This window comes from Plectropomus leopardus, chromosome 4, assembly GCF_008729295.1.
Source record: "Plectropomus leopardus isolate mb chromosome 4, YSFRI_Pleo_2.0, whole genome shotgun sequence".
Classification (NCBI taxonomy): Eukaryota; Metazoa; Chordata; class Actinopteri; order Perciformes; family Serranidae; genus Plectropomus; species Plectropomus leopardus.
Window position 1 is genome coordinate 16,648,437 of NC_056466.1, and position 133,999 is coordinate 16,782,435.

General features: G+C 39.1%; 1 protein-coding gene across 1 annotated transcript; it reads right to left on the reverse strand.

The window, feature by feature from the left end:
• Positions 1-15,752: 15,752 nt before the first annotated feature.
• fbxw7 (F-box and WD repeat domain containing 7) lies at positions 15,753-121,314 on the reverse strand. Its single transcript, XM_042484994.1, has 13 exons — positions 121,165-121,314; positions 111,195-111,443; positions 110,379-110,921; positions 39,157-39,239; positions 37,049-37,190; positions 32,972-33,106; positions 30,646-30,769; positions 30,337-30,473; positions 29,581-29,694; positions 23,308-23,489; positions 20,799-21,024; positions 19,790-20,000; positions 15,753-16,493 (listed from the first exon to the last, which is right to left on the reverse strand). The coding sequence occupies exons 1-13, from the start codon at positions 121,312-121,314 to the stop codon at positions 16,225-16,227; spliced, it is 2,565 nt and encodes an 854-aa protein (XP_042340928.1). The 3' UTR covers positions 15,753-16,224.
• Positions 121,315-133,999: the final 12,685 nt, after the last annotated feature.

Below are 133,999 nucleotides of genomic sequence, written 5' to 3' on the forward strand. Positions count from 1 at the left end.
CATTTTTTTTCGACATGCCATTTTACGCTGTTTTTTTTTGCCTATTTTTGCAATATTTTATACCATGGCGTTATTCAGCATGCTATTTTATGCAGTTTCCAGCTGTTTTGAGGTGTTTTTGGACATGTCATTTTTTGAACTTTTTCCATACTATAGCCTTGGTCTTTGGGTCATTTTTTCGACATGCCATTTTACGCTGTTTTTTTTGCCCTTTTTTGCAATATTTTATACCATGGCGTTATTCAGCATGCTATTTTATGCAGTTTCCAGCTGTTTTGAGGTGTTTTTGGGAGATGTCATTTTTTGAACTTTTTCCATACTATAGCCTTGGTCTTTGGGTCATTTTTTCGACATGCCATTTTACGCTGTTTTTTGCCTTTTTTGCAATATTTTATACCATGGCGTTATTCAGCATGCTATTTTATGCAGTTTCCAGCTGTTTTGAGGTGTTTTTGGGAGATGTCATTTTTTGAACTTTTTTCCATACTATAGCCTTGGTCTTTGGGTCATTTTTTCGACATGCCATTTTACGCTGTTTTTTTGGTCTGTTTTGCAAAATTCTATGCCATGGCGTGTATTCAGCACACTATTTTATGCAGTTTTCAACTGTTTTCATGTGTTTTTTTGGGAGATGTCATTTTTTGAACTTTTTCCATACTATAGCCTTGGTCTTTGGGTCATTTTTTCGACATGCCATTTTACGCTGTTTTTTGCCTGTTTTTGCAAAATTTTTATGCCATGGCGTGTCTTGGCACATTTTATGCAGTTTCCAGCTGTTTTCAGTGTTTTTTGGAGATGTCATTTTTTGAACTTTTTCCATACTATAGCCTTGGTCTTTGGGTCATTTTTTCGACATGCCATTTTACGCTGTTTTTTTGCCCTTTTTTGCAATATTTTATACCATGGCGTTATTCAGCATGCTATTTTATGCAGTTTCCAGCTGTTTTGAGGTGTTTTTGGAACATGTCATTTTTTGAACTTTTTCCATACTATAGCCTTGGTCTTTGGGTCATTTTTTCGACATGCCATTTTACGCTGTTTTTTTGCCCTTTTTTTGCAATATTTTATACCATGGCGTTATTCAGCATGCTATTTTATGCAGTTTCCAGCTGTTTTGAGGTGTTTTTGGGAGATGTCATTTTTTGACTTTTTTCCATACTATAGCCTTCTTTGGGTCATTTTTTCGACATGCCATTTTACGCTGTTTTTGGTCTTTTTTTGCAATATTTTATGCCATGGCGTGTATTCAGCATGCACTATTTTTATGCAGTTTTTCCAGCTGTTTTCAGTGTTTTTGGGAGATGTCATTTTTTGAACTTTTTCCATACTATAGCCTTGGTCTTTGGGTCATTTTTTCGACATGCCATTTTACGCTGTTTTTTTTGCCTTTTTTGCAATATTTTATACCATGGCGTTATTCAGCATGCTATTTTATGCAGTTTCCAGCTGTTTTGAGGTGTTTTTGGGAGATGTCATTTTTTGAACTTTTTTCATACTATAGCCTTGGTCTTTGGGTCATTTTTTCGACATGCCATTTTACGCTGTTTTTTTGCCCTCTGTTTGGCAAAATTCTATGCCATGGCGTGTCTTGGCACACTATTTTATGCGGTTTTCAACTGTTTTTTCATGTGTTTTTGGGAGATGTCATTTTTTGAACTTTTTCCATACTATAGCCTTGGTCTTTTGGTCATCATTTTTTCGACATGCCATTTTACGCTGTTTTTTGCCTTTTTTGCAATATTTTATACCATGGCGTTATTCAGCATGCTATTTTTTGCATGCAGTTTCCAGCTGTTTTGAGGTGTTTTTGGGAATGTCATTTTTTGAACTTTTTCCATACTATAGCCTTGGTCTTTGGGTCATTTTTTCGACATGCCATTTTACGCTGTTTTTTGCCCTTTTTTTGCAATATTTTATACCATGGCGTTATTCAGCATGCTATTTTATGCAGTTTCCAGCTGTTTTGAGGTGTTTTTGGAACATGTCATTTTTTGAACTTTTTTCCATACTATAGCCTTGGTCTTTGGGTCATTTTTTCGACATGCCATTTTACGCTGTTTTTTGCCTTTTTTGCAATATTTTATACCATGGCGTTATTCAGCATGCTATTTTATGCAGTTTTCAGCTGTTTTGAGGTGTTTTTGGAACATGTCATTTTTTGAACTTTTTTCCATACTATAGCCTTGGTCTTTGGGTCATTTTTTCGACATGCCATTTTACGCTGTTTTTTGCCCTTTTTTTTTTGCAATATTTTATACCATGGCGTTATTCAGCATGCTATTTTATGCAGTTTCCAGCTGTTTTGAGGTGTTTTTGGAACATGTCATTTTTTGAACTTTTTCCATACTATAGCCTTGGTCTTTGGGTCATTTTTTCGACATGCCATTTTACGCTGTTTTTTTTGCCTTTTTTTGCAATATTTTATACCATGGCGTTATTCAGCATGCTATTTTATGCAGTTTTCCAGCTGTTTTGAGTGTTTTTTGGAATGTCATTTTTTGAACTTTTTTCATACTATAGCCTTGGTCTTTGGGTCATTTTTTCGACATGCCATTTTACGCTGTTTTTTGCCCTTTTTTGCAATATTTTATACCATGGCGTTATTCAGCATGCTATTTTATGCAGTTTCCAGCTGTTTTGAGGTGTTTTTGGGAGATGTCATTTTTTGAACTTTTTTCCATACTATAGCCTTGGTCTTTGGGTCATTTTACATGCCATTTTACGCTGTTTTTTGCCCTTTTTTGCAATATTTTATACCATGGCGTTATTCAGCATGCTATTTTATGCAGTTTCCAGCTGTTTTGAGGTGTTTTTGGAACATGTCATTTTTTGAACTTTTTCCATACTATAGCCTTGGTCTTTGGGTCATTTTTTTCGACATGCCATTTTACGCTGTTTTTTTTTGCCCTTTTTTGCAATATTTTATACCATGGCGTTATTCAGCATGCTATTTTATGCAGTTTTTCCAGCTGTTTTGAGGTGTTTTTGGGACATGTCATTTTTTGAACTTTTTTCCATACTATAGCCTTGGTCTTTGGGTCATTTTTTCGACATGCCATTTTACGCTGTTTTTTTGCCCTTTTTTTGCAATATTTTATACCATGGCGTTATTCAGCATGCTATTTTATGCAGTTTCCAGCTGTTTTGAGGTGTTTTTGGAACATGTCATTTTTTGAACTTTTTCCATACTATAGCCTTGGTCTTTGGGTCATTTTTTCGACATGCCATTTTACGCTGTTTTTTTTGCCCTTTTTTGCAATATTTTATACCATGGCGTTATTCAGCATGCTATTTTATGCAGTTTCCAGCTGTTTTCAGGTTTTTTGGGAACATGTCATTTTTTTTGAACTTTTTCCATACTATAGCCTTGGTCTTTGGGTCATTTTTTCGACATGCCATTTTATGGTGTTTTTGCCCTTTTTGCAATATTTTATGCCATGGCGTTATTCAGCATGCTATTTTATGCAGTTTTCAGCTGTTTTTTGATGTGTTTTTGGGAACATGTCATTTTTTGAACTTTTTCCATACTATAGCCTTGGTCTTTGGGTCATTTTTTCGACATGCCATTTTACGCTGTTTTTTGCCTTTTTTGCAATATTTTATACCATGGCGTTTTCAGCATGCTATTTTTTTGCAGTTTTCAGCTGTTTTGAGGTGTTTTTTTGGGGAGATGTCATTTTTTTGAACTTTTTCCATACTATAGCCTTGGTCTTTGGGTCATTTTTTCGACATGCCATTTTACGCTGTTTTTTGGCCTTTTTTGCAATATTTTATGCCATGGCGTTATTCAGCACGCTATTTTATGCAGTTTTCCAGCTGTTTTCAGGTGTTTTTGGGAACATGTCATTTTTTGAACTTTTTCCATACTATAGCCTTGGTCTTTGGGTCATTTTTTCGACATGCCATTTTACGCTGTTTTTTGCCCTTTTTTGCAATATTTTATACCATGGCGTTATTCAGCATGCTATTTTATGCAGTTTTTCCAGCTGTTTTGAGGTGTTTTTGGAACATGTCATTTTTTGAACTTTTTCCATACTATAGCCTTGGTCTTTGGGTCATTTTTTCGACATGCCATTTTACGCTGTTTTTTGCCCTTTTTTGCAATATTTTATACCATGGCGTTATTCAGCATGCTATTTTATGCAGTTTTCCAGCTGTTTTGAGGTGTTTTTGGGAGATGTCATTTTTTTTTGAACTTTTTTCCATACTATAGCCTTGGTCTTTGGGTCATTTTTTCGACATGCCATTTTACGCTGTTTTTTGCCTATTTTTTGCAATATTTTATACCATGGCGTTATTCAGCATGCTATTTTATGCAGTTTCCAGCTGTTTTGAGGTGTTTTTGGAACATGTCATTTTTTGAACTTTTTTCCATACTATAGCCTTGGTCTTTGGGTCATTTTTTCGACATGCCATTTTACGCTGTTTTTTGGTCTTTTTTGCAAATTTTATGCCATGGCGTGTATTCAGCATGCTATTTTATGCAGTTTTCAACTGTTTTTTTTGTTTTTTTTGGAGATGTCATTTTTTGAACTTTTTCCATACTATAGCCTTGGTCTTTGGGTCATTTTTTTTCGACATGCCATATTTTATGGTGTTTTTGGTCTGTTTGCAAAATTCTATGCCATGGCGTTTTGGCACACTATTTTATGCAGTTTTCAACTGTTTTCATGTGTTTTTGGAGATGTCATTTTTTGAACTTTTTCCATACTATAGCCTTGGTCTTTGGGTCATTTTTTCGACATGCCATTTTACGCTGTTTTTTGCCCTTTTTTGCAATATTTTATACCATGGCGTTATTCAGCATGCTATTTTTATATGCAGTTTCCAGCTGTTTTGAGGTGTTTTTTTGGAACATGTCATTTTTTGAACTTTTTCCATACTATAGCCTTGGTCTTTGGGTCATTTTTTCGACATGCCATTTTACGCTGTTTTTTGCCTATTTTTTGCAATATTTTATACCATGGCGTTATTCAGCATGCTATTTTATGCAGTTTCCAGCTGTTTTGAGGTGTTTTTTTTGAACATGTCATTTTTTGAACTTTTTTCCATACTATAGCCTTGGTCTTTGGGTCATTTTTTCGACATGCCATTTATACGCTGTTTTTTGGTCTGTTTTGCAATAATTTATGCCATGGCGTGTCTTGCATGCTATTTTATGCAGTTTTCAGCTGTTTTCATGTGTTTTTGGGAGATGTCATTTTTTGAACTTTTTTTCCATATACTATAGCCTTGGTCTTTGGGTCATTTTTTTCGACATGCCATGCCATTTTACGCTGTTTTGTTTTTTTTTTCGCCTTTTTTTTTTTGCAATATTTTATACCATGGCGTTATTCAGCATGCTATTTTATGCAGTTTCCAGCTGTTTTGAGGTGTTTTTGGGAACATGTCATTTTTTGAACTTTTTTCCATACTATAGCCTTGGTCTTTGGGTCATTTTTTTCGACATGCCATTTTATGCTGTTTTTTGGTCTGTTTTGGCAAAATTCTATGCCATGGCGTGTCTTGGCACACTATTTTATGCGTTTTCAACTGTTTTCATGTGTTTTTGGGGAGATGTCATTTTTTGAACTTTTTCCATACTATAGCCTTGGTCTTTGGGTCATTTTTTCGACATGCCATTTTACGCTGTTTTTTTGCCCTTTTTTGCAATATTTTATACCATGGCGTTATTCAGCATGCTATTTTATGCAGTTTCCAGCTGTTTTGAGGTGTTTTTGGAGATGTCATTTTTTGAACTTTTTCCATACTATAGCCTTGGTCTTTGGGTCATTTTTTCGACTGCCATTTTACGCTGTTTTTTGCCCTTTTTTGCAATATTTTATACCATGGCGTTATTCAGCATGCTATTTTATGCAGTTTCCAGCTGTTTTGAGGTGTTTTTGGGAACATGTCATTTTTTGAACTTTTTTCCATACTATAGCCTTGGTCTTTGGGTCATTTTTTCGACATGCCATTTTACGCTGTTTTTTTTGCCTTTTTTGCAATATTTTATACCATGGCGTTATTCAGCATGCTATTTTATGCAGTTTTCAGCTGTTTTGAGTGTTTTTTGGGAGATGTCATTTTTTGAACTTTTTCCATACTATAGCCTTGCCTTGTCTTTGGGTCATTTTTTCGACATGCCATTTTACGCTGTTTTTTGCCCTTTTTGCAATATTTTATACCATGGCGTTATTCAGCATGCTATTTTATGCAGTTTTTCAGCTGTTTTGAGGTGTTTTTGGAACATGTCATTTTTTGAACTTTTTTCCATACTATAGCCTTGGTCTTTGGGTCATTTTTTTTTCGACATGCCATTTTACGCTGTTTTTTGCCCTTTTTTGCAATATTTTATGCCATGGCGTTATTCAGCATGCTATTTTATGCAGTTTTTTCAGCTGTTTTGAGGTGTTTTTTTGGGAGATGTCATTTTTTGAACTTTTTCCATACTATAGCCTTGGTCTTTGGGTCATTTTTTCGACATGCCATTTTACGCTGTTTTTTGCCCTTTTTTGCAATATTTTATACCATGGCGTTATTCAGCATGCTATTTTATGCAGTTTCCAGCTGTTTTGAGGTGTTTTTGGGAACATGTCATTTTTTGAACTTTTTTCCATACTATAGCCTTGGTCTTTGGGTCATTTTTTCGACATGCCATTTTACGCTGTTTTTTTGCCCTTTTTTTTGCAATATTTTATACCATGGCGTGTATTCAGCATGCTATTTTATGCAGTTTTTCCAGCTGTTTTGAGTGTTTTTGGAACATGTCATTTTTTGAACTTTTTTCCATACTATAGCCTTGGTCTTTGGGTCATTTTTCGACATGCCATTTTACGCTGTTTTTTGCCCTTTTTTGCAATATTTTATACCATGGCGTTATTCAGCATGCTATTTTATGCAGTTTCCAGCTGTTTTGAGGTGTTTTTTTGGAACATGTCATTTTTTGAACTTTTTCCATACTATAGCCTTGGTCTTTGGGTCATTTTTTCGACATGCCATTTTACGCTGTTTTTTTTGCCCTTTTTTGCAATATTTTATATGCCATGGCGTTATTCAGCATGCTATTTTATGCAGTTTCCAGCTGTTTTGAGGTGTTTTTGGAACATGTCATTTTTTGAACTTTTTCCATACTATAGCCTTGGTCTTTGGGTCATTTTTTCGACATGCCATTTTACGCTGTTTTTTGCCCTTTTTTGCAATATTTTATACCATGGCGTTATTCAGCATGCTATTTTATGCAGTTTCCAGCTGTTTTGAGGTGTTTTTTTGGAACATGTCATTTTTTGAACTTTTTCCATACTATAGCCTTGGTCTTTGGGTCATTTTTTCGACATGCCATTTTATGGTGTTTTTTGGTCTGTTTTTGCAAAATTCTATGCCATGGCGTGTCTTGGCACACTATTTTATGCGGTTTTCAACTGTTTTCATGTGTTTTTGGGAGATGTCATTTTTTGAACTTTTTCCATACTATAGCCTTGGTCTTTGGGTCATTTTTTCGACATGCCATTTTACGCTGTTTTTTGCCCTTTTTTGCAATATTTTATACCATGGCGTTATTCAGCATGCTATTTTATGCAGTTTCCAGCTGTTTTGAGGTGTTTTTGGAACATGTCATTTTTTGAACTTTTTCCATACTATAGCCTTGGTCTTTGGGTCATTTTTTCGACATGCCATATTATGGTGTTTTTTGGTCTGTTTGGCAAAATTTTATATGCCATGGCGTGTCTTGGCACACTATTTTATGCGGTTTTCAACTGTTTTCATGTGTTTTTGGGAGATGTCATTTTTTGAACTTTTTCCATACTATAGCCTTGGTCTTTGGGTCATTTTTTCGACATGCCCATTTTACGCTGTTTTTTGCCCTTTTTTGCAATATTTTATACCATGGCGTTATTCAGCATGCTATTTTATGCAGTTTCCAGCTGTTTTGAGGTGTTTTTGGAACATGTCATTTTTTGACTTTTTTCCATACTATAGCCTTGGTCTTTGGGTCATTTTTTCAGCATGCCATTTTACGGTGTTTTTGGCCTTTTTTTACAACATTATGCCATGGCGATTCCCGGCACGCTATTTAATGCCTGTTTCAGCTTTTTTCAACTGTTTTTGGGACTTTTCATTTTTCAAGATTTTTCCATACTATAGCCTTGCTCTTTGGGTCATTTATTCGGCATGCCATTTTACGCTGTTTTTGGCCTTTTTTGCAATATTTTATGCCATGGCGTTATTCAGCATGCTATTTTATGCAGTTTCCAGCTGTTTTGAGGTGTTTTTGGAACATGTCATTTTTTGACTTTTTTCCATACTATAGTCTTGCTCTTTGTGTCATTTTTTCAACATGCCACATTGTGGTGTTTTTGACCATTTTTGCAAGATTCTATGACATGGCGTGTCTTGACACGGTATTTTGTGCGGTTTTCAACTGTTTTCATGTATTTTTGGGAGATGTCATTTTTTGAACTTTTTCCATACTATAGCCTTGGTCTTTGGGTCATTTTTTCGACATGCCATATTATAGTGTTTTTGGTCTTTATTGCAACCTTCTATGCCGTGGCGTGTCTCGGCACGTTTTTTATGCAGTTTCCAGCTGTTTTGAGGTGTTTTTGGAACATGTAATTTTTTTACTTTTTTCCATACTATAGCCTTGCTGTTTTTTTCTTTTCGTTTTTGCAATATTTTATGCCATGGTGTGTCTTGACACACTATATTATGTGGTTTTTCAGCTATTCTCAGGTGTTTTTGGGACATGTCATTGTTTGACTTTTTTCCAAACTATAGTCTTGCCTTTTAGGTCAATTTTCGACAAGCCAGATTATGGTGTTTTTGGCTGTTTTTGCGACATTCTATGCTATGATGTGTCTTGGCACATTATTTTATGCAGTTTTCAGCTGTTTTTTGGACACGTAATTTTTTGACATTTTTAGCCGTACTATATTATGGCATTTCTCGTCATTTTTTTGACATGCTAAATTATCTGCAGCATGACTTTTTTCATGGTATTTTGCATGATATGTTATTGTATTATCTTTTTGTGCTTTTCTGTACGACATGGTATTGCATGACTTTTTCATGCTATTTTGGACAACATGTTGTATGACTATTTCATGGTATTTTGACTGACAAAATATTCATGCGATATCTGGAACGGAGGGAAAAATGAAAAAACAAAACATCTATACTTCTAAAAGCTCTGCCACACATACTGGTTAAAACCTTGAAACACTAGATGCCATGTTTGTGTTGCTGCATCATCTGATAAAACTGAAATTGTTAGACATCTCGTACAAGTTTTTACATGTCTCTCTATAATTCAGCTCCTAAATGGTTGGTAATTTATTGAGACACTGAAATCTTGACTAAAATTTAAAAGAAATGTCTTGTATTTGGTGATCTGCAAGATTGTTAGCAATGTGAACGAACGATCCCTGCAGTTTTACCTCCTGTTGTCTGGTTCTTGATATTGAAGAAGTGGCAGTGGGGCATGAACTCCATCAGGCAATCAGAGAGTTTCTGCTGATCTGATCCGCCTCGTATTCACCTGGCTCTTGTATTCACCTGGCTTAAACCTTTCCTGATTTGAAGAGAGAGAGAAAATAGATGAATCAATATTTCTGCTCCTAGCTCTCTTGCACAGGATTATTGTAGTCAAGAATGGCTCAGACACATCTCATTATGAAACACAAGATGTGATTTGGTGCGCTGCTGAGCTGTGAGCAAACGAAGGGATTCATTCAAATTGCCAATTTTGCCAATGACGAACCAGGCATTTCAATAGGATTTTCAGGAACTACAGCTTTTTTGGGGGGAGCAAGACAAGTGTAAAGGAGAAAAGGGTCAGACACATTCACATACTTTCAGTTAAGCTGAGTAAACCTGCGTAGATCTCACAGAGGGCAACTGTCAAGATTAATGGCCAACATCAACATCAGCTCCCTGAAGGAAACAAAGGCATTTAAGATCTACCTATGTGTTTGTGTGTGGATCAATGGTGAGCTACAATACTGTACCCCCATTCAACATCATCCATTGACAGTAGGTTATGGTGATTAAGTGCTCCTTTATCAGTTCTCGGGCTACAACAAAGGTCCAAAATAGGATTAAGCGAAGACGTGGAACGCTACCACTGCTAATGCTATGGCCCTTTGAGAATCTGCTGGCAATGAGAAGAGCCACGATGCTGCAAGGCAGGATTACTGAACAAAGAGATGGAGGGATATGGAATGAGGTTTGGGAGCCCCCCCTCTACCTCGTTTTATCTTCACATCCAAACCCCTTAAATGCTTCCTGTACCATCAAATTCGTCTCTGCAAGGCAGCATCCCTCCTTTTTCTACTTCTCATGTCTGTGGCATGTTGTTTGTCACCCTGTGAGTTAGTGCTGAGGGGCAACAGCAGAGGAGGTTGGTTCAAGTGGCGAGAGCAGCGAGAGGGACGTTCATTTATCAAGAGGAAGTGCAGTGTAATCGAGGCAGTAAGTGCAAGGCAGATAAATGGCTGATAACCTTAAGGAGTGAGATGATTCATCACTTCCTAAAATTAAGTTCATTAAAGGACTGCCTGTGGACATACATCAGTGTCTCCTACGCCAGATGATCATGTTTGTTACAGTATACCAGCTGTTAAGCTTTTTATCAAAGAAAAATATATTTTACAAATTATTTCCACATATAAACAGAAACAAAATTCAATACTGGAGGGCTGTACAAATTATTTGACAATATCTTTGTTGCAGTGGAGAAAAGTACTACAGAGCTGTGGCAATCCATGTATTCGTACCAAACTGTCATGGTACAGGGTCACAGTTGAATGCACACAGCTGTGTGCAGAGGGCATGGTGATGCACGAAATGTGGACACTTTAAGTCGTCCGCCGTTAGCAACATGTCCTGATGTTAGCACAACAAGCTGACTGACGTACAAATCAGTCACACTATGTCAAGTCCAAATAAAACCCACAACAACAGAGAGAGTTTTATGTAAGATGAGTATGGTGTCAGCGTTGCTCCACACACATCAAATGTGCTAACAGACAATTAACAGCATCATCCAGATGTGCTGAACACTTCTCCTAATGCACGTTTTATTTTTTACTATTCTGTGTATTTAGGCATTTTCAGTTCATCTACATTTCACTTATAATACTTTTGTACTTTTACTTAAAAAAATATTCCACCGATTTCCAGATCTCCAAAGGACACTTAATTAGACATCTGAAAAATTGTCTCACTTCCCCTTTAAGTTTAATTTTAAAAGGAGGATTTTAATTTTAATAAGGGAATTTTTACATTGTGCTATTGATACTTTTACTACAGTAAAGGATCTGAGTACTTGTCTTAATTAGTTAATGAATTGTTTAGTCTATGAAATGACAAAAAATAGTGATTAAAAGGCTCATCACATATCCTAAAATGTCATGTTTTGTAAGCCTAACAGTTTCAAACCCAAATATATTAAATTTAGTTATTTAATGATGAGACAAGCTGCAGGTCCTTACACCGCAGAAGCTGGAACCACATAATATTTGCTTAAAAATAACTACAATGATTCATCTTCTATCAGTATGGTTGCGGATTTAAAGTCTGTCAGTCAACTTATCATTTTAGTCCTAAATCATAGATTTGTTGCAGCATGTCTGTGTAAAAAACCGGGAACACATTTACAAAACAAATATTCTGCTCCAAAAAAAAAAAAAAAGAGAGAGCGAGAGATTTCTCTCCTGCATGCCCAGTCAGTGGAGCAGAGCTGCTGCTGCTTACACAACACATGAGTGGAGCCTGGGAACAAACAGGCGCTCAGAGTAACCTTGCCAACCAAAGTGGAAACTCCCCCACGCGTCCATTCATGTGAGGATGTACAGCCATCGCTGCTTCCTCACAATACTGTTTATACTGTGAGTGCACACTGAGCTCTGAGGCCAGGCCAGAGACAAGCTATCGCTAGGCAACAGGCAGGAAGGGAATCCGCAGCACAGCACAGACTCTGTTACTGCTGCTACAGTGAGCTGTATAGGCTCATGACAGATAACGGTCTGGATAGAATTGACACTGACAAAACAAAAAAATACAGAGGGGCACATTCAAAGCGGTCGTCATCGTGGTGCTTAAGATTCAGCAGTGTGACAGAAACATGTTCTTCTGAGGGTAAAGGCACATAAATTATCTCAACAGCTTCGAAAACAAGAATTCAATTAAGGACTTAATTTCAAAAAATAAAACCAACGACAACAAATTATCATGTTTTAAGGGAAAAGATTAATCTCTAGGATTCCCAAATTCCCAAAGACTCTTCAGGCTACCTTTAGATTTTATGTCAGTGTCATGTTGTGATTTAAAAGCATCTAAAAATAAAAACAGCACAATAAAACTAGAAAGCAATTTCAGAATACTTCTACCAGAAAAAAATGCACCTCTAAGAACCTCAACCAACTCAACCAACAAGCCTTCAACACAGCACACTGACTATTTCAATTGTAGCCTAATTTCTACTGCATGGTGCCACACAACTCAACTGGCCTGAACTGCTCTTTTTTCATTGAAATCTTTAAAATGCTAAAAGTCTTGAATAGTACCTGGTGCTATACCAAGTGAACTGAGCTGATACTAGAAGGTGGAGTTAAAACACTGCAGATCACTGATTGGTCAGAAAGAATCATAACATCACGACACCAGATATCCGTCACTACTCCATTATTTTCAAATAGCTACTATCAGTATCAACTGCAATCAATCATCAGCAATTTTTAATTCACTTAACCCAGATTTTACTAAAAGGCAGCCCACAAAACCACACCATGTGGCCAAGAGCAAATATTACTCTTTTTGGTTGCATATGATAAATTGTAGCAAGTACATTGAACATGATGTCACGGCAGTTTCTCGTGATGAGACGATCAGCTGAAAATGCTGCCTATGTAATTCAGTACAGTCTTCAGTGGAAAACTAAATTAGGAAAAGTATCTGGCATCAAAAGTGAGTTGAATCAAGCAAATCTATGCAGTGAAATTGAGGGTTTTTTCTTTGTTTGTTTTGCCAAAACACATCAGCATTAGGGTTGTGACTAAACCTTATTTGGCTGATTAAATGCTAAATTAATAAAAATTTAATAAACTAGTAAAAAACATTCTTTGTGAATAAATCCATCGCCCAAATTCACAACTTCAAGTGGCTTGTATCCTTTGATCAACGGTTCAAAACGAAACTTACTGATATAGAAAGTAACAAGCGCAACAAATCTTCACATTTGAGAGCTGAAACCCACTGAAACTGGATATTTGGCTTTTTTTTTGCTTAATACATGACTAAACAAATTAATTATCAAAATTCCTGCATACCTTTTCTGTCAATCACCTCATTAATTGTTCAATAATTTCAGTATTAAGGTTAGTATTTTGCTGTGCAAGTGACCTCAGGTTTTGTAGCATTTGAAGGCGATAAACTTTTCTGGTTTTGGAGTGTTGCTATCGCCTTTCATATCCTGGTGAGTGCTTGGAGAGACAGATCTTGGTCAAAGTTGGGCACTAGGGGATGGGCAGATTTTGAAGATCGATTCTAGGGTCAATAAAATCGATATTTAAAAAAGTGGTCAGTTTCTCTCCTCGACATTGTACTCATTTGCATTTGCATCAAACTGTGTAAATAATGTTCTGTTGTGAGCAGCTCTCGTGACGTTATGTGCCTCAGCAACCAGAGCCCTGACACAGAGATGGGAGTTCACTGGCAGAGTCGGTTCAAAGAGGCTCAGGCAAGAATGGCAAGGTATACAGCAATGAAATTAAAGTTTTCATGAATTCCTGTCTTGAGCATTGGTTTAAGTTACATTTTCAAACTGTAATTGGTCATCATTGGCTGTTAAAGACAGATGACTTACCTCATAAATTCAAAACAAAAGTAACACTACTATGTGCACTGGGAAGAGTGGATCTGTCATCGAAGGAGCGCCTCCTCAACATGAAGAATCTAACCATTACGTGGTTTTGGTGAATATTAAAGGTTTGCTGAGATAAATTTGGTCTAATTTGCACTGATAAATGTTAAAAGTATTCCCTCTTGGATGTAATTAACCAAATAATTTGCTTTATTGAACATATAAGATGCCTTCACACAGATAACAAAAACAGACAACTGATATGCTTGAAATGAAAAAAGAAAAACCCACATTTTATTGCACTTAAGTTATAAGAAAATAAAATTCTAAGTGAATCAAACAAATACACAATCCCTTTAAGGTTTTTTCTGTCTGTTTTCTTTTTTGCCAGGCAGTTTACATGAACTGAAAAAATAAAACACCTGCAACAAATCTGATTTCTCAAACCAGATCATAAATTAAACAGAGGGAGAAAACAACGAGAGGAGATAGAGCAAGATTGTTTTCTTTTTTTCTTTTTTAATATACAGTGTTATACCACTTTCACAGTTCAGCTTGAGTTGTGACTCTTGGAGATTGAGACGATTTTTCGTTTGGCTACAATGTTTCTGTTCACGTTTGTTGCCTTTGTGTTTTTAATTTTCCCACTGACAATCCTCAAGGCTGCGGCCGCAGCAGAGCAGCCGCCCCGATGATTTTAACTGCAACACATGTAACACTAAGACTCCTGGCAGCTCGACCTGTCAGTTGATGCTTGTGATGGTCTCCTCTGTTGCTTCAGACATCTTTGAATGGAACAACAATCACACACGGATACGGACAGTTCTTTCATTCACGTGTTAAAATCGATACGTCTGCTAGTTTTTTTTCTTTGCCAGTCCACACAGCATTTGTACATTTCCCCAAAGAACAGGCTGAAAGAGCGTTGTCCCAAGGAATGTGTTTACAAGTTGCCCATTAACACGCTAACACACGCACTCATGCACGCACACACACGCACACCAACAGTGTACATCCCCTTGTTTCCTCTCTGCAGGCGATCCCGTCAGTATCTGTCGGACACGCTCCCTCCTCTCAGCCTCGTAGAGGCACGTTTGGCTCAAGTTTCAGTGGCAAAAACAAACAAAATAAAACAAAAATGTCGGATGTTATCTTTTGTGATCTTTTGTTTCTTTAAGTCCAAACATATAGAGTTCAATTTGGAATTTTGCCTGGGACTAAAACGTCACAGCAAGTAAAAGTTCCATCTCTCTTTTTTCCATTCATCTAGCAGCATAAATACAGTTTGGCCACTGGGAGAAAACGGTAGAGGGGAAGGGGCTGGGGGGTTCAGGGGCGTTAATCCACAGCGCTTGGAGCTTTACTTCGACTCGTCACAGCACTGGCATTGAGGAAACCACCCCAGCTAGACTCTGAAAAATTCTGGACAGCATGATGTTTATGTGGAGACGGAGCTCCAAACCCAGGTATGTAGAAAACAGAAAGGAAGAACAAACAACTCAAATAAAAACGACAAAGAAAAAAAAAAAGTCCTTTGTGACATAATGACAGCAAACCTAAACAGAGCAGGGTTCTAATACTGAAACATGAGAGAAACCCCTTTCATATGATAAACCAAGAACGCGTTGAAATTCACAGTTGTGTTTGTGTGCGGTATTGTAAAGAAATCAAACTACAGAAACCATGTGGAGAACAAGAACGGAAATGGAGTGACAAGAAACGAGCCTGATTACAGGCTGAACCCTCCAGTCGCTTTCCTCGACAACAAGCAGCTCTTTACGTGTAACTGTGTGCGTGTGAAAATTCACCTTTAAATGTCTCCCATCTTCCTCAATCTGTCCCTACAGTCATGTTTTCCACTTTCCGGTTGGCCGTTTGAGTGTATGTGTGTGTGGGCGCGCACTGATGGGAGGGGGGGGGTGTCTTTAAAAAATAATATATCTCTGTACATCTCAAAATCTGTCAGGCTTGAGCGAAACCAAGTCTCTGTGCGAAGCGGACCCCAAACCGAAAGGGATGAGAGTCACTTCAAAAGAGTTCAGTCGTCATCAGTCATTCCTTTCTTCCGCTCTTCAGACAGGTCGCGCCCCGACGCCCCGTTTTCAGCCCGATCCCCTCTGACTCCACCGCGTACTGGTGGTACGGCGTCGAAAGCAGGGGCGGAGCACATGTGCGGCTGTGTCAGTAACATTTGCCCAAAGGGGGACGGGGAAGATAATGGTAGAGGACAGGACAGCCCACTGTCAGTGGTGGTGGTTGTAGATTTTGGGTGAAGAGTTCTGGGCTTTGGCCCTTCGGTTTTTAGGTGCCTCATCTCCCATTCCCTCTCTATTCCTTCCTCTCCGTAGTTTCGCTCTCTTCGTCCTTCCCCACCACGTCCCTTCTCACTTCATGTCCACGTCAAAGTCCAGCACCAGCAGCTTGGTCTCCTCTGTGCCATTGCGACTGCCCACCGCACACACCAGCTTGGTGTTGGAGGCCCGGATGCGCCACACCACACCGCCGCTGCCGCCGCTCTCCAGAGTTACCAGGTTTCGGATGAACTCGCCCGTCTTCAGGTCCCACAGTTTAACTGTGCCATCGTCCGAGCTGGTGATGACAAAGTTCTTGTTGAACTGGAGGCACGTCACGGCGCTCTGGTGCTTGTGGGGACCTGAACACACAAAGATGCGGACGGTTAGTAGGACGTGAATAAAGACTTTACCTGAGGAGGAGGAACCACGGTCTAAATTTAGTTCCTCAGCCGTGAAGTCCCGGCTCCGGGGGTAAAGCTCTCCGGAAATAATCAGGGGCAGTGTAGCAGTGCTTAATGTCACTGATGCCTCAAGGCTGCTACAACTTTTGAGAAAATTACAGAATTTGTTTCTTTTTCTAGAAAAATATTATACTCACTGTTGGTGTGTAATATTTCGAGCACAGTGCGTATATCATTTTTTTTCTGCCCTGATATTTACTTAGAGTTATTATGTTCAAAAATGTCTACAAGTTTTGTACAACACTTATTCAGCAATGAGCAAACACTGGTTCTAAATGTCATAAAAGTTCGGACTCGTAATGGGAATTTCTTTTAGATGGCAAAATGCAACTTAATATTTCAGTTTGTGTAAGACAAAAGAAACCACAAGTAAACATTTCTGCTTTGGCACGTCTCCATTCTAACAAGCATTGTAATATCACAGATGCATAGCAGAAAAAAAAACACAACAAAACAAGAACATGAAGACAACTGTTGTGTTCCAATACTCATACTACCGTACAGTATGCCAGAAAAAGATTTAGACTATCCCAATCCATAGAATGGCAAAATAATACCAGGATGTCCAAATGCATCCACTTGCATTTTTCCATATGCAAGCCAGCATGCTGTCCAGATCCACAATTCTCTGCACAGCAAAATATAAATTGAATTATAAGATTAAAGTTCACTGACAGCTGACAGAAGCTGCAAAACAGTCATAAAGATAACTAATAAACAGCAAAATGACTGAATTATGAAACTAACAATAACTGAGAAATTCATCTGTAAGTTTACTGAATTTTAACTACATGTTCTACATCAGAGGTCTGCAGGTTGACCTCTGCCTCTGGCGAGCTCACTGAAGGGCGGTTTGTTCAACATTTCGTAATAACATTGAACTCTGTGGCATTACAAATTGCAAATTCCACATTACGGAGTGCCAAAGATATTTAAGCAAGGGGTCATAGTTCAAGACGCTATGTTAAGAAGATGTACCGATTGTATGGATCTCTGGATTTCCTGGTAAAATTTAGTCAAAAACAGACATTTTTACGAAAAAAAAAGAGCAATAGAGGCAAAGTTATTTTTGTGGCTTCCAGGACTTATTCTTGCTAACTGTTCCTGAAATCTGTGCTGATCTGGGAAAAAAAGGTGTTAAAGTAGAGCTATGCTGCTCCCTCAGCTTTTTAAATAAGTTGAATTATTTAAAAATGTGTCTAAATCTTCAGGAACAAGTTTCACTGGACACATTCAAAGTGTTTCATAATGAGTTCGAAGCAGGCACATCTGTTGTTTTGAACAATTAAAGAAAGTTTTTGGATGTCATAAATTTTTTTTTAGTTGTTCTTTGTTTTCATTTTTAATTATTCTATGTTTGTTTTATTGTCTGCAAACATGTTACTAGTGCTGCCTGGGACACTCTTGAAAAAAATATTTTTTATTCTTAATGAGTCTTTTACTTTTTCTTAAATAAAGGGTTAAATTATAAATGAATAAAGTAATGCAATGAGTAGAGAATTTGATACAGAATATAGAACTCAAAACCTTTGTGAAACAAAGGCAGGATTCACGTTTTTTTTTATTCCTGAAGCCACTGTGGCGGTGTAGTAAAGTCTTCCACTGTAGGCAGGTTCTAGGACTTGTCACTGTCACTGTCACGGAGGCGAAGCAGCTCCAGCTACACCTCCGTCTGCTGTGTGTTTGTGTGCTGGCAGCTGGCAGGAGGCCACACTTTAAGTGAAGATGGCGGCTGTTACAGGCTTTGTTGAGGTGACTTTATTTGTGACTGTACGCGTGCAGTGACTTAAGATTTCCCTAAGGGCTTGAAAATGATATCTTAATTAAATCAATTAGGGCGACACAAAGCACGAACAAGTGCTGGCAAATGAACTGCTATTTTTTTTTTATTTACTTAGAGCTTGCTATAGCGGCTTTTTCATTCAGAGACATTCATTCTTTCCGCTTTCCCAATCCATTTGCAGAGAAAATTTCACCATCAACAAGCTTTCACATATTTCTGTCTCCAGTTAGTTCAAAGGCTGTTATTTACCCGAGTATACAACAATGCTCTGCACCAACCCCCAACTCGCCTGCCTCTCTCCTCGCTCCCCTCCCCACATTACCACGACAAAGCCTGCTCCATCATTACCTATACTTTCTTCAGCTGACAGTGACGTCCTTGTTGTCTGTCTATTGTCTTATCAAAACACGCTAATGAATAGTAGAAATTGTCCGCTGACCTAATTATATGACCTACAAAGTCCCCCGGCCTTCATCTCTTCACTGTAGTTGCCCCCTCTTCATAAGACACACACACACACACACACACACCCTCCCCCCGGCCGGTCTTATCCCCCCTCTCTCTCTCTCTCTCTCTCCTCTCACTGGGGCATCCCTTTGTTCAGCATGTGTGTGTGTGTGTGTTGGTGTTTGCAGGACCAGCATGCAGGGCTGTAGTTTGCTAATGAGGGCATTTAGGGGTGGGGGCACTGCTGGTTGCTGCTGCTATTCAGTAAAGGATATCCCACTTCCTGTGAGGCACCAGTAGCGCTGCCGCTGCTAATGGAGTCTGAACTATTCAAACAGACACAAAGGAAATGAAAGTGTAATCAGGACCAGCAGGCCCACAAGGTGTTGGCTCCGTACTGCCACACACAGACAAACAGGTCATTTATACTCTCTGTTTTAATTGGGCTGTCAGTTTCAAGCTAAGTCCCATCTCACAGGCTTTTTTGTTGTTGCTCAAAGCTGCCATCACCATTTTTCTACCTCTAGGTTACGCGCTTACAACCTTATATTGTTTGTTTACATTTTGCTGTTCGTCTGAGTGCGGGGGCTTAGGTTTTATTCAACCTCCGGGGAGATACATATGAAACAGGGGTTTACACAAGGAAATTTTGAGCATGAAACACTCAATTTCCTGCATTCTGGTAAATTTCTATGCATCATTTTTTGCCTTTTCATGGAAGATTGTGCTGATGTAGACACCTAAACAAATTCCCATCACAAGTGAACGCAGCAGAAATTGCTCCTGCTGTAAACATCAAATAAACGTAGTCTCTTGTATTAAAGTATACTGTCATTTCTTTAACTTTTACACCATGACAAGTGACTTACATCTGCTGTACATGAAGTTCTACTTAAACTCTAGCTGCGTTTAAACTTCAATAACAAAGACCAGCTACGGCAGCCTGCTGGGATGGCAGACTCACCTTGCAGTGTTTGCAGGCATTGTCCCGTCTTGATGTCCCAGATCTTGACAGTGGAGTCTGCGTTGCCTGAGACCAGGATGTTGTCTTTGAGCTCCATGCCGCTGGTGAGGGACTGATGCCCTGTTAGCGTGTGGATGCAGTTGCCCGTCTCCACGTCCCAGACCCTTATAGAAGTGTCCAAAGAGCCGCTCACCACGTGGATCCCATCAAACTACAAGGCAGAGGGGAACAAAAATTAGCAGACTGAATGTTTGTGAAATTCATTTTAAACAAAACATCAGCCTCAACACTTTTTTTCATCCTGAACTTTGATGAAATCCATTTTAAACTTAAAATCAAGCTGCCACCTCAAGATAGCAGTAACCGTCCCCTTAACTTATGGATGATGCAGCTGCACTAAACAACTACACAGCAAAGCTTGTTTCTATCAACAAACTCAAGATTAAACTCATTGAAATGAATGAATTTTATTGATCTTTATAAACTCTGCTTCGTTCTCATGTGTCCAACGGTAGAGCACCAGCACTTTAAACCGTCTAACGATGCAACGCGCTATAAAAAACAATTTATCAGTGCAGTAAACAGCCTCCTCTCTGAGGGTGATGGCAGCAGCTAAAAGTGCACCGTAATCACACAAAGTGGGTGAGAGGACATCGTAGAGGACACAGAGGGATGGATTTTATGACAGCCACACACACATGTTCAGAGGGGATTTGTTAAAATATTTAAAACAGTGGAAAAACAATGATAAAAACATTAGTGCAATTACATAAGATTGACTTGTTTTCTAGCAACTTTGTGATCACAAGGGAAGGTGTTTAAAATAAAAATAATAATAATAAAAATCTAATTTCTTGTTTAAATTCAGTATGTAGGAAGGACTTCACGTGAAATGTTTATAATGGATTTACAAATAGCTGGCTAAAAGCAATCCTGCTGTATTTCTTAAAACAGATAATAAGTAATCTTGGAGCTGGGAGTCCTTTCTTCACTAAATGAAGCTGCTCACCTGTAATGAGTACACTCTGTTGGTGTGGCCCTGCAGCGTGTGGAGGCAGGTCTCCGTCTCGGGGTCCCAAACTTTGACCATGAAGTCGTAGGCACCACTGACCACCCGCCGTCCGTCATACTGGACGCAGCGCACCGCCGCCACGTGGCCCATGAGGACGTGTAAACACTGACCTGTCTCGATGTCCCAGACGCGCAGCGTGGCGTCACGAGAGCCACTGACCACCCTGAGAGGACAACAGAAAGACATGAGTCAGCTCAGTGTGGTAAAACAGGGTTTAACGCATGATTCTGATTGCGACACAAGTGGTTAAGTACTTATGTTGAGCTTTACTTTCCCATAAGTTACAGACCCCTAAGATGAAATTCAAGAGTCTTCACAACATGTTCATTCATACTGTGGCAGCTGCTTTGACAGAATAATGAGACAGGTATGAAGATTTTCTTTCACTCCTTTGACATCGAGTAACGTACAGCGTCACATTCATGTTCATACTTGAAAGTACAAAAACACCCATTTAACTCAAACAGCTGCCTCCAGCTGTGTATTCACCCAGGGTGGAAAAAGAAAAGAGATATTATAGGTTATAGGACAGGAAACTCCCTATACAGAAGATTGTTACTCAAGTTTTGTATTTTGTATGAAGTTTGTACCAAGAATTTTATCCAAACATGAAACAGAGAAGAAAAACATATTCAGATCTGGTGATTGTCGGTGCTTTCCTTAATTTCCATCAGATTCCTGAGACAACAATATATAAAATGATCTTGATTAAAAAAAACATGCTGTAAATACACAGAGCAAACACTCTTTATTTATGAAATGCCTCACGGCTCTACATAGATGGAAATCACCCACATGTTATTCACTGTCTGCCCACAGCTCGCAGCATTTCCACTGAGTGAGTAATCAAATGCTACACAAAACCTTGGTGGGCCCTAAGGCGAAAAGAGCACTTTGAGTCTCCAGAGTGTAACACTGAGTGAATGAGTGAGCAGCAGTTCACTTAAGACGGCTCACAGGCTCTATTTAATCACTACGAGACCAAATGCTCACTTTCATACAGATACTGTCCTCTTACAGTACTGCAGCGATGCTCTTTTTGCTCCATGAGATTGCTGTTAAGTTGGGTGATATGATTCTAATAATAACAGAGCAGATTGGCACATTAAAGAATTAGTCTAAAAACTTATTTGCTTTTTTTCTTAGAGTCAAAGGACTGTCATTTTTACACAAAGTGGGACTGGGCAATATGGACTAAGACATATTTAGATATTTTTAAGCTGAATGGTGATACATCATATGTATCTGGGTATTTTCTACAAAGCGGACAAAATGTTAAGTTGCAATTCAAAGCAGTGAGATGTTACAAGCAACTTTTATCAAAACAGGCTGTCATTAAAAAAATGATGGGGTTTCCATCCCTGTTTAAAAATTTGAAATAGCAAAACATGAAATAAATAAATAAAAATAAGTCCTGTATTACATAAAAATAGGCCCTTCTCTGAGAGTGCTCATTCAGTTATTTACAACAATAGCGGACTGATTAAAATAAATACTGGCACTGTGTCCCTCCATGCTGCAGGATGCAGAGATTGCGCAAGAGGAGAGATGCAAACACTGGCACAGCCTTATGATAGAGATCGGTTATGTAATGCAACATCAAACTTTATCAGTGTAAAGGGTATTGTCTAATCCTCTGTCCACAAATATGTATCGGTTTTACCTCAAAAATTCAATATACTGCCGAGCACTAATACACTTCATTACTTGATGAGCTTTACAGAGCAGCGCCGCTGCTGAACAAAGTATGCAGGGAAACCTGTGATGGGAACCATGCTGGCGGTGCAATGAGAGCATGTGACGATTTGAAAAATTTAAACTGTCTCGCATCGAGACAGCCAATCAAGCTACAGCCAGGAGCAAACGCCGGGGCTCGGTGACATAAGTTTATGCAAATAAGTCTCGTACAGCAGGGCTACACTGTTTTTGTTACCTCTGGAGAGAATCATGCTAGCTGTTTTCTGCTTCCAGTCCTCATGCTGAGCTAAGATAACCACAGCTTCATATTCACAGCAACAGCTTCATATTCACCGTAGACACATGAGAGTTACACTCTCAGAAAGAAGGCGAATTATTATTCTTATTGTTATTATTATAATTATTATTATTATAAAACTGATTTAATGGATTAATTTAGGGCTGCAGCTACAAATTTTATTCATTTTCTTTTTTTACCCAAACCAATTATATTTGGTAAAGTGTCAAATGAAACAAAAGAGCTTAAACATTATATACTGCTTACCTGCAATGCTTGAATGAGAAAACTTTTTTTTCCCCAAAAATTAGTCTTAAATATGGTTAAAAATTATCATGAAATTTAAGTGTCTGATACCGCAGCTCCAGATTTTTTAGACAAACTGGGACATATCAAAAGCACTAAGATGCAGAACACTACAAAAGCTTAATTTTACACTTTATGATGCTTAATGACGAGATTGCTTCTTACCTTTTCTCATGTAGGTGCATGCAGCGCACTGTTGAGGTATGCCCATAGAGGGTGTGGATACATTCTCCTGTCTCTGCGTTCCAGACCTTGAGTGTGCGATCAGTGGAGCCGCTGATAATAATGTTGTCTCTCATCTGGGATGACCAAACGCCCCCTGTGTGGCCCACCAACGTGCGCAGACACTAAAAAACGATCACAGAAGAAGAAGAGACGTCCTGATCAGGATATTCCTAACCACTACCGACGCATCCTTAGATGTCAGAGAAGTTAGTTTCAAAGACATCATTCATATATTTCACATTTGAGCTTAAGAACTCATAAAATCACATTTGCACATTTTCCCACTGTGACCTCCTATTACCTTCGGGGGAAAAAAAAGACAAGTAAAATGAAATTTCTGTGACCTTTTCTGGGAATGAAGAACCCTGTCGTTGAATACCTGCTGCTGCTGTGCTGGAACAAAATCTCTCCCTGAGCTTTTATAATTGCTTTTACTTATCTGTTGGAAAACCAGACAATTCATTCTCTTTGCAGAAAAGCTTTGACAACAGTCTTCAATTAAAAAATACGACCATTCATCCTCATTAGGGATGGTAGATTAGCTATTGATTACGGCAGTTATGGAAATCTTTCTGATCAATTGAATTTGCGTCTCCACGGTTTCCAATTTGTCCCCCGATTTAATTATCCTAAATGCATTAAATTAAAATTCTTTGGGGAGAGGAGCGGACAGTGGGCGATGGTGGTGAGTGCTGTGGTTGTGTCAGGTTCAGAGTGGAGCGTGTCGATAAAGTGTTGAACATGTGACCCCCTGACTGCAGCTGATAAACTGCCGAGCAGTGAATGGTGGAGGTTTTTATTACAGCGAGTGAAAGAGGAAGATGATGCTGCAGACTGTCTTCCCTCCTCTCTGCCCTGTGATAAAGAGAATCACTTCATTAACTGAGGGCCAATGTGGCATAACCTGACAATCAACCTCACTCCAGTGTTAAAAGTCTATCGTGTTTTATCACCATGGTCCTTTTTCTCAGCTCCATGCAGCAGTGAAGAGAACAATGCTGCAGCTGCACAAACATCTGGCTAAATTACAATTTATTGTGCATTTAAGACATGGCAGCTTTGTGGCTAATTTGTGGAATATCTCGCTCATTATCAAGATAATTTACAATGCTCAGATTGTCCGACTTGCATCTTAATCCACGTTTGTGATAAATACTTGCTTTTCTTCTGTAACACAGGCTTGCAGTTTATTGTGTTCATATTCTCAAGGATGCAAGATTTTCTCGTGAATTGAAGCCAGTGGTCGAGGTTCCAAGAACAAGAATCACAGTGTGTGATTAGAGCCTACTCAAACACCGCGTGGGAAGAGAGAATACCTGAAATGAAGGGCTTAAGCGTCTTTATCGGTCTATGAAACAAACATAAAACGAGGCCGTCCCTGAGAGTGAAAGAAGATTTGCATTCTTTTAATGAACAGTTTTTTTTTCCACACGAGGGTTTTCATAAACATTTGCATTATATTCGTATAAAGAATAACAGAGGGAGAGTATTCAGTGTTGCAGCTGCAGAGCTCCTTGTTAGAATGGTTATATACTGTAGTTACAATAAGCCACCGTCTTTGGCCTTTGCAGGAAACATCAGAAAACAAGGGGCGACAGGGCTAAAGCTAATGGAGCTAATGACGTACAGGGGTTAAAGTAAACTACCTCAGGTCGAGCCATCACATTATAGACTCACCCTGCATGATTAAAAGATTACCCTGGCTACAGCTGAATCTACAGTCGATGTACTTAAAGGTCTAGTCACATTTTTTTTTTTTTTTTTTAAATGGCTGATTTCACAGTCTAACAGTATAGACAGACAAGAAACGGAAAGATCTCAGATGTCTCCGGATGTTCCATGTCCGTGTAAAATGCATGTTTCTGCTCAGCTGAATGCAGGAAGTCTATTTAACAGAGCGCAAAAGTAGATCGGTTCAGACAGTTTCTCCATTTAGATTAAAGAGGAACTCTGGTATTTTTCAACCTCGACCCTATTTTCCCCATGTTTTTGATTCATGGAAAAACAACTTTTGAAATTGTTCAAACATTGAGAGAGAGAGTACTGCAGCTGGCTGCGGTGAAACAGGCTATTTCTGGATGAGGCTTCACTTTTTGCGAGACTAGCACAAAAAACAGAGTGGTACAGAAAAACATTTCTTTTCTCTACAAGGTCATCTCTGTAATGTTATAAGACACTAATAATAATAATCTGAGCCTGTCAGTGGTGAAAACATGCACTTGTTCTGGACGTGAATTGAGGAGGTGCACCAGGAATAGTTAAATTACAGCTAAATTCCCCACTGCAGGCTCTTAATATTGGACCAATTTAAAAAAAAAAAAAAAAAAAAAACACGAGTCACTTAGACACAAAAATGTAAAATAGGGTCCAGCTCAAAAAAGCACCCCAAAGTTTTTAGCAATCAGAACAATGCATGATGATGATATAAATGAGGAAACGGTGAAAAACCCTTACAGCTAAGCTAACCAAAAATGCTCACCACACTAGCCAAAATATTATTTTTTCTTTTTTGCTGTCTCTGATCAGTGGCCAGTGTTAATGTGGAATAATGCACTCCATAGTATCAGGATAGATAAAGGAATGAACTTGGTGGAGGGGAATTGTCTGCGTTTGCGTCCTCCATTATTTTCTTTTAGGACTCTTTCGCCAACTGAGCCACCAAGTGTTTCTCTTTGCATATTTCCCCTACAACTACAAAACCCAGCCATGGTTTCAGCTTGTTGAACAGAAAGAAGCTGAAGAAATAAGGCAGACAAACCAGAATGATAAAGACTAAAGGTTTTCTGAGAGCTGGATGAGGATGGCAACATGATTTGCACGTTTTTATTTCTTCAGCCGCTGATTTGATGACATGAGCATGATTTACTGGTCGATTCCAGATGGGCTAATGTCACGCTTGCACAGATACACTGTTTCCCACCACAGAAAAAGGCATCATCTGTTGTGCATTCACAAGCAGCCACGCATAAATACGGAATGGCCTTCATTAATTTAATCCCTGACCATATACACAATATTCTTGATAAATCCACAGCTCCAAAAGCAATCTCTAATCTCTGTCAGTGAAAAAGAGAAGAAGCTCAACTGGGTATCCATGCAGCTGAAGCATCTGGCACAGAACACCTCTTCCTGGGTGTGACAGCAGTCCACACAGGTCTGCCATCTTAGATCGGCCTGACAGCTGAGACTGCTGCTGACAGCCATCGCCAAGGACATCCGCTGCTCTGTTAAGCACCATGCAGCCACCTTTGAGGCGATGGGATGTGTGTGGAAGATTGACATCTTTCACTGAAGCCAGAGGAAGCGCAGAGACAAAGGTCCATCAGGTAAAGACAGAGAGCCTTCAAGTGTCGTCTAAGCAAGCTTCGGCAGGAAAGCAGAGTTTTTGAAATTCCTCCAGACTGCATATCTGAAATGCACATGCAAGCTTCACCACATTCAATCTCTGATGTAATACTTTCACTTCAATCAATGCCAAATGTCTTACCTGATCACTAGGCAACGGCCCAGTGCTTTCAGAGGTGGAGTCATTTACATATAATGTTCTGGTGTAATAATTCTGATTGCCTCACAGCAAGGGGTTCAATTCACTATGTTTTATATAACAAGCTAAAATCAAGGGCAAGACAAAACTGGCTGCAAAGATAAAACATCAGATATCTTGGAGCTCTGGCAATGCTGCACTCATGGAAATTCATTTAAAAATATGTTAAAATGAAACAATGTACATTCAAAAAAAACCCTGTCAATATGAAAGGACACTTTGCCTTCTGTGCTAAAAATGCCCAGCGAGTTAGAAAATCAAATGATTTGCAAACAAATTTTGAACAGAAGAAAGGATATTGGACTGATTCATTAAACAATTGATGGAAACATCTGCTGCAATCTTGTCAGCATCGCCACAGATGCACTATTAAGAGACGTGTTGGGGATACTTGTGTGTGGAGAAAACATGAGATAACAGTTTGACGCAACAGAGTGATGTAACACCACTTGATTCTCCCCACACTGTCCCATCACAATGGGAATCTTCTGATCGCTCTAAACTGAACACAAGGTTTCTGAGAAAAAGCAGCACAAGTGGCCGAGGAGAAGTGTTCACGTCGCTCTACCTCTGGCACTACTTGTCTATGCTGTGACCAATTTCTTTTTCCATCCCATCAATTTAAATCCTCTACCTGCAGTGCAATCCGTCGGAGCTGTATTTCAAATCTCTCCTCTGAAGGGAAAGGACAGAAGTCACCACTGATCTCCGAGAGCGTGAGCCAATTTAACCTTGTAATCTATAATCGCCTGCCAAACTCATTATTGCAGCTTTTTTCTGATGAATGAAAAAAGGACCCAGAATCAAATCTTTTCAGAGCACGTAGAAAAGAAAAGAAACCCACATCTTCAGTCTAATGGCATCAGGCATCAAAAGGAGAACACTTAAAGACCAACATCATAGTTCCTCATCTCCGTTGATCATCTCTTATTGATCCAATTCAGAGTGAGACCTGAGCTGTGGACGGGCACCCTGAGCTTTCGCTTAAGTTAAAGGATGAATGTGAGAGGTAAAAGGCGCACCAAGGTCAAACAAATTTTGCTTAAAAGGTAGATTATGGAGGAGATATTATTTGCAATGTGAGGGACAGAGGAAAATGGATATTGGCCCGTGGATTTGGAGTCTCATAAGAAATTCATCCAAGGGCCATCGCAAACTGTGTTACACCTTGAGATCGCTGATAGCCACTTTACAGGCCGGCATCTCACGGGGACAAACTGACGGCAAGGAAAACATTGCAATCAAGTCCTCAAATACGCTGGCAGAGACTATAAAGACTGTTGACAGCAGAGGAAAAACAAATGCAGGTGGTGGTAATCCCATTGTATTTTACTTTACAGTTTCACTGGCATCGACAGGCACTTCACCCGCAATGGTCGACTGGGCTTAATTGGTCATTCCTCTCTGGCGAGAGATGCTCTCTTGAGAGCAAAGGAAGCAAAGAGATGAAATCCACAGTTTGGTTGTGCCCTGCGTGAAGCACCCAAACAGAAACGGATTTAACGTCATCTTTTCTTTATGTGTAATGTAAACAAACAAATCTGAGGCGGATTAACGCTGTAGAAACCACAGACAATACACTGAGCGTCTGTGACGTCGATGTGAGCACACGGTGGTTTCACAAAAAGCAGCCGAGCCTGCTGGTGATGTGACTCATCTCAGCGTGGAGCTCCACCTACATGGAGCCGCTGCAGCTGTAACTCAACAACCTGTCATCCAGATGTTAGTCCGTAGGTGAAGGAGAGCCAAATCGTGCTCGTGCTTATCGGATGACCTTGGTGAGATCTGTTCAGATCAGCAAATGCTGTGACTGATATGCCGTGTAATCACCAGTTGGCTGAATGCCATCTTGACTATCTGTTGGACTGAGTCTTTAAAGCAATGAAAAGCAAGCTCTCTGGTCTATTGTGTCCAACAGAAAGAGAAACCTCCTGCAGTGTGATAATGCAGAAAATCAACTTCTCCAAAGACTTTTCTCTGAAACGTATGTTTGTGAAGGGAACAGCAAATTCACAACCCAAACATATCTCATTTATTCACCGCGTCAAAATGAAACGAATTGAGTGGAAAAGAGGAATGCGCAACAACAGTTTACAGAGGATTTTCAGTAAAAATGAAAAGAAAAGCTCTTTTGAAAATGGAGCCCAACACTGAAGCATGAAAGCGCTGCGATTCACAACTATGTGTGAACCTCTCGCCAACACCACAGTACAACCACTGCTTTTCTTTTTAATACACAGCGTAAAGCTGCAGCCAAGGCCTGTGTGGCTGCACCAGCTTCAGCTATGAATACTAACACCTCTTGCGGACATGTGCTGTGTAACAAGTCTGCAAAACGGCAAAATGTGAGAGGAGAGAATACACAGAGTCAGAAAGGAGTCTTTGCCAGGATGCTTTTAAGTGACGGGGTAACTGTCCATCAGTTTAGCGGTACAGGTAGTTAGGTGTCAGGCAGGAGAGCTGTTTTCATGAACAACTAAATGTACAAAGGGAAGTCTTTTAACCACTAAGCAATCATTTAGAAAACTCCTTTACTTCCAAATCAACAAGTCTGAAAAATTAATGAAGTTAATTCAACATGGACCACAGTCCATTAACACCGCAGAAGAAAAAGGAAGCCATTACTATAAAACGAGAAAACAGGAAACAGAGAAGCGGTTAACCCATACCTTTCCTGTGATGGCTGACCAGACTTTGAGCGTGTTGTCGTCAGAGCCGCTGACGATGCGGTTACCACAGAACTGGAGGCAGGTGATCACGTGGTCGTCATGACCTTTCAGCACCTTTGGATGGGGCAGATAAAGACAGATGCAGTGAAGGGGACATGGAGGACGGGGCGGACGCAGAATGACACAGCAAGAATTGACAATGACACGTCTCTGGTGCTTTGTACATCAAAGAGGAGATAAAATGTCATCAAGTGCTGCAGGTGTACACAGCTCTTTAAGCAGTGTGTGTGTGTGTGTGTGTGTGTGTGTGTGTGTGTGTGTGTGTGTGTGTGTGTGTGTGTGTGTGTGTGTTATACTGGGTCACAGGACTGCAAGCTCAGCAAACGACAGAGCACACTGCATATGCAAAGGAGTATGAAGAGCACAGCAACCAAATTTACATCAGTGGCAGCCTGAAACGACCTGCGGCTGTTTTTGAAAAGGAGCAAAAGCACACAAGGCCCATTAAGGCTCAGCTCTAGCATGCTGGTCATGCTTTATGGGGAACTTCTGAAGAAGCAAAAGACAAACAGTCTTTTAGATTGAAGGAGAGTGAGATCATCCTGTGCTGTAGCTCATTTATTATTCACAAAGAATACTGCAGAGACTTGACCTATCACTAACTTTCCATTAACTTTCTGTAAGTCAACGCAGCTTGATATCAGATCTATAAGATCAGCTAACCTGTGGGGACTTTAAGTTTGAAGGTAAAGCTACCTTGGGTGATTTGAGGTCTCCTCTCCTCCAGTTGGTGTCTATTCTGTGTTGCCTGATGTAGGCACTCTTCCAGGGGCTGTGAGTGAAGCCAGGCTTGACGATTTTCCTCTTCTTGAGGAGCAGAGGCTCATCGATGCCTGTGAGGAGAGATAGAGATTGGAATCATGTTTCTCCTCCAAAAGTTTATTTTAAAAACAGGTACAACTGCATCTTTAAGCACAGCATCACCCACAGCGGTAACTCCAGACTGCTCCCGCTGGGCGACTGCATGTCGTCTGTCTGCATCTGTTGCAAAAACTTAAGACTCACCTTCTTCCCTGCATTTCTCCCTCCACAGCAGGTTGTCTTCTGCCAGGATGCGCCAGTAGCGACACGTCTGGGCAGCCTGGAGGAGGTCCTTCGGTTCCAGGAATGACAGCACATACAAAGCCAGCTGTTGAAAGACAATGTGAGAGGTGTAAATGGAAAAGGAGACCGATAAAGGACCCCTTATTCACTGCTGTGGGCGTGAACGACAGTACAAACACCTTATGGAAAAAGAACTTTCAGTTTAAAGAAACTAAATCACAATAAGAAAAAAGAACAGCTGAGAAAACACTTGTGGAACAAACTATGTCTACAATATTAACAGCACAAATCGAACTGACAAGGGTAGACAATGGTATTAGCATAGAACTGATCCTACGTTTTTATTAAAGCCTAACAAAAAATACACAATAAGAGCTTCACACAGACAATAATAATGCCAGGGCCTCAGTTCGTTAAGCCAAAGCCGGCATAAAAAGACACAAAACCTGATATAATGAGCATAAATCTGGACCCCTGAGCAATGACGGGGGGTGTTGGGGGGATGGGGGTGGGGGGTGGGGGCGGCTAACCCTGTCTGCTGTTTTTTCAAACAGGTATATATTTGGACAAAAGTCTCAACACAGAGTCTGCTGCAACTGTGAAATAATGAAGCGGATCAAGCATTAGGAAAAGAGATTGTTCTGTATCATCATAAAAAGGTTAAGGATTATGGGTTCAGTTTGTAACCCGTTGTGCAAATATTGTTTTTTATTATATTACAATAATCCGAGATGATAACGAGCCACGGCACACCGTGCGGCAAATTCAGGAGTGGCGTCATGAACATCAGGATGGAGTCAGATGTCAGCAATAACACGGGGCTGCTTCCTCAAAGACATTTTTGACTGGTTAGTATAGGGCCAGTCTTCATATTGCTCTTAGATATGGTCTGCAACCAACAGTTATTTTTACTGTTATTTATTTCCGTCTAATTATTTACAATCCGTCATTAGTATTGTTAGCTTGTTTACTATTTTGCACAGGTGCTGCACAGGTGCTGCTGCCAAACTGAACGTCCTGCTGAGCCCAGTTCAAACTTTGGATGGAAAAATAAAACAAATGGTTGAAAATTTGTATTGAACTGCCAAATCTGATTCAACTGACATAATTCTGATTTAGGTACAGCCCTGCTGGGTTATTTCAGATTATACCGTAAAGGCATTGAGTACCAATACCCATCCCTAACAGTTACACATTTTGCTGAATTTTCCTCCTAAATGTCAAACCGGGCTCCTGGTCTGAAGTCCTCTATAAAAAGTTCTTGAACACTTCATTACTCAACGATTTAGAAATATTTCCTTGTCAAATATCTGACTTTAACCCGTTCAATACTTCTTTAACATTTTAAAGAGGATTAAGGGTCGTTATGAAGGGCAATCAAAAGACTCGCATGATGTTTTGACTTCCTGCTGAAGGCCTCAAGGTAATACAGTTTAGTTTTAGGGCCATTTCAAATCACTTGCCCCAGACAAGACCCACAAACCTTGACATACCGAAATCGCCTGAAAGCCTGTCTGAGCCTGTAGTCATTACTGGGCTTCAGGATATTTCAAAGTTTTATGAATGGACCTCAAGCCTTGAGTGATTGCTTTTTAAGCCTGACACACCGGCTTCTGCAGATTCTCTTCATGGTTTCAATTTCAACTGTATCTATAGTGCAGCCACAGGGATTGTCCTGTTAAAATTACTTGACAGCCCCCCTTAATATATTTCCAGCACCTCTGGCAGAGAGGACAGACAAGGATTATCAAAAGAAGTCAGAGAGAACAGGATATATATAAAAAAGGAGAAACAGAAAACAAAATGAAAAGAGAGGGCTCATGTCCTGATGAGAACACACATGATGCTGTTGTGGTGCAAGTGGTGCCGACACCTTGAAATCTTGCATCCTATTGCCTCACTCTCTATGCTGCCGGCCCCCTCTTTTCATCCCAACAACTGCCACAGAGAGACGAGGTGTTGAGTATTTGATCAGCTACACCAGATAACGGTGGATTGAGGCTGTTTTGTAAGAATCCCTTATGTGATCTTATCGTCAGTCTGGCACTTCAGATAGTTTGTATTGTCAGTTATGATGCAGAGGAAAAACAAGAAGCCCCACTATGGATGCCGTTAGATGATGTGAAGGAAGACTGCGACAGGATTAGGGCTGCAGAGGAAGCCTCTGTCATGTATTGTGCGATCAAAAACAATGGGAGGGATTCCTGTGGGAGTTCAGGTCAGGAGGAGGAGGACTGGAGATGAAGAAGTGTAGTGACAAAAGAAAAAGGGGGATTCAGGAACTCACCTCTTTGGGCAGCAGGGAGATGAAGTCTCGCTGAAACTGCGGCTCGATCACCTGCATCATATGCTTGACTTGTGTGGGCTCACAGCTGTCAATCAACTCATCCAGCGCCAGCAGCTTCTCTGGGCCAGTCCAGCTCTAAAACACAGAGGACAGAGGGTTTTTTTAAAATAAAGAAATGACATTACATTCATTTGGTTTCTGTCTACAGTGACTCACAATCAGTGTGTTCAAACTCTATAACACTGTTGCTCAAAGTGCTGCCTGCAAGCCAATAGCTGCTCTCTGAAACATTTTATGCAGCCCTGAACATGACATGAAATACCTGCATTATATTTTATACTTTGCAGTCCATTTCAATACTTTCACTTCCAGTAGCTACATTTTATACACTACTAGGGGACTGCATCAAACTGTGCCCTCCTCCAACTAGTGGCACCCCACCGAGCTTTTTTTGAGTACAGATATTGCTCTGTTCTTAGTATTGTTTTGCCTATTAACATGTTGTGCCTTTGCAGCATTTTTTGTCACTGGTACTGAAGAAATAATATGCACTTTTTGAGTTGCAGTGCTATTTACTCACAAAGTTTGACGTAAATGCACTTTATTCTTGCACTACATCTTATTTTATTGTGTTCTAAGCCCACATACTGTTTACATTCTGTGAAATAAATTTGAATATGTGGGGATTTCTCTCGTGTGGACCTTGAACTAATTACTGAGGAGAATATCTGGACCCTGGGGCTTGGCAAGTTGGGAACCACTGCTCTAATGTATATACTAAACCATGCACTGACACACTTTCTGTAGTAGCTATTTTATGTTTTCTCTCATACGGTATCTGTACAATATTATAGAGAGTGTTTGATGTGTAGAGCAGAGTATCCTGCTGGCTTTTAATGAAGGGAGAAACATTTATTTGCAACTTGGCTATCACAGGTGGCAGTACACTAGTTGAACTTTATTCCACCTCCACATCTGGACTGCCACACCCAACCAGCTGTAAATATGAAGTGTTTACTAAAAAACATATCAGTGGGGCGTTACGGGCTGATTGTGCCAATTCATCGTGTTAAAACTCGACGCCTTAGTGCGCTTATGTAAGCTCTTGTTTTACTTTGATTGGAGCGACTTGGAAACATACTGCTTTGTGCAGTGTGTCAGCAACACGTAAATGTTCCCTACGTGCTGCACAGAGTTGCTCGAGGCACCTGCCTATTTCTAGCAGCCAACACATTAGTGGAAAATGTGAACATCAGGAACCAGACTCTATCAACAACATTATTAGGACTCTGTGGGGTTATTTATTCTGCTTGAACATTCAGTTGTTTAACGCCGGCTGATGACGAGCACTACACTGTATGTTGGACTCAACAGCAGCGGTTGTTTTCCTCTGTGGAGCGCTGAAATCTAACAATGATTACAGGCTACGAGGCAGGATGGAAAATCTGGCAAACGCAAACCACCTGTAATTTGGCAGCTAAAAGCTTTAGCCAGAGGTGCTGGTTCTGGAGGTAATCAGGGGGTTCGAAGACCTCCTCCCTGCCACTGGGACGACCACGCAACAGTCACTTATGTGTTACATCAATTTTCTGCCATAGATTGTTTGTATGTTTTACACCATCTAGCCTTTAGTCGGTTATGTAATCATAGATGTAGTTAGTAATATTTCATGTACAGGTTGTAAATGTCCAAAAGAACCTGCAAGATGTAGAATATTTTAACAATTTAACTCTGAAGAGCTAAGTTTCATCAAAGCATTTCCTGGATAAACTCTGGTCATTCATTGCTTTTTGTAATTTTTGGTAGTCAATTACCCCCTTTAACAGCCTACTTCTGCTGCCGTTAATGATTTCTTAAATTCCCCAGAACTTCTGTCAATAATCCCCAGAGAACTGCTGCGACAAAACGTCTAGGACCACAGTGCTGATCCTTAAACGTGGAGGGAATCCAGGCTCACTGATGCACACGCGTTACTCTTTTGATCAACTAATCATCATGACGGTCTGATAATAAAACACTTCAGATCAGACATTCAGAGATGAGTTTAAGTATCTGCTGAAAAAACACTTAATTTCATAAAGACTTAATTCTTTGGCTGCAACAAAACAGATTATTGAAGCATGATTACTGTGAGCTCCAAGGACACTAAAAAGCCAATTATTCCATCTTTATAATACCTCCCTGTGCCTTGTTATTGAGAGGAAAGTCAGTGTATATAAATGTATTTTAAAATATAAACACTGTATGCTTTTGAGCCAGATGTGCTTGTATGTTGTTTTTAAATGACTAATTTGAGGTTTTGGGGGGGAAAAAAGCTTATTTGCATTTATTGCCAAGAATCTCACAAATTATTTTCCATAAAATCACAACTGTTGTTTATACCCTTAGGTTTTTGTACAGGTTAAACAAAGCTTACATATTATGTTAATTAGTGAGCCTGAGAGGTGATGGTAGGCTGATTTTGCTACTGTGGTAATGAAGCAGTCTCTTTACACTAAGCTAAGCAAGCAAGTTTATATCAAGGTTCCTACAGCTTAAGACCGATTTTACAGTTATCAAAACTGAAGGGGAAAAAAAACACCAATTATGTAGGTATAATTTTGCATAAAATGTTTATTCTAATATTAAACATTACTTTTTTGAGAAATACCTTGTGTTTCCTGTCAAGTTTTCTGGATGATTTTGTGTCTCTCACTCTGCATGTTGGATCCCACTGTCCTGATTCCCATCATGTCGAGTGTGAAAAACTTCTTGCATAAAATACACTGAGCCTTGTATGCACTGCATTGCAAGCAGTCAATGAATCCTCTGATCTGAGCATCAGAAAAAAGATTTCTAAAATCCTACTTTCCATGTCTTAGAATTTTTAAGACTATTGAAAGAATGATTTAAGACATTTTAGCACCAATTAAGGTCTTATTTTTCACTTAAATAATTCAATGCGTTTTTGGACTTCAGCGGGAGCCCGGCTATAGTTAACAAAGAGACACAAGTGGTATTGATCTTCTAATCTTACTCTCTGCAAAACAGTGAGTTTCCCAAAATCTCACACAAATCCTTTAATGTAATATGTGACTTTGCCAGGGCCATATGTGTCCTTGTGTTTGTCTTTGCAAAATCCCAAAATAACACCAGAAGTTTTTGTGAAAACATTCTTTCTAACTACAGTATGCAGCCTTGTCGTTTCCCTCTGTGCAAGCAGCTACAGGCTCAGACTGGACTGGGGAATGTACAGAGTGTAAGTTTGAGGTTTAGCCGCTGCAGCCTGCGCTGTCAAATTAAAGACTGCAGCAGGTCACGCCTGAAGAATAATATACGTAAAATAAACACTGAGGTGTCACAGGTTCGCTCAGCTATTCAAAGATAATGAGTTTAAGCTCTCTCAGGTAATGAAGTCCATGGCAACCTATTATATAGGAAATCAGAGAGACCCCATCAAGGCTAATATGTTTAAATGACATCCTATTTCCATGAAGTCTGGATTCATTAGAGCTGAAGTCTAACATTAAAGAAACGGCTCTATTATGTTGCACCTGTGCAGACAGAAATAATATAGGAAAATGAATGTAAATAGGGTAAACTATGAATACAGCATTATGTCTTGCATCTCTATCAGTGGGCTCTGACAGTTCAACAAAATACAATGAGTCCATAACAAGTTTGCCAATCATGGACACAAAATGACCTCTTAAGAGACCCAAAGTCCTCATTACTGTCTGGATAATTCTGTAAAAATACATGACAAGATGACAATAGTTTTTATTCATACTGCAGTATCTTTAGTTTCTTTATATCAGAGAAGACCATATAATCTGTTTCACTTTTAGTATAGACTATAGGTCTACAGTAGAAACAAGATGTTATAACTGCTTTCAAGTCTGAACAGGTACGGCTAATTCCAATTCCACGCTACAGTGGCTATGGTAATGTGGTGGGCCCTAACAACAAGGCAGCAATTATCTCTGAGACTAAGTGAGCATTGATTGGGCACAACATCTGCTTTTTGATGAGCTTTTGCTTGAGGGTTTGGAGTTGTCCGTGGGGGGAAGAAGAGGAAAGAAACTCTACTGTGCTTACCTGAAATGTTCGGAGCCATTCTTGGAGACCCGTGGGTGGCTGGATTGAGGTGATGCGCCGTCTCTGCTGCCCCTGACCATTGGCTGTTCGAATGTGGCCGAATGTGGTGGGTGTGGCTGGACAAGGGACAATTCCTGTCGGGCTGCAATTTACAAGGAACAAAGAAAACCTCAAAAATGAATGATGTGAAATCTTCACAGGCAAATAGAGCAAATCACTGTGATATCGAGCTAACAACAACAATCACTTCCAGGTAGACAACTGTCGATTGATAACAAGTAATGAAAAATGTGAAATCGGCCAACTTGTTGATCTCTGTTGTCACTTTCAGCCTTAATGAAATTAAGACATATAGTTAACCTGTGGTCTGACCTATCAGAAGTCTCTGCTGTGCTTTTTTTATGAATTATGCTGCTTTGCTAGCATCTTTAATAAACCAAATCTATCAGCACAGGAGCTAAATAATGTACTGTTGTGGCCAAGAACCTCATCAAAATGTTTTAGCCACCTAAAAATAATCTATATCTGATTCAGATTTCACTTATTATATGTGTTTGTTTTTATTCTTATTATGTATTTGGAGTGAGTGTTTTTTTTGTCTGTGTGTTGAGCTCACTGAAACAATTTCCAATCAACTATGATGATATGACAATAATGTATTGAATCTTAAACATTAGATATTAAAAATTGTGAGTCAAATTTTAGCTGACTGCAAACATTAGAGAGCATTATGAGCACATTACGGACATATTAAGGATACAATATTAATGAGAACAACAATATGCTCATTATAAAGGTTTTTAGTTGTGCCAGGGTTTGTTTTGCTACAGATATTTCTACTAGAAATAATTTTATAGTGGACAATAAGACACACAATGGCCTGTGAGTCACCAGAAAAGCAAATATTGCTAGGCTAAATATTTAAAGCTGCACTTAAACCTAAAGCATTTTTGCCCATTGTTTTGGCAAAACTTTAATTTAGTAATAAAATCCCCAACTAAAAGCATGTGTAATCTGTGGTGTTTTCTTTTAAGGTTACGCTGGTTCCCTTAATTAACCCCATTCTTCTTCAATTATATAGTGTTTATGACCAAATGAAAAGATGTGTTATTGAAATAATATGGACAAATAATAAAATACAAAAGAATATTATGTAACTGAAGATTATCAATGATCTTTTTGACTGTGCAAATAAGAAACACTTTTTGTTGTAGAGTTCTTGGCCAAAAAATCAAAATGAAAAAAAAAGTTTAAACTTCAGACTGCAGCAAAACTTAAGAGCAAAATTGATATCTTTACATCCTTATCACACATGTTCAAGTAAACTGAATGTTATCCAGTTGGTCACAGAAGAAGAAGCAAATTTGACATGCAGAATGTCAAATCACAGAAAAACTCAGTAAATATTTGCCTGAAAGTACCTCCAAGATATATTTTTAACTCAGAGACTTCAAAGTATGCACAATCCCACAGATTCCTGGTCAAGTCCAGTCTCTCCTGTTGTAAGAACCTGGATGTGAAAAGCTGCACAGGACTTCAAACGGTGCCCATGTGCCCTTGTAATGTAAGGGCAGCAGGAGAAGCCATCCAGCGGGCACCCTCAATACTTGAGATTACGCTTGCTGACAGCAAAAAAGGAAAGCTTGGGGTCCATTTCATTATTGATTCATTTTTAATGGGAGGGGAGGCTGAGAGGGAGCCAGCTACATGGTAACATTTACAGTTAAGTGCCTGTGTTCGGTCTGAATTTTAATGTGGCTACATGTGAACACGTGCATTAAATATTGAGGGTTAGAGAAACATCTGGGGCTGCGGGCTGAATGCTAGAGATACAGTGTGATGTGAGGCATCATTCTGTTTGAAGACACAGCTTCTTTGTTCGTGCCTCTTGATATTTTTTCATTATTTCTTTTCATGGTGGATTCATTTATTATGTGTAAAGCACTAAAACAGGGATATAAGAGTCTTTAAAATGTCATTCTACTGAAATATGTTTGACTCTAAGGTAGGAAACAAATACAGGACACTGCAGTACAAGGAAAAATTGGACATGGTGTGATTCTGATGAGCAACTGAAGGTGGTATCAGTGAAATTTGGGTAGGTTTACCTTGGATACTCTGGGCCTTTGCAGGGCTTTTTTCCTGAAGGGAAAGATCGGACCTCGGGGCCATGGTCCAACTTCCTCTTCATCTAAGAGAAGAAAGAAGAAAGAAATACATTGAAAACCAACAGAGCATGACAATGGAGAAGACTGTATATGAAAAAACACAAACCTAATTATAATGCTGCATCCTTGTTTGAAGAAAATAAAAATGTACACATATAGAATTTAGCTGGAGGGGGGCAGTTCTGGCATGTGTTGTATAATCCATCACTGTTTCCTTCGCTTCTTATAACTTTCTCTCAAAAAAGTCCGAGTCACTTTACTTTTTGTGTGAGAAGCCAGTTCTTGGGAAGCAATTTTAAAAAAGGACACGCGCCATGGATGTTTTTTTTAAAAAAAAAAAAAAAAAACAGGGGAGGAAGCAGAAAATTGCTTTTGCAAGTCACAGACTTTGTTAACATTATGTCTGAAATCCAGCATATTAAAATTCCAACACCACGGTCTTGCAACAGCTATATGCAAATCGGGAATTAAACTTTAATGCATAGGCTAGAGATTCAATTTATTAACATGTTCTGTAACAAAGCAGAGAGCTACGACCTATCTGTAGATGAGATATAAAACAGCCGCTTCTTTAACAATGCTGTGCTTTCTTTTGATTATTTGCCATGTTGAAGGTGATTCTTGAGCAACCAGCAGACACCCCGTAATATCCGGAGACACTCCCACATTCACACCCAAAACTCACAGTGTGCAGCATGTTCATACAAACAAAATAACCACAAAGTACAAGAACTAGTACAGGAAGGGTTACAGGGTGCAGTCTTTGGCATTGAAGTTTGATTCATAGAAACTTGATCAAGAAAAACAAAGCAAGTCAGTTCTTTATCTCTTTATATCACCTGCATGTGTGCACACACCAGCCCAATCCCTGTTACCACCTACCCTACTGTGCAAACAAAGGAGCCTGTGTGAGCCCGGGCAAGCTAATTTTCCTCATCCCATGCCTGCCACTCTCTCTGGCAAGGCCTCGCACCACACATGCAAGTGATCACCATCTCATCGCCGGTCCCTGACGGAATAACTGAACTAGAGTGTCTGGCCAAAATAAGATATACAATGTAACAATCTGGCCTTGTTTCTTGATTAATTAAACATGTTTCATGTTTAAATAAAAAGCATGGCAGGATTTGATCAATGTCCTTCACTTATAGCCTCAAGTAATGAATAAAAGACTGATGTGTCAAAAATCTGCTATATTGTATGAGCCACCAGCAGTACCAACAAGGGTATATTTTAGGCTAAAAATGGACATCATTGCGCAGATTAATGTTTTTTTTTTTTTTTTACAAGGTTATCTTGCATTACTTGTGGCACAACAATGATGTTTTTGTACTTCCATTTCGGGTCAGAGGAATTTGTCAAAAGTTGGTCTACAGTTACAATCCAGCCTGTTGTGCTGCAAAACACAACCTGTACTGGAAAATGTGTTGCCAAACTTCCATCTGTCCTCCTGCTATTGTAGAAACTGATAATGGCTTACAGAAACCAGAAACCACATTCAAAATAAAAAAATGTCTTCGTCTTCTGAGGTAAACAATGCCCTTTTGATGTATTTTTGGTATGTTATTGTAGTATCAGATGCTGAGAATTCAGCACTGGACATTTGACTCCATACTGTCTGGCTTTACAGTGGCATGATTACAGGTCTCTCCTCAAAATGTGAGTTTTTTTGTTTATCACTATAATTTGGTGAGTGTGTTTGTCGTCTCTGTGTTTTCAGCCCTGAGGGGCACATTTGAGCATTGGGAACAGCACGCAATACATCAAAAAGACGATGAACCAAAAGAAATAATTCAGAAATGCAGAGTGATGAGCAGTGACTAGGTATAAACACAGGCTTCCCTGCCTTAGTATTTTATATGGACTACAGCATGAATCAATGCACCAAGTGACACAACTTAAGCCTGAGTTTATAGATGCAGGTGGACATGACCAGCACACCAACTTGCTCTGCAGGTTAGATGCCCTCTAGACATTACACTGTGAGCTGACCAATGATTTGTGAGGTTTCCTCAAAAGTCAGCATGGATGTATAAAAAGCACTCCATAGAGCAGTGGAGGCGAGGCCCCGTTCATTCCTATAAGAGTTGCTCAGTGGAGCATAGTGCATATTAAAAATCAAGTTTTTTTGATAAAAGTGAAAGGGACGTTGGATTTGATAAGTATTTACTTCCTCCTTCTCCTTTTCAGACATGAAATACTTATGCTGTTTACTGAATATGTCTGATGGGCATTCTGCTGTTGTTTTTCTTACGCTTATTTTTATTCTCCCATTTTTTTGGTAAGTTTGAAATTAAAATCTAAAGTTCTACTGCTGGGTATTAAATTACACGGATGATCAGCAGTGCCTCTGCACTGTGTGGCCCATAGCGCAGACACACCGGAAACTTCCAACAGCTGACCGGCTGCTTCAGGCTTAGCGCTCTGCTAACTCGAATGAGAATTAAAATCATTCAATCTTATGGCTCGGCTAGACTTTCTGAATTTTATTGGACCAAATCAATTTAAGTCAAAGGCAAAATTTCCCAGGGATCGGGATACTAAAAAAATGTATCCACAGATTTACGTCTTGTTTGCCTTGTACATCAATGGGGAAAAAAAGTATTTTTGGGCCACATGGCATCACTTGATGGATCACTTGATTATTGAAAAATGTATAGAAGAGGCATTGATTGATGTAATCTATGTGGCAAAATAAAACAAACAAATGATGTCAAAATATTTTCAAAAGCTTAGTAGGTATGTATCTTATGTTCCACTTGTCTACATTTCAAATATCTGGCTGAAAGCCTGTTAGATAGCTAAAGAGTATAAAGTTGGGATTATAAGATATTCCTGTTTGTTCAGCTCCAGCTCTTAAACCCAACCGCCTTGTTCTTAAAGCGGTGATCTCACTGCAATGGCAGTTCAGTAGCCAAGGAGAGCCTGGGTGTGTGTGTGTATTCATGAATTTGGGTGTGTGTGTTTGAGAGTGGGAGAGAGAAAAGGGGGGAGTGCTGGCTGCCTTTGAGTGTGTGTCTCTGTGTGTACATGCAAGAAAACCTCAAACTAAATGCGGGCGTGAAAAAAACAGCGTGGAACCAGCCTCTTCTTGTGTTTCAGCCTGGGAAAAAGGTAACCAGAGCACGCAGTGTTTGTAAATCACCGCTAATCAGTCCTCCCCTCGTTCCTCCTGGCTTCCCCCTCTCTATCTGGCCAAAAGCACGACAGATGGATACACAGAGAGTTAATGATATTTTAAAGACAGCAATCACTCTTGCATAATGTGTTGATTCATTTCAACGCAGGCTACATCCTGAAGCATCAGTCACTTGAAGAATCTTTTCTCATTTTTCAAATACTGTTTCAAGCAGCCATGAAACAGTTTCATCACGTCAATCAGCGGCACAGCAACACTTGCATCCGAGAACTGGCCATTTTGGAAGGAATTGATAAGAAGCGGAACTGCAATCAAACCAGAAAATGGGTTTGAACATGTCTTTAAAATACAGTTTCTGTCAGACCCATCAAAGAGCAGCATAAAATTATTTGAGCTGCAGGGGCTGACTTAAAAATCCTGATATCTGAGAATAAGCACTTGCACAAAATGGATGGAGAGAACACAAATGGGTCACTGTTCAATTCAGTAACCTATTGCTCATTGATTAAGAATGACATTTATGTAATTACAAGGATTAATTGACTAAAAGCTTCAACACCACACAGACAAAGTGCACACAGCTACACAAAAAATCCCTCACCGCATGGGAGTGAATGATATGTGATTAACAAATTTGTTTACATTACACACACTGTGTAATGGATTCCCTTTCATATTCTTGTTTGTACTCTGCATTTCCAGCTAAGGGAGCATCATTTCATGGCTGCCATCCAGCATAATACACCCAACATCCTTGAGGATATTCTCTACCTCACGCAGTCTGACACAGTGACCCATTATCTGTGCTTGGAGCCGGAGGCGAGTGCACAATGTCAGGGGATAGGCTGCTCCAACAGGCAACAGCAAGACTGATCACATGCATGCATCTCAAGCAGTCACTTTGGTCACTGCAAGACAACCACTGCTGCATAATGTAGAAACATAATAACCCTGCAAACTGAGCAGGATCACAGGGTGTTTTTTGTTTCTGGATTTGCAGAAGTCTGCATGCTTTAAAACATAGAAGAAGGTGATATCAGCCATCTGCATGTAGTACATATGTTATAACTACAGCATAGACTAGGTTATGTGAAGGGGAGGACCACAGTTGATGTACAGGTGCAGGGAGCATCGAGCCAACACTGAGGCGAAATACGATCATATGCCAAGCAGAAATTCAAGAGTGCATAACGCGGAAATATGACCATATTTTCATCCAGCATTGCAGAATGAAATGGCCATATGAGTGGCATTTACAAACACAACCACTAAAACAGAATCGGTGCGGTGGCGTTTATTTACTGAAGTTACTATGAAGGAAAGGATGCCAGATCGCGTCGTGATGTTCCAACATTTATCGCTAAGATAACATATAGGCCCGGGCAATTAAAAGCATGCGTCTCTGGGGGTCTGCTACACTGCTGTTCATCCTCCGCAGTGGCCGCACAATCTGCCGCGAGAGGCGCGTCAAAGATAATGAGGGCGACAGAGCGAGTCAAACACTAAATAATAAGACACGGAGATGTGTTGGAGGTGACACGGACGGTTACATGCAAGCAGAAAACCCTACTCACTTTGTAGAAAATCATCTTTAAAGTGCCGTAGAACCCCATCCTTGTAATCCGGTGTGTTTTCCTTTTTCCTCTTCAGTGACAATCAGTCCAAATGTGTGTGCGCGGTCGGGAGATAGCTGTGACAGTGTGAGGGCAGCGTACTCTCAGGTAAATCCGTCTCTGATGTTAACATGCTCGGGCACGTCACCGGACTGGCGTGCATGCGGTAGATTCCTCCGGTAAAGGCATTAAAGAAAAAGAGAGACAGGGAAAAAAGAAGAAGCTCCGCCGTGTCACGCCGACTTAAACGGGGCTCGGTCGGTGGGGTTGAACAATGCGATGCGACGATCCCGGAGGCGTGTGCGCCGCCGACCAGCCTCACCGAGCAGGGAGTGAACAGATGAGGGAGAAAGAGGGTGACACTCGGCAGAAAGGGGAGGAGTGGAGGAGGAGAGCGTCAGAGCAGCAGAGCAGTGCCCTCTTCTCTCCTCACAGGCTGCACGACCGCTCCTCCAAACAGGATCGGATTACAGCCTCCCCGGTGGAGACGGCAGGAATGGTGCAGTCCAACATTCAACACTGTGTGCGCAGCGCATCCTCTCCTCTGCGAGCAGGAGACCGGGGACGTATGCGGAGCAGGCGAGGGAGCACACAGGGACCGGGTGGGGTGCGCACTTGTCCTCTTTGCATAGAGGTGGACCCACACTTGTTGCAAAAAACAAAATCACTTCATCCATCCATGCACCCCACCCAACACGCTCTGCATTTTAACACCGAAGGCAACCTCACTTTTTAAATGCTCTGCATCATATACACTGTACTGTACAGACTGTAAAAGTACCTCCACATAGCATATATGCCCACTGTAAAACCTGACAAGTTAATCTTACTTAAAATAATCTTGGAAATCAATTGCACTGAAAAAAAAGAAAGTAAAAATATCGTAATTTCTGTTTACTTTTTATCTGAGAGTTTTTACTTTAAATCTATCTGAATTTAGTTAACTTTGTGAAGTTGCTGCAACTTTAAAATAGCAAGTGAATTTACTTTATTCTTTTTAGCAACTGTTTAGCAACTTCAGTAAACCAAAGTCTGATTTAACTTGATCATGACAAAGAGGATATTGCCAATAATGAATATAGAAGATCTGCAAATTATTTTTTGTTAACATGTTTAGGAATATACAAATATGACTTACTGACTAGTATGTAACCAGCAAAATACAGCCATAGCACAGTAAACTTGGTTTATTGAAGTTGCCAAAACTTAAAAAGATCAACTTAATTATATTTATAATTTTTTGAGTTGCAACAACTTCACAAAATTAAGTAGAGATAACTAAACTTTAAGTAAATGTTACAATTAGATATAAAGTTAACATAAATTAAGATTAATAGTTACATTTACGCAAAGTAACTTTCTACATTTACTCAAGTACTGTGCTTAAGAAGAACTCTGAAGCAAACAGTCTGCCATTATAATCTATCAGGCATGGATCCACGTCTGCTACACCTGCTCATTTGCACACACACATGGAACAAGCTAATATTTGCATTTCAGTATGGCAGGTAATGGGGTGACTGCACCTGCCCTGTTTGAAACATCACACACTGCTGATGGCTTCTTGACTGTTATTACAGCTCGTTCAAAAACACAGAATACAGACTGTCAGCGATGTCACAAATATACAATATATACACCATTTCAAACTTATATTTCCTGTTGGCAAATTGGTGATTCCTAGGAAAGCGATGGCACGACCTGTTCTACTCTGCTTTACTCGGCGTCTTAGTGGCTTACCCTGTAATAACTAACTCAGGGTTTCCCACACATTCATCTGTTTTATATTTTTGGAGCTGGACTGTTTATTAGGAGCAGTATTGGAATATATATACTGGTCAGTGATATTGTACCACACTCCTGGAGCATGGAGCAGAGCAGCAGAACATCAGGTTCAGTGAAAGTGAAACTTAACTTAACTGGTTCTAGGTGTAAAAGTTTGCATTCACTCAGTTTTGCAGTAGCTGCTCCTCTTATCCATCAATCTGATCTGATTAGCTATAAGATCGACAGATCAATTATCAACCTGCAAGTCAAACTTCTCAAACTGTGGCTGAGGAAGAAAAAGAATTAATGATTCTAACAGATTATCCCTTTGTGGGAAACGCTGTAATCTTGACCAGTTTCACTCCTTTTACCTAAACCACACCAATCTATCCTTTACTATCCTTACTATCCCAAATTTACTTCCTGTTGGACTGTTTTGTAGTGTTTGTGAATGACATCAACTGACACAAAGTAAACAAGGATCCAAGTTTATGCCAAGCAACGCAATCTCAAAAAAAACCAAAACGTTGTACTAATATATAGTGTCACTACAGTCATTCTCCCAACTGCAAAGACAGTTCAGAGACGCAGAAAGTGTAAATGTGGAAGACCTGGAAACAATGACCAATCAGAAAAGACTTGGCTTTTTGGCGAGGGGAGCTTAAAGAGACAGGCACTAAAACTGAGCGTTTGAGACAGAACGTGAATACAGGTAATTATAAGCAGACAGTATGAGAAAATGAAGTTTTTAAACATTAAAGCATATTTCTACTTCTGGCAGAAAACCAAAATACACCTATGAACCCGAAAAGTAGCATAATATGAAACCTTAAAGCAAAGTTTTCTGGCTTTAGGGAATGCCATAACACTATGATCTCTGCATTAGAAATCCAGTTAGAACCAGTTCGGACCACCCCATTAGTTTCTATGAATCTAATGGTGAATTTGACCTCACGAGAAGTCGGTGTCAGATCATCGAAACACGGGACACAATGAAGAGTCGTGGGAAGGGTTCTATTCACAGGTGACAGAGCTTTAAGATCTGGCAGTGCTTCAGACACTCCTGTCTTACACCTGTAATTACTGCGTGACCTGACACAGGGGTGGAATTTTAGGGCTTGTAACCGAAAAGAAAAACTTGGCAAGATAGTTCTGGAACTGTTGAGGTATTCTAGACTAGATGCTAAAAATAATCAATGCTACGCAAGAAACTGCAAACCATAGCTTTTTGTGTGAATTACCAAAACAAATAGAAGCTAATCAATTAAGTCCGAAATAAATGTCTGGATGAAGTTAGGAAAGGATCAAAATCATTTGAGAGGACACAACAGGTGTAAGAGGACTCGGCTAATCCTAGCATTTTAGTCACACTTTCTCACCACAGATGTACACACAGAAAATCACCCGGTCTGTTGGACGTCGGGGTGCATCAGACAGAGCTGGCCGGGCTTTGTCTGTGTGTGTTTAAGGTGGCCCTCATGAGAAAGGCCCTCTCGTTGCTCTCAGCCGGCTCAACCTTTACACAGCACATTGGAATGCTTGGCATGCAAGAGGGGTTGCACTGTGGCCTTTGAATAGGCCGTGGCCTCCTTTGTCGCTCCCCTTCTGCCAGTTGGTAAAGCATTAACAGACCTCACCCCCTCCTCCTGATACTGACCTTCTGCTTATCAAACCCAGAATCATGATGGTCAGACGTGAAGCTGCAAAAAACGGTTTTCTTAAAGAGGAACCTTATTTTGAACAGTTATTATCAACAAACAAACCTGTGCAGGTACCAGCACTCCATCAGACATTGTCTCCTTTTGCTGCAATATTTGAACAGCGGAGGATGTATAAAAATACACTCATTACATCGCAGTGCAGCAGATAGCTTGTGGGGAAATGCAAATGTTGTCTCATTTGACTGTGCACAAAGAATAGACAACATCAATGCCAAGGTTTCAGCGCACTGACTCAACAGATACTGTACAAGCCCGCAGATAAGTTGAGCAACCTTGGATGTGTAAAGACACAAGAGGGGACGATTAATGAATGGACAAGGACATTTTGCCTGCAAATATTGATCAGTTTCAATATTAATTAGTTTTTTTTTTATTTACAAACTGAATTTTTAATCTAGAAAATATTTTTTTTAAAAATACCCTGCACAATTTAGCAGAGCGCTAAATGTTGTCTTTGCTTTTCTTACAATACAAATATGCAAATTTATTTGAAAAGCAAGAACATCCCCACATGCTGAAAGCAAATGTTTAAAGTTTTGCTTGTTAATTGTCTTAAGAATTGTTAGATTTACAGCTGTAATGATCAGTTGATTAATCAACGGACAAAGAATTAATCTGCACTGAGTAATTAATTGAGAAAATGCCCAAAACTCATTAATTATAGCTTCTTAATTGAAAAAAAATGGCTTGTTTTCTTGGTCTGGTGTTTCCTGCAATGTTAATTTAAGCTGTGAAAAGTTGCAACAGGAATTTTTGTCTTCATAGACTTGAAGATTAATCTCATAACCAGGAAAATAATCAGCAGAAAAAGCGATGATGAAAACAAAAGTTAGTTGCAGCCCTAAATTAGTTATCTAAATTGCCTAATTAAATTTCAGTAGAGTCACTGATTAATCGCTGAAGCCTCAGAATTAAAGGTCTAACACCTGTCTCTTACGACTGAGCCTATTATTCCAAATCAACAGATGTTGGTGAAAAAGCTTCCCTACAGGAGAAAAGGAGCTTTCTTGAGCAAATGTTTAATGTGAGGTGGTGAACTTGGAGGAGCCAAATACTTCTTAGGCAGTGATGCATCACTAAACGGTGCCGTGTCATTGTGCGATTGTCCTCTCTGTGGAAAAAAAAAATGAGGACGAGGGGGTCCTCCTCTCAATAGATTTTCCTGAAATGGTGAAGTGTGAGCCTCATTCCAGGCTGGACAGATGCAATGCGCGTGGGGGAGGTTTGATGAATAAGGAAACCATGGATCATGGCATTCTGTGAACGATAATAATAGCATCATCTGCATGGAGTTGAATTAACATATCCTGCAGCCACCCACGCGACCGAAACATCCAAGTTTGAAGGGGTCAGGTCAAAAAAGAAATTAAAGCAAGAGCCACTGGTATCTCCCTCGTGACATCGATGATGCTCATGGAAAATAAATGAAGAACAGAGGTCAGTATTTGCAATTATCAGCAATTATTTGGAAATTGCAGTTCAGAGCAGATGCAGCATTTTAAAAGCTATACAAGTAGAGGGAAAATAGTTATTGTAAATTGTCTTCGCCAGGGGTTCTCAACCTTTGTACCTTAGGGGCTACTTTTCATTTTAAAAGGGGACCATTTTTCCCAAATACAGAGGGAAAAACATGAATAGGAGAAAAATAAATTGTGCTGTAGATATATGTAACGCCACTGTCGGCTATAAAGACCAAAATAAATAATGAATCCAATTTTAATATATTCTGGGGCATTTTTCCCCACCAAACAATTTGGAGCTAGCCAAGTGCTGTATCGCACATCACTTTTTCATTTGAAAATCAATTTTGTCATCATTTTAACTTGATGATTATTATTTTTATGAATTCTTGAGCACTCTAAGATTCTAAAATACCTAGCTTTCTATATTGCCAAAAATAAAAAATTATCTAGCCACTTGACCTCCACAGCCCACTAGGAGGCACTCTGAGGCCCACCAGTGAGCAACGGCCCACGAGTTGAGAAACGCTAGTCTACACAATGAAAATGAAAAATGTACAGAAGTTTCAACACTAAGGAGAGAGCTATGAAATTCAAAGACGAGTGTCCGGTGTTGTTCCTCCCGGCACAGGCATACATGCACACACTAAAAGGCTGAAGTTGGTCAGTATTATAAAATATTGGGCAGAAGTAATGCTCAGTATTTTTTGTTGCTTATCACTCTGAATCCGAATCTAATTGGGAATGTATGTCAGTTAATAAGTGATGAAGTCTCATTTTATGATAAAAATCATTGTAGTGCAGCCGGGTTATATTCCTTTTTCTTTGTCCTTAACTGGGTAACAAAAGACATTTGACAACATTTGATAGTATTTATGCAGCCCAGGACTTTCACCATGATGTTTGCTTGAACAATCAGCAGAAGGCAGCAAAGCAGAAAACTACAATAATGAATGTAATTTCTTTATTGTAGAAGTTTTTAAGTGGAAAAGGAGGCTGTGGGCTTCTGAACGACTTCCTAACAGAACTACAGTTGTTACAATATTTCCTATTGCATCTGTACAGCATCTTAAGTCAGTGATTACTACTAATGATTTGCAAAGTATAACTCAATAAGTAAAAAAAATGTGACTTAAAAAGACAGGGGAACCATTCTTGAACTTAAAACCTAGACTTTCCCACAGTTCTCTTCCAACATGAAAGTTGCAGAACAGCTTGAAGAACAAAGATGAACCTCAACTGGCTACATCTGTGTCTAGAGGTGTTTTCTGCTTCTTGTCATCACATTACATTACTGGGAATAACAGCCACCCTGTCTCCTTATCCAGTAATGTGTACAATTAAAATTGACCACAGAGCACTCAGCAAGGCAATAAAAGACAGAGAAGCTGATTTCCCTCCGGAAAATAAGTCAGTATGGTGTGAGTGCTCAAGGAAGATGATATTGACACTCTGGCCTCAATGTGTACACTGAATGGATGAAATCCACAAACAAAGAGCCAAGTGATTTCTCCATTCTCAACCCTTAAAGGTCCAGTGTGTGGGATTTAGGGGCATCTATTGGCAGATATGTAATATAATATAAAACTATATTGTCATTAGCTTATAATCACCTGAAACTAACAATAGATTTTGCTACCTTAGAACAAGGACTTCATAGCCCGCCATGTTGCACCAGCATGTTTCTACAGCAGCCCAGAACAAACAAATCAAACACTGGATTTAGACAAGGCCAGTTGCAATTTTACGCAATCTGAAGGCCACCGAAGATTCACCGAAGTTCAGCCCTGAGCACAGAGTCTTGATTTTCCACTGACCAATCAACAGACTGCAGTGTTTCTCGCTCACCCTTTTAGAACCAGATCTGTGTGCTTGGTAACCCAAGAAGAGGGGTGACCAAAAATGGGAATGGTTCCAACGGTACTAAAGGTAACATCTACAACTTTTCACAATGGAAAAGCAAAAAAAATGCATACCAAGCTGAACTGAACCATACTGACATGCTGTTGGAAAACGCCGCATTGAAGAGGCAGGGGTGAGGGACGTCTACTCAGTTGGTCGCAATCTGAGACCTCAGTGCCAGATGCTCCAAAAGAAGATCAGCATAACACAAAATTTGGGTCCAAACTCCTAGCAGTGGGAATCCTCTCAAGTTTTCTTTTTCTTTTTCTCACCAGCAGCAATTTGTTGAGTTTGCATCATAGGCTAGAAAACTGATCAGCTGATAAGTTTGTGGTTGAAATCATCACAGTTAATCAAATCACCTCTATAGATTAGAGGTCTTGCTGCTGCAGAGGTGAGTGAAGGAAAACTTTCTGTTGCTGCCATTACACTGACGTGCTTGACTGTGGGGTGCGGAGTTTCCATTTGAACGCAGCCGGATTCATTTTAAGTAGGTTAGAGAAATGATACACATTTTCATACATTCGTCATGGTTTTAATGGTTATATCTGTAAGAAGTGTGCGAAATTTTAGAAACAGATTACCAACTGTTTCCTGCAAAAAAACAGGAACATTTTGTGTTAAAAGTACACCAGTGTCTGTCCCATTAATGTTCAAACAAGACAAGTACACATATGTTTAATTTCTTTGGCAATGAAACACACCTCACCTCATCATCTCACCTGAGGAGGATAATATGCACTTCCTGGCAGACAACAGTTCTTCCCAGTAGGACTACAAAGACACCTGGACGACATTCAGTCGTCCTTGTAATCCTGCTGGGAAGAACTTTAGAGGTGGAAATAAAGATGGACACTGCATCATTAGGTTTTAACTCAAAAGGTTTTAAATTTGTTGTGCAAGACGTAATGAGGTCCAAGTAATCAATAACTGAATGTGTGTCTCTTTGCATTTTAAAGACTTAAATCGTTAAGTTGTCCAATCACAAGCATCATACCCGAATCCTGAGGTCATCAGCAAAGAGCCCAAAGCATACATCAGCTCAGTGGCACTTGCCTGCTGGAAACTGATGAAGAAAAAGCTTCAAAGAGAAAAGTGTGACCCTCTCCGAAAGCCACAGCTTCGTTACATTTGACCTACAGCGTGGCAGAAAAGTTAGCCAGCAAGTTTGGATGGCTTTTATTCAGTGAGTGACTTATCTGAACTGCATCACCTTCCTCATTTGCTCAAAGTCAAGATTATTTATATAGCTTGAAATCACAAGTTTGCCTCAGAGGACTTCACATTTTGTACAATAATATCTTTAGAATGACACATTCTATCCTCCAGATCAATGATACAGAGAAGAAATAAATAAATCTCTTTGGAAAAAATGAAGAAAGCCTCACTCCTCCATCATGAACAGGCAAACAATAGTACAATGGTACATTTGTACGGAGAAGATAGTAGCAGCAGCGGGATGAAATTCTGAGTTTCTAAAATGTTAAGTACAATATAAAGTAAAAAGAGTTTCAAGTAAAGACCTTAGGATACATGTGAAGTTCAGGACTTTCATTTTGTCATTTTGACTTAAAGTTTTAAAGCTGCTTTTGGCTCTTTCGAGGAAGAGTGATCAAACTTGGATTTTTTCTCAGTCAAATAACTTCTCTAAAAATTTTAATACACTATACGATAAGTACCTCAGGAGGTCATATACTATATGCTCTAATGGAAAATTGTACAAGAAAAATTTCACCATAGAGGTATTAACGTTTCCCTCCTTTTCTAATCCCTTCCCAACGATAGGCCTATCTAGTTTTTGCATTTGGATGCAGCCTGAGCTGTCATATCTCATTCAGAAATGAAAGAGGGTTATGGAAATGCGTGTGATGAGCCAGGTGAAACTTGGCCGGGGCTGGCATCAACATTTACACAGAAACGAATAAACCTCTTTAATCATCCAGAATTACCACTCTGCATCCCAGATGAAGCAGAGCGAGCCAAATTGTGCCTGCTGGGTGCTGCCTGTCATCTGTAGATCCCTAAATATGTTTGAAAAGGTGGTGGGAAACCATGTGGGGACATTCTGACGGTGACATGGTCACATGTTTTGACCTGAACTTGCTATTAAAACTCATGAATCACACACTCTTTGGTATTTTATCCCCCTCTTGTGATACTGATCTCATCTGGAACACCATCTTCCCATACTACCTTTTATCTCTCCAACAAAGCAGTGATTTGCATGTTTGCTGCTCCAAATAAAGGATTTCAAAAGAAAACACGCCCGAGTAACCTCTGAACGGAGAGTTTACCTTAATCTCAGCGGATCAGAGATCAGAGGATCAGACTGTTAGAAGCAATGAAATAAGCAAATATATTTATCACTCACGCTTTCACCCTTCTTTTGGGACTTACAGGCCATCCAAACAAAAAATAAAATAAAATAACTTTAACAATGTGAGCATTCACACTGATGAATGAATGAAAATGATCTAAAATCAATCCTAAAGAAATTGTCATTTTTAATGGTGATGTGGAGTTCAGCTGTACCAGTTTTTAAAGCAATATATTTTGAGTTACTGTTAAAATATATCCACGGTCCCCAAATATTTTCATGGACAAATTTTCAAAATGTTTCAATGGCTTTTTAAGGACCCATCATGTATATCTTTTTTTTATTCACACAGAATTTTTGGGAAAATAAAACACACTAATGTAGCTTGCTGTTGCTAGCTAGATAACTGCTGAATCTTTGCTCTGTGGTTAAAGGGTAAAGTTAGTAGTAATGCTGCAGTAAATAGTAGCCACTTTGGTCCAGGCTGAAATATTAAAACATTGTATGTGTTGTCATACTAGATTTAGAGATCCTCTGACTTTTCTTTTAGTGCCATCAGCAGGGTAAAATGTTCACTTATCCAGTAAAATATCTCAAAAGCAACCAAATAGATCACAATGAAATTCTACACAGACATTGACTGTTCTGATGTAACTTTGATGATCCTTTGGTGCCACCACAAAGTTGACAGTTTTCAGTAAACTGTCGACAACTCTCGGACAGATGGCCATGAAATTCTGTGCAGACATTCATGCCCCCTTTGCTTGTCATTTTGACTGCCAAATATCAGCAAAACTGCAGACATTACAACTCAGGTGATGGAGAACATACCCACAATAAATATTATAACTGCTAAACATTCTCATGTTAGCTATTCTCATTGTGGGCATTTCAGCACGCTGACATCGAGTTCAAAACACTTGTTATACAATAACACAGTGTTGCTATATGAACCTCACACACTCTGCATAATTGAAAGTGGTGCTTACTGTACGTTAAGCACTTCTAAGCTGAGCCTCCCAGAGGTGTGAGAGTATAGTACACACTCAAAAACACAGCATTACCCTATCTAAGCTAAGAGGAGCTCTGTGTTAAATATAGCTCAAAGTTAAATACCAGTGGCACTACTAATAATATTCATAAACATTCTCATTGAGCCTACTCTGCCAAAATAAGGAAGCATAGCGGCAGGAGGGGGGATGGTACCATCTGTCTCAGCAATGTTGCTCAAAAAGTTTCCTTGAAACATCAACAAGTTCTACTGTGAGGAAAAGACCATTAACTTCAGTATAGGACAGACTGTGGTGTTTTTCTCAACATAACAAACCGGTGAGGAACAAAAGAGCAAAGAGTGCAGGGTGGCACCTCCTTTACTGCTAAGATAAATGGAGGGATACTTTTTAACAACTTGTCGAATGACCAAGTTCAACAAAGTGGAAGACAGGAGGGAGAATGATCAGAGGAAGCTGAAGAAGAGGCCCTGTAGTTGTTGTCTCTGCCTTTTCTGAAGATTATACCATGGTGGATCCCACTGACAGGTGAGCCTCACTAATGAGGTTATCTGGAAAGAATGCAGGTAGAGCGCCTTAAAGCCTTAAGTTGAAAACGCAGCTCTTGTTTCATCAGCCCTATTCTTGATAGCCAGGTTAAGTAAAAAAGTGACACAAATGGACAGTGACCAAAAAAAAGCCCAAATGTTTGAAAAGAGTGAAGTATGTGCCTCCCATGTTGACAAAGACATCCAATTTCCAGAAAGTGAAGGGCACATTTGATCTTGTTTAGATGTGTCTACTGGCCATGCTTTGAAAGCCATTGCTCTTGTCTAAAGTGTTTGGGATTATGGTTATCTCTGATGCACCACCAGCAGAGTGGGTGATAGCAACCGTTTTAAGTGCCTGAGTCGACTGCTATCAACTGCCATGTCTGATGGCACAAAATGAGACTCACATAATGGCTGTGTGGCGAAACAGAGATCAAAAAAGCAAAACATGAAAGTTTAAACATCTTTGTATTTGGGCATTTGTTGGTGAAGATGAATGATGCAACAGAACAGCAACACAACTTGTCTGTGGACTAGACATGATCAGATTTTACTCAAGTACACATTAACGAAATGCAACAACAAAAGCCCATCACAGGCTATTTGATGGTTGACATGGTGTGTGTGTCATCAAACTGATGCTTATTCAGATATTAAGCAGTTACGCAGCAACACAAGCATTTGAAGTTCAGTATTCACTCTTTTCTTTGGTTTTCACAAACTCCTGAGGGAAATATCTGGCTCTTTAGCTGCTAAATGCTCCACTGTGTTCACCAGCTAGTCACTAACTGCGTCTGTCTGCGTTTGGAGCTGAGCATGTCATGTACACTTGTTCTTGTTGTTGTTTTTAAGAGCTTTTTCACTAGTTCATAAAAACAAATTAAAGCTCAGGGTTTGACATCAAGGTTGTTTTTCATTGCCTGGTTGGGTAATTAGGTCAGAAATCGTCTTGCCCCAAGTCAGCTCTTACTTTCCCCCTGTGCACATTGTTTTATTTTATTAGTGGTTATCAAATAACACCAAAGGAAAGCGTTAACTGTTATAGTAAGTCTTTATTTAAGAAGTAGAAGAGGAAATGAGGCTGCTCTCTTCTACTCTATTTCCATCATTAGCTGCAGAACCCCCCCGCCCAAATGTTTTTATTCATTTATCTATTTTACCATTTGCCTGATTGAGCAAGAGAGTTGCTATATTGACAAGCCTGACGTGGTATTACTCGCCCTGGGCAATGGGGCAGTTATTGCTACTGCTGAGCCCTGTAGCTGCTCTGAAGAATCAGTTTAAAACTATACTCATTTGTACATAATTAATTCAGAGATAGACAGGTGTACACCTTTTACTGATATTTTCAACATATTCAAAAAACATATTTAGAATATTTTAAATATAGAGTTAAGCTGCTAGAAAAGTGATTATAAAGAAATGACTGAAGCTGGACACACCATCTACAGAGAACTGGTTTTACACCACTTATAAAATCTTTGATAATGAAAGAATTACTTCCTCAATGAAGCCTGAGGAAATTAAATTGGACAAGATTAAGAAGTAGAAAATGTATATTTCCCGAAACACCCCTTTTTTGTAGAAATTAGTTTTTTTAAACTATTTATTATTAATTTTGTTTATCTATCACAAATGAAACCCCATGCTCTCTTTTATTCTTTTTTTGTTGTTTGTGCCTTGCTATTTATTTATTTATTTATTTTTTGCTTTGATTTTGTCAAGATATTGTCTGCTCTTAATAATTTGCTCACATTTTCCTGTTTATGACTGTTTTTATTTAATCATTCCTTGTGTTTTTATTTGATCATGCCTGTTTTAATTAGTCTCTTTGTGGAGCACTTTGGTCAACGTTTATTGTTTTTAAATATGCTCTTTAAATAAATATGACTTGATTTGACTTGACTATGTGTGTGTTTAATAATTCCATTGCTAAAAACTGAAAAGTTGGATCACTTTGTAAAAGCACTGAACTAAAGATGACTGTGAGGTGGTGTTACTATTAAGTGACACCAAATACAAGAAAAATATGTCAAAAAAAGAAAAAAAATCTAAAACTGAATCCCCACTAATGGTCTGAATGGGTGGACATATTTATCATTGCTACCATCACATTTTCGTCAGTGCTGTACAGATAATGAAATGTATCTTCCTTCGCATTAACAAATACACTTGATAGCGGTATGCACTGTGAACACAGAGGACGTGAAGCTATTTCTTAATAAAACAGCCTGAGGCAAAATGAAAATTACTTGTGGAGAAAGAATGCAACAGAAAGCTGATCATAAGCGATGCAATGATTTGGTTCATGAAGTGCGCTGTGCTATCGGATCATATTTACCATGTTTAATCTGCCATACAGGCAGGACTGAGGATCGAGTCGCCTTTTTGGCCGAGGCAGTGCGACTTAATAAGAAAAGTAATCTAGGTTGGAATTTGTATACAATATGAGGAAAAGAGTGGACCTCATTGTTCAAAAGAGGAGCGGTCGTGCTGCAACACAGCGAAGGCACAATACAGAGCGGACTGAGACCGTCGTTAGAGAGCACGGTGAGATGGATGATAGCGGTGCTGAGAGAGAGATGTGTCTCCCAAGATTTAAGAGGCTACACAGAATGACAAAGGTCAGGGGTCATAAATGTTTCATTTCAGGAAGGGCAGAGGAGCAGTGAACCTTGGATGGCTTGCAAGCATGTTTTTCTCACTCCCACACAGACACACAAATACTTGATGCTACTGCAGCAGTTGTAGACCGAAGACACCTAAAGTAAGTGTAAGGGTTCTCACACATTTCCACTGACAGAATTTCAAAACCTTTCCATGACTTTTCAAGGATAGTACTTTTTTGTCTTGCTCCACTTGTCCAGTGTTTTTTAAACATATACAATCCAGACTGTCTTCACACATAATTTCACCTAGCTGGCAAACATGAAGGGAGAGACGATATGCTGGAGGAAGTGAAGAAACTACGTTACATTACTACGTAAACAGAACCCACACATCTCCGTATATTAAAGCTACAATACGGCGACAGCTTAAGAAAATACAATTGCCGTAATGACACATTATGTGGACTGTTATACACTGCAGATTAATGTGACTGATTTAACTTCACAGAAAAAATTTCATGACGTTTCCAATACTCTTCATGTTTTTTTGCTATTTTGTTGACTATTCCAGGCATGAAAAATGTGATTATGAAATTCCATGACTTTTCCAGGTTTTTCATGACTACGAGAACCCGGGAGTATTAATGCAGAGATAAGAGAGTGTGCAGGTTAGAAACAACTGTGACAGTACTCTTCAAATATGGGGCTCCATATAAGTTAAGACAGAAAGCTCAACAATGAATACAGCTAACATCACGCATGTTAATAGCGACTATTTTACCTAGCGTTTAGACTGGTCAACTAGTCTAAAGGTTAAAAAAAAAAAAAAACAGTCAGTACTCTACTGTACTGCAAGTAGTACTGTTTATTTTTTGTTGTTCTCTTCCTTTTTATTTGTTTGCTTGCATCCTGTCATGTCAACAAGTAAATTAAGTCTTGGCTTGTCTAGTGTCATCTGTCATAAAGAAATATTGCACATATTATGTATATTATAAGAGCCAACAACCCATTTTTACTAACCAAATCGTATTTTGAATGCTGCTGAGATGTGCTGCACCTGCACTATGCTTTATGAACATTGCACATCATCCTACAAAACATGACAACAACTCACCAAATACAACTTATTAAACAAATAACTTGATTTACAAAATACTGAACATCTCAACTCATCCTCATTTGAAAAATACACACACACACACACACACACACACACACACACACACACACACACACACACACGCGCAGTCATGCGGTAACTGTCTAATGGATGCAAGCTGACATACACAAATACATCCAGGCTTCTCAGAAGCTCTGTGCACCAAACTGATGACATCCAGCCACTCCAACTGTGTGTGAGGCTCGAACATACTTTCTAGATTGAACGTCTGCAGACAGCTGCAGACTTGTACCCGTTGCACCAACATGCATGTGAGTCTGAGAATGTGTGTGTGTTTGTGCATGTGTGTGTGTGTGAAAGAAAGCGAATGAGAAAGAGAGACACTGGTGATCAGAGCCACTGGTTAGTCTCGCATGCCAATCCAAATTCCTTGCGTTTTTCTCAGGAGATATCTTAATAATACATTTTACTGACAATTATTTATGGGGGCAATAATTAATTGACTAATTGCACACATCCCTAGCTTACCTTAGAAAAATCTTTAAAACATAGGATATGAACAGCCCCTAAAACAGGAGTTTTATTGCAAAAGCCTTGTCTTCAAACTTAATAAAACCCTCCAGGAATAAAGCACAGAACAGAAGTACAATAAATGTACTAACTGGGTCTGTGGTGATAATTGTTAAGACTGATGTTATAGGTGGCTGCCATATGTCCACTGAATCTTGAGAAGGAAATGCGTCAAACTGTGAGGGTCGGCAGCATGAGGCCTCTGTGGAGTTACATCGCATGCTGGGCAACAGGGAGACAGACGGAGGACAGCGGAAAAGCCCCAGCTGCTGCCAAAGAGAAATCTTGAATGGGTGGAAATGAATTTTAATGTGAAAAGGGAAAAGTATGGCATACTTTGTGTTCATGAAAACTTCTCAAGAGACTAAGTTATGCAGCAAAAAACCTGTCTAACTAGGTTGCTATCTATGAGCAGATTAACTGACACTGATTTTGTTGAAATAAGTCGTTAAAGGTGAATGTCTAGCAGGTTTTTAGTGAGCAATTCCAAGTTTCTGCTGGAGGCTTAACCCTGAAAAAAAGGGCATACACTCTGTAAGCAGTGGTTATGTGTTACTGATTTGATTCAGACTTTGCTGCAGTCTTCTCCTCCTCCCTGCCTCCAAATCATACAGCGTCTGACACGTACTCCGAGAGCACTCCTACACACCGAACCACACAGAAGACACCATTCTCTTTTTTCCTATTTTGCAGAGAATGAATACGGCGAGATGAGTATAGTGGGTCATTTGGAAAAACACCTTTAGGAGCTGGGAGTTTGTGTGTGTTTGATGATTTGTTTGCTCATATGTAGTGCTTTATGGCATGCATAATGGATACAGGAATTCCCCCAAGAGCCGTGGCAACAGGAAAATACAGTGTACAGTCATACACTAGGCAGCAGAGTGCAAGGAGCGAGAGACTTTGGATGATACTGATATACTGTAGCAGAAAGTTTGTAGGAAGAGAACTATACTGCCCAATATTATACATTTTTTATGGTCTGAAATCTTACTAGATTGATGTTGACATTCAAAAGAGTACAAAGTGTTACCCATGTGGAGACACTGGCACAGAAGCTAAAGATAAAAATGTGTTTCCTATATTGTTTGTGTCTTGAGTATAGGAAAACAATCATACATCTAACCATCATGACTGTGCTCGACTATGGAGATTTTTGTTCATGTGCAGCTCGTATTAACTAACAACTTGATGCAGTTCATCATCAAGCTTTTTGTTTCACAACAAGAGATACTTTATATATAGCAGAGAAGGGAAATGAAGATGAGAGAAGAGAATATTTATAAACTCTCCTGCAAAAGCTGCCTCAGTCTATCTATTCTTTTCTAAACTTTACCACCTCTCACCAAACCAGATCTCAGGACTGTTAAAGTCTACTTACCCTGTGGGTAAAGACTGAACTTGGGAAGGCAGCTGTCCACTAATTTGCACCTTCTAAATGAAATCAATAACAGAGGATTTTAAAACTTGAATACCTCATTTCACTGGCTGATTTGAAACTTTTAACATCTAATCTGTTCAGTGAAGTCTGATTGTCTCTGACGCTGTTTATGCTTCTGTTGTGTCTGGCTGTTCTTTGTTTGTATGCATGTTAACGTCGGGGTTAGCTACCATTCTCAGTTGAACTGATAACTGTTCCTGGAATTCAGTATCCAGTGGTACTTTGTTCTGGTACTTTATTTTCGCTGTAATAACAAAGATTTAATTTTTGAACAGGCTGCAGAACTGATGTCAATTAAAATGCAATTCTGCTCCTCTGCTCTTTTCTAATCACACATAGAGCTTCTATTTCTCCGTCTCTATCTGTATTTCGCTTGTATGTATGTGTGTCTGCTTGCCTAGCAGTAATGCTAGGCTCTTACTAAATTTTTTAAAAAGAAAAGAGACAAAACGCCAAAACGATAGCGACAGAATGGCACGGCAGCAAAAAGTTTGGACTTGCTGGGAAGCCCATAGAGCTGAGCTGAGCAGCCAACAGAGCGACATCCGACGGTGTTGAGCGGCTGACAAAGCGCCGACTGACAGATCAACTTCCCTGTTTTGATGCTCTTCAAACTACTATCTGAAGTTAAACCCAGCAGCTCCGCAGAGCACTGTTGCCGGTCTCGGAGTTTCAGGGTGCTCTGCTGCACTTCTTCCGCTTGTCTAAACTCTATGTTCTCACCCAAATCCCCCCTCAGGTACAGACATTTGGCATTGATGGATTTAACGTGAAACATTACTTGGTAGTTCTGACGTAATTCGGTTTTTACCCTTGAAAGTACAAAGTTTGGTACCCAAGTATGGGTAGCAGTACTCAGGTGTCTCTGTTGAAAAAGAAATCCTGATTTCAATGAAACAACTTGATAAAATAAAGGTAATGCATTGTATATTTCACAGAGGTATTATCTTCTATCACGTTGTCGACTGTTGGCTTCATTATGCTTTTTGAATAGCCTGGGCCTTTACACAAACGGCTTGGTTAAAATGTTGAGAGATTTGGGCATTAAAATCAACACAGTATGTGGAGTTTGATTACACACTTCATTGCTGTTGAGGCTTCTTTGTGTCCCTGTTCTGAGGGAAATAAATGGACTGAGAATATTAGACTTGTATTTTCCCTCGGCAGCTTACTCAAAGTGGACTCAGACTGCCTGAAATAAAGAACAATCACTCTGTCTGAATTTTCAGTTTGAGGTCAGGAGGTGTTGCATTAACTTGAAAATATCTGTCTACTTAACACAGAGGTCAAGCTATAACACGCTATGACATGCTAATTTTCACCTTGTGGCAGGAAGTGTATTGTTAGTTCAAGCTGCCAATTGTCCCGCTTCACTCTCCAAAACTTGTCATACAGCTTGATGAGCTGTCTACCTTGAAATGACATGTAGCCCGAGGGTGAGCTAACCAGCTATTGCAAGCGTGGAAGCAGCAGATGGCATGAAAAAAAGTGAACATGCCTCCGTTGTTTAAATGGCGCAGGCAGTACTGGGATCAAACAGTAACCCGGAACACTCAAAGTATTAAAATTTGAAATATTAGCATTCACATTTTAAAATACACATCAGGATTGCAATAACTCTACAAAATGTCTTGTGAAAATGACAGAGCAACTGTTGTCTGAAAATATGCTTGAGTGATATGTTCGAGCTTAACTCAACAATCAGCGGGCCTTCCTATCCTTAAAAATCTGCGAGAGCCGCTATAACTCAGGCGACCACATAACCATCAACGGCTTGTGTTGGGCGGATGGTTGTCTCTTCTTTTTTTATGAGGAGCCAGTTGATATGTTTCTCTGTCACTTCTTTTCCTTCACTTTTCCCCCAACTTCCCCCACCAAAGACCCTACGCAGCCAAGTGGCCAGTCAATGAAATGAGCACAAGAGTGGAAACTGGAAGTGAGGTTGGAACAACTTCCCAAAAATAGACTTCCCTCAGCACACACTGTCATAGTCTTACACCGCAACAGCATGGGAGGCTTTAATGTTTTCCAATAAGAAACCACACCGTCTTTCTTTAGGGGATGTTGGCCTGCATTTAAAAAAAAAAAAAAGTAGTGACACACAACTTGGGGTCAATAAACTCAGAGAGAGGAAAGCAGAGTGAGCTGAGCTCACACAGCAACTAAGTTATCCGCATGTTTTCTCCTTCATTGGAGCAGACATCTGAGTGGGTGCTGACATAACTTATTCCACTTATTCAGAGAAGCTGAAATCGTTATTTTATGAAATTTAAAATTGATAAAGTACTTTATTTTTGCATTGCACTGGCCGTTCAGGAACCCTCTGCTAAACTCCAGCAGAGGTTGTTTGAGTCAAAGGGTTTCATCACTTTCAGTCAATTTCTATTTCCTCTGCCATGTTTCATGACCTTTAAGTCAAATGTAAACTGAAATCCAAGCTTTTAAATGTCAGGCGAGTCAAAATAATGTAGCTGCTTAAAACTGCAATTACTGTTGAAGTGTTGATGTTTTGCTCCTCACATCATTATGATATTACTTCAGGGATTTGTAGAAACCTATGTGATTGTTTTACTTTGTGTTTTAAACTGAGTAGGTGGCTATAATGAAGATTAAAAATATGTTCATTTATTAAAAACTATTGAAGAAAAAGGCTTCATTATACTCTTGTAAAATGCGCTCAATGCCGAGTCTATTTGTTCCTACTGCAGCTGTTTATCTCTGAAAACAGGTTATGAACACAAACTTTCATTTAAAACTGAGTAATTGCCATAAAAAGCTAGAAACTAGTTTTTGGCAAACGTTACTCAAACAAAGGTAATTAGTACATTTGTTAGGGACTACTGTGAGATTGTTTACTGCAGGAGAGCGTCTGCGGATCAACCTTAAGTTATCATGTTCATCATAATGAAGAATCTTGTCACCAAGTGCAACAGACTGGCTAACTGATGTTGTTTTGATTATTTCTTTAACAACAGCACAGGTTTACAGCACAGGGGAATACCCTGATTTAATCTATAATAAGCTCTGGGTACACAGGCAACGTGCAGTGGACATATGCTTGTTTTTGCTTTTGCATCATGTTTGATGATAATTTGCATTTTTGGGTGGGAGGACATTTTTTTATTTCCCAGATCCCGCCTTTTTTTTGTCCACACTACAAGACCTAAAGGAACACTGTTTATTTTGAGGAAATATGAAAATACGACTGTGCATGTCTTTGCATTTTTTAAGATTTTTTAAAGATTCATTTAAGACAGTTCAGTACCAATTAAGCCCTTACTTTTTAGACTAAAAAGTCTTAAAAGGCATTTAGCCTTTTAAGACTTAAAAGGCATTGTCTTAAAAGGCATTTAGCCTTTTAAGACTTTTTAAGGATCTGTGGAAACACTATAATATTAAAATTCATTCATTTTGACAAAAATGAAATGAAAAAATCATCAAGACAAATTGTGCATAATGCAGGTGATGCTTATCATTTCACACTGTGCTCCTGCTTGCAACCACTCTTGCCCTAAGCACACGATCTATTGATCAATATTCCTGACAAGCCAAAAAGCTATCATTAGCAAAAACCCTCACCAGCACAGTTCATGTATGGGAGGCGGGGCTAACCACACCAATTCAACCCTGACCCTATAGATGACCTTTAAATTTCACAATAGGCAGCTCCACAATAGCTGCCATGTGCCTAGTGGTTTAATCTCCACAGCCCATCTGCTGCGGCTGCTGCCTGTGAGTTGAATCTGCGAGAGGAGAGGGAGTGCCCAGCTTCCCTCTGAAGCTCACGGGTGTCTGTCTCACTACATCCTGTGGGACAGCTGTATGTTAATGTGCACAAGAGGCCGGGGACAGCAGCAGTCACTGGGATTGCCAGGCAGACATAGAACAAGGACCCCCTTCTCAGTGGGTAGCCAAAGGCATGAACTTGGCAGATTAGACATTCAGGAAACAAATAAGGCTCCATCACAGACGGGCATCCGAAATCAAGAACAACAACAACCAAGGCTGCAGAGAGAGCCCCTCCAAAGAAAAAAAAGAAAGAGGAAAAGGAATTCTTAAACTATTTAAGTGATGAGACTGAAGAACTCTGCCTGCCACCTTGTGGTTTTCCTCACTTTGAAAACAAAATACATGCAGTAATTAGGAAAGACAACATCGAGTAGAGAAATCTCTTTGCTTCTTCCATCTTCAAGAGTCTGTATGTAGTAACAGAAACTGCAGCATTCATAGAGTCAGTTCTTTATGGCTGAAATCAAGAGGAATACATCTTTTTACTACAGTACTGCTGCAAGTGTTTATTTTTTCCTCTAAACAAACAGCAGACTGGTAATCAGTGACAGCTGATGTCAGATGTCTCAGGTAGGACCAGCGCAGTAAAATGTTGATTCACAGGGAAAATCTAATCAATAATTCATGGCCAGGAGAGTTGCAGATTTAATCCTGACGCGACGATGACGAAGGACAGGCAGGGGCGTGGGCAGCAGTGGAGGACCCCGCTGCTCGCCACCCCCCCTTCCCCTCTATCTGTAAACGGTTGCCTGGCAACAGGATTCGCTCTCGCTGGCCTCCAGGCTGCAGTGTGCTGCCTCTGGCCTCATCCAGGGATAAGGCTCTTGTTTGCTATTAGAGTCAACCAATTCTGGGAATGGATGCAGGGTTGCCATTCAGTAATGAATTCTGCAGAGGCTGCTAATGAAGGCTTCAGTTTCGCCAGAATAAGGCCAATTTCATCTCAAAATGTGACACAAAATCATAAAGCGGGGCTGGGTATGTACCAGGAATTTCTCGCTGTGTGTATTATTACAATTTGTCACCCGCCTCGCTCAGCTAACAATGCCATGAACATCAGGCCACAGCCCCAACAGGCTGGAAACAGTCATCTTTCAAGAGGAAACAGCAAAACCTCTAGAAGTTTCTCTTTTTCCCTCCTGTACTGGCCATGCCATCTGTCTCTGATGCTCTCAGTGACGATGAAGCTTAATTGTTATGCAGGGGAGATGTGCTTACAACAAATGGATTGTTACCAAGCATTCAGTCAGTCTCTGAAATAGCCACTTCATCTGTGTTTCTCCTGTATTGTGCACACAGACATAAAAAAGTGCATCGGGATGAAGAAGGTGAATGCATCACAAAACAGGAAAATGATCTCCACAACATCCACTTGGGGATGAAACCTAACAGTAGAGATGACAAAAAAGAGAACCTGCTCCAAATTGTCTAGTCTGCTAGAATCCAACTCCTTCAAGCTTATCAATTCCTTTTATTCTTTTTTTTCAGTTGCACATTGCAAAACATTAACATCAAACTGAAGCATCTTTGTTAGGGTTACAGTGATATACCGGTTATAAGGTATACTGTGATATGAAAGTTGATGATTATCATACCATGTGCATTTGCTTATTTACAATATTGAAACAAAAAATGCAACTGGATGGAGAATCTCACCTTTATTTTAGTTATTTCCAATATGGAGACTTTTTACACATACTTCCATAAAAAGTGATTTTAAGTTTTAATTATAGTAATAAAACATTTGTTGGACGCAAACTAACCCTTCTCTTTTCATTCCTTTAAAGGTCATTTTGAATGATAATGATAATAATTTTGTAATATCATGATACCGTGAAACTGCAATATTTTCTGAGAAGGTTATCATACAGAGCAAATCTCATACCATTGCTGCTGCAGCAGTCTCTGCTGCTGGAAACTTGCAACAAGAACGAGTGGTGGCGGAGAGGAAGAAACTGTCCAGAGTGTGGCTTTATATCATGAAGACAGATGGCAACAGTGCTGCTTGTAATGTCTGTAACATGATAATTCAATTAAGGGTTCAATTATACTTCTTTTATGTATGAAAATAGATATGTCTGACTAAGACTATGTAAACGTCACTGCCTTCATACTGCCATGCATCGCGCGTGTTGGCATAGATACAGCCAATAGATGCACTAGAGGGCAGAGTCAAAAGTTTCACACAACAAGAAACAAAGTGATGGGTGGTGTAAGATGTTGTGATGATGTATCTTTTGACAGAGGCAGTGTTGTAGATGTCGGTGGTCTGTGAAGCCATGAAATACACTGCAACATTTTGCAAAGAATTCTTTTCAATTCAGTATATTATGGCTTCAATCCATTCTGTCTCCGTCTCCGTCTTCTTCACAGTTGGGTTGAACTATGCTACATTGCCCCCACATCTACAGCAGTACTGCTCTGTTTCCTCCATATCTATGAGCTTTCCCAAAATGTGCACAAATACAGATGAAATGAATGTAGAGTACAGACAGAAGGCTCCATCCGTCTCCTTCCATGTATCCAACATTGAGCAGAAATGAGCCTTAAGGTTGGGAACACCAGCAATATGTTGAAACATCTTTTTACGCACCATGAGCTTAAATTTTAGGAATGGCTCGTCTTTGACTCTCTACACACAAGTGCTTCCCAACCAACCAACACGTAAGTTTCCCAGGATAAATAGCCTATCTTTTACAAAACATTAGTGCTATGCAAGCAGGTATTTTCTATGACAAAGGAAACCTAAATGAAAACATAAGATATATAAATATTCTCTCATTTCGTCTCCTTTTTGTTCAGACTTGGAGGTATTAAAACTGTTGATTTGAAAATATGTAGGCCTACATTTTTCCAAACAGAAAATTCACCCAGCATCAGTCAAGTCCATAAAGAATCGGACTGATAAGCAGAAATGGCCCTGGTATCAATAAAATCCCTCCATTCCCATCCCTACCTAACAGCCAAAAGAGCAAGAATGTGTGGTCAAAGGACAAGAGAAGACATCGTGGTCAGAGAAGTTGTAAGAGAAGAGACTCAACTAACACCTGCACATACAGGCTCTACTTAACCTGACATTAAAATACACCAAAGCACATCTTAATGACAGACTGCTGTTTTTCATTATGAAAAGTGCTGAGGCTCTCAGAAATGAAATGTGAAAACACCTGACAATAAAAAAAACAGATCAACAGCAGCGAGTTACTTTTGAGGTAGAAACTGCTCCCAGCAAATATTTGCGTTTACCGCTTACTAATTGGTCTTAGCAGAAAAGGATGTGTGCTCTTTTCCTTTATAAGTGAGAGAAATTTCCCTGAAAGTGCAAAATATTCCAAAGCATCTTTGAGGATGAGTTTGAAGTCTGTAACAGACAGACTGAGCATGGGAACCTTAATTTCGGTTATATAACAGACTCCTTAGACATCAGCACTCCAAATTAGCACATTCATGATTCAAACTGCTCTCTGAAGTTCAACTGTCTTTTAAAGTCATTTTTCTGTACTGCATCAACCTGGTCTTCCTGGGTTAAATCAGTACAAACCAGTGGGTCTCTGCCTTCACCAGAAAACCCCTGACTGGTTCCCTGTTAACAGGTTTTGCTGGCCGTCTTAGTTCCTCCTGTCAATACTGACTGTAAAGACATCCCTTCCTAAATCCATTTCAATGTAGGAAATGAGGAACAAAATGAAAACCGAAACTAATATGAGCCTCCAGCAGTCTGAGTTAGAGACAATTCACATGGATATCTTCCACATTTACAATATTTTTAGCACGAATATGCCTCTTGTAGATTCCCTGGACAGTGTTTCCTTGCTGAGCTGCAGTGGAGAGATAGTGGCTCAAAGAACACTGTGTACTAAAAAGACGAACTTTAAAAGATATCCATTTAATTTGTATAACTTCTACTGAATTCTCATGTTAACTCCACATAAACATGGAAAAGAGAGGATGACTGTGGAATTTGTACTATATACTTACACTTGAATGAGAGTTTTGGTAGAGGACAGTATGGGACAGTACGGGACAGTACAGACAGAAGGAATCATTACAACTAGCAAAACCCGTTTCACTGCTCATATGACATAAAACAATGTAAAACTTAACTCTACATTTCAAATATTTTCATTGAAAACTAAAAACAGTGCACTGAGTAGAGTGCTGATCTCTACTGCACGTGGCGCAGCTGCATCCGGTGAAATTGTAACGATATTGCAAAGATTAAAAAATAAAATTGGGTTGTGTTTACATCTTGTATTGTGCCTAATTTAAGTGGATCAGCAGATGCCCTGATTTAAAATAAGACCGGACTTTTCCATGGTTGTCACTTTTTGAGCCACTACAAAAGGCCTGCAACAGATGGTAAGGCTTGTTTTTTGGTTGTTTTTTTTTCTTTTTAACCAAGACTTTTTCCAAAAATAGCTTTTGCTACGTGATTGTGATGACGACTTGGGGCTCCAACCAGCTGGATAAGAGAAGTAACGAGTCTGCGGTCAATGACGTTATAAAACAGTCAATAAAACAGGTTTTTCAACGACTGTGAATCACTGCAACCATGAGAGGTCTTGGAACTTACATTCATAAAAGTGCACACAAAATATTAGGCTGACTGGTCCAATAGCGTACAAGATTAGCTGCATACATAAAGATACACACACATGCATGGAGGAGATAATTATAATAACTTTAACTATAATAAATAACTTTCTTATTATGTTTGGTAAATATTTGGACTTTAAATAACTGTAAGGCTCAAATAGCCTCAGGTAAAAGACATCAACAGTATTTTAAGGTTTACATGAATAGAATAAATATACACCTTTTGTTATTTTCTTTTTTTTTTTTTTACAACCAATGATTGTGACAGTGGTGCCCTTTTGTGAATCTTGACACGTACTTTTACACCAACACTGGTATTCCAGTTAGGTGTGTTTTTGGTCAAATTCAGGATATACTGAACACACAGTAATGTAGAACAATAGGATTCTGGGGTCGTCACATTGTGCAGGCATGTCTTGATGACTCCTCAACATGTCTACAAGTATCTGCAATATTTTTCTGAGTTCTCTTTACAATTGGTAAGGTAACTTCTGAAATTTACAGCTGTCTGGAGTTTGCTGCACTTTAACACTGTCTGCAGGATTCTCCATCCTATTACCCGTGATACAGGACAAGAGCAACCAGTGATATTCAACAGATTCCCCACATTACTAATGTCAGGCTTTAATGTGTAGATAATTAGGTGCTTGTCATGCCTGTCATGTGATTTAAGTCCCAAAAAGAATGCATTTGTGTAGATTTGGAGTAAGAGCACTCAACAAGTACAGCAGTTTTTATCTGAAGTAATCTTTTTTAACAAGTGAGGTTAACCACATTTATCCTTTGTAACAGCTATGATATAAAAACACATACTGTGAAATTGAATCTCTTGTGTGCTTACCTTCCAGAAACTGTTTTACAACACACTTTCCTGTTTTACAGTTTGTTAGGGGTCTAAGAATTATATAAAATGCTATAAAGGCCTGGCAGAGCTGGAGGTAGTAAAATCTTTTTCAAGTGTTAGAACATGATTTTGCATATTGGAAAAATGTGTCCAAGATTGGACATCAAGTTATTTTGTGACCTAAAAGTAAATGAAGTCTGAGGACTACTGGTGTGCACTGGGTTTATATTAAAGATCAATTTTACCTACAGACCCCAAAGAAAAGCGACATTTTCATATCTCTCTCTGTTCATAAAAAAGGAGGTCAAGTCTTAGCTTGCAAATTCTACTCTTCCCAGTGGTGGTGAGAAGAACAAGAGAGTGAACTGGGTAGCCAGCGCTGACTTAGCAGGTGCATCTACAGCTGGCTAGGGGGATGGAGCAGCAGCCTAACCTGGCCACAAGGCTCTCCAACGGCCCCGTGAGGTCCCACTCTCCCACGCTCATCACAAATTAAAGAGGCCAGTCGGACCAAATCAGCACTTTCTCCTATCTACTGTAGCGTGCTGATGTACAGAGGTGTAAGGGAGGCCCTGAGAAGATCAGGGGAGATGAAGCATGAAGTGCACATGTGGGTAGTGTAAGCCTTAAGCAACTCCAGAGGAAACTTCATCTCCACTGACTTTGTTAAATCCAACGTGCACAACAACTTCTCTAAAGGAATTCATGATGTAGATTTTTGTGGTTAAAAAGGCCAAAGCTCACATCTGACTTCTCTCTGGCATTCAGGAAAACACTTCAGCAACACTGAATTATCCTGGAATATGGGGACTATGTGGACATTGTTTGCATCTCCTCCTCTTGTAAAGTCATGGTCATCCTATAAAAGTGCTGGCTAAATAACTACCCAAAAATGGCAGTTCAGGTTGAGGGTATTTCTAAATATATGCTCTTTACTCAAGGTTATACAGTATGGCATGTACTGCAAGATGTACCATGTGTTAGTAGTGATGACGGGGCTTCTCTGTAAATACCAAAAAAAAAAAAAAAGCTCAGATTTAAGTTTCTAAAACTCACTTTAACGCAGGTTGAGATTCTCAATTGCAGATGGTGTGGGAAGCCACTGTTTTAGACTTGTGAAAGCCCAAACATTTAATTTTGATAGTAAACACTGCTGGAGAGGAAGTAGAAAATAAATGGGAAACTTGGCAGAACATTTTTTCAGCATTAGTCATTAAAGGGATAGTTCAGATCTTTTGAAGTGGGGTTGTATGGGGTACTCGTCCATGCTCAGTGTGTAACATGTAGCAGATGTCAGTCGGCACACCCTCAGTTTAGAGCAGCAGACAGGAGTACCAACACAGAAGATAAGCAATATACTACTGTGAACGGGGGCAGGAGCAAAACCTATTTTAGCCACCTAAAAACATAGCTCCAAAGTGGAAACTGGAACCATTATGCTGCTGTCTTCAACACTAGACTCTGTTGAGAAAATCAATGATTCCACATCACTAAACACAGGAGCTGCTGATGAACCACAGATTTGACCAGTTACTTTGTTTGGGTTATTGTGTGTGTTGATAGAGATGAGTATAGATTCACTAAAGTCACACATTAACACAAACCAACTAACTGCTTGAGCCAGTGGTGGACCAGCAGCTCCGGTGTTGTGACTGATCCTCCAAAGTTAACTCACTTGTCTCTTTAACTTTTTTTTTTTTTTTTTTTTTACCAAACGCTCAGTAAAAGAAACTACCAATACACCTTAGATGCCTAGAAAGCTGTTGTGTACATATCTTAGTGGGAGTAATGACTCATTACACTTTGTTACAGTATATTTCATTAGAGAGGAAAGACTCAGCAAATAAGTATGGACAACATTTCAGGAGGAAAAGTCCAGTGGGAAATGCCTGCCTCTAAAACTTAACTTTAGTTTTATTCAGTGGTAACTTTAATTTGGCTAAACTTGAAGTCTGTCCCCAACATGGTTGTGTTTTTCCACTGGACTAATGGTAAAAAAAAGTGGGTGGGGTGACGTGCAGAGTAATGAGGCTTTGCTAATTACATCAGAGCTCTGTTTAAATGAAAGGCTGCGGATGATGCTGCCAGGTTAGGTGACGTAGCCGGAAAATCTAATGTAGCTATGGAATCCCTCTCATTGTCATCCATCACGGTAACATAACAGACTCCTCCTGACACACTGCAGCTGAGACAAACACAAAGCTCAGAACATCCAGCTGCTCATGTATGTGTGCATTTATGTTTGGAGTGCCTATCATCGATTTTCCATTTTGTATTAGTAAATTAATCCCCACGCAGTGCCCTCCTCCCATCCTCATCAGAGGGGAGAATATTGATTGCTTGGTTATACAGCCTTAAGGAGGCCATGAATTGCTAATCGAAAATCCAAATTCTGCAGGGAGCTGCATCAGGGTAAATATTCAATTCCTGGCCATGCAAAACAAACAGAGCTAAACTGTTGGGGGACTAAGAGAAAATTGAATGAAGTCACTGGTTTTGACCTTGTGTAATCAGTTTGTTAATTTGAAAATCCAGAAATGGCAAAGGTCTTTATGGAAGGCATGATGTATACTTAAGAGTCATAAAAAAACATTTTTTTTAACATGAACACTTATCCTGGGTATGACTAACATTTGCCAAAGATGACCTTTATTTATCGACTGTTTACTGGATTAATTATCCGTTTATTCTAAAACACGTCAGAAAACAGTGAACAATGCCAATCAATTTCTTTTTCTTAAAATGTCATTAAAATGATCATTTAGTCTTACCAACACTCGAAACGTAAAAATATCCACTTAACTAAGATACGGGGTGACCTTTTTTTTCCCTTGGGGACACTGTCTGTACTGTATTGTTACAATCCAAAATGTTGGGATCCCATTTCCTTTAATTGAACTGCCTTTTGTCCATGTGCCAATGTCTTTACGTCTCCATTTTTTCTTACCTCAGTTGAAACTAAAACATGGAAATATTTGGGATTGTTACTCCCAAAAAAAAAACCTACTTAAAAGTTTACCCCCAAAATGGAAGATTAATAGATTAATTTAATTTACAAGCTCAATGATCTGGTAGTACTGTAATCTTATCACAAACAAAACTGGAATGCCGTGGTAGTTTACTTCATGTCTCAGCACAAACAAATTTTCAACCTTTGTTTTTAGTTCATATTTGTATAGACAATACTATTGTTGTGTGATATAGTACAGATATTTCACTTTTCAGAAAAAAAAAAAAAATTTTTTAAAATCTGCTTTCACATACTGTAAATGAAAACATGCTATTAATTACAGTCATTGCCATTTCTGTCAAAACCACATCTTAGCCCTGTGGGTGCTATTGGCATACTTATATACAACTTGGACTGAAAATACAGAGACATATCACACACTTTGAATGTTGTCTTGGCAGCAACACAAAGATCACTGGTGACATACTTTCTCTGGTCTGGCACTTGATGCAACCCTCCTGTCTAGTGTCTGAGCACTCGGAGATGCTGATAACACACTCCAGAAAACACTGGAGTGTTTGAAGTACTGCTTAACATGCACCTCCTTCCGATTGGTACTCCTCCATTATTATCCCTCCGGCAGCAAAATAATTTCCCTTCACACTGAGATAAAGTGTGTGTACTTTGACATATGCACTCAGGCAGCTGGCTGAATATAGGAATCAATATGAGATGCTGAAATGAGATTCTTATTCTCTTCTACGTGGACAATCCGTAGATTCAACGTGAGGTCAAAGCTGTCCTAAGTAATAAGGATTCATATGAGGATGAAAACCGTCACGCTGGAAAAGGAGCAAACTTTTCCTTCCCACAAAAAAACATGCTCAGTGTGACGGATGATAGATCAACAGAAACATGCTTGGTTTATGTGCCTGTGTAGCCTGATGTGACCTCAACATAAATACAGATGTGCTGTCTGGCAACTTGATTTTTATGCCTGTCATGGTTGTAGGCACCTGGCAGAACTAAAAAAATGCCAACACTTCTATGGCGCTGCAGGATAAACTGTAAATGGATGTTGTCCATATTTTTTCAACGGATAAATTAGAAAACTGTGAATTTGACTCCACATGATGCATACTGGGAATTTTCCAAAAGCATAATAAAATTGGGGTGGGCTGGTTGCTGGTGATGGCTTTGTCAAAAGTTTAAGAAAGAAGTGCAACACAAGTCAGGCTGTTCACTTAGTTAACTTTTGAAGGTCAGTGAATTCAACGAGAGGATATAACTTTTGGTTTTACCCTAAGTATGAATTTTTATAAAGCAGCAGTTTAAAATCAAGTCCATCTTGATTTTTTCTCCACCTTACCCAAACAATAAGCTACAATGTTTGCAACATAAACTGCATTACATGCTCTTTTTTAAAAATTCCCTATCAAAGCATTAAATGGCAACAGGGTACCTATCATATATTTTCATATGAGCAGCAAATAAGAACATTTGTGTATAACAGACCAGACTAAGAGTTCAGTATTCTTCTCTTATTTTTAACCAGGATCCTATTTCCCCATGTTTTTGTATCAAAGTGACTAAAGGGAACAATAGTTTTTGAAACTGGTCATGTATTGAGACCACGGCGGCAAAACCACTCAATGGAACCATTCATGGTATGATCACAGCTAAAATTTATGTCAACAAAGTGCTCTTTTTTGCCACTGACAGGCTCAGATTGTTGTCTGACAGAGTCTGACAAAATTATGGAAATTATTCTATAGAGATAGACTGTTTTGTTAGAGATTTAAGTCCTTTTCGTTTAACCAGAAACAGCCCTTAAGTTGCCATTGTCGAACCTACCAGACTGCATTTGAATAAACAGTAATTTTATCTTCGTAAAAAAACAAACTTTTTTCAGAATCAACAGAAACAAAATAAAACACAGACAGACATTTCTGATTTGTCTTTCCCTTTCCACTGTTTCAACAATCACTTACTCTGGTTTGGTTGAAATAAACCCTTAATTCACTAAGTTAGATGGGATAATATGATGGGTCTATTCATGCTAAAATGACTGTTTATTTAAATGGAGTCTGGTGGGTTTGGCAATAGCTATTTCAGGGCTGTTTCTGTTTAAACAAAGAGGGCTTGTTCTAAACCAAAATGGTCTTTCTCTGTAGGGATCGTTATAATGTTGTCAGATACTTAGAATAATAATGTGAACATGTCAGTGGCAGAGTGGACGTACAATGATGGTGCACAAATGCAGTTGCAGCCTGTTTTAATGCTGCTGGCTGGAGCGGTCTGTGAACAATGGGAAAACCCTTGGCTTTGCAAAACTTCTTACTTTGGTCTGAGATAGTAAGTGACAATGTACAGTAGCTCTTTACGTTTATATAACCAGTTTATACAGTCTAAAACAAGATGCTCTTTTGACCCCACAAATAACGATACAATGGACTAGCACTGTGTAGCAGACAGGACTAAGAGCCTGCGGTTAGTCAGAGAGGCACCTTAAAACAACAATCCAGAGATGCGTCTTTTGACCCCACACTGACACAGAAAAGTCAGGGTGCACTGATGCTGCACAAGGTCCTCAATTATCCCCGTGCCACTTCATGCTGTGCCCAATTGTAATACTGGCAGTCACTTTGCATCTGCTGACTCACGCCCCATCAAACTCTAGCACACCCAAGGCTGAGAGCTGAGCAATTCCACCTCCAGAGCCCAGCAAAGTGACTGAAGGCCAACATTTCATTAACCAAAAGAATATTATGCCAGGGACAATTATTTGCAGACAGCAGATCAATGTAGTCAACAGTGACTATGTGTTTGGATGGGCCACTTATGAAACAGCTATTTCAAATTCACCATGCATTTAAAAAAAAAAAAAAAAGCAATGGCATGCATTACTGTACAACCGAAAATTGATTAACGTCTGCGTTTTTCAGACTAGTCACCAGAATCCTATATGACGTAGGTATTAATTGAAACTGATTTGAATATACTCATGTTTTATGTTTTTAGATTTTGTGTTCAAATTTAAGTTGTTTCTTAAACCAAAACTTTAACAAATCCTATTGATGTTTTAGCACAGAGCTTTTTCAGAATGGTTTCCCAAGGATTTTCTGTACAATTACCATTGCATTAAACCTGAAGAGATGTGCAACAGTGTAAGAGCTTCTTCAGACTCTTAATGTAGTATTGAGTGCTGCACTCATAGTCGTCATAACAACCTGAACATTTATTGAATCTCTTAGCCGGGAGTGTCTGCATGTGGAAAATGAGTGAAGAGGGGAGAGTTGGTGCTTGAAAAACAGCAGATGTGTATCCGAGGGACACGGCAACTGCTTATAAATACTAATTTCTGCAAGACAGAGAGAGATGTGGATGGAAATCAGCAGGAGCCATAAAGATTTCAGGCACAAAAGATGTGACTGGGAGGTGTCCACGATTGCATAAAATTAAAGCACGACAACAGAGAGCCACAAGACCACTGCTGATACTAAAACAGCAAGGAACATGAAGGATTCAGACCATTAAATGTCCACAGCGCTCTCAAAACAACAGAAAACAACAGAAATTAAAAACACAAGGTGCCAATACAGACACAGTCGTAATGCACAAACCCCCTCAGCTGTATATATACACATGGGGAAGGTCCAGGGTGACAGTCATGTACTACCTCAGTGATCATTTAACTTTGAGCTCATGCTGCCCCCTAGAGGTAACAAAACAGCATTTTGAGCTGTTGCAGACAAATCGCTTCAAGCACCATTGAAGAGCAGAGTGGGATTATATTCACATTTTCTCTGTTAGAAATAAAATGACGGAAGCAATGCTTGACGGAGATGTGAAAATAAATATAAGTCATGAAAAGATAAGAGTTTTCTTACCTGTTTGATGAAAGCGTTCCATAACAGGAGGGCAGGACATAAAAGAGAAGAAAACATTTCTATTAGTGAAAGACTCTTAGTCAGAGGTAAATAAGTGCATCATAAGCAGGTTCAATGGGCAGCAAAGTGCTGAAATCACTTTCTACTGAAATGGCACAATGTTATTGTATATTAAAACCAACATGAGCCCTGTGGTGGACAGGTAACCTGTTTTTCACTGTCTCATCTAGCCACCAAAGACCCTTAATGAGGGAGGTAGTTTGAAAAAAGGAATGGCCAGATAAACAAAATCTAACTGACAGCAGCCACCAAATGTAGTTTAGAGGACTCACTATTGAAAAACATAGAATAAAACATGCTTGTGGCACCATAAAGGCTGTTTTTCTAGACAGTTTGTGTATGTAAGTAAACTGGTCACTAACTTAACTGTTACTTCTCAGGTTAGCGTCTACATTCTCTACTGACTGTCCTTCTGTTGCATCGTGTATGAGAGTGGCAAATTTTGTTGTACCTGTACAATGACAATACAATGTCAATAAAAAATACCTATCTATCTAGAAGAAATAGTGGATATCTTAATTCTCAATAAGATATGTGAACTCATTGTTTTTGGAAACACAGACTTCTGTTGAGTTATTCCGATTTCGTGAAGCACAAGCAAAAATTTCCCTAGGTTTCAGAGACTGATAGGTACAATCCCCTGCAGATTGGAATAATTTACCTGTCGATCCATTTTAAAACTTGGTATGTTTGAGCATGCCCTGTTGATAATCAATAATCGCTAATTTTGAAAACACAATAACAAATGCTGGTGACCTGCACCACAAATACATTTGTTCAAGAGGATTTGGCCAAATGTTAAATAGCAGCTAACCACTTCTAAGTGTGTGTCAAACTGTTCGTAAGTGCTTTTGATCCACTTGCCGAGTTCACACAGAAAAAAAAACTGATCATTCAAGCTGTAAACTGAATATTAAAACACCAGAACTACAGATGTAAGAGCTTCAATCAATGTAGAGAAGATGCAGAGGAATGAGTAATGAGGTGTGTATGAAAAAGACAGCAAGGTTACAACAACCTGCACAGTATAAAAATCATAAAAGATTCATGCCAAGTGATTCATTTTGAACCTAAAAAGACGGACTGTTGGCCGTCTGTGAGGCCGACTTAGAGGGTGGGATTCACACAGCTCTGTAACGAAGGTGTTTGCTGTGGTTGTCTGATGCAATGTTGTGTAGGTGATGAAGCAATTCACTTTTGGTTCATAGAAATCAATGTCAGTTCCTCAGTTTCTCTGCCCATTGTTCAGACCGGCATTGGCTGAAATGGTATCAGCACCGAGCCTTTACAGCACCAACAGCTGAAAAGTAAAAGCAATTTCTGTCTTTGGCTTGGAAGGAACAAACTAGAGCTGAAACGGTAAAGAAGTGATAGTGTGCAGTCGTTAGTCTGAAAGCAAAATGTGAAAACTACAACTCCCACGCACAAATCACAGGGGTCCACATGCTGTGAGGAGACCAAGGCAACAAAGTCACAGGAATGAAACTGCACTTACTTTTTACTTTCTCCCCACTTTACTGTCACATGTGTCTTTGCTTATTAATTTAAAAAGTTACACACACTGGAAACCCTCAGACCAAAATGTTCCAACGCACTGTAAATTAACAAAAATTGCCACAATCATTCCAAACATTTTCTCAAAGGCAGCACTCAAAACTGCCTTTACAAGTTTTTCTTGTATGGATTAAAGATGGACAGCTCCAGTATTAAAGGCTGGATTCGTGGGTTCATTCATTCCAGTATGAAAGGCTGCTTTGTTGGCTTCGCTACACTTATTGTTTGTGTGTCATACAACTGAACTACTTGAGCAACTGAGAAACTAAAACAGCAACCATAGGCAACTCACCAAGAAGCAACTTTAATCTTTTAATCATGTTTATATTGTTTGCTTTGAATTATTTTAGATTTTGTGGATTTTAAATATCTATCTTTATACATGGACCTTTAATGATATTTCATTTTTGCACTATATCCTAATTTGCACTGCATCTGCAAAACAATTTCCCTCATTTTACTTTATCTTATCATAAGGGCAATATTATTAAATATGAAAGTATGTGAATGTCATCATGAATACTGCTAGTAATAGTAATTGTATGAATGTGTTATTTATCCATGGTCACGTTTTTGGTATTTCGAAAGGCCTCATGATCTGCATGTAGGCATGTAAAGAGGCTCCAAGGTATCTGCAGGTTAAGATACATTAAAATGAAGAACTGATGTTCGGATCCCATTGTTAAACTGATTGGATTATGGGTTACATGACAAATGTTTTGGCTCCTCCAAGGTAGCATGAATACATGTGCTTTTGTATGACGTGATTGACATATAAGGCTGAATAGTTTTTCTGTGACAAGTTTTTGCTATGGCTGAGTCCATGCATACATGTTGTACCAAGATCTTCTCTGGTGTCAGATTTGTGTTGTACGGTAAATATATATGAGATCAGCCAAGGCTCATGGACTTTCTTCTATTATTCATCAAAATAGAGATTGACCATAGCATACAAATTTTTCCACATCACTTATTTCTACGGGACACAGCTGTGTCACAGTCAAGCAGCACGACAGCCATGTCATCTCCCTGTCCAGTAAAAGCGTTTCACAAAGGTAAGTGTCTTTAGGTATTCTGTTCTTCGGCATTTCCAATATTATTTAGAGTTATATTACCAACATTTTTATGTTGAACAAGACACATGGCGACACATTTGCAGCTCATTTGTTATCTATGTGGACACAGATCCTTTGTGGCTGCACTTCACTCGTTTTGCATGAAGCAGGCTGATATCTTCATTTTGTATCTGTATTTAGTAAAAGTACATATTAAAATGCATTCTAAATTACCAAAACATAGAAGGGAAATTGTAGAATTTCGACCTCCTGCTTCACAGACTTTGGAGGAGTAACACATCAGAAAAGTTTTGTAGAAAAAAGACAGTCGGTCAAATGATTTAGGGTCCAGTGTGAAGGACTTAATGGCATTTAGCCGAGAAGTTGCAGAACTAAAACTTCTCCTGTGTATCGAGTCTGTAGGAAAACCACAGTGGCCTACATGAAAACCACAAAACATGAATTTCTCTATCAAGAGCCAGTGTTTGATTTGTCAGTTCTATACACTTATGAAAACATAGTCATAAATATCTTGTTACCTTTCACACACATTCATACACTGGTGGCAGAGGCTACCGCACAAAGTCCCACCTGCTACTCAGTTTTTAACCATTCATACACATTCACACACTGATGGAAGAGCCATCGGGAGCAATTTGGGGTTCAGTATTTTGACTGGGGAGCTGGGGATCAAACCCACAATCTTCTGATTAGAGGGCAAACCCGCCCTAACTTCTGAGCCACAGCTTTCCCTAAATCTGGGCATTTATGTATATTCACGAATGAAATTCACTCTTCAGAGATGCAAGCTGCCACTTCATTCAGACTCAGCATTTAAAGATAGAAGAGCTGAGAGGAGTAAAAGTGAGAAGTTTACAGAGCACATTAGAGGTTATTGCAAAAGTCCTAAGAGGATGGAGATGTTGTTTAAGTTTATTATGTTCTTGTCTTTGTCCGTCCTCTTAAAAAAACACATATAAAATAGAGTTGTTGCTCATAAACAAGTAATTCAAACTTTTACAATGGAACCTTTTTGTAAAGTTAAAGTTTCAAAATCAATCATTGTAACAATGTGTGTTGGAGAAATGCTCAGTCAGAGAAAATCATCTGTACTGAGGCCGGGTTACTCAATTCAGTCAGGACAATAAGCCGCCCGTCCAGTGAGAGGAGGGTGGGTGTTGATTCTGCTCCTCAGAGATAAGAACCGAAGTCATCTCTCCTGATGGAGGGAAAAATTCAATGAATGAATGAGTGAAAGAAAAGACTGCAGAAGTACGAAGACAGAATGATGAAATTGATATAAGAGTTAGCCAAAGCAAGTTTTATGAGCAGTAAGTCAATATTCAGCCAGGCATGCAGCCATCCTCCTTCTGCACTCTACCCACAGAGGGCAACTGAAAGGGAGCTATAATTTCCACATCGTCGTACTGTTAATGACACAAAGGAGAGGTATGTCCTTGAAAGACCAGAAAGATATATTTTTCTACAGACAGGGAAGATTGCATATTATCTTTGCAATGGAGATGAAATTCTCAAGTATGAACTCTGGGAGGAAGAGAGCTCTAACTGCTATGCTACTGCAGCAAGAGAATTCATCTAATTAAATATTATAAGAGAGAATCAAGTGTGATGATATCAGGCAGCAGTCATTCATACATTATTCTTAACATATCGAAGATCAGTGGATGTGACTTTTGGCCACATTTACAATGAAAGCATCCACCTAATCGCAGCAACAATGTCTTGGTGTTTTGAATAATAAAATGCAGAAAGTCAGAAGGGTGCAGGAAGACTAATTCAATCAAAAACAAGTTTAAGTTTATGTTTCCATGTCTTGTTGGCAGACAGTATGTATAGCTGCATTCAGACTGACAACAGCACTGCTTCCTCATTCATTTCAATGAGCCTCATGAGTTTGCACTACAGTAAACAGTAAAAGGCCATCCTGCAAAACCAAGAAAAAATGCAATGCCACATTTTCTGGCCGCCAGTGATGTAGAAAGTCAGAAAGTACTAATATCATATTGTAAAAAAAAAAACATTACAAGTGAAAGTCCTGCATTGAATATGATACTTAAGCAAAAGCATATAAGTATAATGAGGAAAATGTACTTTTAAGTATTAAAAGTAAAAGTGCTCAATGCAGAAAAATGTCCATCCCTGTTGACTGTTTAAAGAAAAAAAAACTTAATTATCCTTTTCCAATCTCTTCAACGATTAATCAACTAATAATTTCTACTCCACTTTACTACTTTACTTTTATATGTTTTTACATGTTTTCTGTGTACAAATTTGTAAAGTAACCAAAGCTGCGTAATAAATGCAGTGGAATAAAAACAACAATATTTCCCTCTAATTGTAGTGAAGTAAAAGTTTAAAGTGGCATGTGAAAGAAATCATCTTAAATTATTATGAGTTATTATCCACAGCAGAGATTAGCACCAAAAGCTGAGTGCCATTTAGCCCCACTATATTCAAGAGAAGGCAGGCATCTCTACAGCCAATATTTTTTAACATTCGGCAACCAAAAAGATCCAGATTGATAAATAGCACTACAGATAAGAGGGAAAATATGCACATTTACTTTGGGGGTAAACTGTCCCTTTAAGTACAGTGCTTAAGTAAACGTACTTAGTTATAATCAACCACTGCTGGCAGCAAACTGCATTAGTCAACCAAATCGTGTATGTGTAAGTGCATATCCCTGGTCGCTTACTTTGCAACATTACCGGCGTTAATTCTTCTGTTTACCTTGAGAACCTCAGAGCCGAGGATCAAATGACTGCCGCCATGACAACTTTCTAGAGTTGTAAAATTCTGCCCCATAGTACTGTAAACCCCTGTGCAGTGTTTTGGCACGTGATAAGCCTTCAAAGTCATTGATGTACTTCTCAAACTAAACCTCCTGGATCATATTTCATTTTCTCATCGTTACCTGTAGAAACGTGGCCCCCCGTGGTTTTTTAACAGAGTGCTATTTTTGGTCTGAACATGGCCTTACTTGTCAGATCTGGAGGTACAAGTACACGAGAGCCAAGGTCATTTATAAACCACACAAATAATAAATATGGATGTCGGGGCCCCAACCTGGCAGTCATCCATCATCTCTCACACTGTACATGCTGTTAATCAATGTCAGGTGATGAATCTGGTACAATATTTCACACACTGAATATGGTCACTTGGTCACAGGCAGGAGTTACTGTACATCTCTGAGAGGATGTTATGCTCACTTCTGGCACACACAGTCATCATTTTGTTCTTAAATCATCATAGTTATGATGAACGTTATAGTTACAAGATTTTTATTTACATAGTTTTGCAGTCCAAAGACAACCATCCATCTCCAAATTTGGCTATTTTGAGTTTTAAAGATACACTGAAGGATTAGGAAAAATGTCCCTCTTCTTTCATGGTTTCCACACATTTTTATCAAAACATTTTCAAAAGTTTTCAATAACTTTTTCAGTAATTTTACCCCATTGCCATGACTTTAGGTAGTTTAAAATAGATAGACCGAAAGCGATCATAGTGCGCAATAATAAGGCTCTTACTTTTGTGTGATATGCCTACGAACAGGCATTGTATCTATAAGTAAATCAAGAAATGTAAAATTAAAAATGGAGTGCGTGTTTTCAGATTTTGATGAACGTATTTTAAACAATAGCCAAAACGATGTATATTCAGAACTTCTCAATAATATTTTGTTAATTCCAAACCATTTTCAGGCCTGGAGGAAAGTTTTTCCAATTTCATAACTTTTCCATGAATTTTATGACCCTGGGAACCCTGTTCTTCTAAAGGGCTGAAAATATTACTTTATATTAATTAATTTTCAAATTATTATTTCCTCAATTAACAATTTTGTCTACAAAATGTCATAAAATACAAAAAGAAATGACATCTTCAAATGTCTCGATTTGTCCCATCAATAGCCCAGAACCTTTACAACTGTAGAAGACTAAAAGACTGGCAAAAAAATCCCAAAACAATCCCACTGCAGAGGTTGGAACTACAGAATTAAAGAGTCACCGTGGCAATTCCAAAATCTACCAGCCATTCAATAAATTACCATTGTGTTTCTGGTTGGTGAGTGATGCAAATTCAGCATCCACTTGCATATTTTACCAGCATTTGGCTGGTGGCTGGTGCTAGTTTTCAAACCTGGTTAAAATGGGTTTAGTTTGGTTGAATAGTTTGGCCCCTGGCCATTTTGCACAACATAACAGTTTTTCATAAGGGCTTCTTTCTAGGGCTTTTGGAGAACTTGTTCTTCAGATATGAATCACAGTGGAAAACAAGTCAATCACTTGTAGAACTTTCCACTCAGTTTTCTGATTTTGCTGTATGAAACAGCTTCCAATAAACCAACACCCAAGTTTTACACACAACGAGGGTCCTTTGTCCTTTTGCCTTGATGATATAAACAAATGCTAAAAATACAGTTTCAACACCAGCAGAACTGCCCCCACTGTATCAGTGCAATATTATCTTAACATTTTCAACACTTTCACCTCTCTTTTCAAAAGCTTTCTGATCATCTTGCCCTGTCAGACACCTTGTACTCTACAGAGGATGTAATCTTCTTGTTGCTGAGCAAGTATTTTCATTTCTGCTTACCCTCTGAACAAAAGAACCTCTGTAACCCCAGCTAAGGTATGCACACTCATACACTCATCTACAAAACCTCGTCTTCCTGCCGTTAAAGTTATGAGGAGGTACTTCATACTCCAAAAGCAGCGGGTGAATACTAAGGGGAGGAAAGCTCAAGGTTGTCTGTCTTAACAAATAGTCAATATGAAGATCTTTAGGCTTTAGGATGTTTCAAAGTAAAGCTGCAATCAAAACAGACTTGATTGCGCTTTCGTTTAAGGGTTTTTGTTATGAATGTGACAATATCTTTGTGATTGTGCTTTCGAGAGACACTTTCCTTTTTTCTGATTTTAAAAAGATGTTTGATGAGGCTTGTTTGGTTGCAACTTCCTGACTGACAATGTAACTTTCAAACTTTGGTAAACAGCAGGCATTAACTTTTGTACTGCTTCACAGAAACGAGGCAAAACAACTCCACAAACCTGACGTTAGACTCATTGTCATTTCTGCTGTAATGTGATAGTGCAGGACTGCAGCGAGTGTACAGACAGCACCGCAGTACAACAGAAGTGCACATCAAAAGCGGAAAGACCACACACTGTGACTCAGACAGCAGGGTTCATACACAGATTAGACAAACTATGCAGACGGCCGCATCAGTTACAGCCAGTCAGCTATCCATTCACAGGCTGTCTTCACTGATGACCAGATTATAGCGAGCAGGACACTGTGAAGGGCAAAGGGGCGGCTTGTTGAAGGTCAGCGCTGAGAAATGCTGATACAAAGACAACGGAGAAGGACCAGACACGGTGATTCATGGCTTACGTTTCTAAAGGGAAATCACAGCGGAGTCTGGTGGATTGTAAAGACGAAATTACACCGAAGAACATAAACGATGACGCCAATACAAATACTGTCGCCGGGTTTACGATGATCAAGACAACTGATCAGTGTGGAGTGTTTATGTCACCCACATACTGTACATACAGAACCTTTAACACAAAGAGTTATGTAAGCGTTCAGATGTGGCGGCTAAACAGTGTCTGACCACTATTTGAGTACAAACTGAATCACTTGCATGATCTTTTCATACAGCGTGGAATGTTATTCATGATTAAATGTGCATAAATATCAAACTTAAATCATCCTTAGCTGTTATTTAATAAGCATTGAACACACAAAACTCGACTATTCTGCTTCATCTGGGCTGTTTGTGTGCGGTTTGATCATATTTGACTGACAGTTTCCTGGCAGCAGAAATATACAACACACCAACTGTCATCACATTTTGATTAAAATGCACCAAAATTCAAATCATTGCACAGAAGAACATGAACATCAAAGAACTTAACCCTGACCCACGAATCTCTGATGTAAAACAACCAAAACTGTTGTTAATTTAGCAAAAAATAGAGAGTTGAAGTCCTTCAGCTTCTTGTGTCCCCAGTGGGACCTAATTTAAAAAAAAAAATGGCAAGAAAAATAAGTTTGTTGGATCCCATTTGAATTGTACCATGAATTACACATGATATTTGTCGATTTTAAATGATAATTTAAATAAACAAAAATAAAAATAAATAAAAATAGTAATTTTGCAAGTCAAGAAAGTTGCAGTTTGTCGTAGAACCTTTTAGTTTTGTGTGTACTGCTCAGTGAACTACATCTCTTATCTCACACAATATAAATCAAAATCACCAACATGGTTGTTGCATGGCACATTTCACTTTGCTCTTCAAAAACAAAGGTAAGTATTAAAGGAGGTGAAAATCACGTTCATTCATGCTGAGAGCTGTAGGTATGCTCATGTGAGTATGTTGTGGTACAAAACACAGAGGTAGTGTAACTTCAGCAAGAGAAAGTTATTGTGTCACTTGTACAGCTTTTGGGTGTGAAATCTCTCTAATAATGTATTTTTTTTCTGTGTTATACTTCAACAGTTTTATAACAAACTGAGACTGCCTTGACCTGCAAAATTATCTTTTAAACTTACAATTATTTGTGTAATTCAGGTCATACATATCATACATATTTTACATGCAAAATGTCCCATTCCAATGGAAAAAACCGATACTACAACAGTTTCTATGAACTATTTAGCTATGTTCTGTGCACATCATTGTGTACTACACACAAGTAGCACAAACAACAAAACAAGTACAGCGCTTGCAATTATTAGATGTTAGGAGAATCTAGTGTTAACAGAGCATTCACACTAAACAGCAGTCTATTGCTGTCCCAGCTATTGACTTCCTCTGTGTGAACGGACCAGAACTCTGAGGACTCACCTGCTACCTTTTCACCTAAGTGAGATTACACTATATTGGTTGCTTTTAAAATTAATGCAGTGTGAACCATGGGAGAACAGACCCCTGAATTATGAATTTTGTTAGTGGGGAAAATAAATGATAGACAGCTGAGACACTTTATGCTTTTATAGTTGGCAGCTGAGAGACTCCTCTAAAATGCAAAATATTTCAAACACCTCGGAGCAGAGTGTGGTCACTGTCACAGGAGGGTTGCACTTTTAAATCAAAGAAAAGTACATCATTTTTAAAGAGAATGTCAGCAGATATAGTGCAAGAGGTAATAAATAAACAACAGGTTTTCACATAACAAACTAAAAAAAAAGCATTAAAATGCAGCTGAACCTCGAGAGCCGGTTGAATGTGTCCAATAGTGTTGAATTATGTAGTAAAATGTGTGTGCCATGAAGCACAGCTGAGATGAATAATTTAACTGGACGGGTAAAGCAAGTCTTTGTGTATGTGTGGAAGTTTTAAAGAGCTTTCACTATGCTTCACATCTTCATTTAAAATCATGTTTAGGAGCTGTGACACTTTCCTAAAGGAAGAGCGTATCTTTTCTCGGCTCCTACAGCATCTAACAGCGTGGGAAATGTCAGTGCCTTCAGGCAGCCCTGTGGCAGGTGGGAGCACATCGCTATCCAGTATGCTCTGTATATAAAGCACAACAACAGTATAACACTATACACCCACAGCTTGAACCCAGGAGGTATTTAGATCAGGCTTAAAGTTCACAGATCATGTGCAACATCAAAATGCAAAGACAGAGTCGACATTAAATGCTAGCTTTTGGAGTGCTGTATGAGCAGATATGCAAAAGGCGATTTCAACACATTATTTGAGAAAAATAAATAAATAAACTTGCACTAAAATTATTATCTAGCTTGATAGATTTCAGTCCTGGCATAGTTTTTAACAAATATCTGAGAATTTGGGTGCCATAGTAATCGGTCTTGACTAAAATCGGGGGGTAAACAAAACTTGTTTGGCTCATCTCAGTGCTTTGGAGCTGGCTGACTGGATCTGTGTGCTCCCTGGAATGGGACTGCTTCTCAGAATAGCCAATGCCAGATGCCTTCCTCCCCTCTGTGTTATTTGGAGCCCAAGGGCAATGGAATCCAACCTCCTGCAGTGTGCTGCGGTGTGGTCCTTACTTCAGGACAGAGAGAAGAGCCTGAAGTCCGGTGGACGGATATCAGCCGTCTTTCAGTCATTGACTCATGCCTGCAGTCTGTACTCAACTAACGGGGCATCGAGGTAAAATCATGGGGCGACTTTTTATTGCAAGCAAAGGAAGTTTATCGGCTTTAAAACAAAGCGGCAACTTCTGAGGCTGAAAAATGAAGCCCGCCTGAAAGTTTTAAATACTGCAGTTCCTCTAATGGCCACAAGAGGCTGGCTCCAAATCAGAGTCACCCATGTTAAATTGCCCAACTTTGCAGGAGAAATAAACATGTTGACAGCCTGGTAAAAAAAACAAAGAAACAAACTTTGTAGGTCTCCATATATAAATTCCCCCATCATGACAGTATCCAATTTTTATATTGCTAACTGGTTTATATTTATATTAATTTTTACAGCCTATGCTTACAATAAAAGCATAGCACAGCAGCTTGTCACATTAACATAGGTTCAGACTCTATAGAGGCTCAAATTATTATTTTCATTATATTGTAAAGTAGTAAAAAATACATAACATACATACAAATATATAAAAGTTTCAATGTGATATCTTCAAATATCTTGTTTTTTTTCAACCAAAAGTCAAAGTGTTTGTTTCTTTGTTTTTTTAAATGGAAAAAAAGATCATTTATATGAGACATCAGCTAAATGATCGCCTAACCAGAGCTTGTAAAAATACAGAAACATATCCTGACAACCAAAAATTGTTACATTATTTTACTGTATTATTTCCTGTGTTGATGTTGTTGTGCTATTCTGTTCATATCTCTGTGAAAAGTCAATAAAAACTCAGAGATATTCAGTTTGCTGCCACATAAGACAAATAAAAGTTTGAATCTTCACAACGGAGAAGCTCCAATTAAAGAATAGTTGGTATTTTTTACTTGAAATATCACTTAATGTGCCATCAAAATAGAGGCTGCAGAAGCTGATTAATATTCTAGTCTAACTTAGTAGAGGAAAAAGTAATTAACCAAAATTTTTTTTTTTGGGGGGGGGGGGGTAATGCTGTAAGACAAAAATAGAAGAGTAAAATGCCAAAAAAAAAAAAAAAACTTAGTCAAACACCAAACTAAGCAGGGAACCTCACTTGCCAACTTCACTCCAGTGTGTTACGATGTCTTGCATCAGTTATAAAAGAAGAGGAAAAAACTTCAAAAATCCAATTAACTTCTTTTGCTGTCAAACCCAATATTCCACATTTGGCTATAGAAAAACAGGACAAAAACGGTTAAAAGGCCTGAGTGATGGTGTTTGTCAAGCAGCGTGATACTGTCTGGGGGAGCTTCACTTTCTTCACAACACTTATCTACAGAGACCAACAATACTTAAGGCAGCTGCTCCTCCAGGGCAGCAAGCTTATCTACAGCGAAACACTGACTGCTAATGAATAACGAGGGAGTCAGGTAGGAGCCGCAACATTTATGTAGCACAGAGAATTTTAAAATAAATTTAGTGCTACTGAGAAGCAGGCGAGATTAATTTACTTACATTTAGCAGTGCTTAATAAAGAGCACATAAAAATCTGCACTGCTTATGTTGGTAAGAGTCTTTCAGTGTTTTAATCAGGTGCTTGTTGCACAAATCTAATTTCCTGTGGTGTTTGCTGTAAGTTAGTGTTCCTGCTGTGGCTATTTTTCATTAATAAGCAATGACGATTTCCCCCACTGCACCTTAATCTTAAAGTTGTGCTGCTTTTGTAATAGCTTTTTCAGCTAAAATTAATCTCTCTTTTTACTCAGTTTACTGGTAAGGCAACAACATTTGTTGTTTAATTTGACAAGCTACTTAACTCTGTCACTCAAGGCAGCACTGTCGTATTTACAAATGTGCACAGAACAGGTTGTATTTTTGCACAACTAAAAATATGAGACAAAAAAAATAAGATGAAAAGAATACTGAAGAGCAGGGTGATGACTGTGAAACTATAATATGCTATAATTAACGGAGCATAATCCAAACACTGAATTAGCCGAGGTGATTTCAAGGTTTTGTTGATGGAAAACAGTTGGTTTTGAAATATGAATAGTAAAGACAAACAACACTTGAGCCACTATAAGACCATCTGACTCGGTAGTAGCAGGATCAGGAGCTGTATCATGTCACCCTGGTTGTCACGTAACGGGCAGGGACAGACAACTTGAATTGAAAGTGAATACGAATGTCCTCAGTGTATCCAGGCATATGTTCTCAAAAATAGATGGTAAAAAAAGTGGCGCATTCAAATGTTCACAGATGGCTTCTTGGTGTCACTTTAGCAAGATTCACAATTAACAAAAAAAATATGCATAAAAAATGTACTAATTAACGGACAAAACTCTGCTCACACATTTGTTCAAGATTTTTTAAAATGGCATTCTGTCTTAATTGACCAGATGACACTTTATAAACTGTAGTTATGGTGGAAACACATGCGACAACAGTTTCTCTGTGCACAAATATGTGTCTGAGACAAATGGGCCACCAGTATATCAACAGCTCATGTTCTTTAACAGACCGAGGAAGGACAAAATGAAGCAAACGAAACATTAAAGAGGAACAAAAATGAAAAATCTAGTAGTTGTACTGTATGTAGGGTTGCAAAATTTCAGGAATATTCAAGTTTTAATCGCTGTTGGAATTAAAAAGAAGTATCGTGAATAAAATGGACATAAAAGGAGTTATTTGCTCAAGCAATATATTACCATATACAGATAGTATAAAAGCAGAAATAATTGTAATCCTTTCGAATAGAAATGAAAGAACAATTTAGTTGATCTTTAATTAAAACTTTAATTAAAGGAGCTGTATTAGACGGTCATTGAACAACATTAAATACATATTCTCTATGACCCCACCTCCAAAACGGATAAGAATTTTTCTCTCAGGCCTCAATGTTTTCTAACTCACATTGCTTTTTGTCCCTGCTGCTTATTTTTATTATCATGTATTTATTTATTTGTATTATATAGACGTTTAATCATCTTTTTTGTTTGTTTTCTTTGCTTTTAAATATTTTACTGTCTTATTGTTGTAATTTACCAGTCTTGAAAAACTTCATGTGTAGTTGTTGTGTCATCCTTTAAATTGTCTGTGATATTTCAATTTAACCATGTGAAGCATTTTGGGTTGCATGTTTGTGTGAAAGGCACTGTAAAAATAACTTTTTATTAACTTCCTCTGTGTCAGATTTTATGTATATTTCCTCCTGGAAAAGTTATTTAAAAAAAAAAAAATGGGCTCAATGATTCTGAAAAACTATCCAACTGCAATGATTTTGGCTAATATTGCAATTGCTATATGGTGTCAATATTAGCTGGAATGAAAATTTTTACAAAATTATTCTCATTTTCATTGAAAAACATGTTAAAATGAATATCTTTTCATTTTTGCAGCAAACTGTACCAAGAAAAAATATGTAATCTTAAGTCTGCAGAATATTATGTCTTGGCAAGGACATCTCTGCAACACATCATTTCCGTCCATTGCACCTGCTGGGGCGCCTGGTGGCTCAGTGAAAATATAGAGGCTGTGTCCTCTCTGCAGCGGCCGCGGGTTCGATTCCAGCATCGGCCATTTGCTGCATGCCGCCCCCTCTCTCTCTCCCCCTTTCACACTCAAGCTGTCCTGTACATTAAAGGCAATAAAAGCCCCAAAAAATAATCTTAAAAAATTAAATAAATAACATTGCACCTGCTGCGATTTAAAAATTGCAGTAGACCATATCATAATTTGTACATTTACAGACCCTTTGCAACCCTATCTGTGAAGCTCTACTTAATGTGTCTGTAGACAAAACCACAGGAAACCCAGAGGGTCAAGTCAAACTCGCTAAAGAAAGTTGCAGCACACCCACAACACCTGCTCAGACAGCAAATGCATCTTGCCAGTAGTTGTTGATATAGACATAGCTGCTATGGGCAAGTCCAGATCCCCTTACTCAACAGGCCTGCAGTGCAGGGTGTGGTGGGTGAGGAAAGCAATACCACCGCAACTAAAATGTCCCGCTGTTAATGTTCTATATCTTGATCACTATCTCCTGCAACAGCTGGAAGCCCATTCTGGCTCCCGGAAATACAGTGTGGATCCTCCTGGTCACGTTTCAATTGGAAGTTTAACCTAGAACTATTTTTTATCAGTGTAGTAGGAGAAGATTTAGAGCAGATACAATCTCACTCACCAATCTGACACATAATAAATACAAGACACTATAGATACAAAACACTGCCTCATAGAAAGCTCCAATGACCGTGTTCAAATTAATATTTTAATTAGAATAAAAGACAAAAGTGGAGGAATAATAAAGAGCACAATATAAGCAAACTGGTAGAAAATTGAAAAATACTAAATGTGTATTTTCAAGTGTACTTTGGTCCTTCGGTAGACATAGTTTCAGGCGACTTAAGTTCATACCGCAGAGACCCTGGGAAATCCTAACTATGCCATTCACTGTAGACAGCTGTCACATGCACAAGAGAGCCTACGTGGCTTCCTGCTCTTAACAGAGCAACAAACCCATGATCTGGCCATGTGGGACCCTCTATTTAGTCCGTCCAGCAAAACCGACTTTGTAAACAACCTTAAAGCTCAAGTTTCTTTTCCTCAGTCTCCTCATGTGCTTGCCTTTTTAAACAAGAAAAGAAAGGCAAATAATCAAAACCAAAAGTATTCCTGAGCACAAACACAGATGCCTCAGTCTAATCCACTGGTGTACAGATGGCAGAGTTTAACACCTTAACTCAAGGCATAATCCCAACTGTGCTTTCCCCCAGTTCTTTCTTGTTTAACCGTCAAACCAATTATCATCAAGCTAGAGACAAAACCATCTCATTACTGTTGTAAAGTTTGTTAATAGGCTGACAGATGTGGAACCATCATTTAAAATATAATTAAGTGTATGAAAAACAAGTCTCAGCCATCATGTTTTTATCACATAAACAAGACAGAGTCCACAACCCTGCTAGAAGCTCACCTGAGGCACGGCCGAGGCAGATGCGAATATCTTTATTACTGCATGTTCATAAACCAAAAGCGGAAAAATCCCTGAACTAAGTATGTCTTGATGCTAAAAAAAGGTATACAGGATTTCAACACAGTTTCCATTTCAAAGCTCCATTCTTTTTCAAGCTTCTTGGTAGTTTTTTTAAGACCATATTTGACATTTGAGTACAAATACCTATATATTTAATATGTGAATAAAAAAATCTACTGCTATCATGCTGCCAAATTATTGTCAGATGAAAGTTGCTAGGTACTGTAGCTTATCATATTGAAGAAAAATTATCTTATTGTTTCCTCCTAACATTTTAGTCTGTTTTAAAAAAACGGAACTGAAAATTAGTTGAAAAAAATTAATAATTTAATTTTGTGGTGTCTGTGTAGCCTTGTTTATTCACTGTCTAGGGAAATGATAATTAACGCATCCATAAAGGTATGTATTCCTTACACAGAAAAGACTGAATTTTTTACAGAACTACATCACTGCATAACTCATAAATGCTCAGACAGGGTTAATATTTGCCCGTTTGTGAATCTATGTATACATGCAATTCAAAGATATTGCCACATTTTCTCTCAAACTAATTTGGTCGCAGATGTCTGGATTTGGTTCAGTTATAGGCCACTTTGGGCAGAGCTGTTTTGCAGTCTGTGGCGTATGCAGCTCTCTCTAGGATCGGCGTTCAATCACAGACATGCATCTTGCTTTCCATTTGACTACATCAAGATTTCTCTGGCCTGCACTCACACATAAACCTTTTCCACTCTAATAGCTCTGATTCTTGAACTGGTTCGGGTCTTGTTAACCAGCCCGTGCTCGCACCAGATTTGAGCAGCACCATTGTCATCACAACTACTAATGATAGAAAACATGGAAAACTATGTATTGCAAGACTCCATCCTCTCTTTCCAACCTTTAGAATATGACATGCCCACTAATACCGTCAAAATTCGCACTTCATGTCAAGGAAAAACTGCTATTTCTCGGTTCCAGCCAGGAAAAACTTTTTGGGTTCCAAACAACTTAATATTTGGCAGATATACTCTGAACAGCCCAAGATTTGGTACAAGAACCGGAAAACATTTTGTTGCACTGACTGCCTGCTCAAAGCACTATGTAAGTAAAACACTGTGCGTGTATGATGACTTTATTTAGAAAAGGGGCAATAATCTAGAAACACAGACATTTTTGCATCCTTTTCCAGACCTGGAAATCAAAATCCATACTATTCCATACTGCGTAAAAACCCTGGGTACAACAGTAACATATTCGATTGTACAAGCCATTTGAAGGGATATATTTTGAGAAGAAATGTAACATCTTGCTGTCACCAGAGGTTTAACACAACGTCTCACTCTTTGTCTACCCTTTCTTTTCTTTTTTAAATCAGCACTGCTTTACTTTGCAACAAAGATTTGACTGGACATTTCTAAGCCTGTGGCTGGGTTAACTAAAGAATTATCTTGCTGTGGTCTGTCCGAGCTTATCCTTTGAACCCACTGTTTAACTACTGCATGAACAGCACTAATTAAAACTAAATCACCATAATAGACCCCTTGTCTAAAAAAGCTGGCCAACACAGCAGCTCACTGTGATCTGAGAGAAAACCCAGAAAGGAAAAAGGACACGCCGACACTCCCTTGTCATTGTGACATCTACCCTTCTATCTATTTTAGTCTGATATTTCACAACCTTTCTCCTCACTACCCCATCTATCTCTGATTTTTTCTGACAGACTGGAGGTTGATATTTTTAACTGCCTATCTTTCTATCTCTCATGACATTAAGGAAACACTGTCAGCACCACTGTGTAACTCAGAGGTCAGATTCAGCCATACAAAAACAGTTGGTGTGCCTTTCGCCAAGATGTTCTCAGCTCAGAGTTTAATTAAAATCCTGATAAGTTAATTTAGAAAAATACCTACTAAATTCTGGTCGGTCATAGGTACGTGTCAGACATGTAATATAAAATATAATATAATATATTATAATATAAAACATGTAAGCCAAAATGGGAGTGCTTGTTTTACATTTTTTGTTTGTTTTCATAAGTATCTGCAATGTACAAAAAACAATAAAGCGACACTATATGTGATTGGAAATAATGAAATTCTCACACGGCAGCATGAGTAAATTATTTGTCTGAATAAATCTGGTACATATAATCTACATTTTATTTTACAATTAAAATGTGAAGGTTGAACAATTTCTGAATGTGTCATGCGTAACTGGCTTTAATCTCTGGATGTTTGAACGTTAGACTTCCAGTGACAAAACACGGAGAGATTAGAGAGTCATTTAGAGGGTTATGTCTTTCAAACACTGCCCTGGATTCGTTTGGGAAGCATCTTAACTTGACATGGGAGTTTAATCGTATTAATTTCCAAGCTGAATTAATTCAGCAGGCGTGTCAAAGGAGACTTTTAATGCAAGTAGTGTCACTGTTACAGCTCTTAACTGGCAACCTAATTCGCTGTCTAAGAGGAAGAAATTGCTAATGTTGTAGTGAGAGAGCGCTGATGTTTTGAAACTTTTTCAACCTTCAACTCGCTCCAACACATCGGAACAATTGCAAATTATAATGCAAACATAACTCCCAATTGGGTAAACAAAACAACCAACAGATAAAATAAGGCATACAGATATATACGTGTGTGTGTGTGTGTGTGTGTGTGTGTGTGTGTGTGTGTGTGTGTGTGTGTGTGTGGTCCCCTGCAAAGGTAGGGTAAATGCCGACGGTGCAATTATAAAGTAAAAAGACAGTATTAGGACTGTATCTATAATATCTAATATATACTATATAAATGTAATATCAGAAATGTGGACTGTGACACAGTCATTTCAGAAAAAATTCAGAAATTAAAAGATCATTGAATGAATTTAGATTGCATGTTTGTTGCTTTAAGACCTCAATGATTGAAATGTAAAACTATTAAATGACTTGTCAAATATTTAGAGAATTGAATCAAGGACATTTTAACACTTTTAGGACCTGCAGAGAGCCTGTGTTAAATCGCCGTCCATCAAATTATCAGAATTTCTCCAATGACCAGTCCGTATGACACCGACAGATGCAGACTTTTTATTTGATCTGTATGCATTTCAAGACAAACAGATTTCTGTACATAAAACTTCTATAATCTCATCTGTTATAAATCAAATCATTTATTAATCCAACTATTCGAAATATTAATTATTTAGCATAAACAACCCTATTTTTTGTAATAATAATTATATTTTTATACGAAAAGAATTTATTAAATAATGTATTTTTCTATTTTTCTTTAATAATGTATTTATCTTCATTTACAAACAAACTAAAAATAGTCTCATTGGCGACGGTCTTTTTAAGGTTATATGCTGGTGTCTGTCGGCTGCCCTGGGTGGAGCCGTGGCAGGCCAGATTTTTGTATCGTGGGCGCACTGCTACAAATAAAGTACGTCTGTACTTATTATTACTTATTATTCTGTACTTATTTATTTAGTATTTTAAGTTGTTTTTGATTATTCTTACTACTACCACATGAGCAATATAAAAACTATTACGTTAGGGTTCAAACAAGTCATCATTAAAAGGAAGATATGCTGCTCATTTGTTTTGTGGAGGTGTAACTTAACATTAATTTTAATTATATTTAAAGTTATGAAAACTGAAAACGTTTAATTTAGAAGCAAGTATGTAAAAATGAATCTTTCATTGCGATGACAAAACAAAAACAAACAAAAAAACCTTGATAAACCAGCATTTACACAACACAACTACAACCTACTGTGGGTGAAAGAGGTTATGAGTGAAGGGTGACCTTTGACATTTACAGGTTCTGTGACTCAACCAAACCCAAACTGCATGACTCTTCTAATCTGCTCAAAACTCACCCGTCTGCGACAGAAAGGCAAACCCTGAGCAATGATGTTGATGCTAAATATCTTGAGTACTTTCTGAGGGGGCAACTGTTCCGTAGCAACGTTCTTGGGGTCTGCCCAGTCAAGTGGCTTGTTCTCCAGCGGCACATGGGAGGAAGTCTTCTCTTTCCCACAGGCATCATTTGGCATCTTTCTCCGAGCACCAGACGAGAAACGGGGAATAGGGCAATGCCTCAGCATTGCAAAACAGGCCGTTTACTGGATCATATCCCAGAAGGAGCTCCGAAACCTGGCCGACTATTGTCGCAAGCAGATTACTATTCTTACAAGAACGTAGCACCTTCCCTAGAAGTCTCAAAACTGCGCTCTCCGAGCCTCTTCACCTACCTACTCAGAACTCATCTCCCTGCTGACTGGCACCCTTTAAAATATCTCTGGGGTGTGAGGTCACTGTTGCGCCCAAGCCAGGCGGAGCAGCTGCCGTCAGGGCCTGAAAAGAGGATGGACCAACTCAGCCTCTCCCCCCTCAGACAGGCACCGTGGAATCTGCTCTCATGACCCCTCGGTGGTGGAATGTGTACCAGCAGTCGTCCAACGCAGCACACGTGTCCGGGGAGCTTCCTCATTGTGGTCATTCTCTGACCCCCCTCTGGTCCTCCCAACTTAGTGGACTACATCATCACTGAGCCCAGTTAACTTAACACCATGAAAACTGTCAGCATACAACAAAAAAGCAGATTACTATACGCTTGTTTGATCGCATCTGTCAACACAAGTGTTGAAAGTGGGATTTGTTATATGCTAAGCTTCTGTGACTCCTCCATGAACCAAGGTGTTCAGGAATGTCAGTAACTCTGTCCATGTCAGCAAAGAGGCTGAGGATATTTCAGGAGACGATCACACAGTGGTTCAATGTTAGTATGTGTGACACATGCACTTAAACTAGGATTCACTTGAGCAAGTGTAAAGAGGGATGGACTTTTATTAAAGTGAATTCAGTGCTGCATCTACACCGAGAAATGTCTTTCTTTTCATTTAAACCTTGCTGCACAAAGGGGCACTAATGAACAGATGGTATAAAGGTACAGGGAGTTGAGAAAAGTTATATATGCTATTTCCACTATAATAAGCACAATAAATATGCAGCAGAAAACTGCTGACAATCTACGCTCAATATGTATAAATGTACAGATTGAGACAGAGGCAGCCTTCTTTGTGCGCATTTGAATGTCTGAACACATGGTAACAGAAAGACCTACAGGGCTTAGCCTCTCTTCTATTCTCACATCCACCATTGTTTGAGGAGGATTACAGAGCCAGAACATCCATCACAGTAGACTGAGGGCCCTGATACACCAGGCCGGTGGACGCCATTGAGTGTCTGTGGCAGACCAACGCCCATAGTTTTTACAGTATGTTCAGCACAATTGGAGCAAGTTGGCGCCTTATCGGCAGCTGTTCAGCCAATTGAGCATGTTGAACAAACAGCACAGGCTGTCTGACAGAGAGCTCTCAGACTGAACGTTTAGCCATCCAAATTAGTGATTATACCCATTTGGTGCACTCTTTCCTTACTTTTTGTCTCTGCTTCCTAATAAGCAAAACACCACATTATGAAAACACCTGAGCCAAGCAAGGAAAAACTTTATAGCCCTCTAGTTACAAAACTTAAATCCCATGTATCCACAATTTGAATTCCAAGCATTTAATGAGACAAAACATATGCATGGTGGTGAAAATATTATGTGAAATTGCCTTTTAGTGTTGTTTTTTTGGATTCACAAAGGTACTGTCACGTTTTATTTCCATTCAACAAAACAGCCCAAAACTTTATACTGACTAGAGCGATCACAGACTACAAATAGTGCATGAGAGCAATGCTACAGTCTCTTGTTTGGTAGTATGTTGATTTACTTAGCACGGTGATAAAAAACACTACAAAAATATCTCCATTTGCCAACTCCACCAAATACAGCACGCTTGACTTCACACCACAGACTGTATGGGCTCCGTAAGCTCCGTGCAGTGAGACACTGAACTGACCATTGGTCAAGGGAAAAGCGGTTCTGGGGATCGCAGCAACAGAAAGTTTGCTAATCAGGTTGGGAGTTGGGATGATCAGGGATAAGATCCACCGTCACGAAAAGGATCAAACTGAGGTATTGTTTGAGAAGTTTCAATGCTACTTGGCACTGGGTTGTTTCGGTTGATACTCTAAAGGTATTGAGTACTGATACCCGTGGGAGCTGCCTTACAGGATAGCACCCCAAGCCGTGAGGTTTGGTTCAGTGCCTTGCTCAAGAGCAATTCGGCACTGCCATGGAGGTGATTTGGCACCTTTCCAGCTATCACACGGTGTACTAGGTCCGAGCTGTACTTGAACAGTGACCCTCCAGTTCTAAAGCCAAGCTTCAGACAAAGCTACTGCCGCCCCATGAGCAAGAAAGCAATGTATTTCCATAAACATTTAGAAGAAAAAAGTATCTGACAGAAGGCCTGGCTGATATCCTTGAGTAAAATGATGCTTTTTGAATATAAATTACTTGAATGATTGGCTAACATAATCTTCTAATTTCCCATTTCACTTCATTAACTATGATTGACAATAGTCCACATGCAATGTGAAATATCGAATAAGGGAACTTGTAAGCGGCTGCTTGTCTGTGACTTGCCTGAGGCCTTATAGAGGCTACTTGAGCTATCAGACTAATCTTAGGCCACAAAGCTATGTGACCGACACACTGTTCCAGTCTGCTACAACATGATCAGCTCAGTCTCGTTAAATAGCAAGCCGTACTAGCAAATTTACCCTTGGTCTGCATTGCTCGGAAGAACTCTTTCCTTAATTATCTATTTTGCCATTTTCTATCAGATGATGCAGGAAATAACATGTAAAGGAAGTCAAAACAATTTTAATTCAAATTGTTTGCTTTCTCATGAGCAACAAAACAAAGCATTAGATTGATTCCTCTGGTGGAAAGGAAATAAAGTTCCTTGAGTTCTTGAAAAAGTTCCCATCAGGCATGCTAACTTTGTGCAAGAGAAAAGTGACAAGTCTTATGCCCTCCTGCGTAACACAAGGCTGAAACAGTGTTTTGACTTTCTTAGGAGATTTGGAGTATGACGCTACAAAGATAGATAGATCCATTCAGCCCCACTGAGCTCCACAATTCTCAAGACTACCCAGACATTGAAGGAGGGTAAGTACCAGGATTAAAACCACTGCATTATTGAGCACATCATTTTATGGTCACAACCTTAATATTGTACAAGTTCATAACTTGCACATAAAGACCACTAACAAAGATGTGACAGAGGCAAATGTCTGTTTGACTGCTTTCTTTTAATACCATGTCCCAGTATTACTGCCTGGTCAGTGAGTTTGCAATCCTTGGAGTGCCAGAGATCAAGTATGTTTGGCTTCTAGTAACTCAGTACACTTACAAATCACTCCCTGCTTTTCAGGGCAACTGAGATGACAGGGTCTGGCTGCAGATGTGTGCACTGAGGAGGGGGACCCTCTAGGCCTTGCATGTCTAGATCAAAGCTATTACCATTGGATGTCAAAGTCAAAAAAGCAACATTGCCAACGTGGTAACAAATGACGCAAACCAAACCTGCAAAGTTGGTGTTCAGACATCAAAACATTTCATATAGAGCAATCGCCTTCTCCTCAATTTATTGAAAAATCGACAAAAGAATACATTTAAATTAAAGTGCAAAAGAGACTGTTCAGACTTTTAATTTTAGTAAGGAATAATGCCATTGTGTTGCATGTTTAGCAACTGTGATAGATGATGCAGTTTACCACCCAAGATGCAGCAGGGTGTGATTTATTACATTTAAAGATCTATATAGTAGATACATGTAAAGGTTTCTAGTGCAAAAAAATATGGTTTTCTATTTTTTAAAAAACTTTATCATCCTTTTCACCCCACATTGTCTCTACATCAGCTAGTGATGAAGCTCCAGCCTCTGCCAGCATCAGAGGCATTAATAGAGAAAACAAATACATGAACGCTCACTCACTTTCACGCACTCCTGGACAGTGTCCATGTGAGACAGGCTACAGTTCATTGGTGGGTAAAGCCTGTGGTGCAGTCTGAGCACAGCTGCAACAAGCACCCACAACCTGTAGGTCATGGATTATTGTATGTACATGACTTTCGGAGCACTGCCTCCCTCTGGTGTCAAAGACTGGGACAACAACTTTATACTGCAAAATCCCCCAATGCAACAATATCCTGTCAGATGCAGGTTTTTGCTAAAACTTTTTAAGAACATAATCTCTACACCCTATTAACTGCGGGAAGTCTTATGAATAACTCAACAGAGAACCTTTCCCTCACAAACATTAAGCCTGTAATGCAAATTAGAGCTGCACAATGCAATAATCCCATTTACAATTTCAGTGTTCACAACTAAACTTGAACAGCTCCTTAACAAGCATTGACCAGGCTCTGCTTCACAAACATGATTGCCACTGCAAGAACTGTCACTGTCAAAACTGTCAGACAACCTGCAAGTACAATGTTAAGTGAACACTCTACGAGAGGGAAGATACTTTTGGTCCATGTTTCTTTGTCATTAACTTCTAAAGCAGAAAAAGCTGCTGACAGAAAACACGCTGAGCTGGCACACACACACACACACACACACACACACACACACACACACACACATCACCAACAACAACAGAGCAGCTCTCTCTTTAACCACACATTCAGAACCTCACTAATTTGGAGCCCTGGTTTGTTTTCTGAGCAAAGCCTACCCAAGGCAATTATGTAAGTCTGAGCGGGTGGTGATTCTGACATCAATTAGCACAACACTTGGATTTATAAAACTTTGATTTGGGGTTTTTTTTTCCAATCCTATCTCAAGCAGCACAGAGGACGATCAGCAGCTGTGTCTACAGCAGGACTGGACATTCCAATACCAGTGGGACACTGGTGAGGAATTTTGTCCTTTTTTGCTTCTCCTCAGGTTGGTGGGGAAATCTAGGCACAATGGGTGTGTTAACCTTGTGTGAACCACAGCAATGAAGGTCCCATGGAGTATATATAAAGAATTAACTTTGAAAAAAAAATAGTAATGATAAATTTCAAAAAAGATAGCTTACAGAAAACTTGCAAAGTTGTATTTTTTTTACAATTTATATTTTATATAGAAATTTCCCCTCTGAGTGATTTTATTTATGAAAATATGCATATTTCTGTGGTTATATGCTGTTATATGATGTTGCCTTATACCTTGAAACATCTTTGCATCAGTGTAAATTAAGTCTTGGAATTTATTGATATTTTCTTTAAGCTAAGTGTAATTTAATGTCTAAGTAGTGTCAAATAAATTAAACTAAATGTGTTAACCAAGACAGATGAGCAATTGTGATAAATAATTGTCACCTTAGAATAAAAAAGACAACAGGCAAAGACAGACTGCTGGGCCATGATCAGTTCAGGTGTAACAGTATATAAAGAGAGCTGTAGTGAAGACAATTTTTCATCAACATTTATCGTTAGTGACTCAAACTAGTTGCTTTTATGTGGGAGGATGAGAACACTGGTCCTTTGTGGCTCATCTCTGCCTGTATGACAAGGCCAGTGTGTGGGAGATGCCACCTACAATAAGCAGCCTGCCTTTCCTTTGGAAAAACATTTAATTAGTGGCAATGAATGGTAGTGTGTGTGCGCAAAGAGAAGCACTGAGTGTTCCTCAAATGATACAACTTTGTTATAGTAAAATCGATTTGGCTGACAAGTTATTTTTCGTTTGTATTTCAAACAATAATACATGAAAATTGTTCACATATTAAATAGCCTGCAGTAGAGGAGACAGCAGAGGTGTAGTTCATAGTCCTACAAATTCCATATCACTCAATGCCATGAAGCTCTGTGTTCCAATGACTGTAGTCAGTCCGAAAAATATCATTTCAACTTTGTAGAAGTCACCCTGTCCTCAATAAGCACTGGACTGAGCAGCTGCTTTTTTCTGTTTTTAAATGTCCTTTCATCAATATTCACAAAGTTTGAGCCTCTGATGAGGCACAACACAAATAGGAAAAATCTTAGCGACTACAATGACACCAAGAGTTAAAAGCCTCTTCAGATTCATTATTAACGCAAATATTTGGTTGCTTTGTTGTCCATATGGCTAAGGTGAGAGCCTGAAGAAGTAATGTAATTTGTTCTTTTTAGTCAAGACAAAATATACTCCACATACCAGACACCCACCTGACATTATATTTCTTTTAACATAGATAATTCAATGCTTCATTCACCAGTGTTAATATCAATGTAACACGCTACCCTCCAGCTTTGCCTTATCATAGCTCTCCAGATCCATTTGCTACCAAAGGTCTCTGATGAGTCATTATGAGACATCTAATCCTGCAAGATCACTTAATGCCTTAGTCTTTAGTCATGAGTGATATGTTAAAATTAATTCTTAGATGGACAGGCAGTGGTGTAGCGTAGGGAGTCTAAAATGGGCATAAGATGTTCTGTTTATTCTTATCACGTATCTAAAATTAAAAAAAAAGAAATCATCAAAGTTTATTATAGCTTTTAACTTCAGCCATCCTTAATTTCAGATTTATAAGCTGTTGAAGTAGGACAGTAAAACCCATTCAATTTCTACACGAGGCATGACTACATGATTATATCATGTAAATAATCTAGCATCTATTAAACAATTTTTATTTCTTTCAGTTCCCGCATCGTCTTCCTTCCCAAAACACCCCATACACACATACACAGACACAACTGACATGACACATTAACTAGTTAGTTTGTTGCCTTTTTAACACCAATTAAGTGTAACCCCTAATTGTTCTTTCTGTATACTTTTGTACAGTTGCTGACTCTCTTTTCAGCCCCATACACTACACTATATATACGGATTGAATTATCTGCATTAAAGAACAAACTACACCTGAAAATATCAACATCTGCCACCTCCTACTGCACACTATTCATGCAGAGTTATGTAAATATAGAACTGGAACATAATCACGACATTCCTTATTTTGCCTAAGTCCAACAAATGAAACGCAGCTTACATTTTAGAGTCAAGCTTGCTCGCAGTTTTGTCTGTAAAACTGAGCAGTATAAAGTATTTAAAATCCAAGCAGTTACAGAAGTATTAACTGTACCTTTACAATTGCTCTGGGTTCTCACGAAGCTTCTGTCTTAATTGTGTATACGTTTACTTATTTTAAGTCTTTAGAGACAAACATTTTCTCCACTGAAAATTAAATAAATTGAAGTCATTTCCATTTAAAAAGGGATCATTTACGATTTTCAGTGAACATGCAGCCCACTTTTTCAAACACAATGTTATAACCTTTGACACTTACCTTGAACAACCTCCAACATTTTTCCACCTGCTGCTGTCAAATAATATGCTTTCTCAGGGGCTAATGTATATGACACCCTATGCTAATATCAACACCTGCTTCAACCCGACAGTTACAAGCCCGATGTAAACCTAACACCATATATTCTGTCATTCAGAACATGTAAACATCATGTGATGCATGCAGTCTCTTTTTAGTGCCCTTGAATGGAAAGGCATCTGCTGGAAATGTAAATCTAAATGAAATTTTGACTCCAGAATATCTTTGCACATTAGGCCTGCTGGGGCATTAATGCACAGCTAGAATATTGATTCATGAAAGTCAAAGATTTTGGAAAAGGTTAAACTATGAGCATGACACAGAGTTGGCACAGGGTCAAAAGACAAGAGTGTCAAGTAAGAAGAGGAGGTGAAGCGTCCAATACTGGTGACCTGCGGCACCGAGAACACAGTCTATCCTCATCAGCGACATGAGCAGACATGCACAGAAAGCTCAACATCATGATAAATTGTACTATACACTTTTACACATGTATTTCTTTGTGTTTGTACATGTCTGCCACACATACAAGGCACGTACATATCACCTAAACCACATGGACTGACATAGTCTTGGTCCAAACATAGATACTGATCCGCTACTACAACCCTGTTGGCCCTTGTTGGCACAAGGATACTGCAGCTGTCAATATGCACATATCATAGTTTGCAGGACTGCATACGTGTGCTTTATGGGAACATGTGCAGGACCTTTAAATGTGTAACTTATATGAAGGTAATATATCTTCTAATGCATGTAGAACGCACCATGACATTGCAAAAGCAACACTTTTGGATCTATCATCTTCTTCTACTACTACTACTACTACCACTGCTACAAAGCACTTTGTAGCCCTATTTTGAAAAGTGTAAAGAGGTACAAATAAATAGAAATAACATTTTACTTTCTTACCAAATTAATAAGCTTTTAGTGAACAGGTGTGACACATAACAGCTGCTTACTCGTATTTCAAAGCTGATATTGACGGTTTCAATTTCAGGTTAACTAACTGCCTAGAGAATTTTTATGACTCGATCAATTGGAGTCGCTTTTCAAGCAAAAATGTCAAACATTGTCTAGTTGTTTTATTTGTAAGTATTTTCTCCTTTTATATCATTGGGAACTAAAAATACTATTAGATTTTGGACTGTTGGTCAGACAATATAAAAAATTTGAAGATCTCATCTTGAGCTTTGATGTGTATTTATCACTATTTTTTTTAGGTTTCATAGACCAGAAAATAATCATCAGATTAATCAACATTGAAATTAATCTTAAATCTCAGCCCTTTATGCATTCCTAAACAATACTAAAAGAAAATGTATATTTGCAGTTATAGACCTGGAAACTGGGGAAAAAACAGATTGTTTGAATCTGTTGTTTTAACCTTTAAACATTTTACACCAAAAATACTCAACTTATATCCAAGTGTGGCCCTCAATAGGGTGCAGGGTGGCACACCTTCTATTTTCTACTTCACCATGAAAATAAACTGATTTGCAATGCAAATCTTAATTTATTTATTTATTTTACTTTAAATGTAAGTAAGATGCTGGAGGACATAAAAAAGCAATAATAGAGCTTGCTCATAAAAAATAAAAAAATAAAGAAAAGAGTGCCAGGGGAGGATCCTCTGGACCTCCTGAAAGGGGTCTGGGCTAAGCCCCGAATGTCATCAAATCCTAGAAACACCCCTGTGTACACCTGACCTGTTTGGAGCTGCTGTGACTGGATTTCCTTCTTGGCATAGATGAGCAATGTTTGTTTATTAAATGGCCCGCTGGCCTTCTGTCATTTTGCAAAAGTGGCCAGCAGACAAAACAAGGTGAGTATCCCTGTTACAACCTGGGTAAAACAATTAAATATTAAATTAAATATAAATTAACAAAATTTTATTTTGTTTTATATTTAATTGTTTCACCCATCTCTGACCTATCACTACTATCATTTTTTTATCATTATGCATTTCATTTTATTACTTGGTTTTGCCTAATTACATCTTTTTTTCTGTTTTTACATTCTGTACAGCGCTTTCTTAACTTCTGTTGATTGAAAAGTGTGACAGAGTGGCTTTAAAAGTCTCATGTAATTCATACATACTGCAACAACCATAAGAAATAAAGCATGTACTGATGCTTCTGAAGAATCATAAGAATCATTAGAGGTTTTTCATGATTGTAAATGTGCATCGCAAAACCCCTATATAGTTTGAGCAGCTAAAAACACCGAATGTTCCACTATCAAACTCATTTTAACTATCTATACAGGCAAATTACACCTAAAACACAGTGAGTGTAAATGTGTCAGATGAATCTCACTTGAGCTGTCAATAAATGTCAATCTGCTCTTTCAACACCACTCCAAATTCCAAGCATACAAGACCCACAGCTGAAACAAAATGTGTACATTCAACATCAAAGCCAGCTGGCCAACTGCAGTGACTAAGACCCTGACAAACCTATCTGACAGCTGTGTCAGATGGTGAGAGGCACACAGGAGCCAATTCAGACTGATGGCTATATTTAGGGCCAATATAAGCAAGGGCAATGTCTCCATCAAAGGCTCTCACTCACTCACACACACATCACCCTATATTGAGACCACAGGTATGACATATGATAAAGGAAACAGCTGTCACAGTTAAGAGAGACACATGCTCTTCAGCGGCAATAATTAAGCTTCCTTGCTGTGCAGCTTCCTATTGTCAGAAGGGCGTGGGGATAGCGGTGTACTTGTCATGAGACAATGCTGCTGATGACAAATCTGTCACAAATTTAATCTTTACTGTCTGTTGAGATGGGCGTTTTATCTCTGGTGTGCACTTAGTTGCCTTTGGTATATTAAGGAGAATGCCTGATAAGATAAAACTGCAATAAAACATTGTAAGCATCGGTACATTACACACAATACAAATACTTGCCCCTGGTGTTAGTCTGGAAAAGAAAGCTACAATGTGGATATAGGTCAAAATTAAAACTGGTCAAATCCAGGATAAGGGAGCCTGATGCTGCAGATTTTAATTAAAATGCAGAAAACAAATGCACAACAGAGTAAGCAGTTTAACTGAAACAAATAATCGTACTGGTGGGAGGGTTTTTACTCTTAATAGACTCTCACCACCATCTGCTGAAGTGATCCCGATACTCCAACAACTCATGTGCCACAACAGACTATTAGAAACAAACACCACCATGATGGCATTAAATCTAAATTAGCCCCAGTATTTTCTGAAGTGCCTTTATTGGCCTTAAAATAGAGAGATATGACATACTGAGTAATAACACAGTAACTCAAAAATATCTAGCAGTGGCCCTCTGCACTTCATTACTGTACCACTCACACAACTTATCTGTGCCAGCATCACAGCTAACGTTTCCCCCGGGACTTTAGCTTAACACACTCAGCTACTGTTAACTAGCCAATGTGGACTTTTAAAACACCCCAACTCCACTAGCATCTCAACTAATGAAGTAATGTTGGCTAGCCGGTTAGATTGGTCAGGTTTAGGCAAGAGGAGTGAGACTAGTTAAGGTTCGGGTAAGAATGTCTGGGTAAGCCAATTACTCATTGCCTTTGTTGGATAAAGATGATCTATAACAAAAAGATAACGCTTTACAAGCTAGAAAACAGTTTTTCTTATTTCATAACTTTTCCAGGAATTTCATGACCCTGGGAACATTGAACACTAGACAGAATATAAATTTAAAGTCTGATCCTCATTTTAGCACTCGTTTTCTATCTGCTAACTTAATATCTGATGTCATCCGAGTACAAGTTCATTTCAGTTGTTGCCAGATGTTGCGAGAGTGTGTTGCTGAGACAGAGACAGGTCTTGAACAAAGTTTATGTTCTCTTTGTTTGTCTTACCAAAAATGATAAATTGGTTTCAGAATGTTAAGATAATGTTAAGATATATGGCTTGTGAAAAATGAGTCCAATCTTTTCTTTACTGACTTTGGCGGAAAAGAATCCGTCATAATCGTACTCACTTGTTGGAATGAAAAGACGCAAGACTGACACTAGCCTCCTAAAGGGGCGGGGCTATGGTTTAAATCCTTGTGACACAGATCAAGAAATTACTCTAAAGTGAGCAGTCTCGGGGCTGGGGCGACACTCAAGATGACTTAATATTAGCAAGCCAAAACGGCACTGCTTAAATAAGACAGCCATGCACTGCACGACCATAGAGCTACTGGTTAATACTAGAGAGAGAAAAGGCACGTGGACAGACATGACACGTGGTACAGCTTCATTGGAGGGGATCATGAGGAGAATTGTGATGTTGTTTGTGAGGAGTAGGGCTGCGACGGTATGAGATTTTTAAAGTATGATAACCGTAATCAAAGTTTCACACAATCACAGTGAAATACAAATAAATGCCCAAGAAAAAAAGACGGACTCATAACTGAAACTTGAAACCATTTTTTTTTTCTTTTTTTCATGGAAGTGTATGTATAAAGTTTGACAGGCAGTTGAGGAGGAAAGGAAATGAGCATATGCAGAGAGTCTCTGTCTGGTTGCCTTTTTTTCTTTACCACAAACATGCAAATGTGCACTAAATGGATATTAATTTTTAATTCTCATGCCACCATATACCTTAAAAAAAGTATACTGCTGCAACCCTAGTGAGGAGTGAGGGGGTAATGAGGTGCGGCAGCTGGACCCTTCTTCAATATCTATGGATGCCAGCCCTTTGATTAATAAGTTTACTCTTGTCAGACTCCATGTCCGTGCATTGCAAACACACTGCGAATTATGAATATCATCCCTAGCCTCTAGAAAATGTCATGGCCACCTCCATTTCCTCCCTTTAAATACAGGTGCTGTGAAGGCCACTGAAGCATGCCATCAGTCATCACTGAGACGAAACACCGGCGCTAACATCCACACACTGGTGCTGTGCTACATCAGAGCCCTTTGAACCGAGCACATTAGTTCTGTTCCTGAGGAAAGATCTGACAATCAGTTACATTTGTCTTCTGAACATCAAGCGCTTCTCCGTACTCGTCACTCATCATGTCAGAGATCAATCAGTGAGGCATGAACATGCCTGGAGTTTTAACATGTCCTAAAACATGCTCTGTATATTCTCAACATGAATGAAGGATTTTACGAGGAGTCTGTTGAGCTGATGTCACACTGTCACTTTCATTTATCACAAAAGTGCATAACAAAATGGTGCTGGAATACACACTGTGATTAAACAGGTAAAATAAGATGCAAAGAAACACTACTCTACTTTTCTTTGTGATTACTCATCATGTTTTTCTGAAATTTTTGCTGTTGTGACTGAACACTGCAGCTGCATTCATCGGCATTTATCCAGAGCTTTCTGTACGTATTTTGGTACCGATGGTGGTAGTATGATGTGCTTTACATCATCGTTCCACTAAAATATTGTGATCTGTTCAGGTTGTTATCTTCCCATCCAGTAAAGAAAACATGTAGTGTGTCTTAGTAAGGTGTCAGTCCACAGCTTCAGTGCTACTTAGAATAGCTTATTAGTTCAATTGTCGCTCATGTCTTGGCATTATATTGGAGTCACACTGGGAAACATCAGTATCTCTCAAAGATGAAGACTTGGATGTTTGAAGACAACTTTTGTTTTGAAGGTATTTCCAGAATCCTCAAAGACTCTTCTAACCATCTGGATGTCTGGATACAATTTGTCTGCTACACAATACAAAGACAAATTTTTAATGCAAGATTTGTAACCACTTTCTCAATTTGCAGCAGAAAGACTGGAGAGTGCTGTCCAACATGTTGGTATATAATCTCCCCTACACTGATGTCTTAAAATATGGTCGTTATCAAGATTACAGGATTGGATAGCCTTTGCTAGTAAGGAAAAGACCACTCCTAACAGGAAAAAAATGTTTTATAAAAACTCAAAAGGTGAGAATAACTTTGTATTGAGTTTGCAAATGGACAAAAGCATCTACTTTCGTCACCTGATCAGTTTCCCCTAGGTGAGGGACGCTAACCAGTAACACATCACTTCTGCAAACTTTGCCTTTTGTACTTAAATATACCAAAGATTTGGGGTAGAACTTTTGAAATTGTCAAAACTCACTCAGGAGTGATATAAACTGGGAAAGATTGTGATGGTATCAGAAATAGAAGACAGAAATAGTAGCAAAAAAAGGTCACATTATCAAGGAGAAACGTGAACAAATAAATGAGGAATGGGTAAGTTTGGTAACAAACCATGCAAATAGATCACTCACCCTCTCCAGTCTCAAAAGCTCCTCAGGCTGATATTTAATCCCAAATTGTAGCGCTTTCTTCTCTGACCCCTAGCTCATATCCACTCTTTAGTTCAGGTTAGACCTTTTTCATCCTAAATTGCCCTCCTTCTGTGTGTGCATTTTCAAATATAGAAATTAGTTTCAGTATCCTTATCTTTATCCACTGGGTAAATTGTTGGAGGGTACAATGCATGAGTGTGCAGTGCAGTAATATGATTCTGGCAAAAGGGGGAGCTGCTGTTTAAAATATGAACTATGTGCTGCTAATGCGCCGGAGACTTCACAGCAGTAGATGTGATATTAACCAATCACTGCCTGTCAGAAACTGCTGAAACTTCTGTGCCTGCTGCTGAAGTGCACAAAAAGGGTCAGTTCACACAAATTACACATTTTATCACTTTGGTCTAACGGTATCTGGCCATGCTTTTTTGTTTTATTTGCCCAGGTTTTGAGGTATCAGCCCCTGCCTTCGCCATATTGCTGTTACAGAGGTGAAAGGAATTTTGTTTGTGGTGCCCGTAGTATTGAAAAATGACTTCAACAGCAGGTTCTCCTCCAGAAACAGTAGCTCACTGTGAACTGTTTACACAGAGACTGTTTCTGCAGACAGACGAACAATACTTTCAGTGAAAACGGTTCAACAAACAACAGCTGTGCTTACCTTCTTGTTGGAAGAGCTTTGGTGTGTACAACCCGAGTCCAGGTTGTTATTGGGGGCCGACACATTGTTCCTGAGAGAGGGAGACCGCAGCCCTTCCTCCCCTTCTCCTTCCTCCTCCTCTTCCTCCTCCCTCCCACTCTCCACCGAATGTTCAAAGTCATCACTGTCTTGGTCCATCTCTTCCTCGTCCTCATCCTCCTCCTCTTCCTCCTCGCCCTCTTCCCTCTCCTCTTCCTCCCTCCCCTGCTCCTCCCCTCCCTCTGTCCTCTCCTCCACCTCCTCCTCCTCTTGGTGACTGCTGCTGTTGTTGTTCTCTTCCTCTTCCTCCTCCTCCTCATCCTCTTCGCCCAGCGGCTGGCCCCGCAGTCGCCTCTGCTCTGGCCCCCACATCCATCGGGCTCCTTTCTCTCCTCCGTTCACTTCGTTCGGAGGGCCGTCCTCTTCTTCTTCCCCTTCTTCGTGTCCCCGAGGGCCATTGCTGGCTCCAGATTCACTTGGCGCCCATGGCTGTTCTCTCTCGCCATCAACCTGCAACGCCTCAGGCTGTGAAGAGACAGACAAAACAATACAAAGCCTCAGAGGAAAGGTCTGATTTTAAATCAAATGCACTTATACTTGCACAGTAAATTTGCCTTAAAGATCTGTCTTGGTTAGGGCGCGGGTCTCAAGCAAATTTCAACAATAAGATGACGTGATTTGATCTCTCTCTTCTTCAAACCTCAACTCACAACTCAATCCCCTTAAAACCCACAGGCATATATTTCAAATCCTCACGTGTGACCACAATATCATTTGTTGAATGTCAATTGGCCTTACCCTTTGCTGCAGCTGCTCTTCCTCCTCTACTACCCGGTTCATGTGCTCATCTTCATCACCCTCCTCTGCTGCCTGCTGGGGTGCCCGGGCCGTGGAGGAGGCGTTACCTCGCACTGCCGGACCCCCCGGCCCTCGACTCCGCCTGCTGCTGCTGCCCCCCGACAGCAGATCCTGGTTCATTTCCAAAAGCCAGCTTGCTACCTCCTGGACCTTCGCTAGGCTGTCTGAGGAGGAGAAGGGCTTGGCATTCTGCAAAGAGACGCACAAGAAAAGGACAAAAAGCACAGATGGTTAAAATATGTTAATTGTTCTCTTGTGTCCACACTCTGCTTGTGTTTATGAGGCACAAATCAAACAAGCGCTTAAAAGATTATTGGATATCAGTGCATGCAAACAAACCCATGCTCAATAGCTTATTCCCTCCAAGAGAAAGTGTGAATATCCTTATTCATGTTCTTTTCTTGCCTCTGAATTAAAATAATGGACATTAAACATTTGCTCTTAGAGCCACACTATTGCTGCTCAGCAGCAGACAAGGAAAAAAGGTGGGAGTGATTGTGTTTGGCTTCACATCACACAGCGCTGGATGCTGGTGCTTCGCATGCGGACGGATGGGCAGAAAAGCCTTGAGAGCTACCAGTGTTCCAGCTTTCAACAAAGCCAATAAACAAAGTCCAATCTGTCAAATATGAAAGCACAACATGGCTTAAATGTACCAGAAGCTAGTCCAACAACTGTCCTTAAGATTTGAGTAGTCTAGAAGCTTTGGAAAAATTAAAGACATGTTGTTTATCTTCTAAATCCGTTAGCTTTCTGCTATGCATTCACGATTATGATGGCAAACCTACTGAATAAACACACGAGTCACATAGCGTGCTTCAGTAATGTCTCAAACCATATGTGGAATTGAAGGATTGGCACCAGAGCTTTATCTACAATGAGACAGCTTCTGCCTCTGACGCTGTGTCACAGACGCAGCAATGCAAACAGCAATCAAACTCAAGCCACAATGTTAATCTGCTTCCATCACAGCAGCAACTCTCATGTGTTTCTTTCAATCCATGTGTCCCTGCAAACTGACTGCACACATGATTGCAAAACAAGGGACGCACGCGCTGTTTATTCTCTATGTACCTATTCAGACAAATAAACTACCACCTATAGTGCAGTAACAGAAGGATGTAAGGCCTCCTGCACACATAACTTCTTAACTGGGAGTGGAGATGTCCATACATCAAACTTTTCTTCAGACTTGTGCAAATTCTATTAAACTGTTTATATACTTTATACACAAATTTGTGTTGCTGCAAGGTTATGATAAAATGGGGATTTGGCACATCTGGCCAACACCAGAGCCATTCATTAAGATCACTATCGGATTGTTGCATCAAACTGCACAGGCAAAAAGGCTTTTACTACACAAGAACAAGACACTAATTGAATGATAACAGGCCTGTAGACTAACCAATAATTTTTTATTTCAAAATCCCATAAATTTAACTGACTTTTATTGACTATAGTTAAATTATCAGTGTAAGTAAACCACACCAAAGTGCTTCCCACGTAAAACACCCCGTAAAAGCCACCACTTCATGCCCATCTTTCCTCATGCTGTTTTCCAAATGCAGCTCTAATCTAAAAATTGTTTTCTATTTTTCTATATTTCTAGATGCTAAGCATAAAACAACAGGTTATTCTACTGGAAGCAGTGAAGCTTTGCATCCATCCTGTTCAATCCTGTCCACGGGGTCACGGGGCAGCTTGAAAAATCTAACCATATTACAATTTTAAGAGCCAGGATTGTTTGTGGAGCTTTCTTTATTTGTATTAAGGGTCTAAGACAGAGAGAGGGTGCAGTATGTTGAACAGACTGTGAAGTAAATTTGTGATGGGGCAATATAAACACAACTGATTTGACTCTTTCAGACATCTGGCAAAGCTACCAAACAGGAAACAAAATCTCAGTTGTCAACATCAATGAATTTTTAAACAGTAACAAAGCCCCACAGACACAAGATGTCACTAAATTGACTAAATTGCTGCATCTATGGTCCGATCACAGTCTGTTTATTTGGTTATAAAACTGAAAAAGGGGGACAGTTGGCTTGATCTGGCGACATACACGCTGTGAATTCTCAAGTACGATCCTACTAAAAATCATTTCTTTCAAATAAACTAATGGCACCTTTTGTCCAAAGATGTTTGAATAGATGGAACGAGTACAACTAGTCGTAAGATGTATTAGATTTGCAAGTCATGTTTCCATTTTTCCACGGGCAGCCTCTTTCTATGCACGTGCAGAGCATTCACTAGCAGCTTTGTGTTTTTCAAAAGAGAAACTGTCTTTGGAATTTGCATGCATCATACGTGATGAATGTCCACAAAGTTTTTCAGGTTGATCAGAGTCAAATTAGCTGGGTTATCAGTGTGCCAACTATTGGCCAATGAAAGTACGTATTATGAATTTTCCAAATGGCACTGTGCACTCTTTGTTCATTAATGGAAGCATTACAACATCGCCAAATTAAATTTCCTAAAAAAATACTCAACTAAACATTTGAATGACATGAGAACTACAGCGCCTATACTACAGTGCACCACTTTCTTGCACTTTCCATCCATAGAGCAAGAACATAAATGTAACCATAGGAATTCATTACAATTGAACTATCAGATTGAGCAGCGTCTCCTATCCTCCTGCCTGTGACACATCTGCTACACAGTGCAGGAGAAGAAAGGGATAGAGACCCCACGTTAATGGTGAAAGAGCTGTGGACTGTAATTACTCTGAGCGCAGCATGCATAAGAATAAATTACATTATAATATATTTTCTCCCTTTCCTGGACTAAATTTGTCGCTAGTCGCATTTTAGCAATAAAGGGGTTGTGCTAAATACAGCCAGAAAGTCACCAAGTTGGCAACACTGACAGTTTTAATGCTGTTTAACAAAAAGACATTCTGTATCCTCTTTGGTCTTAGTTTCCAGTAACATCTAAATTTTTGAATTCTGAAACCAAAGCACAATCTCAAACACAACTTAAAGCACTCAAAAGCAAATCAACTTAATGCACAAATTTTATTCTCCTGACTCAACATCAAAGTGGTGAGAAAGACTTATGTAAATAAAGGTAAGTGGGATGAGTGATTCATGGATTTGTCCTGTCCAAGTGGTAGTGGGCTGAGTAGGCAGCATTCAAAGCAGTGTCATCCTTATGTCTTTTTAGTGTCAATGACTTCCATCAATACATGTGAAGCTATAAAGACAAGTAGCATGAAATAACTACTACAGTGAAGCTTCTTTACACAAGGCCACCAGGTGTGCATACATTAGTAGTGGCAGTGAAGTTCTGTAAGACCAGATAAAAAAACAAATATTCTGCAAGTCATTAAAACTTACGTCAACTACAGCAAATCACAAGGCAGTGAAACATCATTACAGACTCTGAATGCTATGATTTAAACCCATATAATGGCCATGCAATTATGTAACTTTGTCAAAGCAGTCCACAATAAATATAAAAAGGGGCTTCCTACAGTGTTTTATCGTGATTTTTTGTCTGATCCTTAATTAGTACACAATTCTTTCTGGTTTCAAGTTTTTATTCTCTTAATTTAGACTAGTTTCATTTGGCAGTTTACTATCAGGCACATGGGGTTCAGAGGTTTACTTCTGGTCCCGCACATCTCTGAAAAGAAGTTTATTTTGTCTTTTGAATTGTCCATAATCTCAGCTAATGTAGCTTTAAACAGTGCCAATAGGCCTTTTCAGAGCCCACATGAGGTCTCTAGCTAATCTTAACTGTGACAAATTAAGATTCAGCCATGCAGACTGCACTTCCAAATCTCCTCGATGCACTGCATACGAGCTGAGAACATATTTTTCGTTAGGCTCACATACTTTATCTGTCTGAGTGAAAACCAATTGCCTTGACCTTGAAGAAAAAGTCACTGGTCTCCTTTTGTAAGGCTTCTCCCTGTCTTGGCTGTATGGTGCTGGTGCTGTGGTGGGAAGCATTAGACCTATCTCAGATTGCACAGCCCCCCCTCGGGACTGCCAGTTCATTGCTGCGAGCTCAGAAGAGGAAGGCTATGAATAGCTGAAGTTGTCCCTGCCTTTTACCGGAACGGCCGAGGTTTCCGTAATTAGTTTCCTAAACACAGCATGAAATGTGTTTGTTGTTATTGTTGTTCAAACAATTGAGAGCAGTGCAAACAGGGTGAGAGAGGTTGACCCACAATAAAAAACGTGTTGCTGATGAAACAGGATAATGGAGCTGAGTTTTGATTCAACTGCTGCCTGAGAGATTTTCAGTATTTGTTCAATTACAGCCAAATGACAGTTATTTTAAAGGGTTTTTTTTTTCATCATTTCATCATTCACCCTTCAATTGGATCATCCCCTCACTTTAATGCACATTTAAATGGTAACAGACAATCATTTCATAATTTAAGTTTGTACAATTACAAAATTGTTCCGCTGTTAAGCCCTTAAAGTGGCTGAATTGGTGTTTCAGGGCAGCTGACACACAGGAACACAACAGAGTCCAGGAACACTTGTAGTCAACAAAGACTTGGCACATGTTTTTTATTGTAGGACTAAGAATAGAGACTGATGAATGAAACTTGCAAGAGCTATGAAGTGGACAAAAATAGCTGGGGAGTGCAGGTGTGAATTTGTGTCTCCCAAGGAAAACAAGTGACACAGGTGCCCAGGAGATAGAGAACCTCTGAGCGAAAGCAGAGAAAATGAGACTCCGAAAGAAAACAGAAAATGAGATCAGAGATGTTTTTACCCTAAATTATGGCATTTTTTTAATGAGACGCAATCTATTTTATTGACAACATGTCTAACTTTGTGTTGCACGATCCGCCTTTGTTTTAGTGCATACAAACATATTAATAACCCATGACGTAATCTTATAACATTTATTAGGGTCTATGTCATGTATTTCATGCCTGCTGTTTCTTGTTACAATTGCTGCTCTGCATTCTACATGTTATGCTTAGTGTGTGTGGCTGCTTCATGCTGCGTACATAACAATCTGTGCTAAAAAGCTATATGTTGTTGATTTGTGTTGCGTGCATGGCTATGTTGTGCTAAAACCCTACATGATGTTGCTGTGCCATTGTTTTGTATGTTGTTCTACTGTTTCTTGTTACTTCACATGGCTTGCGTTCTGTCTTAGAGTTCCTGTTTGTTGTAACTGTTGCTGTATTTATGGTGTCCTGCTGCTGTTGTTGTGTAAATTTGATCATTTTACAGGTTTCAAAACATCTTGCCAAAGGACTACAGTTGAAAATTAGCCTGATGGCTAACACTGGCACATTTACAGAATTGTTAATTAGTGTGTTGTCCTTATAAATAAAATAAATGAAAAAAATATTTTGTCCACAATTTTAATATTTTTATTTCTTCTACTGATCATTTTGGCATTGCTGCCAGTAAAATAGTGTGTCAAAACACACAATATTAAAACTGCTGTAACCACAAAATGTAGAGTCTGTAATTCTGGCACAGGAAATAGAGCTTACATACGAAATCAACTGATTAACAAAATGATAAAAAAAAGTTCTAATGAAATTACTAGTATTATTTACATTTTTTAAATATATTTATCACCCAACTCCCACTATCTAACCAGAATGTGGTTTTGCACCCAAATCTAAACCTGGGGAAAAAATGAAGACACAAGACACCACCCGCTAATCAACTCTTTTTGCAGGTCATCCACCTGGTACAAATACCTGCCTGAACGTAGGACTCTGCTGTATGCTACCTGCCCATCAGCAAACAACAAACAGACAAGATTAGCAACCATAATGACCCATAATTAAGCTTTTTATCTGCATCTAAAACGCAAAACGTTCTCCTCAGGAGTTGGTGGAGACAGCACAGCTTAATGGTGAATGAATATTGGATTTTCATTTTGTGCTGTGGCCAAAAATACAAATTTCAAACAGATGCTAATGTTTTTCTGTGTCTGTTGGATGTGTAAATAGGAAAATTGTTTTATCAGCAAGAATGATATGACAATATATTAAGCACGAAGTGAATAGGTCAGTTTTATCCATAAAAAAAAGAAAAATAACATGGCTTTAAAAAAACTTCAAGAGTTTCACTTCTATTTAAGTTTTTGTGCAAATATAATAAAAGCTTATGCTGCTGGTCTGAGATTCTTTAGCTAACCAGTTTGCGGCATGCCAACTTAGACAGAATCCCTTGATTGTGTCCTTGAATATGTTAATATAAATGCTAACTGGCCAAAATATTTTCCATTTTCTTAGAATAATAACTAATAAATAAATCGGCCTTGATAATGTGCGCCCAGCAGTCTGGCAGTGCGGCGTACATGCAGACAGTCCCTGGTGGAGCTGCTGATGGGGAGGGGGAGGTGCCAAGCTGGCACTTCACAGATAAAGCCACAGCTGTGGCATGCACACATTTTACTACTTTAGCCTTGTGCACAGACTCGACATGGGGCTCTTCAACAAGACTGCTTCTCGTGGATGGATTTGGGCAGAGCTGTCCTAATGCAGTGCTGGGAGGGCAACAGGTGTGTATTAACTTTCTATGGACGGCATAGGAGCAGCAATTAACCTGCCCGCCCCATCACACATCCAAACTAATTTCCTATCACTGCAGAACAAAAAAAACTGCAAGTCAGTAAAACCCTGCCTATATGCAAATTAACGCAATCTGAGATAACATCTATTCGTGGCTGTGATGTTCAGGGCCAGAAGGCATTTGAAATTAACCAAAATGTGTTTCTTTAAAGTTATTTTTAAGTACTGCCTGAGCTGATTTGCAGCATCTAATCAATAAAGGCGTTTTAACTGTTATGAAATAGTTGTAAGTCCTGATCTAAATAGTCCAACTGCAATCTTTTGTACTCTGGGTACCAGCTGAACAAGAAATTGTATTTGCAGTTAATTTTAAACTGCAAAAAAAGTTTACTACTTGCAATAAATATCTTTAAGTACTTATCATGGTCATTTTTCCTTAAGGAATTCTTGTCATGTCTATGAAAAGAAATGACAATCAGTACATATATATAAATATCCCTTAAGCTACAGTTGGTAACGAAATGAATATAACTTCTACAAATAACTTTTTGTCATATTAGCTGAAACTGTCACTAAATCTACAGTACAACATGAGACAGTCTGTGAAAAGAAAGGTGTCCCTCTGCCTCGTCCAACTGCTTCCAAAGGCATTTGCTAGACTCTACTGCAGGTCACCAAAAACAACCAATCAGAGCAGAGGAGGCTCTAATCCCACTGTCAGTTATATCAATCACTGCTCCTGAACTGCGCACACACTGTCAAACTAGGCAGCGGTGATTAAATGTGAGTCAAGATTCTGTCTCTGCATTGCTTTTTTCTTGCCGAAAATGTTTTCAGAAACATATTTTAGTGTACTGTTTAGCTGTAAAATAGGAATCTTTGCTGAAGCCAGTAGGCTGTGCGTTGTTTCAGTAGATTGTGTGTAACATGACGACCCGGTCACAAACTTTCAAAAGTTACAGCTAAAAAGTACTTTAAAATATGTTTCTTTTCTTTTCTTTTTAGGCCAAAAAAAGGCAATGCAGTAACAGAATCTTGATTCATATTTGATCAGCGCTGCCCAGTTAAACCGCAGTTCACGAGCAGTGACTGACATAATTGACAGCAGCATTAGAGACTCCTCAGATAATCTGTCTCTTTTAGTGCTGTGTGAATATAGTGACATTTTTTTTTTTTTTTTTTTTACAGAAGTTACCAACTACAGATTTTTGAAACCCTCAAACTCAGATAATGGTTTCCACCGCAGAGCCTGTACAGCTGGCAGAACTCCCTTTCTCATGTCCCATTAATCCTGTGATTTCCTGCATTAAGTAGGCTGCCAGGAAGTGCCTGTTTTTATTAAAGTAGGTTCAGAAAGTAATGTTTTAAAGGGTAAGAGACGACACTGAATTTTCAACGCGATTGAAGACACTTTGGACAGAAGTTTATGAAGACAGTCAGTACAATAGATTTTAAAAGTGATGACAAACGTAAAGTTTTACAATTTCTTGAAAGTACTTTGGTAAATGTGTCTGGGCAGCATAACAGACCTTATGTAACTTCTGTCACCACCACAGTTTCCAGTTGAAGGGTTTTGTCCTTAAAGTATGGTTTAATGGGGATTATGTTTTTATTCGATTAAATAAGGTATTATTCTACACCAAATTCATAATAACAATCACTATTTTCTACATAACAGACATACGCTTATTTATGAATCACTGATGTTTGAGATGGTGGTTTATTATCTAAAAGGTGAGACATCTATGATAATATCCATTTCAAATTCCTGATTAACATTCTTATGAGGAAATTCTGTGTTTGATGATGGACTGTGAGAACTGAGATCCTGTGGGGGCGAAAGTGTGACAGTGACTTCCAGCTTTGAAAAAGATGAATCCTGACTTAAAAGAGTCTGAGTCATTTCAAGGCTACTGGACACAGCGAGCGCATACACCTTGTTGAGAATAAGGAAAGAGAATTAGAGGACTGGGCTGAACACCCTTCGAATGGCAGCAATAAATCACACCAATATGACCTTAATAGAACAGTGGGAGAGAGTGGAGGAAAATATTGGCTGCTCACAAACCACATGGTAAGAAATATAGATCGAGCAGCGGATGTATAGCGGCTCCACTTAGATTTTCAAATATTAAAAGTGGGACATTTGTGAGGACTGAAGAAACCAATATTGGTGTTTTAAAGCTGATAGACACTTTCTGCTGTCTCTGTCCTCTAAATAACTGCAACATGTGGCAGAAAAACTAATAACAGTTGATGGGGATTTTGACTTTTGTAATTAGAAAATCATTGAACCAAGAAATGCAATAATATTAAAAATGTTTTCTGGATTCCTACAAAGTCTAGAAAACCTATAAATACACTGTGTTTGTCGAAACCTTTCTGTCCCCAATTCAATACAGAAGCTATTAATCAATGTTTCTATTTAGAGCTGGTGCCCTGTGATGTCTCACAGGAAGAAAGTGAAACCTCAGTCCCTGAGCTGCTTGTCAGAGGGACGACATTTTTCCACATTCATTTCCACAGTTTCAAGTACCTCACTCTCTGACAATGCTTTCTCAGGAAAACAGTGACTTCTGTTCAACATAAAAGTGACATTATGGTTTTGTCTATAAGCGCTACGCCTCCTCTTAAACTGTCACTCATTATCTCTTTATTTGAATTGTTGCCATGCAACAGCCCAATAATACCACAACATTTCCCTTTGTGGATTTCTATCATTACTCACGAGAGCATAAATCTTCTTGGAAACTAAGAGAATCAGTCTCCTCCACTGTGAGAATGGCCTTCTGCCAGAAGGGCTCTGAGAGGGACTTGAAATCCCAGTCAGCGCCAGCCAACTATTAAAACAGTCGTGTGCATAACAAACAATGAAACAGAGGGAACCCTAGAAGCTACGACCACGAGACAGAAGCCTGTGTTAAAGCAAAGTCACTCTCTCATTCACACACACTGGCACGTGCACACAAGCACTCAGACGCAATCTTGTTTAGGCTTTTATTTGTTCCATTAGAAAAAGCTTTTTCTCCAACTGATGAGGGGTAGCAGTCACTGTAAACCACAGGCAGTCTGCAGGCAATCATCCATTTAAATGACTCTGCCAGCTGAAAGCAAGTCCACTGTTGTCAAGGCAGCAAGACGGCCATTAAATCACCTGGTTCCATTAAAGAATCAATTGCTGTGCTGCTACCCCTGGTAGCACACACTTCTGATACCTGGGAGATTGTTTCGGACTATCAAAGCAGATAAACAAGGTCGCTGTGCTTCACAAGTGGTGCTTTCTGCAATACGACGCCAGGCCCCATATGTTTCCTGCATTGCACATAAAAAGCATACACCTGACTGATCAGGGGGGACATGGAGACACAGATGTGGCCATGTCATTGGGCACTGATGCATTGTTACCTTTGGTTGAGGTGGGCAGCCAGTGGCCAGGCGCTGCAGCTGTTCTGAAGTATGGCTGGAGAAGAGGTCTGAGCAGCACGCTGTGCGGCCCAGTCTCTTCATCAAAGAGGAGATGATGCTGCAGCCACAGCCACACATCGACTTGCTCATTAGTAGACTGGCTGTTCTGGGGTTAGAAGACGTGTGGAAAAAAAAAAAGCTGCAAGCCGCAGCCACTTCCTGGTCCTCGCCGAATTCCCTCAGTTGTCCTCACAGCTGATGCCTTTTCTGTTATTATTCCACATGGTGCTGATCCACAGGTACTCGGTCACTGAGATCACTAAGATCTACAGTCAACATAGCACAGACGCCGATGCTCACCTTATTCCACAGTTAGGGCACGTGAGTTAGTAAGTACAGTTTGTCGGTCCATTTCCCTCGTGATTGCTTCCCACTTACTCCACTCCCTCTGCTGTACTTCTGTCTCAGCACACACCACCTGCTGTAGCTCCCCTTTTTCTTTTGCCAAACTCACTCCCATCCACAAAACACCTTTTCCTGATACTGCAAATAATACTCAGGATGCACCGTCTGCCACTACTCCCTTCTGTCTCCCACAATTGCCATGCGCTTTCTTCCACTCCCTCTACTGCCTTCGGCTGCTGTGCAATGAGGATGCTATCCCCGGCAACGCTGCTGCCACCACTGTACAGCCTCCCCCCACCACCACCACCGGCAGCAACTCCAGCGGCAAACCACTCAGACTGAGCTCCTCCAACTTGCCGATAAAAGTGCTTCCCTCATATGTCATCTGAGCTCCTGTTTGTTCCATTAACTGAGGAAGCAGTGGACAGAATATTATAAGAAATCCAAGCCACTCTGCATGCACCAGAAGGACTGATAAGCAGGATACAGTCAGGGATGCGATGGGGGAGGGGTCCAGGGGAAGCATTTAGGAAACAGTAACAGAGCAGACGGGATTATTACAATAATAATCTGTCACAGCGGTCAAGATGTTGCTGTTGTCTGCTGTAATAATCAGTGGAATAAAATTGCCACTTCAAGGTTGAAAATGTATCACAATATGACAGTTTCTCTCACCGATCAAGAACGGAAAAACAACACTCTGAAATCTGTAGTTATCAAGCTGGATCACAGTAATTTACTGTTATTAAAGTCCCACTCCAGCATATTTTGGCATTTTTTCTGATATTTCATAAGTTTCTGAGTCATTTCCTAACAATGTCAATTAGCCGAACCAAATTCTTTTTGACAAATAACTAGTTTTGTAGTCCATTATGTGTTTTGTATGTGTTTTTACTAACAGTCGCTGGCTGACTTCGAGTTGCTAAAGCCATTAAAGGATAACTTCGCTGACTTTCAACCACCTCTGTCATCACAGCAGGAACCCGCCAGCTCCAGCTCATCAGCTGGCAGCACTGTGGTGGCACGGGGAGAAGCCGAACACTGTTCATCTGCACACACTGCCCGCTGTGAGAAAATCCACAATGTATCCTTCAAACTTGCCATACCACTATTTTCCAAGCTACCAAGTGTATTCAGAGTATTTCCGAGATGGACCTTCAGTGTACGGATGGTGGTAAAAATCAATATAACATAGTATAGAAATATTTTTTACAGAAATAATGTATTGATAAACTGAAACGTTTTGGCTTTCAGTCACGTTTTTAGTGATTAAGAAATAAATTAGTGTTTGAATTTAAATATTTACTTTGAAAAATCTTGGCATCAACAGTTTATAATTATGTATTATATGATTAGAGCTCATGATAGGACATTAAACAGATTGTATTTACATTTCTACTATTAATTTTATATTGCTGGGAAAACAAATTTCTTACCCAAACAACTGTATTATTCAAGTTTCTCACCTAAAACTTTCTTTTTTTTTTTTTTTCTTTTTTTTTTACCTTTGCCTAATAGTCATTTTACTGAGCCGACCTTGAACACATTACAATGAAACCTTATGCAACCTTGTTTATTTGGCAAGCTAGCTCTTATCCTGCCAATTTCGACTCTGATTTCAACATTTGATCGCTATTTTTAACTGACAGGACTTGCTACAAAGTTTGGGTGTGCTTACCACTGCTGCTTTGAGTGGATGATGATGACTGCTGGCTGTGCCGCAGCAGCAGCTGACGGAGTTGAAGGAGTTTTTTCGTTCTGAAGACAGTCAAAGGTACTGCATTTAGGTTTAATTTGATGCACAATGTTAATGCGCTTGGCCATGGAGGGTTTTTAGCACAGAAAAACAGGAAAATTACACATAAAATTCACCTCCGCAATACCTTTTGATTATTTTACCAAGACATTTATCTTGTTACTTTTATACATACATATAAATATACAGTATGGGAATAACATATGAATGCATTTTAATTGTTTTTTCTGTAGATGTTTTTTTGGGAATATAAATCTTTCAGATCAATTTGAGGGGTGCCATTGGTTTGCATGTTTCACATTTTATCGTTAATCATGCCTTGTAGGGCTCAAAGTAGTCTGGTCTCTGTCTCTGACTGGTCATTACACAGTCTCAGTTTAGGTGGTCTTGAGTACAAAAGTCTCAAAATTGGTTAGGTGGTCCTGATAACAACACTGTTAATATCCATGTGTTTATCATTGCTTTAAGCTTTTATTAGTGCAGCTAGACAATGCACAACATTATAAGATACCTGCATCAGGCATGTCTGTGATTAGTGCCACGACTTTTATCTGCATAAAAAGTGTATCCTTTTTAATTCCCTTGTGTGTCAACATCTGTCCCAGCTTCAGTGAGACTGAATATTCACCGCTCACCTTATCACAGATGTTTAACTTGACGACTCTATAGTGATGCTTGGGGATGACATTAACATTGTTCAGCACAGTAGCTAATGGTTACCAGAGCTGATGAAGCGGTGAGGCCTGGGGAAGGACAGATAGCGAGTAGGAGGGGCGGAGATAGCAGCAAGGCAAAGATAGTTTGACAAAAAAAGTGAGAATGGCTCCTCTGTTAAAAGAGCAGCAGAAGGTTGCTATTAATAGCACACACATAATGATGTTAAATGACTTTTTAAAAAGACTGTCTGCTATCACCATCAACACAAAGACAATGAAATATGGGCAAAGCTGTGCAGATGCGTCAAAATACTGACACTTATCAACTAGAACGACAGTGCTCCACACATGGCCACAGGAGGCACATGTCCTCTACAGAAATTATCAGCGTACTGATTAGTAGGCACAAGAATCAACATCAACACAATACAATGTCTGTACCTTTATTGCTGAATCTGTAATATGACTTAAGGCTGAAAGAATTAACTGATTACCAACAGAAAATTTAATTGGCAGCTATATTGATAATCAATTTTCATGTGAGCCAGTTTTCCAAGTAAAGATAAAAAGCACCCCAGCTTTTCAAAAATGAGGATTTGATCCTTTACTTTGCCTTATATCAAGGCTGGCATTGTGGGGGCCTGTCGACAGACAGAACTTTTTTAGCCAATATTTTCTCAAAAATGATTTAGCTATTAGCAGTTACATGTTTGTAATGTAACTATGGAGGACAAATAACTATCACAGGATTACTGGATATCGAACAAAACTTAAAAACAAGATTTTCAGGCAAGATCTGGAGGTATGAGAGGCGCCTTTTTACTGCCATGGATATTGGAGATAATATGTCCTCTGGAATTGTAAATGTGTTTTATGTCTGTGTATTAATATGTGAGTCATGGTTCAGGGAGGGAGTGCAACCTTTGATGCAAATTGTGCCTCACAGTTTGAAAACCTCTGTTTGTATGATAGTAAATCAGAAAGAAAAAATATCGGGACTGCTAACAAAAACTATTCAAAAATGTTACCTTGAGTTTTGAGAAACTATGATAGACATAGTTTTTATTTTCTGGAATTTTATAGACAAAATGATTAATGGAATAATTGAAATGGGAATTAAACAATTTGCATGTTTTTGTTGTCCAAGTTTGTTTGTCCCAAGAGGCAAATGAACCAACTGCACAGGGATTAGTCATATTTAGCTAGCAATATATTTAGTGACCTTGCGTGCATGTGAAGTCTGACTTTGTGTGTTTGACAGCTCAGAATCTCAGCTCAAAACTGCTCCAGTTCTTTGTCATTTTCCGCCAGCATTGTCCCTTTGCTTATCGTCTCTATATAATCATGAAGTGGAATCATAAAGCCTCAACATAAGTGCAACATTTTCATTCAAACTGAAGCATTTTCTAGTCATGCAGACACCTCTCATCTCAGCTTGTTCTGCTCATATCCGATCTGTTTCCAGCAGCAACATCCATTAATGTCTTTACATGGAGTTTGTGTGCAAATACATCGCCTCTGAAATTGGCCTCATGTCTGAATACACCTCTAAAAGGTCAATTAAAGTGTGCAACCACAGAGAGCATAAAAGTATCTCCACCCCTGGGCTGTCCACCCTGTTCAGTATTCTACATGCTGGCTGGCTGGGTTAAATGACGCAGAGAGATCCACTCTAAAATAGACTGCCATTAGTCTCTTCTCAGGTGGCTATTGCAAAAATGACAACAACGATTATTGCAACATCCGTTCATTTGGGTGAAGTGCATCATGCTTTGGTGTGCAGCTGTGACCAACCGCCAATTGCACCCAGCATAAAAAGGTGGTGAAAAGGATAATAATGAAGCACTTAAAGCTGTTCTCAGAGCTCACTCACTGGCACATCTTTGTTCTGTTGATGGGAGTGCTACTAAAGGTGACACCTCACTGTGATTCATTGCAGCAGAGATTTCCTGAAACACCGGGTTGCCGTCTCCCCGGAACAAACAGCTCATCGGGAGAGAAATTGAACACAGCAAACATAGAGACCTCTATCTGCAATCATCTATAAAGAAAAAGTGTAACACTGTCAAACTGGAACAAGGGCAAAGGATTGTATTACAGAAAAAGTACATGCTTCACATAATGTATACAGCCACTAACACTAAGGCAGTGCAGTGACACAATCCTTCATCTGAAATCAGAATGCTCCATAAAGAAAAATAAGCATCATGTTTACAGCTTTACTCTCTTCTTTGCCAGGACCGAGAGACAGGGCAGGGTGAGAGGGTGCCCTGTTCATTATTTATGAATATTGCTTTTCACTGTGTCAGCTCATTGCTTCAGTATTGATCCATAAAGAGGAGACTCACTGCACCATAGCGGAGTTTCAGAGGAAGACATAATGACTCAAGGCTTACATGCAGCGCTAGGTAGTATCAAATCCCAGTGGGCAGGCTAGACTGGCATGAATATCACTAGTATTATTGTTTGTCCTGGAAAAAAAAAGTACTATGTATATTCTGCAGTGTGCCCACTCCACTCACAAACATTCAGAACTGCATTAACTGAGCAAAAGCTTAACAGATCAATACTGAGCTCTATAATGATTAGTGTTTTTTCTTGTACTCAATGTGAAGAGTCAGGCATTAGACAAAGCTGTTGATGAGCTTACAAGAAGGGAAGTATGCAAAGCTAATTTAAAGTTGAATTTATTTTCTATTATCACTGCCATCTCCATGTCATGCTTTCAAAGTCCTTTGACTGTCTTTATGGGCTGGATTAAAAAAATCAACAAGAATCTTTCTGTAAGTTTAAAGCATAAATTGTTTATAAAGATGGACAACACCTCCCTGTTTACTATGACTGTACAAAAACCAAGCCAAAATATCAGACAAGCCAACTTGCGCTGTTGACATCATTTAGAAGCAGTGTCTGCATCGTAGCGATCTCCTTTGTATCATATTCCCGGCCACACAACTGTCCAACCTATCTGAGCTTACTAAAAGGCTACTGAAAGGGTTTAATGAAGTCTATTAGTCCTCCAACCCATGAGACCATATAAGATATATGTTCATAGAAACTAAATACTACTATGAGCATTTCCTAAATTAGCGCACCCACTGGTGGATGACTGAATAGCACGTATGACTGTTAACAGTCGCAGTTCTAAACATGTGGGGGATGTTATGTAACCTATGTTGCACCAATATTTTGTGGTTAGGTTTAGAAATAACAAAATGGTTTTGCCAAAATAAGAACGTTTGTTACTAAAGCAACATAAAGTATATTGCATCAAATACATCACATTACGTTGACATACTAATTTTGTTGGTAAAATTACTCTATCATCACTTTAAGTGAAACAAACACTGGTCTCCTATATGAAAGTCCTGTATTTATTTCAACCCATTAACCCATCCCTCCCTATCACCCTAAGTGGACATTCTGGCTCTTTATACTGCGTTGCTTGACTTCCTTTTTTGCTCCTCTAAAAATGTCTACAGCCACTGGAGTCTGTTGCCTAGCTAAGAAAGTAAACGTGTCATAATTTCTGCTTGTAAAAACGCCCCCTACAATTGTATTTTGGAGGAAGACAGTGTCAATGTAAAACAAACTAGCAGCCAGAAAGCCAATGCAGTTTTCTGCACTTTATATTTAACTTCGAACAAAAACCAAGTCAGTCAACCCCTTGGCTGATGATAACTGTACTTATCTCACCGCAAACAATCACTCTAAAACCAAAAAGCTGCATCACTGTTGTGTCATCAGCCATTGACGTCTGAAATGTGGCATCATTACACCACACGCTGATCCCCTCATTAAGACAAAGCAACTCATTTTTTAACACAGTGATCAACCTTTTTTTCTCCACTACTGAGATGAACACATATAACCTCTAATTAGCCTTTATTGACGCACTTCAACCTGAACGAGAAAAATGTAAGAATTATTTTGTTTTTGCATTCAGGCTTTGAGCAGGACTTAGTGAGCGTTAAAATGTGTCTCAGTGTGTCAGAGGTCAATATTAACACCTCAGACAGTCAATTGGAGAGAAATTTGATTGAGAGGAGGGCCAATCTGGTGCAAGTGAGAAAAGGGATTTTCTCACTTCAATTCCATTGCACAGCAACGGCTTTAAATTTTTAACATGGTTTTTACTGTGGAGCTAAGCAGTCCTAGAAGCACTACGTTTTCAATCAGAAGCTGAGACTGCAAAGACAGGGAGGTACAAATGCAAACCTTACTGCAGCCTGACAGCTTTTCAATATCATTATTTTAATTCAGTTACACTTTCTGTTGTCGTTTGTACAGACAAAAAAATATCTCACACATCATTTTCTGTAAGAGCCGATGATGAACTGAGATTAATTTGTTTAAATGTTCACACCTTGTGCAAGGAAATGTTTTAACTTACTCAGGACAAATGTTCTCTTCATACAAACACGATTGCTATTTGTGAGCTCACACTCTCAGCACTGAAATTATTGTATAACTACTGCCACAAATGCATTAGTGCACTTTGACTCAATACACACTTAAGCTTTATAGACTCGTGCTATTTTTCATCATTACTGAAAGATCACATTTCATTGCATGGCTTTTCAACCACAAAAAAATCAGAGCCATTTCTTAGGTGGCACAAATATGTTGGAATGCACCAATTCCACTTTCTCTCTCTCCTTATACCAACTCTGTTACCTAAATTAGGGATGCACAGAATGGATAGTTTTCAGCTGATATCTCAAAAAGAAGTTTTTGACCTTTAGTTTACGACAACCTGAAGATAAGAAAGGCAGAGATGTAGTGAGAAAATATGGATTTTATAATGTTCCATAGCCCTGACCTAATCAAATCTAACTGACATCCTTTTTAACACAACAAAAACAAAGATTAGTTCTGTTTCTGCCATGACTGCCAAAATTAGGCTGTAAAAAAGTGAGAGATTTTATTGACCTTCCCTCAACGCCCCTGTCCTCATATAACCCCACACTACATTAGCATAAGAAATAAAAGTATGTGAAAGTAAAATGACTTTTAATAAGTGTTAAAGTCATAGCTAGAAATAAAATTAACATGAAGAACATACAAATGACATGAAATTTCTTGTAATTTTTGTTTTGGAAGGCCAGGTACTTCTGTCTTTTTCTGCAAAATAGAAATTTCCCATCATTGATTTAACATTTTGAAATATTGATCTCCTCCAATGCATAAAGCTAATTGTGCTGCGGCTGCTGTCTGCGGAGTAAATCTACAGCACACTCTTCATCAAGACAACTGATGAAGCCACAAATGAGACATTAAGGTAGACTGTTGCAACCACTGTCTAATGGACAAAGCTTAGAGTCTAAACTCCCCAAAGCAACAAATAATGATATCCTAACTTCACAGCGGTAAATATTTCACCTAACACTGACCTAATCTGTAGTTTTTAAATGTCCATGTGACGGGCTACATACTTTGAAAAAGCAATATAATTTGTAGACAAATTTGTAGTGGCTAATCAATTGGAAAATGGTCCCATTAATGTCTTCAAACCAAATTAGTGGTTGACACATTTTAGTTGGATTGTATACAATATATAAAAGTGAACATCTTTCTGTTTCTTTCGGTTGCATCCTGTAAAATAAAGGGCATCTATTGAATTTATATAAATACATATATATAATATATATATATATATATATATATATATATATATATATATATATATATATATATATAATCTGATTATCCCTCCTTCATCTGAATGTATTCTGTAACCTGTAAAGCTATGGGTGGAGTGGTTAATTTGTCAACGTGATTAATAGTGCTTCTTTGTAGTTGGGGGATAAGGAGGTGAGCTGAAGTCAAATACATACATGTTTTGTATCTTTTACTTTGTGGGATAAAAATGTTGAAAATCAATAAAACATAATTTAAAATATTGAGAATTAGATATTAAAACAATGACACTTTTTTATTGGACAAACAAAAAAATCCTCTGCATGATCACAACATTATACTGAGCTTGCAAACGGACCATTTTGTCTGAGTAGACTGCACTCTAGTGGAGAAAAGGCAGATTGTGGATTATTTTTCACTACTTTAAGACTATTGAAAACATCAGTATATACTTACCAGCACACTTACTTTATCAGTAATGGTGATTCTCATAAATGAAATATGGGATGTGTTAAGGTTTAATCTACAGCTTGTAATATAATTAAATATAGTAATAATGCATACACAATATAGCATCAGAAAATGATACAGAAAAGTAGATTTGACCGTAACCAGAACTCATCTCTGGGCACCAGGCCAAAGCAAAAAGAGGTCCAGTAAAGTCACAACTTCCTGAATCCTCGACACAAAGACAAAGATTTCCTGTTTCCGACAGGATCTCAAAAGCATGAATGACTGAGTGTTGCCCACACCCCACAAAGGATGACACAGATCCTTACATCAACACGCATCTTCTCCTGTTACACCTACAATTTTATAACACAACACAGAGCGACCTCAAAGCAAAGATAAAATACACACAACAACAACTTGATTATAGACCTTCCTACACAACATCTTTTTTTTGTGAGAAAGATTTTTTGGGGCTTTTATTGCCTTTAATGGACAGGGCAGTTTAAGCGTGAAAGGGGGAGAGAGAGAGAGAGGGCAACATGCAGCAAAGGGTCGGGGTCAGAATCGAAGCTGCGACCACTGTGGCGAGGATACAACCTTTGTATATGGGGCGTGGCTCTTACCACTGAGCCAGGAGACGCCCCCCTACCCAACATCTTTAATGAATCAGTGAGATATAATTTTCAACCAGTAAAAACATCATAGAAAAAGAACAAAAGCTGCACAGCTGAACTGGATGCCGTTACTTATTTGTTACTCATCTTCTGTATTCATCATGACATTACAAAGTTGAATAAAAAAAAAAGGAAAGTACTTAAAAATTGCAGTACAAGTCCACATAACAACTCATGACTTGTTAACCACATTTACGGAGCCTTAAGCAAGTAGTGCCAACTATGATCACTGCTGACTTTCTGGCATTAGGTCACGCCTTTGAAAGGATACTAACGTGTTTGGCTCACACTGAGAATAGCTGCTCTTCTGATGTGAATAGTTTGATGAGTTGTTTAAATTAGGTAAATATGGCAGGCACCTCATTGACTTTTCATCTGCTACTGAGTCCATTTATTTCAATGTCTCAGTAGGAGTCGTGCATAGATGCGCTTTATTTAGCCAGACTTTCCTCCACATGGCTGTGTCAGAGCAAGGGAAAGGTCTGGAAGAACACATTACCATCCCACTATAGGTGCAAAAAAGCTCTGGCCTGTTTGTATTTCTTTACACCAATCTCATTTATCTTGAGTGGCACTAAGATCAGGATGCAGGTAACTTGTTTTAGTAGAACATTTGCATATGGGGAGGCGAGAACTGATATTTAAATGGCTTCCCAAAAGAAAAGTCCACAAAAAAATGGTAACAGATAAATGTCAACTGTTTGATTCAACTTTATATTCTGACTATACTTGAGCTCTGGAGGAGCTCACTGGACCCTTTAAAACTACAATTTGCTGGCTGCATGTGGCTCCTACAGAACATTATGACAACATCACAGAAGTTTGTGTGAAGTGAAGAGATCAGTACATCGGGGAAGTTGAGGTCACTGGGACATGGCACGGCCAGAGTTAAAACGTGGCTAATCAACTCCAACTGGCCGTGTCAAAAAACGGATAACTATAGGGCATGAGAGTCCTGCGAGAAAGAGTCGGGGGTTTTCTAAGGTGCACTCACAAGTTGCTTTATTAACTGAAGATCTTTATAACAATTTACTCAAGAAACAGGGCTGGCATGACTTTTTGCAAGATTCCAAATCTTTAAGACTTGCCATTTTCATTATGTTGGCTGTAAGTCAGACTTGCTGTTTGCTGTAGTGAAGTGAATTACGAAATTATTACGTGCAGATAGAGAATAGGGGGGCAGGTTCATAGCCACAGTCTACATCCCATGAGTCAAATTTTGCATAGATAAATATGAAGTTAATTGTCATCAAAATACGTTCTCATTTAAAATGATCAAATTACAAAGTTCTTTAAACTTTCTAGATTTCTGAAATGTGCATCAGCAGCGATTTTTTAAACATCCCCACCTATCCTCTATTATCAATTGTGTGTACTCTCTTCTCTGGAGCAGGCAAAAGGCTGATCTGAATTATTTACAGAGAATGAGTGGGTGAGAGGTGTGGGACTGATTAGGGAGTGACACAGGATGGCTAAATCTCAGTCCTCTTCAACAGTCTGCTTAGCAAGCAGTTTCAAATTCAAATTTTAAAAAGGACCTTTTCACAAAGTGACAGCAGTGCATTTCTTTCTGCAATGACTCTGCAGTCACCTTTCCAGAAATTCACTGTTCTTCTATTCCATCATGTTCAATCTAAAAAGCAAAATCTCTTCCAGCAAATGTAAAAAGCAGAAGTATGCAATAAACACATATCAAAGTGATTTGATTTCAGCCTTTTTTCTCAAAAAGTATTTGTCATCACTTCTTGCAATAGGACAGTCTTCCATTTACCAGACATATTCATCACTTTCTTGAGCATGAGGAGATAGCAGTAGACTACACATTTGGAAGCTGGACTTGGAAGAAAATTCAATCCCAAACCATTATCCTGAATTATTTAAAACCCAATATCAAATGTCCTTTATCCGGTCCCTGGGACCAGGGTAACAGTTTTAGGGGTAAGACAATGTTAACATTTTGACATTTGAGTGCCAGTCCACACTTTAAAAATGCAGCAGCGAGCCAAGCAAGGCACTGCTATGTGCTATCACTTTACCTCTAATTCACCGGTGCGTGCTGAGGATGAATAATTCACGACTTGCACCACATTCATGGCTTTAAAGGAAGAATCCCCCTTACAGAAATAAGCTCTAAATGCACCATAAACACATCAACTGTTTGCCTTTGGCCAAACAATCACACATCCATCAACCTCAAGGTACAAAGTAGACAGTTTTTGCACCCTAACCTAAACCCTTTTACAGAAAAAAGACACACTGGATAAGCTTGTCAATACACAATATAAGGTTTCCAGAAACTGAAGTGATCACTGCAAATGTCTAGATGAAAAGCATGAAGCACAAATATTTATTTTGCAGCTATTCACATGCTTTTCAGCTCCCTGCTTCCAAACATAGTTCCAAAAATGAGCAACACACACACACACACACACACACACACACACACACACACACACACACACACACACACACACCACACACACACACACACACACACACACACACACACACACACACACACACACACACACACACACACACACAGGATGCCTTTGAGTGAATTCACCTCCTGTTTGTTCATAACAACTCCCAACAACTTCCACTGTGTCTCGTGTGCAAGTGTGAAAGCTCTGCATCCTGCCTGAGATGCTGACAATGAAACACGGGGTGGGGCCTTCCGTACATCCACGACAGCAATCATGTTCCTGTCCGACTTTTTTTTCCATTTCATTAGATAAACACATGGTTTACACATGTAGACCACACAGTAAATCTCCAATGTGAAACATATCAGACATCTTTGGCTCAAAAGGGGCACAATTTCACTTTTTGCCATAAAATGAAACACCAGTTTCTAAAACAACAACAAAGAGTAGAGGATCAGAGAGGGAAGTAATAAAATCACTGAGATTCATTAATTAATCAATTAGTCATATGACAGTCTAATCTGACACAATCTGGATGATCAATTAATTAATTGTCTTGTTTTCTCTTTTTATCACTGCAAACTAAATATGTCTGGGTTTTCAGACTGTTAGTCAGACAAAATCAGCAATATGTACTAATGATGGAAATGTTTCGTTTATTTATTTTTTGTCAATTTAAAATATGCAGATTAGTTGATTAAAATACACTCATTCTAATCCCCGGGTCATCAAATAGTGACACTTTGTCACGCCTCATAGAAAAAAGACTTCATTGTGAATGAAACTAAACCTTCCTCCGCTGCTGTTATTCTTGTTAGACCCAGC

Bases quoted from the DNA above. Each gene is read 5' to 3' on its own strand.
- fbxw7 (XM_042484994.1), bottom strand. From the start codon at position 121,314: ATGAGCAAGTCGATGTGTGGCTGTGGCTGCAGCATCATCTCCTCTTTG. The intron at 37,191-39,156 runs GTAAACCTACCC...TGTAAATTGCAG, and splicing joins AAAGGCCCAGAGTATCCAAG to CCCGACAGGAATTGTCCCTT. The intron at 33,107-37,048 runs GTAAGCACAGTA...TCTGTGTTTTAG, and splicing joins AATGGCTCCGAACATTTCAG to AGCTGGACTGGCCCAGAGAA.